Here is a 144,179-nt window from a genome sequence, read left to right as displayed (position 1 = left end):
CACAGCTGCCACCTGCCTGGAGTATAATAGACACTTCTTAACTGGCACCTATTCTTACTGAAAATAAACGTACTGACTACAAGGTGGTCCTGATTATAGGAAACTAGAAGCAACATATTGTTTGGAAGTTGCATTGTTTAACATCTTTGCCAATGATCTGGAGTGGGTGATGGAGTGCACCCTCATCAAGCCTGTAGATGACACTAAAGTGAGGGGAACAGTTGATAGGCTCGAGGGCAGGGTTGCCATCTAGGATAGAAATGGGCTGGAGGAATGGGCCAGCAAGAACTTTATGAAATTCAAGGAGGGCATAGGCAGAGTCCCACACCAGAGAAGGAGGAGCCCCTTGCAGTAGTACAGGCTGGGGACTGGCTGGGAAGCAGCTGTCCTGAAAGGGGTCTGGGGGTCTTGGCAGAGCACAAGCAGGGCACCCCAGCAGCAGACAGGCAACAGCATCCTGGACTTCATCAACAGGATCATAGCCACCAATACGTAGCCATCGTGCTGAGGGAAGGGATTCTTTCCCTCTACTCAGCCCTTCTTAGACACCACACAGAACAGCGCATCCAGTGTTGGGGACACCAGAAGAAAGACTTCAATAAACTGTCCGTGAGGACATTCAAGATGTAGAACAGGTTGCCTTGTTCTTGTGCAGCTTTCATCCTTGAAAGTTTTCAGCTGGATGAAGCCCTGGTCTGACCTCACAGCTGGCCTTGGCCTCATGTAAGCAGATGGTTGGACTACAGATCTCCTGAGGGCTTTTCCAGCCTGATGTGTTCCGTGGTTCTGTAAATTATTCTCTTGGAGAATAATTTCTTCCTACTGATCTAAAAAGAAGAATGATGCCAAAATTTGAACGCTCAACTGATCTCTTTCTTGGTGCACTCAAATAAATGAACAAGAGGGTGGAAGATGAAATATAAAGCAAGGAGGTATCAGTTCTAACTATTAATACAACACTGTTTGCCTTTTGTGCATGTTCTACTCGGGATGCATTGCAAATGAGAAGTGTTAGTCTAACCTGTTCTTTAACACATTTAAATGAAGAGAATCCACAGTGTCCTTCAGCAACTTGTCCACAGGCTGACCCTTAAAATCTACTCCGTAATCTCTAACCTAAGCATTTTTCCTGAAAATTAGTCAGTTTTCTGTTCTATCCACAGTAGACATGGGGGCAGATTGTTCTCCTTAGTTTTGCCTTTTGCATCTTTGGAGAGTGTTATAAGGTCTCTAGGTTATCCAACCCAATTCTTCCAAAGTTTCCTGTTAATTTATAGTTCTAGATCTAATATTCTCTTTGCTTTTCTTTCCACTTTTTCTCTTTTGTCTGTCTTCAAGTGTGGCATTGGGCTTTTACCAGTATAAAGTAGTGAGAAAAGTTTATTTCATTTGTCTGGTAGTCTATACATCTGTTCATACTTTCCAGTATGACGTTTGATTTTTCTAATGTAGTGTCTCTCCCTGAGAGTGGTCAAATAGCAAGACACTGCAGACAAAGCTGGAAGAAACACCCAGGAGGCAAGTCTGAAATTATATTTTTGCTATATTTGGGCTGGGTCTAATATCTTAAAGCCAGGATGAGGTTAGATATCATAGGGAAGGCCCCACTCTGCCTTCTTTCCTTCCTTTTCCCTTCCCAACTCTCCTCTCCCCACTCTGACTCCTAGCTGTGGAGTCCCACCTGTTGCCTTTGATGCCTTACTTTTAACTGCCCAGTACAGCAGTTCAACCCAGAAATCTAGCAGATGCATTTGGCTTTATTTATTGTGTTAGTTTTTTTCTGTCTTAACTAGTGCACTCGACTTCCTGTGGAGCCTGAACCAGAGTAAAAGATGAACAGGAACATGAAGGGGAGAAAGATGGAAAGGCAATAGGACAGTTTTCTCTCTATGGCAAACAGTTCATGTCTCCTCTCAACGTTTTTGGAGTAGAGGGCTTCCAGTGAAAGCTCATTGAGCCTCCCAATACCCCTGTAGATCAAGTCTCATCATCTTTAATAGATGAGTAAAGCAAAGTCCAGAAAGAAATGGTCTTCCTCAAGGAAATTAATCAAGGCAGAAGGAAAGCTAGAAGTAGGACTGAGCTTAAAGCCTCTTGCTCCAGCTACATACTTTCCCCTTTGTCTCCATGGCCCACTCCTCATGCCATTGCTGCTTTGTGAGTTTACAACAGCTGAGGGTTTGAACGTTTAAAATATTACTGCTACAAATAATGTTCCTACATAAAGATATACCAATAATACAGATTTTGTCAAAGCTGGGCAGAAGGGATCAAGGGGCATATCTAATAAAAGAGGTAAGTATTTAAAACCCAGGATATGCAATGTCTTTTAGTTTTATGGCCTTCATAACAGAATTCCCAAGTGATAGGCAATACATAGCAGCTTTCAACAGAGCAAGCTAAACATAATGGGATCAGAAACTGAAGTACTTTAGGTAGTGATCTGTTCATTGTCAATCCACTGAGTTAACAGCTGCCTAAAATTAGTCATCAATCTCCCCTGGATGATTTCTGCCTTCTATCTAATCCTTGTTTGACATAAAATCTACTGAAAGTCCCCGGAACTCAGAGAAAAATCCATGGTATCACCCTCCTTACTGATCACCTCAAGTCACAAAGTTATGTTGTCACAGTGGTCTAGTGAAATTCTGTCATATTGACACAGATTCAGAATGAGATGAAGGAATTGTGTCCGGCTTGGCCTGATCAGTAAGATACCCTCATAAGCAGTGAGATGGGGGAGACTGAAAGAATTAAAACTGGATTTCTTACATGAATGTTATCCCTATTACATTATTGAAAAAATGAAAGAAAAAAGCGAATATGAAAGCAAAGGAGAGCGGTTTTCCTGTTGCTGCATTAAAAGTAGTAGCTTCCTTGTTCATTTTGTGAGCCTCACAATCTTTCTAAAGGGCTTGGCTGAAGTGTCTATTTTGAGGATCCTGTTCAGGTGCAGACATAAGCATAGTGCAAATCTGCACCATCTTTTTGAGACTGGAAAAGTTGTGAACACAAGCAGAGGAGCACCTCAAGCTGCCAGGGAAAAAGTCAGAAAGTCAGATAAAGCCAGATCCACATGCCAGGGGAATTTAAGCACCCAGATGCTGTCAAGTCTCACTTTTCAAAACCTATGCATAGACCGAGCAGGGGCTGCACTCTGTACGTTCCCTTCTGTATGCTTTTCCTCCAAAGAACAAATAGTGCATAGGTCCCTGGTCCCATGTCGTCCAGGCAGAGTCTCTGACCAGAGCTTAACCTGACTCCTTTACAGCCTACAAGCCCAGGATTTCCTTCTTGGAAAACACACCGCAGGAAGGGAGCTGCTATATATCATTGCCTCAGTGCAACACAGAATCAGGATGCTACCTGGGCATGTACCCAGCCCTGAAGCTCTGAAACCCTCTCAAGTCCTTCAGCTCTCCAGATAGAGCCTTAGCCTTAATTGGAACATCCTTTTCTCCTTTGTGATTTCATGTTGTGAGTCAGACCTTCAACTTCTTGCAGTTGATCATTGTTTTGAATACATGCCTTTCAGCAATGTTTATTCTTGATAAAAAGGATATGAGGAATTTTGCAAATACATTTACTATATAGAAAACTGTATGTGCAAAGCTGGATATCCACCCAAAGGCTGATCCTGCAAGAACTCCAGATACAAAAATCACATTTAATTCAGGCTGTATTTTTCAAATTGACTGAAAATGCACCCAGATCTCCTTCTTGGCAAGGCAGAAGTATATTTAATTGTCATGATAGGTGATCCTAAGAAGTATAAAAGTCATTAATGTAAAATTTTATGTAGTCTTGCAGTTACAGTTCCTCCGAGAATCATCCAAATGTACAGGGATTACACAGGCTTCTAAGAAACATCAGCAAAATACACCTGATTTTGTCCAAAGGATGAGTTTGGGAAAAACAGCAAAGGGGCAGCAAGGATATGCTTACCGCATATATACTTACAGATGCTGCGAAGGTGGCTGTACTGGAATTTTTTGGGCCCCAATCCTATGAAGCAGATTTCAAGTCCTGTTAGCGTTAGTGAGCAGCAAGGGTTGTCAGCAGCTTGAAGGATTCACACACTGGCCTCCAAGCCTGGTATCTGCAAAGATGCACAGGAGGCCCGCTACCAACTGGTTTTAAAGCCTCAGTTTCGAATCCAGTCAGAAGCCTCTCATCTCTATAGACTGTTTGCCCATCCCAAAAAGATTATTACATGGGTTTTATTTGTTCTTTTCCTTCGGTTCAAAAACACAGGGGGACCCAATCAACCCTCTTTTTCCTATCCAGAGGCCATAGAGGTGGCTGAAGCTGTGGCAGTGTAAGGGCCGGGTTACAGCCCTCGCCTCAGCCTGGGAAGATGGGTGCCAGAAAAGGTGCTGGGGGCTTCTCCCAGCTGTGTCACATTTCGGTTAGGCATCATTCCCTCAGCGGGGATTTGGGATTTTGGCCCCCTCGGGGCCAGACCCACTGGCTGTAAGCAAAGTTCAGCTGCCAGAGCTGGGCCCAGGGCCCCGGGCCTAAGCCCCTAGCTGAAGAGTCAAACCCATAGCTGCTGAGGTACTAATCCCAGAAGTAAATCTACACTTAAAAAGCACAAAAAAAAAAAAACCACTCTTAAAATTCTGCTTCTAGTAACCAAACTAAATATGACATAAATATCCTGGGCAAATGTGTGGCTCTGGAAATACCAAAACTCTGGCCCTGTGACATGGCTGCTGGGATTCCTGCCATTTGCTAAAAACTTAAGCTGGGAAACACTTTGTCCAATTACTCAAAAACAATGAAGATATAAAGGAATTATAACCTAAAAACAGAGGTGCTGAAAGAAAGAAAACAGACCCACATAATAAACAATATTGATTTAATTAAGGCAGCAGAGAAAAACCTTCACAAGCTTGGGTGCCCCTGGTATGTGTGTGCATGGGGGGGGCAGGCGGGCGTGCGCAAGCACGTCTGCTCCTCTTGGGACCGGCTTCTGCCCAAGTCCAAACAGAGGTGTCAGAGACACAAGGGACATAAACATCAGCTCCTCTGCTCTAAAGCTGCTGCAGAGAGCAGGACTGGCATGGACCCTTGCAAGCATTCATGGCCTAGACCCCATCCGTGGAAACCATTGCTGGTTGTGTATGGGAAGATAGACACTGAGATGGGCTTTTGTGCTCTGAACTTCTGAACCCTGCAGGAGACCCGAACCACCGAACCACACTTTGGTTGTTTGTGAAGAAAGTAATTTATTGAGCTCCGTCCTGGAAGAAACCACAAGACATTCTGAAGGGCTAAATTCAACAGCTAAAAATATTCCTCCAGAATTGGATGCAACGAGAAAGGCTTCAAGGTTTAGACAGATGTGTGTTTCCAAGGGCAGTATTTTGTTCTTCAGCTCTCAGAAAGTAGTATTTTAGTGCTTTTGGTAATTGGAACAAAGACGCATTCAGCCCCCATTGCATAACGTTCAAATGACCACAGAACAATTTCTGGTTGTCCTTTCCAGGTGATAAGCAACAGCAATAACATGTTTGGGAGTTCTCATTTCTCTAACGGGAACCTCTTCAGCATGCTTGTGAGTGATGTGTGCTGAAGAGATGAATAAACAAACAGATACATCAGCTGAATGTGAAGTGGTCTGGAGGGAGTAAGCAAGAGGAAAGAGAAAGAGGGCAACTTCATGTGCATTTAACTTAGAAAATATGTGACCACATACAAAGGCATGTGATTCTTTTCCTTTGCCCGTTGGTTTCTGAGTCTCCCAGGAATACCTGCACCACATTTTGAAGCTTTCCTTTCACGCACATGGAATCTCGAAGATTACTTTAACACAGTGAGCTGCACAAATTTTAAGATTATCGTATGCTTTAATACTGCAATAGGGGATCTAAAGAAATCACAAAGTATCTTGGGATTCAAAATGAGGTGAGTTGGTACAGTCCATGTGAAAAGCAGAGGATTATAATAAGAACCATCTTATTTAAGTGATGCCAGAAAAGCCAAACTACTCTCAACACCAGATATTTTAGGGACCTTTCCACCATGCTCTAGATTTTTTGGCTGGTCACATTCTAGATGATCCAATTCCTGTTGCTTTGGAAGTATGCTGGAAACCACAAAAATAGCTGTGAATCTTTGGGAATGCTGAAGTCTTAAGCATCTCAAAGTTCCCAAATGTATTTCAAGAAGTCTGTGCCTTTCACCATAGGAGTTCAGTGATTTTTGTTTCTAGGAAAGAACAGTTATAGACACCACTCAAAACTAGACTAGAAAAGCAGACATAAAATTACAACGCCGTTCAACCATGAGCTAAAGTACTTGGGGAGAGGGCTTTTGTCACTCCAGAATCCACAAAGACACTGCTGACCATTAGCTGTGAGGAAAAGCTTCCATGCAAACTACAGAGAGGAGGCTGAAAAAGGGGATCAGGAGCCTGGTTTTTCCACAGGCAAAAGGTCCACATGGCACATCTCCATGTGCCAGAAAAACATGTGCAAGTGTGATACCACAAAATCAATGCAAATCATTTTGACCTTTCCAACAAAAGTACTTTCTCAATAAGACTGAGGGAACAAAGAGTTTACTGTACCTTTTTCTGCTGCAGAAGAAATAGAACCACAACAATGTTGGTTTGTTGGAGGGTTTATGGTGGGTTTTTTTCCTACTGATCACACATTATTTATCAAAGGACTTTTTTTTTTCAGATAAGCCAATACTCAGGAACGACAAGAAGATAGGCTTTCAGAAGAAGGTTTTCTTGCTTAAATAGCTAAATGAAATTGCCAGAGAGGTGCACACTTAAACATCTGGCTACTCTATTTAGGTGACACTTTGCTGAATTTGAAAATTTTTTCACTTACTGGGACTATTTTTATCCCCAACACTTCAGGAAACTGTCAACCGAGTTTCTTACTTTGCTTACTGTTTAAGGAACACTCTACTATTTTTTACCTTCTCTGTTTATGTGACTACAATATGACAAACAGCCAAAGATATTAATGTCCTTCAAACTAAGAGAGACAAAGCAGAAGTATAAAACAAGAGGTAAGAATTACATTAGTATATGTTCTGCACAGAGCATAAGCATATCTGCATATGTTGAACCCTGCAACAGTGGTGCTGGAAGCCATGAAGCTTCCACGTGTCACCAAAACACGAAGGTAGGCTTGCTTGATTCCACAGAACCATTCAGGTCAGAAAGGACCTCAAAATGTTTAGTCCAACCACTTCCTCATAGTATCCTTTTCATGCCATGTCATTATAGCTTTTACTTTACACTTTTCCATGTACTACTCTTTCTCTTTTCATTATTGTCATTTTCTTTCCTTCGGAAGGCACACAATACAGCATTTTTTCATCCATATCTTTACTGCACTGTTAGTCACAACCCATTTCACTCATTTTCTGCCTTTTGCTATGCCCAGCTACTCTTTCATCTACACTGCCACCTCCAAAGCTACACTGAAGGACCTGTTTCCCTTGCACACCTTCACTGTTCTGTGGCCTCTCTCCAGTTCCCTCAGATGTCACTTTGTACGACTTGTTTATCTGTGCAGGAATATATTCCTGTTACTTTTAATCATGGTTCACTTCCAAAGACCCTTCTTTATCCAGAAGAGATTGTACTATGCATATGATTTTGCACTAGCAGAGAAAAATCTACTGGCAGGCACACATGCCCTCTTTTAACAAAACAAATTCCCCAGGTTCAACACAAGCACATGCCCAAAGCAAGCATTGTTAATAAGAATTTTACAGAGAGGAGGGAAATGTAGGCAGCCAGGGAAAATACAGCTTCTTAATTTCACTGCAAATTATTCTCCAACACTCCCTTCTCCCAAACCATCTTGATCAAACAACCAGTATGCAGCTTGCACTACACTGGGTCAATAGTAGCAAACAGCCAGCTGTGCCTGGCAAGCACATGTTTGGGTTCCATGTTGCCAAGTACAGGTGGACTGATTGACGTTGTGGGTTTTTTCTTCTTGGGAAGGGGGCCATGCAGGAAGGAAGGTGAGGGAACAGGACTGGGTGGGGCATTTTCTGCACTGCAAAGCTCATGGTCCACTGGTATTGCAAATCTCCCTAACAGCTGTATTCAGATCCCCTTTCATATTTCCCGGTGCAAACATGAGTGCTGGGCAATCTGAAACTTTTCCACTATCCAGAGGCTACCTCTGAAGCGCAGTTCACTCTAGGTGGGATTAGATGGGCACATGAACTTGTGCTTGCAACCACAAATCCTTTTGAAATATGATTTCACTTCTTCAGCCTTTCTCAGACACTTACCAGTTCAGGAAGAGCAGGTCAGATCACCACGGGCAGGGGCTCCACACAGCACATAGCTCAGGAAGCAGCTATTGTCCCAAATCACATTCTGCTGCCTGGATTTTTCCTGTGTTTTTAAATAACAGCAGATAACTCCCCCTGAGTTCCCTCCTGCCTTATGCTATCTCACCAATGCATTAGAAACTGACTGTATCTGAGGGTTTCCAGCTGTTGGCTTTGGTGATAGGCCTAAATCTCTTCATTGACTTTAGCAGTCTCAACCTGAAATGTTTGTGTGGTTGAAGAAAGTTAATGAAACCTTTCTGGTGCAGCTGTTCTCAGTTAAGAAAACATCTCTGCACCTCTGTATTAACATCTCCTGTTAACATTGCTGCAATAACAAGCCCCCACCCCAGGGATTCTCTTTCTGCTTCTTCAGAAATGAAGGTGTTTCAGCTGATGAATTAGCAACTAGAAATTAGCAAAAGGGCTTAATTCAGACTTCTTTGAGGTGTGATCTGCGCATTTACGTGAAGAGAGGCAACGTGTCTTTGGCATTTGGCACTGGAAATGTGCAAACGTCTCTCCAAAGGTGGTTTTGTTTCCAAAAGCAAACTGTGACAACTTTCAGCAATTGCTCTTAGGATGATAGAATAGAGTAATAAAATTATACACACTGACATCAACATTATCAGTGCCTGATTCAATATATTTGTATTTCTTGGAATACAGAACAAATTTTGCAGAAGCTCCCTGTTCTTAGCAGGTGTGGAGTGGCACTCTGCAAATTAATGCCATTATCGCCCACTTCACTTCGGGGCAACTTCCACACATCTTCATCTTCTCTTTTCCCTTCCAGCTCATTATTTTCCATTTTCATTCACTGCTCCTTCTCCTTTATTCCCACAGAGGAAGAATGGAAGATGTTGGCAGCCTCTCTCACACCCTGTCTGAGAAGTGGCAACCTCATGTAGATTTAGCCAACTGTGGTTCGCTATTTAGTGCACAAAAAACAAAGCAGTAAAGCCAGGGCATGGGCATAGTTCTCAAGATCAAATCTGCTGTTTGCATGCTGTGTTGCTAGCACTTTTATGTCAATTAATGCTTTTCTGCAGGCAGGTGTTTTTCATTAGCAAGAAAAAAGAGATTCCAGGTGAAGATTTTATAAATGTGTTGACAAATGCCAACATTTTTTATTCAAGTTATGATTGAAATGATTGTAACCTCCTAGGAAAAATGCTAAGAATGCTCTTGATGTGGTTAGGAGTGGGGAAAAAATGGCTGAGGGTGCCAGAATGAACTCTTTGATTCTGCAGAAAAACATGACAAGCCAGAAGGTAGTTTGTTCATACATACATTGTGGATATGTGGCTTAGCACAGTGTACAGTATACACAGGTTCATAACTGAAACACAGGGGTGCCATTCTGATACAGGTTACATTTTAAACTAAATACTTAAGCTCAACCACTTTCCACAGCCTGAAGCCCAAATCCTAGCTTTTTGATATTGATACAGTCTCCTGTTATCTGCAGGTTCTTCTCATCATTAACAGTCACCAAGCAATACAACTGACAGCTGCCATCTACCACCTTCCCCTTAGGATACACGCATACTTACATACCTGTCTTTGGTATATATTGTATATATAATGCAAATACGGTTGCATTACACCAGGCAACAAAGAATGGTGCCTTTCCTTTAGAGCAGATAGTCGCCGTTTCTGACAGCCCTGAGGTCTTGTTTGTACTTGCAGATCTATTAGAGATCCACATATTGTTTTGTACCATCTGCAGCCCTTCCATACACTACTGAGAGTGGGTGTGTAGTTTAGCTCAGCTAATAACCAAGGCTGTTCCCTGAACTGGCTCACAGGAGAAGCTCTAATTTGTGTGAAATTATTTTCTGCCCCAACACAGACACAGTAATGGTAACATGAACCCCAACCTGACTCTTTTATATAGCAAAGGGGTGCCACTGCTGTCTCAGAAAGTATAGTATCTCATGTGGTAGTTGCTTGACAACTCCAGTAAGTTAAACAGCAGACTAAGAATTTATATGTGGGTTGCCACCAAAACAGAGAAAAACACCTTCCCTAATCCAAAAGAGCTCCCTCATTTTGTCTTCTTTTACACTGATTTCTACGCTTTTATAGAAATTCTTTAGGGTGACCTCCTAGAGTTTAGAAAGTTAATGTTCGGCTGATTAACGCTTCTTTACACTGGGATTATGTCATCAGTAATGCTTATGTTTTAATAGTGCTGGATTTTTAAACCAAGGAGTTTCACACTGAGTAAGAGCTGCTGTTGCATGCAGGGCACACAGGTGTAGGGACTTGCACCACAAGAACCAAGCAGCAAGAGCAGAGAGCTCCGTACTAAGCCCCTACATTTGCTGTGCTGTTGGCCAGTGCTGACAGATACGACACTACATGTCCCTAGAAATCCTTGTGTGAGATTCCAGCACCATGGCAAAATGTATTTCCACTAGCAGCTGAGAGACATAATCTATTTTACAAGTACTGCAACCTAGCAATTCTATCAGCCCAGTAACCTGTTTCTATGCACTTTTCCAATCTTTCTATTAATAAACTAAGCTATGAAACAGCAGATTACTTTCCATAGGTGAACACCTAACCTGATAAGAAGAAAATGATCACGCTCTAAAAATAGAGGGAATATGACACCACTGCAAAGCCATTGAAGTGGCCCATGTTATGGAGTTCTGGTGGTTGGTGGTGGCTGTGCTCATCTCTCTGTGGACATGAAGCTTGTCCCTTTTGTCTTCAGCATACGCTCATTACAGAACAGCCAAGAACTAGGTCTGTTACTGCCAGAGCTCAGCCGAATTCAGTGTGGATGCTGCTGCCCAAACAACAACGAAATTAATGATTTAAACAAAAAACCTCATTAATTGCAAGCTGTTTTGAAACAATTGGGAGAAATTAGTAAATTATTTGTCAGTAGAAGTGCAAAAGAATAAAACCACTATGGAAAGAATTTTTACTTTCAAAAGCAGACAGACACTCTGTTGTGGTTTTAAAGGAGAAGGGAGGAAATGTTGGTTTGGCCCATTTTGATCTCTAAAGGCTTGTAAATCAGTGATAATAAGCTTTCCTAGTCTAGCCTGGGAGAGGCTGTCCTGGAGTGATTCACATTTCAAAGAGCTCAGGATAAACAGTGCACAGCTCTCCAGTTTGTTCCTGTGGAGTAAGCAGGACAGTACAAATTGGGGAAGACTGCTACTCAGGGTGGACCAAATCTTCCACCAACCTCAAAGCCAGCACAATTAGTATAGCGGAGCTCAGTTGCTTTCATATTCCAGCCAAAATCACTCCCTTGTTATACTCTGGTAACTAAATAAAGGATAAATAAACTAAAGAAAGGCAAAGGATGACTGTTCCCTTGGTTTTGTTACTGGATTGTGTCACAGGATCTGTTTCCTACAGGACCCTCTGGGGCTTCATCTTTTTAAACAAAGTCTGTTTATTTGGTTGGACTCTGCAGAAGGACGTTGGTCCTGAGAAACCGGAGATTTATAGTAGATATAATACACCTACAAAAGGTAAACGCCCCAAACCCTTTGTGTCAGGGGAAAGGCCATGAAGAAAGTTGTCTCAAAGTCAGCCCCACAGTACAAGCAAGACAGAAGGCAGTGAAGCTCTGGGGCTCAGAATGGCAGCAGAGAAGGGACCATCGGGCAACAATATCAACTGCTGTGGCAACTCCAAGCAGCACTGCACCTTGCAGAGTAGACCAGAAAGACCTAAAACTGGTGGTTTTCCATTATAACCTAATGACTGCATTTATACCAGTAAATAAGTATATAATATCCATTTTTTCCTCACTCGAACTCATTCCTAATACAGCAGGAGGCTCAAGTGGGTCTCCAGTTGAGAGAAAAAAAATAAATTTCATTTGTATCTGTGCAACAGATAATTAACAAAAAACCCAGAGATTTTCTTTTGGATTAGCGGAGAACAGAGAACAAAATCTCAAAACGTTTTGCAAACTAGACAGACACAGCAGAACTTGAAAGGCAGCCAGCTGGCAGAAAAATTGCTACAGAGTAGGAGGTCTGGGCAAAACAAAGTAAATGGTATAAGCTCTCCATCATGAAAGTACAGGGATTTTAGCATCCCTGGAGTAGCCACATTTTTCCAGGGACAGTAAAAGTGCATGTATACCATGACCTGCAAAGACTGCAGAGCTAGTGCTGACTTACAAATTGTAGAGGTTATTACTTTACTGTCTCCATGTGGCTCTGGACTTTGCCATATAGATCTCAATACCATACTGCATGGCACAGGCTCAACGTGCACTGTGCTGTACATATATTCATAGCATACCTTTGCCTTAAATGCCTGTCCAGCTTACTGAAATCTTTTCTGTAGGATCTGGGAAACTGACATAATCAAAACACCGATTCACAGAAAAAAGACGTCATGGTAGCAACTAGGTGAAGACACCAAGGAAGAGATGGGTCATTAGCAATCAAAGGCTGTGATTTTGCATTCCATGTTTGGTCTGCAGACAGCAAAAAACCAGTACCGTGGAAAGAATGAAACTCTGTCCCTCTTATTTATGTTAAGGTGAGCCTAGAGACTGCAGTCAGCATTGAAGCTCTGTTGTGCTAGACATTCCACAAACATAGGGAGAGAGAATCCTCCATCTGAAAATAATTTGAAATCTAACCAAAAATACAAAACAGAGGGAGGAGAAACAAAGAGGCAGAGATGGAAGGACTTGGCAGCTGTTAGACAACAAGTCAGTGGAAGAGCTGGAGACAGTCATGTCTCCTGCCTTTCAAGTGAGTGCCCTCACCACTAACTCATGCTCTAGCTCAAAGCCAGGCAGTTTATATGCTACAGACCTATTGCTTATAACACTGTATGTATTGCTGCTCCCTGAAAGGCTCTGGAAAATCACACTTCTTTCATGAAGGTATAAAAGAAAGATCAAAAGACAAAAATAGATTGCGTGGAAAGATGTTGATTCACATTTTGGAACAAAATTCATATTCAGAGTATTAAAAGCTTTAAGGTAGCAAACCAAGTCGAACTAGAACCATTTTGTTATCCATGAGATTAGAGCTACATAAAAAGACATAGCTCTTAGGTTTAAAATAAGGTCTATAGAATAAAAGAAAGCAAGAACTGGTCCATCTTCCTCATCTTTATTTTTTGCTCACTAGAAGAATGAGATTATTGCTGAATTACAAGGCAATAAATTCTGACACAACTACTTTATGGACATATGCTGGAATCATCTTGTGGAATTTGCTTGTAAGGGAGGTCATGAAGTCAATGAAAAGTTGGTCTTTTATGAAGGGCTGAATAACTTCATGAGTCATTACCACTAACTTGTTATGCAAGAAAAGGTACAAAAACCTTATATTCTAGAGCACAAGATGATACTTTACATATCTCATTTTTAACAGAATGAAAGACTGCCAGAAACGAATTAGGAAGAAGAGTTACCGTCTGATATTTATGCATTTCTTCTAGTTGTTTTGCTGTTGCATGTTCATGTTGTCCTTTTCTCTGTGGATTTGCCCTTCTGGGGAGAGGTTTTATACTAATGCTGACATCCCAACACACAGAATGTAATTAGATACAGTTTCAGACTCACACTCTATCTTTCCATTGAAAAAACCCCAGGATTTCTGTGCTCTGCATTTGGCTCAAATCTGTAATTTCATGGGACATGAATATCTAATATTTTGTAACTCCCAAGACTTGGCAGTATTCTCTTTTGCACCATATTATTGCTGACTATAACAGCACCCAATCCCTTAAAATCATGCCAAAATTAAACTTTAGGTATGAAGTCTGCCATTCTTACAATGGTCACTCAAAATATCAAGAGAAAATCAAATCAGAGATTGCTATCGTTTATTACACTCTCAGTGAGAAAGTTGTATACTGCTGCCAAAACCACTATAAACGTTAAAATACTATTAGTTTGATAGTTTAAAATACAATATGCTGTGTAAGGGTGTTCCTTGGCTTCAAGTAACCTCTGGAGATGATGATGAATACTGTATTTCTAGCCAGCTCACCTAGGTGCTCTGCAGTGCCGCTGGAGGCATGTGCAGACAGTCCCACTGACAATCTAAGGAAACTCATCCCCTTAAACTTAAAACTTAAATGCTCCTCACTCTCATATTCTTTGGCTGCCTAAAGTGGTTTCAAATAAATTATGCAGATACCCATGGGTGTGTCTGCTGCTGCTTGCTTTACTCACACAAGCGATATGACTAATTCTATTTTAAGGCAAATCAGTGCCGTTAGGTCATTCAGTCTGCATCCTGTATAAAACAAGGCAGGGAATTTTTCTCAGTCTTGTAGTCAATTCAATGAATGTTACTTGAAAAAAAGCTTGCATTTAGGCTTCAGTCTTACTGCCCCAGGAACAGTCACTCCAACAACCATTGTGTCAACACAGATCTTTATCTAAACATTGGCACTTCTTCCCAAATCATTAATAAAAATTTTGGAAGTGACAGAGCTCCTGCAGTCTCTGTAAAACTGAAGTAGAAACAGACCCATTCGATAATGATGCTCCAGAAAATATAAAGATATGGAGAAATTACGGCTCCATTTAGCACCAAACACCAGAGATTAATCACTACCATAAAGCTGGAACTGTAGTTCTAAAAGGTGACTTTTTCTGGAGTATTTAACACCAAGTGGTTGGTTAAAGAAATCTTGTTATTTCCTCCTGACTGAGGTAGTTATGACCCCTAACTCATTTACAACAGGAAAGTCTTGTTGTTATGCCAGAGAAATCAAGCATTTTTAATTTCCCACTCTAAAGAATTTTTGCCAGGCCTTAGCATAAAGTTTGTGTCCCTTTTTCCCAACTCCACTACCCTTTGTGAAAACAAATGTGAACTGCCTAGCACTGGCCCAGCAAGCATCCAAAGAGAGACACCATCACCCCTGCCTCTCTCCATTCCTCCCATCAGCTGTGCAAATGCTGGTTGAGTTGCTTCATGCCACTGTGACCCCTTGGATTTTTTGGAGCCCCTCTGTCTGAAAGGCAGTTCCCCCTCCTGCAAGAACAGCCAGCAACCCCAAATGCACCCAGCTGCTGTAAGGAGTTTTCTTCAAACAGGCTCCAAGCACCCAGCAGCCCAGATGAACCAGGCTGCCTGCTCTGCCTCACCACCTTTTACCACCCCACTGAGCCATTCCCTGCAGCACCTGCAACTAGCATCATCAGCAAGTGCATTTTGGTTTTAAATTGTGCACGTACAGGGCACATGCCCTGCCTTGCAGAGCCCTGCCAGGAAGTCTATAACGTGTTTCTGGCAATACACCCTACCACCAATGCCTGCCTGGCATCCAAAGAGCAGGTTCTTAAAGCACTTGCTACATGCTGTAAGGGAGTTGTGTAACGCTACTTTGCTTTACTCAAATGAGTTCACATTGTGCAAGATGAGAATCACTCACATTTCATCGAGTCATTTCCGTGCGGATCTCAGGGGAGAAGTAGACTTCAGTACTTTGAGATGCCTGTCTTGGAGTCTGGGTCACGACAGGGATAATCAAGATTACTGCATCTTTCCTATCACAACCTCTTTCTCTCAGGAAGCCTCAAGTTTTCAGAAACTACGCCGGAGTGAACTCCAGCTGGGGATGTATTATAGTGTGGATACCATGCCACAAAGCTTACTCCAGTTTCAGGGACATGAACCCAATGAGTAATTTCAGACAAGCTACAGCAGCCTAAACAAGAACAAAGGGCTGGTGTATATAAATAATAGCTGCATCCTCTCAGACTGAAGACACTAAGAGACATTAAAGAAAACATACAGTTTCTGAGGTTTTTCACCTTAAATAGAAAGACCAAAACATCACAGGCTAGAAAAATAGAGTCATCCTGCCGCAGGACAGAAGCAAAACAGAGTTTTTCAGCAGACCAGCACTCAGAGATCTCTCTCCTCCTTGCAGCAATTTGGATGTGAAGCCACAGCCAAGCCCTTGCTCAGGGCTGGTGTTTGGGTTAACCATTGCCGGATGATACTGAGCTCTGACTACTAATCTTTGTTTCCCCCAACCTGAAGTCTGCCAGCCTCACCCGTACTCTGCGTGGCCCCGGTTCTCTCCCACCCTGGACAGAGCAGACGCCATTATTGTTGTTACCTGGAGCAGTAGATAAAAGTAAGGTTTTAGACAGTCTATCTGCGATAAAACAGAAGTCACACTATCTGAGCATTTCCATTTCCAAGGGTTGAGTGTTTTTTTCCCGTTACTCAGTTTTCTCATCTTTTTAGAATTCAGTTTTCTCCACCTGGCTTTTCTTAAAACAGTTTATGCTAAGTTTGACCACAAACAGTTAAGCCATTTCTGAGAATGTTGACAGAAAAGTGTGAGTGTAAAATTGCTTTTTTTTATGTTGGCAACCTTTTTTGGTTTCGAACAGCTCAGCATCTCAGCAGGAAGTGGAAGAGAGTTAAAATTTGACCCTAGGTCAAAAATGTTTCTTGATGATCCAGTGAAAATTCGCTTCTCTATCACCAAGTCTGCTAGACACAGAACTCGAGTAGCATGCAGTTAAAGTAGTCGGTCAACTAGACAGTGGGTCATTCTGGGTTTCATTGTGTTAGTAAGATCTAAGGCTATGCAACTGTTCTTAACTAACACTGTTCTGAATTTTCACATGGTGAAATTAGTTATTTAGGAACTACTGGTTACTAGCGTACCTTTTTTATGGCTGTCTAGATAGGAACACTCAGGAGAAAAAAAACTTACAAACTCTGTAAATGAAAAGTATGTTAAACTCTTGGATGGATTGTGTCATTTAGGGCTGAAGTTGCTTAAGGCCAAGATTTAATCAAATTATAGTGAAGTGAGATTACTTCTCTAAAAGAAGGTAACTATCAATTTTACCAACATATCCTCCTTCAGCTCTTTTATTTAATCCTATCCAATCTTCACAGAATCCCAGAATGGTCGGGGTCGGAAGGGACCTCTGGAGATCATCTAGTCCAAGCCCTGCTGAAGCAGGTTCCCCTCAGGCAGGTTGCACAGAGTCACATCCAGGTAGATGTTTGAATGTCTCCAGAGCAGGAGACCCCACAGCCTCTCGGCAGCCTGTCCCAGGGCTCTGCCACCTTCAAGGTAAAGACGTTCTTCTCCATATTCACATGGGACTTTGGTTGTTGTAGTCTGTGCCCGTTGCCCCTTGTCCTGTCGCTGGGCACCACTGAACAGAGCCTGGCCCCGTCCCCTTGACACTCGCCCTGAAGACATTTGTATGCATCGATAAGATCCCCCTCAGCCTTCTCCAGGCTGAACAGCCCCAGCGCTCTCAGCCTTTCCTCAGCAGGGAGATGCTCCAGCCCCCTCATCATCTTCACAGCCCCCCGCTGGACCCTCTCATAATCTTAGCTCATGCTCTTTGATGTTATATAGGAAACCAGAACTATACATATTCAGGCAACTCAATGCTAAGTGGGAAGACCAGTGTTTTTGCATGCTGTCTTGCTTTGTGAGAAGCATCCATCACTTCACAGTTTCATTGCTCACCAGCTGCTCACATAGGTGAGGTGAGACACTCAGACCTATGAGCCTTGCCATCTTAAGATTTGCTGGCAGAACACAGATATAAGTCGCAGCTTGCACCCGGCTGGAAGCAACTTGTAAATACGAGATAAAACAATGCATACAAAAGCACTGTCTTGAGAAAGTTAGCAGTTTTCCTGTCTGAAGGAGCCAGGCCAGCAGATAATTCTTTGGAGTAATTTCTTCCCCTTAGAAAGTACTTAAGTGACCTTAAGCTGATGAGCTGGCAGCAAATACGGCTCGAGTTCAGCGGATGCACATGTCTGCACTGCATGATTCCACCACAGGGACCCAAGACCTTGAGAAGCAGCTTTAATTGAATAAAGCCATCCAGGGCATGGACATCACTCGCATGGAGTTGTTGGAACAGAATGAACTGAAAGAAGCACTATGGCCTAAAAGCCATAAAACTGTACTGACTGCCTCCTCCAATCATTGTTTTGGCACAGAATTATACAAAGTTGTCTTTTCTTGTTTTGTTGCACAAATGTATGACACAGATTATTCATTCATTTTTCAAAAGATCACACATGAAAGTTATCTTCAGAATGTCTCTAGATGCACTGCTGGAAACAGCAGCATAAAATCCTTTACACAAAGGATTCATGTTTTTTTCCCCTTTGAAAAAAAAATGCCTATCTCTTCAATTTTAAATTAATATTTATCAAGTGTATACATACACACGCATATAATTTATATATTTATATATTTACATTAAACTTATTTTTCTAAGACTTTAGAAAGCTATGAGAAAAACTACTGCAAGGAAGACCTTCCTACATGTTTTTCTTGGGTCTCATTAGCCTCAGTGTAGCAGCCTCAGGTTCCTATAGTATTTACATTGAGTACATGATGCATTTGAAAGATCACTGGTAACAGTTAACATTGACAGTGTTGACTGTAGAATAGTCAGTAGAAATTACCTACCCTTGCTGAAAGGCTATCAGTCTCCTTTCTATTTATTTTAGATAGCCTCATAACTGTAGTTTTCATTAAACACATTTTTATACTACAAAAGAGCTAGGAGCAAGAATGTCCAAGCCCAACTTAGTTCTATATGGATAACAAAAACAAAATAGAAAGAATCAATTAAAATTTGCTTCTTCCATTGTCTACACTAACAGTACATGAGAGGATTGGGGGAAACTTGCCCATGAACTTGTTCAGGACAAAAGGAAATAGGACAAGCTAGACCTCTAGTGTAAATCAGTTTATAGTTCCTCTGCCACTAAACAAAATCATGTAAGAAAAATGATGATTTTACCTAAGCTTATTTAAACAGTATGGTGGGTCAAACACTATTCACACTTAACTTGAGCAGGCAAAAAAACTCTGTTATTTAGAAGGCTAAAAGCAGCAACAGATAGAGCTATCTAGCGTGACGTTCTTGTAGGGCTCAAACTTCTTAAAACCAGAACAACCTGATGAAACATGTTGCATTATAAAGAGCAAGTTCAAAGTCATCACAACAGGTGAAATGCTGATTATTAAGTCCTGAATATGTTGCAACTGTTGTGCAGCAAGATACAAGAGGCATCAATATCACAAACCTCAGATATGGTAGTAGATGCAGTTAAGAAGAGACTGGATGGATGTTCCTGATTGTTGATAAAAGGCTGCTGCCCCTGCCCTCCAATACAAATGAAGGCTGGCTGAATCTACATCAAACGTCCTTCTGGAATCTTGCAATGCTGAAAGTCCACCTGAGCATCACCCCAGAGGTGCAGGCTGTGCCTGCCCCATGGGTTTGCATCCCTGCACATTGAGACAAGCACACACAGCAGTGAATGTCATTACAAATCTCACTATAAACCTTTCAAAGATGCTTACCATCAATCAAGCTTCTCCTGGACCTCTGAAAAATATCTCAGTGTTTTAGGAAAGAGGGAGGTTAATTAAGTCAATGGCAAGCTTCCTTGGGAGCTTTTATTACATGAGTGGCTCAACACAGTGTCAGGAGGCGTTATTGTTTGGAAAGCACAGGCTCATTTTTCGAGAGAAAGAACAAAATAGAGGTTGTTCCTGTGTCCATTAGAACCACTACATAACTTTTCCAGAAAATGACAGGATTTTAATGTCAGGGTTTTCTAGCAATTCCATCCTGAGTCATACAAACTCTCCCTTTCCATAGAGTTTTGACCAGAGTTATTTTTCAGCATAAATTGCTTTTCTCTGTGAAACTGTTCTTTGTCTTCATCGCAAGCGTCTTCAATTGATGAGTTAGGGAAGTTGTCACTCATCATTTCTTGCTTCATCATAATGCCTTAAAGCTTATTTTATATTTAGTACTATGCTGTATATAAAAATCATGGTCATGAAAGCTAATCTGTAACATTTCAGCAAAGTCAGCAAATATTGTTGCAAGAACCTTAAATGTAAGCACTTTATAAAAACACTTCCATAAGTAAAAAATTACCCATACTTGAAAGGCTGCTCAGTCAGGTTTTTATACTGAGATTGTCACTGAGATGCCTTAGAAGCTGTGGGTTTTAGAAACATATTTTCATTTCTTTGTCATATTTTTCTTTCCTTCCCTTTAAAAAGCTTTTTCTGCTCAATGAAACATGAATAGTTGATCTTTATCAGAAAGAGACAGAAAGATATTCTGGATAGCACCTAATGCACTTCCAAACCATGATTACTTTAACAAAAAATTAGGGGTTGAATATTTCTTCTTTGGCTTTAGTATTCCATTTTATTTATCGTAGAAATATGGCAAAAAAATCAGATGCAAAGGCATAAAAATATTTTGGCTTTGTTATTGTATATGCTATACAAACTATTTGACATAAGAGCAACTGTAAGTGACATCGAGTGAAACAGAAAACACTGATCTTCCTTATAAAGAATAAACCTAGCCACTGTTTTTAGGTATGGAAGTTATACAGTCTCATTCCTCCACATTTAATTGTATTGCACTACTTCTTTCACAAACAATTCATGCTGCCAAATGCTTCCAAAAGTTTTACAATACAACTGTACAGGTTTTCCAAGCAAATATCATAGGTATATTCTTAATTGCTTACTTTTTCCCAAGGAATCATGCAGGTTAGCAGATGGTTATCATCATTACAAAACATTCTGAACAGCAACCGATTGTTTAAACGTCTATGCTGAAATAGGAAATCTGAAGTGAACAAGTGCATTTAGTTTGCAATTCCAAGTAGGACAAAAAGTTACCAAGACTAGATCTTTTCAGTACAAGTCTATTCCTCTATAAAAGCATCAATTCATCAGTTTGATCTGGTTCAGCATAATCCAGCATTTGCCTCCTTTCTGGCCTAACACAAGTTATCTAAACTAGTTTTCAGATGTTGGCATTTTAAACAAGTCATATAAGGTTTCAGAAAATCATCCTCAGTTTGGGATTCTTACTAGGAGCAAACCCCAGTGCCAACTCTTACAGAAAACAATTACACATAGTAGTGATTTTGGGGAAGTTCCTCCTTTGTTTTTATACTCCCTTCTTCAGGAAAATGCAAGCTATTTGCAAACATTAATTAGACTGACTGGTGGCTGAGAGAAAGCTATCTCTAAGTGGAAACTGCAACTGCTTGTTACCTGGCCTTGTCAGAAAGCATTACCCATTCTCCATTTCACTTGCTAACATTTGGCTTAATATCTGGAACTTTTACTGTGATATGTAGCCTAGAGAGAACATTTCTATCAGCCTCTTGGCCATGGAGAAATCTTGTCTTCATGAAGTTAAACAACAAACCACCGGCTGACTTCAATGGGACATTTGAGGACCTCCTGTTGTGTCTATTACCATGACATATGAGCATCTTTGGGAGGCACAACTGATATTTATAGTTTACATGAACAGGCATTAAAGTCACCCCTTTTTACAGAGGTGGAAATTGAGAAGTAGAGAGGCTACGTCTTCAGTTTTAAATGCTAAGGGCTTAAGCACTTAACAGACATTTCAAGTGGTTTTGTTTCCTTTTTGTTTCTAGTGAGCTGATGTTCCATGTCTTTCAGATAGATGAGTCCCTCTTCTGGCAATACTTACCCTGTATTTGTTGGATGGTTAAAGTGAATTCCAAGAATGTCATTGCCTAGACATCTTTCTGAACTCATATTTGACTTGTAGTTAAAGATTTTGCTTGAAACTCAAGAACTAGTCAACAGAAAAGGTGAAAGATCCAGACTGAGATTCTATATTAACTTCAGTAGACAATCATTTTATTCCTTTCTATGTTACAATACAATCTGTTTGTCCCTTTCTATTACTTGGTCTCTCATAAACTACTATAACATAAATACTATTTAAAAACATTTATGAGTCTGGTGGCCATTAAGAGAGCGCAGGGTGTGGACACCACAAGTTTAGACTGGAGTGCAAAGGGAATTACACAAGGGAGAAAGCTATGCGATCAGAATAGACTCTCTCAACTTCTTTCAAAGGCATTGATGACAGATTGTGTGCTCTTTTTATTCATGTACACAGCGATCTCAGCTTTATTCAGCCCTGCTTTTTGAATGTCAGTATTTTAACTGAATAGATTTTAAATAACCAAGAGGAGTAGGTACTAGCTCAGTAGCGTGATAAATGATCTAATTTTTGATAAACATCTTCCCAGACCTGTCTTTGTAAAGAATTCAGTGTACCACTATAAGGACGAGAGTCAGGAGAGTGAGTGACTTTACCACTTCTGCTTCAGGTCTTCAGCTTCCCTTTCAAATGCATCTAGTGAGGGCCTTCTTTGTAACCTTTGCCTGCTGGTGAGTGCCAAAGACCTCTAGCAAGGGAGCCATGCTCTCTGAAAAGACCCATGTGCATAACATATGCCACTGCTGTTGCTTGGTAGCCCTTGCTCGTGCTCCAAAGGCCTTGTATGACCAAGGTGCACAGTGGAAGACTCTCTATAAAAGACATCTGTAGCAAGCTTGCACAAAGGGATTGTCTGACACCAACAATGGGTATGTTTACCAGCTCATGATGCATTCATGCCATATAGGTTTGCAGATGTTCTACGTCCTAAATTACTTATGAATATCTTAAGGGGCATCTGTTCCAGACGTTAGAACGGGACCCCCTTGAGATAGCTGCTGCTACATCAGCTCACAAAACTTGAACAAGCTGTGACTGCAGTATTCTCACCAGTCTTTTCGCTTGGTATATGTTTCTACTTTCTAATTTTAAACTTGAAACTGTCTGCTGAAAAATGACTCAGAAAAAGGATGGGTGACTTAGTATGGAGGAAATTAGAAGTCCAGTCATAGTCAACCCAGACTTTTGACCCTGAGTCTGAATCACATTAATTGTATGTACTGTAACCCCCACACAAAAATATACACAGAATCAAACAATTACTTTTGAAAAAGCGTCTGGATTTCCATGACAGTCTGGCTTGGTCTGGAACTGAAAAAGGAGACAAAAGAAGAAAAGGCTCTTCGTGCAGTTTTTCCAGTCCTATTTAAAGAAAAAAGTGTGCGCAAAAATCTTGGCCTTACCATAACAGCAACATTGTGCTTGGCTTCATTGGGCTACTCAGGAGTCCAAAGCATATGAAGTGTGTTTGGGATTCTCAGCTGATATGACAGGCACAAGGCTTCTCACTTCAAAGAGCATTGTCACAGTTGGTCTCAGTCATTGGCATTCTCAGAAAAGAGGGAAAAAACTACAAGGGTCTGAGAGACAAAGTGGCTTTCTGCCTCATGGTTTTTTTTATAAATTAAAAAAGCCTATAAGCAAAACCTTTACTCCATATTAAGTTTCAAAGTGCTTTTAAAATGAGATAAAAGCTATTTTCCCTCATTTTAGAAGAGGGAACTGGAGGAACCTATGGCAAGGAGCTGCTTGCAAAAGGTCACAAGCAGAACAATACCAGCAGTAACAGCTTCCACCTCGCACGGACTACCCACCAATGCTCTGTTCACTAAGAAATATGGGCCTTCCATCATGCAGGGGATATCCAAAGTAAATTATACCCATAAGATGAACCTCGCTGCTTTAGCAATAAAAGGAGCCATGAGAATTCCTTATGTTACTGTTCCCTTGCTTAAAGGTTCGTATCTTCTGTTAATTTGGCCCCACCTGCTGTATCTGACAGAACCTCTGATCATCTTCAGGGTAAAATTAGGATGATGTATTTCTTTAATTTACTTCTCTCTGCTTAAACCTGAACATAAAGATAATTTTCTGTTGGTGATGCAAACCATGAAATATGTAGGAGATCAAAGACTGCACAGTTATAGTTGCTGGAATAACTCCAGTATTCAGAATTTCCTTGGTTTTAGTCTTTTTTTTCTCACAACTTTAACTTTGCATCATCTGGCTTTGTGCAAATTTCCCTAAATATCAAGACAATGAAAAAGAGAAAGAAAGTTGTCTGCAGTACCCCAAAAGTTGTGAGAATTAGGCCAGAAATTGTCTTCAGGGTGCGCAGGGATCTTCCCAGCTAAACAGACAACTAGCAGAAGGATGCATCAGGCTAACCGAGAGAGTTATTTAACTATTTTCTTGGAAATGTTCCTCCTCTCCCCTCCCTGAACACGCACAGACAGTCCCCATCTCCTCTTCATATAATCTTTTTTGAAAGATTAGGGAGGAAGTGGGGGTCCTTTGGAGGCTCTCAGGACCCATCCTTGACGAGAGGCAGGCTTCATTATCCAGACCTTTCTCAGCAGCACTGCACTTTGTAACTCTCAGTAAGTGACATTAAAGACAGGTCTGAGGAAGGAAGGTCAGACCCCAGGATGGGAGAGGCAAGGGGAGATGCCCCTGCTTCTTGAGGAGATAACATCGCCATTGCTTCTCAGGCTTTCTTTAATAACTGCCTGCAGCAGCACAATTGTACCCAGGGCCTCCTCTGCAGTAACAACAATGAGGAAAGGCGTACTCTATTACTCTTAAGTACTAAACAGTGAGCACCACAGTCATTAAACAGTTACTGTACAACTAGTCCTGCTGGACTGTACAACTAGTCCTGCTGGAATCAGTAACTGCTCTCAGCCCATGTCCAGCAGTTCCTGGGGCAGCCTAAGGCAATACTCCTGCTGCATAGTCCCAAAATTATTTCTTTTGTCTTTACTTTGGTTGCAGCAGTTGCAGAGACTACTTCACAGGCTGGATCACATAGCAGCACTACCCTCAGTTCTCCTCCCTCACAAGGAAGAGAGCATGTCCCTTAATATTGTAATGAAGGAGCATTTTTTAAAGGAAAAGTGAGCCTTTCAAACTTTAAATGGGGCCAAAAAGGGTTGCCTTTAGGAAGGAGCAAGCCCAAGAAAATACATGTCTCTGCCACTCCTGAAATCTGAATTCTTCCAGAATCTAACATTCATTTTTCTATTTTTACACAAACGTTATTTTAACAGCCTATTGTCTGTTATACTTTTGTTGGCATTAAATGGAAAAGGACCATAAAGACAGAAAAATCATGAGGCTACCCTCTCCATATACTTTGAAACTAATGACTAGTCTGTCTTCACTCATTGTGACAGTAGATCTCCTTCTTTTTGAAAATTGTTTCCATCAGTGGAGCCCTGAATTTTCTTTGCTGATGCTGTACCTCGGGGGAGAACTGTTATGATAAATTTCAGACCTGGCCTAAGATGAAGCTGTTCCATAGACCCAGTCATTTATTCAATTACAACAAGCTCTAGCTCTTTGGATGAGTTTCTGGGAATAGGAGAGCATGGATTTGGAGGAGGTACTATTTCTAAGAAGCTCAAATCCCTAGGGATCAGATATTCATAAGACTGCAACCACTATATGTTAAACAAAAGCAACATCTTCTGCCCCCAGTGAAATGTGATGATGTCTCACTCTCACTAAAAGAGCTATTTGAACACTGGTTTACAATTAACCACTTCTACAGCACTCAGAAACCATTTTAGTAGTTTTCTACATCTGTAAATAAGTGACTTGTAGCGCATGAGACTGTTTTCTGAAAGTGAAAGCCTGTTGGATACTTTTGTGGCTGTTTGCTCAGAAAAGGTTTCACATGCAAGAGTTAAAGCAGTCATCCCGAAAATGGTGAATTCTTTCCTCCTATTTATTAGCATTCCAGTCAGCAAAACTGCAGACTAGTCATACCCTACTAGTCAGACTACCTGAACACGGAGCAAATAGTTCATGACAAACTTCCAAATCTGAAATTAAATGACTCACAATAACTGAACAAACTGAATAGCTGGCTATTCATAAATGACTTACAAAGAGAACAAAGGTTAACCTTTGGAAAGCCATTTAGTACTCATAGTTGGCCACGATCTCTCTTTTTTTTTTTTTTTTTTTTTTTTTTGTCTTTTAAAATAACAAAAGTGATCAAAAAAGCAAAACAAACCTTGAAAGACAAGCAACCTAATCTCAGAGAGATGAATCTTTGGATCGTGCATGAAACACCATTGCTGGCTCAGCACACCAATTAGTTTGTGCAGTTCTACAAGAAGTGGGAGCTGTGAGCCAGAAGTAAGAAACAAGCCCAGAACCAGCACCAACTTGCCACTAGCAGTAAAAAAATGTAAAGAGGCAGCTTTAACTAGGCCTTTCCAAATCCGCAAGGGTCTCTCTGCCAATTACTTCAGCTTTCTTACTCTTATTCTACCTGGCTTCGTATAGGTCTTCATGGCATATTCAGCTGAGCATCTGAGCATTTTTTATTAGTGCAGTAAACAAAGTGTCTAACATCTCACTTGTAATGCTTTATTTCATCTACCCTTTCCCCCAGAAAAACAGCATGTGAACTGAATATTTGAGACACTCTTGAGCATGATTCATGAGTCCAGCTGAGTAATACACAACTATCTTTCTCCTCATCTCTTTGCATGCCTTTTCTGATGTTTTGCTACCCATGTGGCCTTTCGTATTTCATCTGAACCTAACCTGTGATTCTGAAGAATTGGTGATGAATAATCGTGTTATAATTTTAATCTTTTTAGAGGGAGCAATTTTTCAGATTGGAACAACATAATGAAGGTTAAACATTTGTTCTACATACAATAATGCACCCAAAGTGCACATGTGTGTGCATCCCTGCCCCAGGATGGCCTGTTCTCACACGGTGGTGAGGAGGAAGACACCATTAAAACTCTATAGACTTTTGTTGGGTGGGAAGGATTCCATTTGTGGGGGTGGAATTTCACTGAGGGTTTTGTAAGGGTCACCTGTATTATTACTACAGCTACATCCGTGATCAGTGAAGCAAATGATTCTGTCTGTCAGTTATTAGTACTCCCAGAGCTAGGAAAAATAAACACATCCAAAACACCATCATCTTTTGATTTCCTTTCATCACATGTCTTAAAAGCCTGTGTCTTGGAGTTGGTTTTAGACCAACATATTGAATGGATTTTGATTATGTATTTCCTTCTGCTTCTGCCACAGGATATAGCATTAATAAGAACTTAATGGGCATGAGAGATATATATGGATTTTTAGCAAAGCTTAGCTTTGCTCTTCTCTGCTTTCATAATATGTGGAGTCATGGAAATCCAGCTCCAGCTCCATGCAGTTTGATTCAGCTCTGGGGATGGCGTTGTGTTTACCTATCTACTACTGTAAAGCTTTGCTGTAGAGGAAAGGGAATGTATCCACAGATTGATTTGACCAAGATGAGACTGCACACTGCAGTGAGGACCAAGGGATACTTCATTTAAGTGGCTAGCAATAGCTACTACAGATACCTCAGTGGATCCTTAGCTGATATACTGAGTTGTGCTATGTCAATGCACAGATTCAGCATATTCCTGGCCTGGGCTGATGAAAGTGATCAGAAATAAATCTGAAGAATTACATTGTAAAACATCTTCACTACAAACATCAGATCAAACTCCATTGAAATTTCAGCAGCCAAACTGAAGTGATTCAATTTAATGATCTCAGACAGTTTGTTGACTGCAACATCAACCTCTAAAAGGTCTCTTACATGTGACCTGCTAGCAAAGCCATTTCTGAAGAACAAGATTGAATCCTGGCAGACCAAGCAATCTTAGTATTTTAATGTGAACAACACCTGGATTTTTGAAACAGACACATTACATAAAACAATAAACCTTTCCTAACTCTGCCCTTCAGACCACGGAGAAACAGGCAGTGAAGAGCAGCATGGGTACTGTTTATATAAAAGAGGAAATTTCCTATGTTGTTGCCTATAAAGAACACAACAGAAATAATATTTCTATTCACCCCAATTACCTGATCAAACCTTGTACTAATTAGCACCCAGACAGCAAGGTACAGGTTTACTCAATGTCCTAAGAGATCCCACAGGATGGGAAGGATCCTAAAGCGGATGAGTGGAATTAAAAACTTCCCTTAATTGTTCTGCATGTCTCTAATGAATGTTACAGCCTACACAATTTTTGGCAACACATACTGCTGGGGTATTATTCTAAACTTTGCTTCCTAAACCAAATAGCCTACTGTTTCAAAGCAATTTTGTTCCCTATGCTAAGGATTAGCTCAAGGATTAAAAAAGTGGGCCATGGAGGGCTGTGACAGAGACGGCGTGTGGGCAGTGCTTTTGCTAATTTGACCTTTTTTCACAGAAACTAGAGGAAACTGTGATCTGAAGCTGACATTTCCTTAGAACATCGCCCAGCTTTCCTAACACTGGGACCACAATTCACTGATAACAGGGCTTTGAAGTAGCTGGAGCAGAGCCAGGAAACATTGGAAGTATTCTTCAGAGAATATCTGTTTCAGATTACCCCAATTTATAGTAAGCCACACATGCTAACTTTAGTATTTCTTCTGCCTTTAAAGCTTTTCGTCTTCTGGCTGATTGATCTTGAGCCTTTTCCTTTGGCTCAGTACAGTAACATTTCTTGTCCAAACACTGCATTCCTACTTTGCATCCAATTTCTTCCCTACCATGTGTCACTAGGTTCACTTATCTTTCTCATCCTCTGACCCACATTAACATTTGCAAATATATGATTGTGCTGGAGTTGAAGCAGAACCTGTGGCAAACACTGCTCTGAATAAGGCTAAGCAATCACATGTTGTGGCTTTCTTCATTTTGTTTATTCACACCTGCAGGACTGAGTCTTCTGGTTCTACTCTTCTTCGCCTTGCTATCAGAGACTGCATAAGGGTAACTCATAGACAGGAGTTAGGTTTTTCTAGTCCCATTGGAGTTGTACACCCAGCTTTCATAGCAGGTAATGCAAGTCAATAGGAGCAGCTCTGTAGGGCAAACCACTTGCTGCTGAGGATCCGACATCCACAGTTTACTCATGCTAAGTCTAGTGTGATCCCAAGTACTGAGCATTCATTTGCAGCTGCAGGGGTTTATGTGCACATCTTCCACTGTGGTTTCATACAAAAGGAATCAGGCTCACGAGCATTACAACCTTGTGCTGCTGCAAATCAAAGCTCACTAAGAGGTGATGGTGGTAATGCTCTTCTGATCCAGTTCATAACACCAGCACAGCAGCACCACTTGATCCTTCAGAATCTTTGGCTAAGGAAAGGTGCGGAACAATCATCCTACACAGTGAAATACAGAGGTTACAGCAAGCTTGGTTCTGCAACCATCCCTTGCCTGTCTAGGCAATGTTGTCCATGGCTGTAAGCACCTTCAAAGCAGAGCATGATGCATTGTTTGCTCTTCAGTCACACCACAGGACTGCTGGCAAGCATGGCTTTCACTGCCCAGCCTAGCCAGGAGTTCTAGGGCATGAGTGTAGATAAGCAAAGCCCATTAAAATCATTTGACAAGTCTGCAGAACAATAAATGCCAGCATGGTTTAGCATCTAATGTATGGTGTGAGAGAGTCTATAACCTTCTATGAAGCTCTGAGACATTCTTTTGCCTGCTCCCAAGCTGGAATATTAATGTTACTTAGCACAAGAAAAGTGGGTAGCAGGCTATTCTACCATCAGGCACTTGTCTTGGAAAGACAGTCAGTATTTATACAAATTCTTATTTTCAACATATCATATCAAAACAATGACAGAAGTAACCCATATAAAAAGCTTCCACCTTTGTTAAATAGAGCAAAAATATCTCTGTCTTTTAATAGGAAGACAATATTTCCTTTTATCACTATTTCAAATAACTCGGGATGCTTTACAATCTAAATAGACATTAGGAGTTGGGCTCTGAGATTCTTACATTTTGGGTTGCTATTTTTAGACCAGTCAACTACTGACTTTGATAATTTCCTCTACCAGGAGAATAAAAAGATTATCTGAACTGGTGAGAAGACCAGCTCATGCAGTGGCAAGGAAAGGACTCTACACATGGCAGCTGGTTACCTGTTGCTCTTCCTTACAAGCCACGAAGTAAACACGGACAAAAAAGCACGCATCCACTTGTGCATCCTGCTAACATCAAAGCTCACACATACTGCAGCCAGGAAGCGCAGTAGGTTGGCCTCTGCCAGATGCTGGCAGCAGTCTAGAAATCTAGGAGAAGCTTCTCAAAAGGGTAAAAATCTACTTAACAGTTTGAGGTGGTTGGGGGGGAGATCCACCACACCAACACAAAAATATGCAGGGCACTCCAACTAAATCTGAGCTCTGTCATTAAGCAAAAGGCAAACTTATATATTTCCCTTCCTACCCTTCAGCAGCTCACATTCTTACATAAAATACTGTTCTGACCAGTTTTGGTGGGACCACCTCTGTAAAAAAGTTACTGCTGAACATGAATACAGATATTCACCCAGTCTATGATGCCAGCAAATTTTGAGAAAGTGCACCTTCCCTGCTGTTATCATGTGTTTCCTCTCTTTCTCTCCTTCTTGGGAAGTTAGACTATAATTTCACAAGAGGCTGTCTCCTGAAATTTCTGAGTTTTCCTTACTGTCATGAGAACAGCCAAAAAAGTAATAATTTTGGAAAAGACAAAAATTGAATTAATCCATTTTCCATACTGAAGCAACATTTTGAGACCAAATTTACCTACATTTATTTTCACCGAAACAATATGTTTCTTGACGCATTTTATTTTGAATGGAAAAATAATTAGTTACAAAAATATGATGGATGAGAACTGATCTCACCAACCAACAAAGCCACAAGTCTTTAATTTCAGGTTGACCCAACAGAATATTTTTTCCTTCCATTTTTCAACTCAAATTTAATTGTTCAGACAGCCATTTGGCAGAAGGCTTTACTATTTTTAAGGAAAAAATTCACTTGGTTATCAAAAGCAGTTGTGGAACACAAGCATGCCTGTGGGGGTTGACACGCACTGAGACTACAGGTACCTCAAAATCGTGAAATTTGGTAGGAGCCACACTCTCTAGGGTGACTTAATGAGTTCAGAAAAAGGTATAGACTGTTCTTCTTCCTGACTTTTGTTGTCATCAACTTCATTTCCCCAATTTTATCATTTGCAGCACCTGAAAAGATGTAATTAATGATGATCAGAGACCTTTCTTAAACAGCAGTCAAAACGACAATTTGGCACAAAGACACACTCCTGCTGTTTTCTGTTCAAATTGCTTAAGTGAAGGAAAACTAGTGCTAGAGAAGAAATGGAAGGCTCCGAGAAAGAGGCATCCATCTGCTTGATCCCGGTGGTCTTGCACATTTACTGTGTTGTGTGGAACTTGATACATTTCAATACGTTACAGCTGGTGAAACGTTACCCAAACATATAACCCAGAATTAAACTACCTTCTAAAATTGCAAAAGCACATTACCAACGATTACAAGCTTCCTGCGTAGCACTTTAACCATTCTTCAGAAGGTACCATCCGGCGTATGAGTATGTCATAAACTCCCTAAGTGCCATGATGTCAAGCCCGAGAGCGGAGTGGTTTCATCAAGGTCACACAAAGGTTGCATGGGGAAGGTGAAAACTGAGTTTAGTTCTCCCATGTTCCAGTAAAGAGCTTTGACAGCCAACCATCGTCTCTCACTGATGTCAGCCTCTGTAATAAATGATGTCTCCTCGGTGGGGAACTGCCCAATCTGACATCATTAGCAGATCTGGAATTGCTAAAAGGTTTAGGGCTTCAGCATGTTTTGGTTTTAATTGAGCATGAAGCCGTCTTGGCAATAACACCAAAAAAAGCCTTACACCCAAATAAAATCTGTTTGGATTGGCTGGTCTTTATGAAGTGATTCAGAACAACAAAGCTGCACCTTCTTTCTTCACGTCGGCACAGTTGTCAGGACTAAATACTGTGGACTGCACGTCCTTGAATGAGATTGATTGCACAACATTTGCGAAAGTGCAAAACACTTGAAATGCATCTTGTGTGGGAAGAAAACAAATGGATCAGCCCTCCTTCCCTTTGAATCTATTTGGATTATTGCAAAAACAAACTGCCGAGCAGGAGACAAATAAGTAGGGTCATTCTTGCAGGGAAGAGTGCCTGTATCACATTCACCCTGGGTAAAACTAACATATCCTCATATGGCTTTGGAAAGATTTCTTCTTGGTTCCCAAAATGGTCAGTTAATAGTCCATGAAAGCAATCTTTACAAATAAAAGCACATTTCTAAGTTTAGGGAAAATAACACATTAACCCCTGAACTTAAAATCATCCTTAATGGCACCATTCTTCCAGCGACCGTTGTTCTTGGTTTTGAAGATCAGAATTCAACAAATACAAAAAGACATTTTCCCCCATTCCCTCCTGGCTCCTTGCTGCCCACCTCATGAAGGTGTTCCACATGCTCCATATGCCACATGCTTCAATTTCCAGAACATATATTATCCATAATTGATTTAATCCCTCAGCATTGGGAACCATAACTGCACAATAAAAGGATTATGTCTGTTTCTTGTTCTCCTCACCTCTACGATACATGCATTTCTCACAGACAGCAAAGATGTTTCTTCTGTAGCATCATCAGATTTATCCAGCAAGAGCCCAGTCCTACCACATGGGAGTTTTATTGCTCATTTCAGCAAGAGCAAGGTCCCAGTCTGCAACTGTTTATCTAGCAAAGCATTTTCACAGATAAATTATACCAATCTGTGAGGTGCCTTGACTTTACCCCATGTGCATTCTTGTTGCCTTACCCATGCAAATTCCAGCAACAGTGTGGCCCTGCAATCACACAGACCGATCAGCTGATCTGGCAGAATGGGAACTTTACCAAAAAAAAAGTGAACTTTTTTAGCCAGATTAACTTGCTGCATGATCACTGTTGCCAAAGCAAAGGATGAGCCCAAGCACCTAGTTAGATGGAGTGGCAAGAGTGGAACGGTCACTTCCCTTACAGCTTGAAGTCAGCTCAGCCTTGGAGAGCCATCAACAACATATCTTTCAGATGTATTGGTCTGTAGAGGAATTGTAGAGGAACTGTTAATTAAAAATTACTCTACACCGGTCCACATCCTTTGCTGATAAGTCAACAGTTAGATCATCACTATAGAGGTCTGGACTTAAACTAGATAACGATTTGTCCCATTATAGCCAGTCTCCCCAAGGCTGAAAATATTAAGTAGGTCTCCAATAAAAATGAAATACGTCCTCAACACCAGTCACTCCTGTTTTCATGAAGGGCAGAGCAAGAAGACATATTCTTAATCACATGCCTGACTCTGCAAAACAAGTTGTGCTTACCTGTTTGTCAGCCCACAGCCATGATTCAACTGTAATTAGGACTATTCCTCCGAACCAGTAATTTCATCTATCATTATTATTACTTTATTATTTTTTTAATGGCAAATAGCATCTACCTACATGGAATGTAGGAGGACTGTTTTCCTTTTGATATTAAAAAGTTCTTTCTCAAAGTAAACATTGCCTGAACCTCAGAGTTGGTATACTGTTTAGGAATGCAGCCGTGCACAAAGCCAGAGGCTTTTCAGAGTGTTAAAAGAAACCTCAGGCATTGGAGTCAGCCCCAGGAAGCAGATGAAAATGATGCATACGTGTGTCAAAATGCCAACTTCAGCTGTGTGGATATGTCAACATGATTTGAACATGAAGGTAGAAAGGCAGAGGCTGTATGGGACAATGAAAAAAAAACTTTTTAAAAGGCTTTTGTTCTCTGAGATGGATTCACTGCATAAAAACATAACTTCAGAAAATAATACACAAAAAGGAAAACTGAAGCAGCTATTAAGAATAAGTCCCTGCTGCTCTTTAAAACAAGGTTAGCAATTACAAGCACACCAAATCTTTGGTATGTCATGCAACTCTTTCATTTGTGGTTAACTTCAGATTAAGATAAACTTCAGTGTTATCTTCATTTTCTTTCCATTCCATATGCTTTGTTTACAAGTTGGAAAGTGTCACCAGCCATCCTAAGCTCATGTTAGAGCAAACTTTGTGGAGGACAACAAAGCATTGTTTACAGGACATAATCCCTACACTGTAAAATCTCCAGATCTAATCAATATTTCTTTTCTTTCCACAACATAGCTACTATCTCCAGCATTATGAGAGACTACTCTCCTCTCCTTACCTTTGCCATGTGATAGAGTGGTGGCCAAACCTAGCTCTCTCCCAGCAGGTCCCTGCACTGCCATATCCTTCTGGTGCTGAGACACTGCCTGCCTTCGCAGTGGTGGACTTGGTGCTGCTACTCAGAAGCTGGACAGGGAGCAGAGAAGCTGGAGAGGGACAGGGTCTACAAGTATTGCCACAGTCTCAGGTCTCTTTGCATAACTCAGCAACTCACCTAGAAAACCCAGCAGATATGAAAAGATGGGAATATAAACCCCTTACTCTGCAAGGGCAAACTACTAGGTTACCAAAGCGGTAACATCAGAAGCAAAGCCAGGAAAAAAAAACAAAGCAAAACGAAACAAAAAAAAAAAAAAAAGAAATCCATAGATGATAACTTTTCAATAAAAGCATTAGGTATAAAAAATGTCCTGATTTCGAGTTACTGTCCCAGTCCCTTTAATGGCCATGTAGTCATAGCTGTCCATCCTCCTCCAGGACAGTTTAAGCCAGATTTTACTTTGCCATGATGGACCTTGGTGTTCAGCTTTCAGAGGCAAGGTGAGCAGTCACAGGGCACTCCCATCAGCACTTGTCTTGATGAGGTATCGCAGGTCAGAGGAGCCTGGTTCAGAGATAACCCAGCCACTGCAGCAGCGTGCCCCAACCAAAAGGAGCCCGATGCAGGACTTTGAGAATCTGCGAGGTAATGTTTTTTATTCTGATTTCTACTTTCCATTTCCAGCCAAAAACCCAGCAATTTTTTGCACATACAAACAAAAACGCATTTCTCTGACATATTTCTAATAACAAAGAGGAGTAGTGGCAATTCAAAGCTGAAATTCATGATCTAGCTGGAGACTGAGCTCTCTGACTGATAACAGGAACAAGATATATTTGATGAAGCTTTCTAGCTAGTAAAGGAAGGATAGGCAAAGTTTATGAGCATCTCACTTGCACAGTGCTCTAATGTAATGATGGAAGGCTAGGATTTGTCTGGGTAAGCAAAAGTTAAGGTGCAAGATAGTGCTATGTCAGATCCGCAGTGAAAAAGCAGAAGAAAGTTTATCTGCACAGATGCAGTAATAAAATGGTTTAGTAGTCAATACCAAAAAAAAGCAGACATTTTTGGTTAAGAAACCAGATAGATATAAACAATCCTGTCTCTAGTACTGAGCTGGCATAGCAGGTAAAATTAGTTAAGATGCTTAACACAAAGAAGCAAAACAAAACAAAAAAAATAAATCCCAGAATAAACAACCATGAACTACATATTCTTGAAACTCAGCATGGTTGCGGTGATGACATTCAGACTCATAAACTCGGTTTAACAAAATATTTGGGCAACTTACTAGCACAATAAGAAAAATAATTATTTTCTGCTCCCTTTCATCAAGTTAATGAGAAATCATTTGGAATGGGATGGAATAGAGACCTCCACCACCACCTCTCCTGGTGTGATGAGCCTAATTCTACAGGCTTTTCTGCTTGGGCTTGCCCAATCCAAGCTATCACTGCAGATTCCTTGAAATGTGAAACGCAGTTCCCAACATATGCTATGAAGGTATCAAACAGAGTGCACTGCGAGCAGAAGCAGAACTGTATGTCAAGTCATATGAAAACTCTCTGTTTCACCAGCATAACCAACAGAACATGCAACCACCATGAGTTTCACATTTCTCACTGAATAGGTAACAGTGGAAGAAGAACAGCAGCGATGCCAGAAAGAAAGGTTGCCTAACGCACATCACAATGTTGTCAAATTCAGTCCACCAAAGGATTTATAGAGCAGAATTGTCTACACTGGGCACCAGTGAAGGACTTCTGGCTTCCCCTTGTTTGAATCTCCTCAGGAAAAAGCACTGGAAGTCCCCAGAGGCACTCAGCCACCATTCCTGGAAGACAGCCTGACAGTCATTATAGGATGGAATAGAATGGGATGGAATTACACGAAGCTAAGTACTTTTTGTGACAGCTTTTCTGCTCATTCTTCCATCTTTGTGACTCTGATCTAATAGTAACTGCAAATGTTAAAGGAAGTAAATCAAGTGTTGGATTGTGCCTCCTCTATAAAAAGTCATGAACATTCACCTACTTTAATTCACACTTAATAAAATGCTTCTTGGTAATATGGATAAGAGGAATCTGAAATACCTTATGAAACGGTAACACATAGATAGCATAGACACCATTACAATCACAAAACTAGCCAAATTCGAGTCTCAGTTCAGTAGGGTAGAGGGAATTGTACCAAGCATTAAAAACAGACAAATACCCCAATTTTCCTGTGAGGCAAAACTTACAATAAGAAAAAAAAAAATCAGGTCCACTAAAATACCCTGCTTCGAAAAGTGAAGCATCTAATTTGATTTTGCTTTTTTCATATATATATTTGCTTTCAGAGAGAGATTCATTATTTTTAATTGCAACATATCCAATTAATAAATAAAATTTGCCTCAAAAAAAAAAAAGCCAAAATACAAACACATATCCAGATAAGGAAATGTCTTTCAGTCTTACCGAAGCATGGCATTTTATTATCTATTTTAATGAAATGTCACTGAAATAATTTTTAAGAACCTACTGGAAATTTTTCAATACCCTCTGCCTAGTCAAATATCCACAATTCCATCTCAGGAAAGTAACCTTAGCTTTACTTCAGAGCAATTTTATATGTCAAGGGGGCAGCTTTAAGAGCAGCCTCCTCTCTGTCAGTGTCTTTAGCGCTGGTTGGCATGGAGGCCGATTGTGGCCCTTTTTCATCTAACAGCTATTCTATGCAGCACATTCGTTACTCTTTGCTGCCAAGGAGACAATCTGTTTTTCATTTCCTCTGAAGAAGAGCATAATGCTATGAGTAAAACATCAGATATAATTAGGCAAAATGGTTGAGTGCCTGACTGAGCCGAGAAACGGAACTGTGCTGGATATGAAAGATAGCCACACACCTGAGAAAGAAATGAAAGAACAGACAAAAGCACTGCCCACCCAACTGGAATGTGCAGAGGCTGTCACGCATTGTCCTTTCCTCGTGCAAGCGGGATATTTCCTAGGGATTGTGCAGACTGATTAAGTATCCTCTCATAACATCTGGGTGGGGAGAAAAAAAAAAAAAAAGAAACCAACACACACAGATCCTGCTGCTTTCCTACGTAACGAAGTAAAATGTAAGATGGAAAACCTGATTCCTGCACATTTATAGATCTGGACACAACCTAGACACAGTCCTCCAGTGCTTTATGCCAATTACATGTGTGCCTCTGAAAAATGTCCCTTAACATACACAACGAGGAGTCTGTCAAAAACCTTTTGCTACTAACAGCAAATATCAGTTGATTCGTTACCATTCACAAGAAGTGAATGTTTTGGAGCCGGAAAACCTGAATTCTTATATTCCTCTGAGCCACAACAGTGAGCAGCACCACCTCATGCCTCCTAACCCATGAGGTTATGGAGGGCTGGAGGTCCCCTGGAAATGCAGGGATCCTTCAGAAGAAAGCAGAAGAGCCAACTGTCAGGTAGCTGAAGCTCCTGCTCCAACAAAGATGGGCAAAGAGCATGCAAGGTGCGGTTAACTACCACCAATGACCTCACACTCCTCCTCATTAAAACTCAGTAAATACAGTATTGCTATATCTAGCAACAGACCACAAGTTTCATACTAATGCTGCAAGCCTTGTCTGGACCTGTCTCAGCCTGCCTAGAGCCTTCTTGCAGCTTTATTCCCTTGTAAAAGTAATTTTTTTAATGACTTGGTGGCAATTGCTGTATCTGTTTTATTTTGCTTATCTTTGTTTAATGATGTCATACAACCACCATTTTTATAAGAGGTAATTGTCACCAGTAGCTCTTCTGTAGCAAAGAATGAATAGAATGAAATGTCTAGAATAACAGTACAGTTTAGGTGAATAAAGGCAAGGTATGGCAGCAGAACACTTGAAAGTGAGGATGCAGGTCAAAGCGTAGATGAGTGTGAGGCATGGGACGATTGGAGAGCAGGCACAAGACAGCACTAGAGACCAGGGGATGTAAACATCTCACCAGTCAAAGAACTGCAGACTTGGGAAATGTGTAAAACTGGTACTAGGGGGAATAAAGTGAACAAAAAAAAAAAGCGTCTAATAGATGCAAGACACTCCAAACAGCAAATTTGGGTGTAATGTGGAGGTGCAGACTAATGAAAAAAAAAAGCCAAGCGTTAAAACACGTTAGAAAAAAAAATCTAAAACTGTAGATGTACAATATATAGATATAAATCTACCACAGACTAAGAGGAAAAAGCCTTCAACACCATCATCATAGCCTTCCATGTGTAGGACTTAGGACACTGAAGATATACTAACTCCACTTCCAGACTGAAACCAGTGACTTCAGGATCCTGAGGGCAGCCGAGGGGCGTGCATAACAGCAGAGAAAGCGCAGGTACAAGGGGGTGTGCATATAGCAATTTTAACTGCATCATTATTGAGATATATTCTAGAAGTGTACTCTATTTTTCTTTTCTCTATTATTTAGATCTGGACTAATAATTATTCATTAATTATACTGATAGCAATTCAGTTACACAAATAATACTTGATGTTGTATACAAGGTATGTTTTCTTTCTGCAGAACAAAATTTTGAACGTAATGCTACCTTTCACTCATGGATGGTCATCATACATGTCCTGGACACCCATGGATGTAACAGAGTAGGATATGTCCATTTGCATTAAAGGATTGCTCTGGGCAGTAAACCCAGCACTGCCAGCGGGGGAAAGATTCCAGCATTTCTTACCAGCACAAGGGCATATCTGCATCGTGTTTTGGGGACTGAAGTACAGTGGCTCTGCTCGTGCTCTCCAGGCCTGCCAGCTCCACACATGAAATCATACCGTCATGGTTAGCCCAGCAGTGAGCACAACTCCTGCTGAAAGCCAGGTTTAGACTACTGCAGGTTCAACACTTCCCCAACACAGCCGCAGCGCTCTCAGTTTACAGCTGGTTCACATCTGGCTGCTTCAGAGCACAGGCTTCTCTCTGCTTGCAAATCAACTCAGAGACATGCTTGAAGGTACAGTCCAGAAACCCAAAACACTCATGAAAACTTCTTGTATTTCCCACTCCTTCCTTTCATTTCTTTTTTCTTTTTTTCTTCCCCCCCCCTTTTAAAAAAAAAAAAAAAAAAAAAGCAACTTTGTCAGCATGTCTTCTCTCCAGGAGAGCACCTGAATGGTTTATTAGCAAGAAACACTGCCCATGGTTTCCCTAGTGGCTTAGGCAGTGACACTACTAGAAAGAAACATTAAACAAGGTCTTCTGTGAGAAGACAGCCATGGTTGTTCATCCCAAAGCAGCACTGGAGATAAGTAAGAAGCACACCTCAGTCCACCACAGGTCAGCACAACATGGTCCTCAAGCGGATTTCCCTCTCCATCACCAATGTTCCTGCGCAGGACGATGCCTATCAGCTACAAGAGGCAATCAAACCTATTGTTCACTTCAGGAGTACATTAGAGATGTTACCTAGATGAGCAGTGACTCATGAACACTTTCAGCTGTAGCCAAAGGAGACGTGGCAAACTGATTCAGTCTAACAATTGTCATAGCTGAGAGTGTCAGGAGGAGGTTTACAACAGTTCTGCAGTCTGGCTTTAGCCTGAAGAGTTAGGGCGGGGACTGTAAAGAATTGGCAGCTGATAACAGAAGTGGAATGAAATCAAAATATCTATCCTTTGTTTATTCATCATCTTGAAATATTTATAATGGTCCAAGTAACCCTCCACCCACCCCACGCTGGAGCTTTTAAATGTGTGTCCAGATTCAAGACTGGCAGCATCTTGAGTCCATCTCTGGATTAACCCAAACCCTTCTCCTTAGGCCATTAACAGATACTTTAACAAAATGAGACCAGAATCTACGCTAGCCTTAGCTTTGTACTTGCTGCCTAAACTCAATTTAATATTAGGTGTTGCAAGACTAAAATGATCCCTAATGAACCCAGGAAATGGCATCATGGATGAAGTCACGCAAGGCCTGACTCCAGGCAGCAAACCTCTCCTCTACATATATAAATAAATATATATAAATAGATTCAGGGCCAACTGCCCTTAATAGAGCAATCTGTACCATGGTACCTACCTAAATGGATTTAAAGTCTCCCTCTGACTTAAGTTTAACATTTCTCTCTGCTCTCTGTTTTCTTTAAAAAGAACTGTACACATAGCATCCATATTAAAACCACGAACGTCCATAATGCTCCTGGAGTTCACATCTGCAGTTTTCTTTGTTCTCTTTCAGGAGAAGTCTGCCAGTAGGGAAGATTACATGTTGCCTTGAATTTTCCCAGATTATGTCTGCTTGGAACCAGCACTATGGTTCAGTCTTTTGTACACATGGAGAGGGCAGCTGGAACATTTCAGATACAGATGTGAACCTCCCCAGAGTTAATTATTCACATTATTGTTTGCATCTTCGATTTGAGTTACCCAGCTTGCATTAAAGTTCTACATACTAGCTTTGGTGCGCCAATACCTTTTGAGAATTGCTGGCTGCAACTGCTGCTCTGTACATACATTCCCAGACAATTTTTGGTTTGTGTGATTGGTGGCAAGATTGTGAACACAAACATGGAAAAAATCTTCCACCAGAAGAGCAGCTATTTGAACAATTAGGAGCACAGAGGAGACTGAGAATTGTTCTTCTAAAACCCTTTAACTGCATTCCCTACTCTCCACCATCCCCACGCGTCCCCTCCCTTTGCTGATCCAAGATGCCTAACCCTGCAGACAGTTGTCCTCATGTACTGTTTTTACTGGAACTGCAAGACAGTTTATCAAAAGGTTTTTCAACAATGATACTTTCTCTCAGACCTGAAGAAAGAGCTAGCTCGGTTCCCTCCCACATCCTCCACACACTTACTACAGAAGAGCTGCGAGGTGTTGATGATGACCTGTTTCAGACTTCTTTAACATCAGATGCCCTGGCCTCCTGGTCTGACAACTGATTGATAAGTCCTCTTTTGTGGGCTGAGAGTGACTGACCTTTTCCTCTTGGATTCCCATTATAGGGTAGCCCTGTGTCCTCTTTCTTGGCCAAGTGCCATGGGAAAGAGAGCATACAAAGACAGCTCAAAGAATGATGTATGAAGTTAAAAAAAAAAAAAAAAAAAAGGAAGGAGGCGGCTTTGAGAATCGTTCAGCATGACTGTGCACACACTAAATATACATGAGTCTTTTTAACATGTAAGGATCCTTTCTCTCATCTCTGCACTGGCTCTGTATGTTGAGATGAGCCTTGCTTTAAGTAGGTTTCCCTGGACATGTCTGGTCTCTAGGAACGCTTTTAAATGAATTATCCACTGGGATCAATTTCCAAACAAAATCCATCACACTCAGGGCACAGATTTCCAACTTCAAAAGCCATTAGTTAAGCTGGAAGAAAAAATTGCAGCAACTACTGTGGGTTTCCCTATGCTCTTAAGTTATACAATCTTGTCAGTGCATCAGAGGCCAGCAAGACCATTGCTGCTGGAATGGTTAATGGGAGGCTGATAGGAGGGAAGAGCCAGCTGCTTAAGATGTGGGAAAGTCACTCATGCTCCCTGCAAAACTCCTAGGATTCCCTCGGATTTGCTGAGGTGCTTTTCGTCCACCACTCTCTGCAAAAGTACAGTTTCTGAGTACAACATCATAAAACATTCGGTAGCTTATAGAGCTGCATTGCCTGATTCATATCCATATCACACTTCAACCGTAACTTTGCATAAATCAAACTATGAGTTTCCAGAAAGGTTGGTTTAAAAAAAAAAAATCTGAAACGGTACAAGAAAGAAAAGTTACTGCAATATACAGATTGAAGGGAGGGGAATAATAGAAATAACATGGCAAAACCTGATCTTGCAAAATATTCAGTCCAACTTCTGTATAAAAGGGATGACTAAAGTTATCCAGACCTAACCTTTTCAGACCCAATAGTGCTTCTGATGCATTTTATGTTTAGTCATTAAACACTTTCCACACCAAGTAATTTGCCCAAATCCCTCAATTCTGAGGGCCCCCAAAACACTGTATAAATAGCACTGAAAAATCTAGAGACAGACACTTTTTCAATCTATGTTTGCACATTTCTGTCACTGAATTTTTTCACGTGGATTTCCATTGAGTTTATCCTGCACTTGTCATATTTGTATTAGGTGGAAGCAGTCTGTTAGCTCTACAGCTTAGGACCTGTCACAGAAGGAAGAACAGGGGAAGTTTTGGGAAAATGTTGGGGTACCCATTGTCTTGGAGGATTGCTCAGGAATCTGTCAGTCTATGTTTTGTCAAATGTTCAGAGGAGGTGGGCAGAGACAGAGGGAATTTTTGTTCACTTACATGTTAACTAAATACTTCCCCAGACACGGCAAGATGTTCATCATACTATTCCTGATGAAACCCACGTAACCATGGTGCCCATATTGCCTACAAGGGCAAGCATCTAAGGGAGTCTGCAGAATGGAGACCTGAATGGAGAAACATTAATGCGTGTTTGCTACTATGATATCCAAACTTAACAACACTCAGAGATCAAGTCATTTATTGGAAATACGTTTACTCTCTGCTGGCCATGGTCAACAGAAAACCAGTCCTGGCCCAAAAGACCTTTGCGCTACTGAGAAGAGTAATCACAAAAAGTGAAACACCCTGTGGTGTCATTGCCACAGCCTATATTGGGTTCAGTTGTAGGGTGGTCAGGCTTTTATTAGATGAGTAAGTTCTGGGACGTGCCAAAATAAGTCGTTCATCCAAAGCTCTGCTGAGTTCGCTACTGCTTTCAAGCAAAACTGGAAGGGTTTCAGATGCCAAGGAAGAATTTCATAGGTTGGGATAAAATAATATTAATGCCTATGGTGTTGGCCTGAAAATAAGGAAAATTCAGCAGCATTAGATTACTTGAAATTTATAGGTAGGTGGATCATCTGATGCTGAACTTGATCATCTATAGAAAAGTTTAACTCTTCTTTTGCAGCATACAATTTCAGCTAGAAATGAGTCTAACTAGATTCAGATCTAAATGTTTACCAAGTTTAAGGGTTATACATATTTGCTAGAAAGGTCATATCAAGCACAGATCTGAACTATCTGGAAGTTCTTACTCAGCCACAGACCAAAAAAGAAAAAAAAAAAAAAAAAAAAAAGAGAAATCAAGCCCAGCTATTTCACTTGTCAGAACACCAAACTCAGTATCACAGGCATTTACTTGAACTACAGTCAGTATCAGCTACCAAAGTGAATGGTAGAGATATAATCCAACACATTTCCTTCCTTCCATTAATCTTTTTGAAATTAGAGGTGAAAATGCTTATACAAGGTGAGTTTGGGATTTCCAGAAAAAAGTAATTTCACTGAAGAAACATAAGCTTTGTAACAAAAGCAAAATACCAATAGTGAAGGGGAAACACTGGGGAAAGTGCTGCTTTTTTAATTAATTTTTGTAATGTTGGCTACTTCCACACAGAGGCAGACATCCCACATTTGTTATAGCATCTGGCAACATTATTTTAAATCAAGACACTGATTCATCTGACTGGCCTCGGAAGCGAGCTAACGCTGTTTTCAGCAGGACTGAAAACTGTATCAGAGCCTCAAGAGGGGCAGCAGGCAGCCTCAAGGACTTTATCAGACAAGTAGAAGGGTATTGTCCACAGAGGAAGAAAAAAAATCCAGGAGTCATTGCTAAAGGGCCCAAGTAAACCTGATGAGCAGGGGGCACCTGCCTCCCGCTTCAAAGGCAATGGCACAGCATCTAATACAAATGGCTGAAAAGTCTAATGGCTGGAAATTAAAATAAGCAGTCAGTCTGCTAAAAAAGATTTTTTAATTCAAAATAAATCAGACTAACAATTTACAGATGTTTGGAAAGAAAATGTTTAAGTTACTCGTTTTCAAAGCCTGAGCCCTCCCTCCCTACCTTCAGTATTCCACTTGCATTTTTAATGGTTGTGGTGGCTTTCTGCCACTGCCTGCTCCCTCCTCATTCATAGCACAAACCTCATGAGTCAGCAGGTCTCGCACTCACCCTTAACTTTGAAATCACATCACCTCTATTATTCTCAGTTAAGCAATGGAGGTAGAGAGAGAAACCCAAGAGCTCATTATCCCTTAACAAAAAGAACTTTATCAAGCCAGAAAATAAAATGTGTGTATATATGTATGTAAATATATGTCAAACAAACAAACAAAAAAGTCATATTTGGAAAACACCAATTTGGTGAAGCTGTGGAAATCTTAAGTAGTAAATTAGATCCTTAGAGAAAGGAGTAGAGGGCACATACCTTTTGTGATTTATGCTAGCACTTTGTAAATGCACACATACTAAGCCAACCTGTATTGCCAAGCCAGAAAAGGAACCTCAAACACTGAACGAAGTCTAAAGTGCCTATCTCCAGCCTGATCCTTCTAGCTCCGAGAGCGGTGGCATGGCTGGCAGGCAGGCCAGCTCCCATCCTTGTGCCACTGGCTTTGCCCCCGCTCCCTCTGTCCAGCCAAACCATAGGTGAGGAATGACACTGCTACTATCTGTTGCATCTACTGGTGTTCCTTCTAATGCTGTCCGGTTTACACTGTTCTTGCTACCCAGTTAGGGGCTTTCTTCACTTCCCCTCCCCCCGCCCCCCCCACCCCCCCCAATGACTGGAATTGATGGGATTTTTTTCAGTATTGATGTACTTATTTTTAAAAAAGTTCTACAAACAAATTTGGTTCCCTGACACATCCAGCTTCCTCACTGAAACTGGAAAATTAAATTTCTCTTTCTTTTCAGCTGATCATTTTCCATTTTGAAGTTTTGTCTTGGCAAAAGTACACGAGAAACAAGGGTCAAGAAATGCATCTTCCTGGTAAATCTTTGCTTTTTTTGCCAATTTATTCTACTTCTGAATGTGGCAGGCATGGGAGATAAAGTCCCAGTAATTAATTATCTACATGTAACATTTTTTACAAGTGGATGAGAATATAAAACCTGAGAAAATTTGAAGTTTTTCCCCAAGAATTTTGCCCCTTCAATTAAGAAAAATGTGCATTTCCATCTTTACGCAAGTTTTTTATTGAAAATTTGTCTTGCCCTGGTTCTGCAGCCTGGGAGAAGACCAAGAAGGGAAGAAAGGTGTTGATGAACATGAGGGACATGAATGCAAAGCACTGGAGGAAGCGTTGCTCAGATTGCTAAAACTCAGTGCGCTGGCTCATCCCCAGTGAACGTATCAGTATGGGTCTTCCTTCAAAAATGAAATTTGGAGCCCCAAATCATTCTTGAAACGCATTCAGAATTACCCTGGACACATTTACAACATCAACGGTAAAACTGCAGAGAAAACTTTCCCAAATCAATCCGTTACGCATTTGTGCCACCTAGTGAACAATGGAAATGGCTTTGTGAGGGAGGAAGACAGACCCTGGCCTCAGAAATGCTCGCAGACTGGCTCTCAGGAGTGCTTTGGTGGCTCACTAGGTTACTGCTTTTGTCCATCACTGATGGATTGCCAGTTTCAAACCCTAGAAGGGCTGCAAGTGAATGTGACCTGGTAGTTCAGAGCCGCCAAAAACTTTTTCCGTGTCATGGGGCGGGGGGGGAAATAGCTGGATCTCACTCTCATCATCTCACAGCCCTATCAGTGACATTAGCACTTGGTGCTATAGAGTAATGAGCAACTCAAAGTCATTCCGTGTTCAGGTATACTTAATTTAGACAGCTAGCATCTGCTATTCTGCAAAAGGAATCCTAATATTATTCAGATGAAAATCTACTTGGACTGTAAAAAAACCCCAGTATTATCCTGGGACACAGTTTCCTATATAGCTTATGGCTATTTGGGGACCATAATACATCATGACGACGTAGCATTATTCATAGTAATAGCAGTCGCGAGGCCCCAACCAAAAAAAGGGGAAACTTGAATGTAGCTGCAGTTTACAAGCTAATCCAATAAGAGGGAAAATAAAGAGAAATCCTCATTTTACAGATGAGCACGGTGAAGTTACAAAGCCAGGCAGCATATGGTTATGCTGTACATTCTAGGGCAAATCCAGAGCCTCGTGATGGCAGTTAGCGCCCAAGGGTATATAGGGTATACATGCATGTCTATAGGGTTTCCTTGTCCCTGGTGTCATGCTCCTGCACGGCTTCTATGGCTGCTCAGACCAAGGGCTAAGGAGGGTTGTGAGGGTTCAAGGTCCGTATAAGCCTTCCAAAAACGTTGATTTTTTGTTTAGCTTGTGTGATTTAAAGCTTCAGCTATGGACTTTGGTTTCAGCTTCCAGGCCAAAATCCCTAACCAAGTGTTGTTTCAGTATTTTGCCAGTTTGTATATTAAATGACAGTAATCAGATCCTGTGCAAGACGTTGATTTTGTTTACCAGTATTTCAAATGTAACCACTATCTGAGCACTAACTTCCCTGCACAGTAATAAACTCAGTTGAGGACAAATGACAGTTGCACACGCTATAAAATAGCGCCATCTAGTGCACACGGGGTGTTAGACTAAACAATCCTTTTCCCTAAGGAAAAACATCCTGAAGGTAGCTGGACACATCTTTAGCGCAAAGCTTCCAATTTCAATTGTTTCTAAAATTTAGGTCTGCACTAATGCACATTAATCATATCTGCTCAGCATTTGAGTTCTTTCATTAAATGCTTATGCAGAGAAAACGTTTTCCATGCCACAAAAACCAAACTCCTACCTATCCCCAAAATTAGGCATGTATTTATCACAGCAGTATCAGCTTCACAGCCTGTGTACTGACTTTCCCTAAGAAGTGTAGAGCAATCAGAGGAGAATCACTGGTGAGTCTCAAGTAATGAGACTTGTTACGATTGCTCATTAAAATCTGATAAGGCGTTTGTAAGAGCTAAACATCTAAATTCACAAACTGCTGTTTTGCTCATGAGAGCAACTTTTGCAATTAGTACAGCAAGCCCAAAGACGTTGCTTACAGCACAGAAAACTCTAAAAGTAAACATTGCCAGAGCAGCACGAGGTGATCCTCAGCACACCTGTAAGTTAGCTCATACCAGAGAAGCCAGAGGAGCATTTGCCCAAATTCTCCACATCTCTGCCATGATAGTACAAACTTAGTGCTATGCAAGACAAAGCAGGTTGTCTACTCTAAGAGGTTAATCTGCAGCAATTGTGCTCCACTGCAAAATTAAACCACTCTTTAGGGTTAGACAAGAGCCAAGCTCCTTGGCTTGTAGTACAACACATTGTAGAGTGTGCCAGTCACCAAGAAGGAAAGTCCACCCCGTCATAGCCCCATCAGAGTAGTTGCCCTTCCTTAGCACCCATATGAAGCTTTCTGCATCTCCCTGCTCCTGGATGCTCCACCAGACCCTTTGGGGCATTGGTTGCCAGTGTAATTTAAAAGGTGCTGATGCTCCACAAGGAAGTACAACCTGTCCGAAATGGAGAAAGTACAAAGTTTGCCCTTGCAGTGCTCTGTTAAAGGCTGTATCATTTTTGGTCCCAAATACACACGAATATCTTCGACCGCACTTGTCTGCACTGTGATTTCAGCAATTCTCACAACTTGTATTGCTCCCATCAGAGGCATTACCATGCTAGAAATAGACAGGCTGTAACACCACTAGTTCAATAGGCAGATGTCTCCTCTGAACCTGCAGTGATCCTGCTTATCCATGTCAGCAGGAAGGACCCTGGTACCATTGGAGGTCCCTGCCACTGCACAAGGTGGACAGTCTGGACTGTTTGCCCTGATTTAAAGGTTCTGGGGCTGTTTCCTCCAGCACAGAAATGTCAGTTCAGGTGTCTTGGATTAAGTCCAGGTACATAATTGCATTCTTCCTGTCTACATTTCCCTTTTGCTTTCCGTTGGATAAAATAATCCTCATGCTGCAGCCCACATTGTGTTTTGCTGCTCTGCATGCTAAGAAGCTGCCATATTCCATTCCAAACTTGGCTGTATTTAAAGGATGGATTAACTGTTCTTTATGCATGCAGTTTGGAACTGGAGTGCATGGTCTATTGTGTGTTTTAGGATCATTGTTATTTAAACCAGCAGTTTACCACTGGTATCTTCATCTTACACTCAAGTCTTGAAAGAGTATACAAAAAATAGACCACTGTGGAGAGTGGGTTAATATTCACAATGAGCCAAAAAAAAAAAAAAAAAAAAAAAAAAATCAGTGTTCGGTTAGAGTGTGATTGCTGCAGTATTTTTCTGGAGGGGGTTGGGAGGGAAATGACCTCTTCAGAATTAAGGAAAAAATAATCCACTTACATCATAGAAAGCTGGAATCACATCAAAGGTTGTGAAAGCTCAGAAATTGGCAGCTTGAAATCTGCTAAGAATTGAAATGAATTTATACCTTTTTTAATAGAGCTGGAACAATGATTCAAACAACTTAATCCCTTAGCAATTTCACAACCTTTTGTTACTTTTCAGAAGTCTCTCTTTTGTCCTGGTGTCTCAAATCACCCATTTAAATCTTTTGCATATTTAGGACCAAATCCTGCTCTCCGAAGTGTTTGATCCTGTTGAGTTCAGTAGAGCTGTAGATGTGCTTGGGAGAGCTGCAGAGCTTGGCCTCTGACCTTGACACAGAGGCGACACCAAAACAGGGCAGCACAGCCCGAGGACAGCACACAGCTCTCTTCTCTGCACAGCTACCATCTGCTGTAGCCCACAGGAGAAAGTCAGCCCTCATTTTTAAAATGAGAGGAACACCAACCTGCTTCCCAGAGAGCTGAAAAACTAAAGCACATGCATGTGACAAAGCCTATTTAGTACAATTTTGCAACAAAACGCTCGCTGGCCTTTTTGAATCAAGTGCCTATACACACGCAAGACCTCTTCAGCCCAGGATCAACAGCACAGCATTATGTAGTTGCAGGACAACCGATGAGATGTAGCATCCGAGTCCATAACTGAAGTGCAGGGCAGTCTCCTTGTGCCAGAACAGAGCCCTCTGCCTGGATCTGCGGTGCAGAAGATGCCCACGCCAAGCCCCAGGCGGCAAAAGGGCACTAAGGCGTAGGGGCTCCTCCACCCAAGAGGGGCACAAACCCACGGCAGCCCTCCTCCCAAGCTGTGCCTCAGCACTAAGCAGGGAATAAGCCAGAGGGGATTCTAGTCCATTCCCCCTCCTGAAGGTGCTTCAGTGGATAGCCAAGAAGGTGAAACTCAGAAGTAAACAAAGTGAAAGAAGCCTGATTCTGTAGTTAGGCAGTTGAGGTGCTCAGCTAGGAAGAGGGCGACCTGGGCTGTTTCCTCCTTTTAGGGGGCTGTTGAGGTGTTACACTGGCCACTGGAGCTAAAGAAAGGCAATAACTCATGCAGTGACCGGCAGCCCCAGATGACCCCTTCCAGCCGAGGAGCTTGACCACCGCTCTGGGTGCTGGTTTCAGGCTGCGAACTGCAGCCCTGGCACAGCCAGCTCCTGCTGCCACCAGCGGGCTCTCTGCAAACACCACCCTTTCTCTGAAACCACGGCGCGAGGCTTCCACACGCACAAGCACGCACACGTCTGTGTTGGTTTTCTGCAACACTAATGCTGTTTGGTCCCTGCACATTCTAGGTATAAAGTTACTTTTGCACATTCCCTCTGTTGACAGCCACCTTCGCTAACCAGCAGGCCCCCGTTAGCTCTCTGCAAGAGCTCAGGGCTCCTTTTCTGCAAAAATAACACTTTGTTGGCTCCTCTGCAGACCTGCTAGGAGCACTGGGAAGGAAAGGTACTGAAAAAGTTCTCAAGTGTACCCCAAAAGCTCAGGTAGCAGGAGCAGAGCTTTGGTAGAGCTTTTTGACTGCTCTACCCTCCTTCCTCAAGGCTTTGGGATCTTTTACCTACTCTGATCTGTGAAAGAAAAGCATTTGCCCCTCATGTTAACTCTGTGGCAGCAAGTATATAGAGCTCTGGTAAGGTCAGCGTATACTCAAGGGACTGCACCACTTTGGGAACCAAGAAAAAGGATGAGAAAAAGCCAGGCAACTCTTCTAGAGCCAGGTGGGACAGGGATTGCCCACAGCTCCAGATCTGGGCAATTCCCAAGAGCCAACATGCCTGATTCAACACACTGAGCATCATGACAGCGCATTCAGGGAGGTCAGCACCTGTGGAAGGCCATGATCCCTAGAAACTTCATCTTCTACTGATGAGCACCTTGGAAGATGGTAAAATAGAAAGTAATGTATTAGCAAGGGCTGTTGTGAGACCTTGGCAAGTTTTAATCTGCCTCAGGTAGAAGTGTTTTTAATATTTAGCAGAGCATGGGCTAGAGCCTGCTTCTCCCAGATGCTCACCATTGACAAGCATTGGTCCCCAGGCTGTTTGGTCGTTCTAACCCAGGAAGTATTTAAGGAGAAGTTTAACGGGTAAAGTTTTGGTTTCTTTCGACAAATGTTTCAAAGTAATAGAACATGCTAGCGAATGAGGGCTTAGCCTCCTCTGGTTTTGGATTCAAGGTTTTAGTCTGGTTGACACAAATGCATTCAGATGATAGTAACTGCCTAGTAGCAATGTCAGGCGAGGGTGTTTTACAGGGACAATAATTACATCAGTTAATTATTTGCACAGTGTCATAGGTGAGCATAGCAATGCATCATTTAGACAAGTTCCTACCCCGAGGACCTTACAGTCTAATATGGATGGACACAACATAGATAACTAAAGAATGACCCATGGAAGCAAGAGCAGAAGCAAGCTGAAATTGCGCTCATCTACCACTATGACTGTGGGACACGTTTACCTCTCTGACTACCTAATGTTCTTGCCAGATTTGCTTTCCAAACGTGGCACGCACAGCCCACCAGCTGGGAGGCTGGAGCACACCTCCATCACCAAGGCTCCGGTGCCCGCTCCGTATGGTCCCTTTGGCGCTAACAAATGCTGCAGTCCACGCTTCTATTTATGAGGCATCCTGCAAAGCAGTCCACCCTTTATTTCTGTGGCATCCTGCAATCCCTGTTATCCTTCCTCTGCCAGCTGAGGTAGCCCTTGCCTTTTGTGTGCTCCCATAATGAAGTATCTCCCCTCCAGAAAGAATAATTTGCTGCTGCTTCCTTCGGGGCAGAAGGCAATCGTGAAGAAAAGGGGTAGAGAAGTTCAGGCTGTGTTCATACCGCGTGGTCAATGACACATATTGACACAGGGACAAACCAACACCCGCGGCAGAACCGTGAACTTCTGGAACTGTTAGCTACGTTACAAGGCAGGCTTACATTAACTTTAAAATAAAATAAATAGCATTCCCAGGCCAGAGGAGGAGGGTTAGCTATTATGAAACTCAAAAGTAAATCTTCACTGACTAGTAGTTTTCCAAGTTGTTTGGTTTGTGGTTGTTTTGTGTTTTGTTTTTTGTTTGTTTTTGGGTTGGGGATTTTTTTTTTTGTAAGAATGATGTTCTCTATTATTATTATTTATTTACATTTCCAGGGCTGCCTCATGCCTCCAGCTTCCACTGCACACTACAAACAGAAGTGCCATCCTGCAGAGGAGGGAAGGTGACTCCTGCTGGTTTTCCAGCCTAGATCCCAAGTAAGGTAGAAGAGAAACCTTCACAGTCTTGGTGCCCCTGCTCCTGAGAGGCCCTTCCAAAAGCATGCATCTCTCCTTGTGTGACCTCAGCAAAGACACCCTCCTCCAGCTATCTGAGTGTATCCTCTGATTATGTACTTAGGCACAAATGCTGACATCTTCTGGATTTTGAAGAGTTCATTCTGAAAAGCAGAAAAGCTGTGTGAATGAAGAACTGAAGCAGCCCTCAGCAAATGAAGAAAAAAAGACTTTGAAGGATTTGGGAAGACTTCTCATAGGAAATATGAAATAGCAGCAAGAAAAGCCACAGAATTAGTATTTTGCCAGGGAAGTCTTCCCTGTTTCCTATAAGCACCCCTGACAAAATTTTTATGGGACCACAAAGAATTCTTGCTTGCATTTCCATGAAGCAAAGAAAAAAAAAACCCACAGAGATCAAACAGCTCCTTTATCCATGCATATGCCCAGTAAATGACAAATCAAAAGTGTTATCTGGGATAACACAGTCACACAGCTCAGAGGGAGAGGAGCAGGGATGCCCTAGCCAGCTGAACAGCAAATGTTTACTGCATAAGAAAACTGTGGTGGTGTAAATATTGTTAGGTTGCCAAGGAAATTGTAAAAAACTTCACACCCTCCATAAACGTATACACATCCTTGGACAAAGACGTCTCTATGGCTTTGGGACAGAATGTGAGAGACGTGCTGAGCCTTAAAATATGCTTGAAAACGTAGAGCGCAATATTGGAAAATCCAGACTATCCATTAACCTTTTACATATGTATGTATACACACATTCATATGTGGACAAAACCAGCAACCTGAATAAAAATATTCAACACCTACACTTTACATGAACTTTATATGTATACTTATGCTTTAGAAATACATTTTCCATTTTTACTGAAGTATATTTTAAATACAGTTTTTATAAAATGAATAGAAAAGTCATATCATAAATATCAGCTACTTAAAAATGAAAGTGTGAGGAAAATACAAATTGTTCCAAACTCAACACAAAAGCATGAAAATACATTTCACTTGCTCAGAACAAACCAGCATAGGAAATTTCGTTCTCTGTAACAACTCTGTCCATTTCTGTTTCATTTTGATTTTCTTCTAGTTCTTCCCCTCAAGACTGAAGAAATATTTTTATACATACACACACACTTACTATACTCCCGATTTCTCCAAACCCCAACAGAAGAATCTCCTATAATTTTCCCAGTTTCCAGAGAAGCTTTCCATAGCACACTCTCATTTACATTTTATTACTTTTTTTTTCCTTGCACCATAGAATGCCATGCTTAACGTTCAAAATTTATTCCTTATTGCTCAACTCAAAACTGTGTGTTTCTTTACCTATAATGGGGACAAAAAGTGTGACAGCTGTCCTTTAGTATGACAGCAGACCAGGTTATGCGCTGCACCTCTCAACTTACACTGGCACAGTATGACTAAAGATGCTATACGTCACCCAAAGCACAGGCAAAGCCTGCATTACAGGCTTTTTCTGTGTTACTCGGGCAATATTAAACAGCACAGAATCACATTGCTCAGCTGCAATGTGGATGAAGCCACAGAACTGAAACGATAGAAGACAGTCACGTACGGCTTCCCATGCAAACGCCAAGAAGGCTGAACCTTTAACTTGACACTAGTCACAACTGCACTCAATTGTCCTATAAAAAATATACAAAACATCCCTTTCCAGTTTCCTGAAGCATATTCCATCCAGTCATATTTCTAGGAAAGCTATGTTCACACTTCAATTGGCAATTAACTTTTTCCCCCATTAAAATATCATCATGTGTCTCTTGGAATGCATGCACCTCATGTTGTGTAGCGTGCGGAGTAACGTCATGCTACAGACAAGAGCTGGCAACGAACTGGACATCTGTGCTACCTTGCCACATACCAAAAGACCAGTGTGATAATACCTAGCAAATAAATATGATCACTTGTGTAGCAAGTCTTTCCTTTTCTTCATCTATTTTAACATTTGAAGGGTGTAGCTTAACAGAGAACAGCAGAAACCAATCTTACAAATACATATGACACGTAACCTAATTTTTCCCAGCCCTTCTGTGCTTACAGCCAGTTGGAAGTCATTGGAAAACGCTTTACATTGAAGACAACCCAACTCCAATATGGAATAAAAGTTCAACCACTTGAGATTTTTCTGAAGAATAATAAAAAAAAATTCTGGAAATTCCTAAACAAAAGAATTGTTTTGCCTACAAGAAGCAAAAAAAAAAAAAAAAAAAAAAAAAAAATCAAGTCTTTTTTTCTCCCCTCTCACCCCATTCTGTCAGAGAATTCCAGAGAGCTCCTTGGCATGGGTCCCCAAACCTGAAGTGCTGCCAGAATCCAAGGGGAGCTCAGTATGGTCTTAGAAGGAATCCTGTTTGCTCCTTTGGAGGGTGAAACCAGAAATACCAAGTGATGGTTCCCAGCTAAACTGCTGGAAGCCTGGAAGACCCAATACTGTTCTCAAAGCTTTGACAAACCCACACTGGGGAACACTGTGATGTTCCTTAACACCAGCGAGGATCCTGAGGTGTCACCCCATCAACACAGTCATCTACTCTGCTTAGCTCAATATCATCCCTATCACTACACATCAAACTCAACAGGTCTCAAAACAAAAAGCATGTGAAATCTTAAAATGTTTTACCATACCTACACCTCATGACTCCATCTATAGATAAAAGTCACCCAAAAAAACCCCACCAAATAGTCACATATAGAGATGTTTAGAAGCATACCTTCCAAACCATTCTCCTTCAACAAGATTTTCAGAGACATGCTTCCAGCTAAGAAATTAAGCTAACTTGGCAACACCAAACTAAATAGCAGATAGTTCATTGAAATCTATTAGAAATAAATTTAGTTTTGCATTTCCATGCTGCATCTTTGAAGCAGTTGCATTTACAGCTGTCCTTCAAACCTCCACATCCAAAATGTGGAGGTATCAGGAAGTCAGCTAAGGTGTTGCTGGTTCTCCCACCAAAATAACTGAAGAACATACTATCTTGTGCAACTTACGTAGCATAAAACCTTGCAGAATTTGAAAGAGAAAACAGACATAACACTGTTTTCAAGAAACACGTGCAGTCACCTCAAGCAAACATTACATGAGAAGATTCTACAAAAATGCAACCCGCTCTCTAGCACAAGTGTACTCCTATCAGCCATATCCTACCAATTGCATAGACAACTCACATGATCCAGCATCTACTTTACAAACAACATTATTGCTAACAGTCATAATCATATTCAGAGTGTCGCCAAAACAGTTTAAGAAAGAGCCTTGTAATGGCTTTAACACCATAAACATCAAAACGCCTATCATCTTACAGAGCTGTGTGTCTGTGACTGAAACGTTTCTTAAATGACCTGGGAATGCTCTCCACTACCTCCTCTGTCAGAGCATAAGTGCAGAAGAACAGTCTCCGTGGGCAATAGGCTGAGTTACTATACTGTGGTTATGGGGAGACTTGCAGACTTGAAAAGAGAATATAGATACTCCCATACAAAGACTAAAAATAAGCCCCAGGACTAAGAAGAAATTACAACCATTGCTCGCTCTTCAGCTGCGTTACCCCTTCTCAGTGGCACCTACTAACTATACAGAAACTCACTATCTTTTTCAGCAAAATGGTTCCTAAGTAGGATCATAGAACAGCTTGGGTTGGAAGGGACCCTTAAAGGCCATCTAGTCCAAGCCCCCCGCAGTGAGCAGGGATGTCTTCAACTAGGTCAGGTCGCTCAGAGCCTCACCCAACCTGACCTTGAATGTTCCCAGGGATGGGACATCTACAGCCTCTCTGGGCAACCTGTTCCAGTTTCACCACCCTCAGCACAAAAAAAAATATTATTCCTTGTATTTATCCTGAACCTACCCTCTTTTAGTTTAAAGCCATTACCCCTTGCCCTATTGCTACAGGTCCTACTAAAAACTCTGCCCCCAGGTAAACTAATAGAATCACGCCCTTAGTCAATAGTCGGCTGACACACACTTGCCATCAGTGAAAGTCGCCCTCTGCATTACACCAACCCCAAAACACAAAGCCACCGGAGAGAAAAAAGAAGGCGGCGGGGGGCGGGGGGCCACGACACACGGACAGACTGTTACACAGCTTTAATAACGCCACGTTACACACTGTCATGAATTCCACCTGTTCTCCAGCTCTGGAAGTACCACATTCCAGAACATCCTCCGTACATTTATAATCCACGCCTGCTCTCCACACTGCTGCATCCCCCAGTAAGCGCTTCCAGTCTTCCTAGCCAAATTACTTACAGCTTCCACAAGTGCAATTCAATCTATGCTAATTTTCCAATTAATTCTGTATTCTGCTCTCCAGCATTCTCTCACTAGCTGACATGAAAAGCAGGCACCCACTTTTACACTGAGATGGCAGAACAGCTGAATGCTTAATGACCTAAGTAGTTCAATTCACTGATGATTAAATCCTAGTGAGGTTTCCAAAGTTAATTGTATGCAGTTTCCCACCACACAAGCAAAATGTGAGACACTGAGCTTAGCTTAGAACTAGTGAAAAGCTTGCAACTGTTTTATTTCCTTCAAGGGAAATAGTTGTTTTCAACAGAGTCTAAAAATGCTTTGTTAAAAATCCTATTTATTGTGCTTTAGCTAAAACTCAGCCCAAATTGAGCCTGTCCCCTGGAGTTCTTTCAGCTACCTACATGGATGCTCTTCTGAACTGCCCTTCCTTGAGCCTGCTATTTTCAAACCTGGTTCTTCCAACACCCCAGTCATTCCAATGCTGTGAAACCTTCAGATACAGGATTGTCACCTGTGCTCAGAAATGCATTACAGCTTTTCATCCTCAGCCTCGCAAACAAATGCTCTTGGTCAATAGGAGTATTTGCCAGGACTTGTAAAAGAAAATAATGTGGGACTACACTGATTTTTGAACTTAAAACCAAAACTTTACCAGTGCTTCAAAGTCCCCCCATCAGCTCCACTTCATCAAAGTCCCCCCATCAGCTCCACTTCATGACAGCCTCAGGAGCGTTTGTTTACACTGTTGACACGATGTTAGGAGGCGGGGCACAGAGGTTTGTGATTGCCAATTAGCAGGTTGCATTGCACTCCTAGTTCGCTGCAAGGTTATAAACTACTAATTAAAAATAGAAACTAAAAAAAAAAAAAAAAAAGACCCTAAGCCTCAAACAACAAAAACAACAACAGGGAAACCCTATGGGTGATGTATTTTGGGGTGTTCTATGGATTCTTTGGATTTCTGGAGTCAACTGCCTGCCTAGGAGTGTACACGAGGCACATAACAGCGTTTCCCAGGCAGCCGCTAGCTGTCCGCTCCAATTGCTTACACTGGCTACATAATCGCGTAAATTGCTTTCACTTCCCGTACACTATTTACAACTCAAATGTGGAAAGAACAGAGACTGGGCATCATTAGCCCATATACTCTATTCCTTTGTGAAAATATGTAATTCTCTTAATTAACATATTAATGGTGATTACTTTGGGTTGCACAGTCGAGTAAGGCAATTAATACCACTACAGACATTTGCAAAAATCAATTGAATAAAAGTCAAATTTTGCAAATCTTAAGATAAGCAGGCAATGCATTGTAGGCTTCACTGATATGCCCTTCACCTGCCCACGGCAGGGTGTTAGGCTTTAGCTTCCCTGAACCTGAGTCCCAAATACAGAAGTAATTTCCACAGATGATGCTCACTTCTAAGGAAAATAACAGGGCTACCTGCAGACAGCTTCAACGGGTGGGTTCAGTTCCCTAAGAACCTGATCCAGTTCCTTCTAGCGAAGATGAAAAGGTTGCTACTAAGTTTGAACATTTATTAATATAGCGACCACATACAGCCAAATACAGACTGAACTACAGGGTCTGTCTGCACACACAGCAAAGGAGCCTCTACAAAACCAACAGCTTGCTCCACCTGCAAACCTTGTTCTGCTTGGAGGAATCACTGCAAGATGCCCCTGACTGGGGATGGAGAGAAAAAGTCAGCTGTGATCCAGCCCAACCGTAAGACTCGCTGCTGCCTGAACTCACGTTGTTCTGCTCTCCAGGACACAGAGCATCCTTTTGTAGGGTTTCTGCGAGCAGCTGAATTCAGCACCATCTCTGGAAAAACGGTTCCCATGAAGGACAGTCAGAACAGTCATTGAAAACCCTCCGTTTCAATTCCATCTGGAGAAAATCCACAGGCTAGGAGAGAAGAAATCCCAGCTTTTTTTGAAAAAGCATCTTCTCTACGAAGACAAGGGAGTGGGGAACTCCATCAGCACCACTCACTGGAACTGCGCTCATGAGTCTTACTGGTGCGTTGAAGCCAAAGCTTGTTGGAATGTTTTAGTAGTTCTTTGCAAAAGAAGTAGTTTTCCACAGACGGTGTTATCTATAGCAAGACTGGTGTGACTAAGCGATCCAAACATTTTTATTCTGCACTGAATACCCAGGAAGAGGTAATTCCATACATTTCAGTGGTTTCATACTTTCGTCAAGCAATCCATGAACATGACAAACTCCTTTAGTTCAGTTATAATTTAAATCCCGACTAAAGTGCCACAAGATAGTAACTTAGTGTGTGCCATCCAGGAAAGTTACAAGTGTTGTTAAAGCTTCAGGCAGCCCTGCTCAGAAACATTTAGTAGGCAATGCCCAACGGGGGATCCTCCATTGCCTGACAGAGGTAGGACCAGCTTCACTGTGACTTAAAACCACGTTACTGCCCTCCCTCTGAAACTGCTTTATAATTCCAGGGAATATGAGACTGTAGCGACACCAGGTTGTCACTCAGCCTTAAGCACTGCCTTTCTTCACCCCCCCCCATCTCTTTTCTTCTCTCTTCCTGACCCAAGACACACTGATCTTCATCTAGAGCTTATGCAGAAGAGCACTGCTACGTCAACCTCCACATCAGACAGAGTTAGCCTCACAAGATAAAGAGGAGACCCTCCAATGACAGAGCACAAAACCACATCTGGAGAATAAAAACGTTTGTAGGTTGTACATGGAAGCTGCACTACAGATCTAAGGACGGATCCCCTCTACCGAAGCAGCATAGACACGTGATGAGCACAGAGCTTCTGCGTAGTGGTTAGACATGGGAGAGGATGAAAGGAGATACAGCACAAATCCATAAGGAACCAGATTCCAGTAGTCTAACTCCTGCCTGCAGCCACTCCTAACAACAAACTGAGCAAGGGGCTGGCAACAGGAGGTATGCCCCACTGGTGGCATCGGTTCTCCTGGAGGTTCACCCCCAAAACTTCATAGATGTTTGTATTTACACAAAGGAGCACTTCTTGCCACACAGGATTACACTGTTGATCCTACAGGAAAATGTGGAGTAATAGACCACCAAGTCACGCAGAGAGGAGCTCGCTGCGGAGGCTGCCGCAGGCTGTTCCACAAAGACTTGCCACAGTAGCAGCAACAAGAAAACATTAATTATAAATTAGTTCTTCAGGGCAGCTAAAGACAGCAGACCTCCATCAGACAACACCCAGGCATCTCACACACAGGCAGAGCACACAGCAGCTTCAACACGCACCTTTGTGCTGGAGGGGCCACCAACCCGGATCCTTTCTGCTCTGCCCCTAACAAGAGGTGCTAATTATGAGTAATGACAGTAATGAGTGGCACATGCTGTCCCCAGCCCAAAGCAGGTGGTACCTGCAATGCTTGTTAGAGCACAAAGCCTGGCTGTTTCCTGGCTGTAATTGTTTAAATCTCTTGAAAAATCTCTTGAAATCTCTTGAAATAGACTGAAAAATTAAAAAGTGTCATTTCAATAAAATATTTATGCCTTCTCCTTGAGGAAGAAATCACAACAGATTATTTTTTTTCTTCCTGAACATCCAGAAGGTACTTCAAAAAGAGTCAAATCTTTTTCTCTCCCAAGATGATACTTGTGACAATATGTAAAACAATCTCATTATTTCAGTGCAAAAAAAAAAGTCTAAATAAAAGGGCTTTAAAGAGTTTTGCAAAAGACACCCAACAGGCAATTTGCCCATGTTTATCCCTTCTCATAACAATCACCTTAAAATCTTCTTTCAGTGGCAAAGTTTAAGAAAACGTGGCCGTCCTTTGCGGGGGGCGGGGTGGGGGTGGTTTTGTTTGTTTGTTTTCTCCCCCCCCCCCCCTTTCCCACCCCAATTTGGGGCTATTTTTGTCACTCATCCAGGCAGTGGCACCGGTCATTTTTGGTGCGTCCACTAGGGGGCGCGCTAACACCGGCCGCGGCGGAGCGCGGCACCTGCCGCCCCCCGTGCCGGTACTCCACGTCTGCAATGAAAAGGAAGCTCTGAGTAAAAGGTTGACACAACCCGGCATCAAAGCACGACTGAATGAGAAAATTAAAACAGAAAAGGTGGGATATATACGTCTAAAGCTGGAAGACTTTTCTGACAAAGTGGGATTCAGTTGAGATTGAGGGAGGAGTGACAATTCACGACGCAAGCAGTAGTCCGTCCTCTTGTAAAATCCTCCGTCTCCTTCAAGAAGTGTAAACCACAAAAATCAGCCTCGCTGCCCCAGTGACCCTCCCACCGAGTCACAGAGCTTCTGGAGGTTAAACCGCCCTTGGGGACCTTGCCCACCCTGCGGCCACGCCAGCTGGCCACCAGTCACTCCAGAAGCTCCAGCTCCCAAACTGGTTGCTGCTGGCAGAGACACCCAGGCAAGGCCAGGGCAGCACCAGGCGCCGGCATCACAGCTCTGGGAGCAGAGACCCCTCAGCTCTGCGGGGGCAGCTGGGCTGGCTGGTGGGCTTTTACATAGTGCCGCTGGCAGGCGTACCACCAGGGCCAGCCTCCTGTTGTTGCACGGGTCTGTTAAGTCACCCACCTGGCAAAAGCGTGGGTGGCACTCGCTCGGGAGAAAGGAGGTTCCTAGTGCTCCTGGGTGAGGGATGAAAGCAAATGGAAAAGCTGAAGCACACATATCCTGGAGGCTAAGGGATCCTCTCCCCTCTAACTACGTACCCTTGCTGGCACCGAGAGGGTCCTTCTTGTCCTTCTACACAAGTGTTACACACCCCTCACAGCCCTTCCCTGCCCGCAGCCCACCCGGAGAGGTCCCAGGTAGAGGAGGGTGCTGAGAACCCCTGCTGCCAGCAGTGCAATCAGTGCAGCTGGGGTCTTTAGCAAAGCACGAGTTCACTGGGCATCCGTTTCCTCGTTCACCCACAGGGTAGAAGCCCTGACTTTCTCCTCCCCTCCATCTGTTCTCTTTCTAACATAAAGTAATGGCCTTTTCCCCCTCAGAACCATGCTCACAATATATCCGAGCATGCCACACTCCAAACTGCTAACCAAGTATGAATCATCTCAAAACAAAAAAATACTTTCAAAAAATGAGATCAATGAGAAAGCTACCAAAAAAAAAAAAAAAAAAAGAAAGAAAGAAAGAAAGAAAGAAATCTAAGGCACATAAAAACTCATCCAAAAGGATGTGTTTTCTTGGAGAGCTTTGAAAGCCAGACACTCCAAAAAATCTGCTAGTGGCTTTGCTACTGTTACTGATTCTTGAGGAGCTGTGCTCAGAAGCTTTGGTTGAAAGCAGCTCAAAAATGAGATGAATCGACCACTTGTGAGGGCTGACACTGACCCTTGAGCAAATGACTTCTTGTTTGTCTGTACAGTGAGAGGCTGAGCTCATCCAGGGCACTGGGGAATGACACAAATGGGAGGCAGGAATGGGGTGAGTGGATGCTGCCGGTGCCCCAGAGGTGACCTCTCTCCTAGGAAGGTGAAAAGAGCCTGTGGGTGCAGATAGCCCAGAGACTGGTGCCTTCGCTCAAGGTGAGCACTGAATGGGCCTTGTTTGCAAAAGCAATATGTGTGCCAAGGACATAGAAGCATTTATAGCATCCAGAGATCAGGAGGGTTCAGGTTATACAATTCATCTTTACACACAAAGAGCAAGTTCTTACAGGGTTGTTAGCCACTTCGTATGTGAACTCAAACCATAAGGTGAACACAACGGCTACTAGGAAAGGCTGATAGCGGGGGAGCAAACTCACTGTCACCAGACTGCCCTGATAACTCGCACAAATGGGCTCCAGCATCTGCGTCATCCGAGTGTGAAAACTGCTGTGTAGGCAGAGGTTTTGCCATGGTGCCTTTGCTATTTGGTAGAAAGTGTCCCATTCTTCCTCTGGTTTATTGCTGGTTTTCAGTAAACAGTAACATTTCTGGTTTGAGAGAGTCTTGTGACATCGACTTCTAGCTGCAGATCCCCACACCGTATCTCCTGGCTATGGGAGAGCGATTCTCTCTCCTTTCTCAGCATTTATCTAGTCAAGTAAAGCACGGTTTCTGCAAGGGAAACCACTTCCACCTGAAACCTGCCCTGATACCACACTAGAGAGATTTAACGTGGGGAAGTGTCCTGCACTGGCAGAGAGAGGAGCTAAATGAGTGACCTTCCAGCCTCCATGGAAAACTCATCAGTGTTGGCTCGTCCTGCGATCAGATGTACGTGACTTGTGTCCAGGACATCCCACTCCTTGCAGGACACAGAGGCCATGTCTTACGTCTGGCTAGCAATACTTCAACCATTTCCACAGGAAAAACAGATATGCCCGTTGTAGAGGCGAAAGTGCAATGGAAAATCCTTGCCTATTACAATTATGAGAGTCATTGGGTTCAGTGTTAATCACGCTAGGTGATCTCTTTAGTCGCCACCTCTCTCGCTTTTATTTAAAATGCCTAAAACGTCAAAATGCATGTGGGTGCCTGCGTCATGGGCACTGCTACCTTTGGGCCAACTGTCAGCTGCATGCAATAGTGATAACAACTAATCTACGATTTTCTAGTTTGCAGAACAGAGAAGAAACAAGGACTATCATGCACATTGGGGAAGAAACGATTAAAAATTAATTTCAACAGACTGTAAGAAAAGGTTTTTGAAGTAGCTTTAATTAAAGGGACTGGGTTTGGGGTGGTGGATCGGTCTGGTTTATTTTTTAACTCGTGATTGTGTTGAGCCTTTAGAAACAGCAAAGTTTTCTCCCGGCTCAGAGGTAGACAGTCCTAAAGAAGATGAGTGTTCAAAAAAAAAAAATTTCAAAAAGGTTTTGGAGGAAAGGATTCAGATGAAAGGGAATGGAATAGCCTTTAACTAATATTTCTTATATCTCTTTTCTCAGATAGTTCCCAGACTTTGAAATATTTTTCTCTACGCTGTCCTGCTTTCTAATACTTACTGCTGTACTTGGCATATTTTACCATTTTTACTGTGGAAGAGCTCTAACTTCCTCTGGAAGCTCCTTCTTAATATTCAGTCATCCCTGCACATTGGTGGCACCTCCATCATCACAAACTTTGTCCCACCAGACATGCTCAATCCTTTACTAAACAGCTCACCTGAGGAAGACTGTTAGTGTTCCAAGGCAGAGACCGAACAAAAACCTCCCACGTTCTCAGAAATCAGAATAAGGAAAACAACAACTGTAAAGAAAAAAAAATCTATGTCTGTCAACAAAGATCATCAATCTGCTGCAGTTAGATTTAAAATAGCCTTCCTGGGATGGTTTACATCTCCCAAACCTCAATGATATCATGCAGAAATGTATCTTGAAAATGCTTTTATCTCCACACCACATCAGCATTCAGTGGTAAATGGCCAAATACCTGAAAATAACCTGTCTCCCCAGGCAAAGAGAAAATGTGTTCCCTCAGGCTATCTCTTTGAGACAAAGACCTAATTTAACAATTACCTTGGCTGATCCATTTCTTAAGATTTTCACACTTGAAATTTGTTGTATTCATCTGAGATAATAGCAGCATTGCTCTCCTTTCCATAAGAAATATTTTAACACCACCCATTCTCGGTATTACCCACTAATAATCACAGTGGCTTATTAAATATTGTATTAAGTAATCTTGTAATGCTTTTGCTTGCTAGATGAATATGTGGCATTGCTCATAATACTGCAAATGAACTCCCAAAGGATACTCTTTCTGCGGGAGAAATTTCACGACATAGGTTTTTAAATCATGTTTTGGGGGAAAGGGAAGTTGAGAAGGATCAGTCCTGTGCACAGAGCTTCCTTCACGTACTGCTTCAAGCCTTGCTGCTTGCTTCACCTCAAGGCTGCGCTTAAGGTCACTGGTTTATTCATTATACTTTCCTTACACGAGGAATATTGTATGAGGAATGCCATGAGATAATGTGCCAGCCAGCTTACAGTCACCCAGCACGGCGCATCTCCTCCCCTGCGCTGTTTCATCTGCTTTTGTCTAACAACATCTTGAAACATTTGGATTTATTATCTTGGGACTGTGCGTGCCGAGCCCACAGAAGTGCTGCTGTTTTGAGAGGGGGTCTTAGCACATATTAACCTGCCTGTGCTTTAAACAGATTTATCTTCTCCCTCAAACAACTGGCTTGAACTAAAGGATGAGTGAGCAATCCAGCAAGAGGTCCTTCCCACATCGAAGAACCCATATAGCTGGCTCCTGACCCCAGGGTCCGCGGTGTGTGACTCCCTGTGAGGACTTCAGTGGACTCGGATCTTCAACAGACTGTGAATTCGGGTGATGTTGGCAAAGACCTGGCGCTGCCTTTGTGGAGAGAGCTTACCTGTAGCTAAAGTGCTGCAGGTGGCAAAGTGACAGGTGACAATTTGGCCGGCAGTACCTTTAATAAAGTGATGAAAATGAAGAGCAAGGAGGAAATAATATGATGCCATGCCCCTCCTGGCAGAGGGACAGCAGCCAACGTGGCACCTCACAACCTGCTCCACGCTGCAGGTCCTCCCGGGCACCACTGGAGGAACAGCCCTGATGGTCCACAGCCTGGGGTTACAAGCTTCACACCGTGCAAAGTTAATGTGTAAGGATGTAGAACCACAAGTATATTTGGGTCTGGCAACAAAGAGAGAAAAATGCTGGTTTTAAACAAGAGCAAGATGCTTTTGTTTGCAAAATGTTGGTCGTATAAAGATGTAGGCTCCCCTGAAGCCATTCTCCCAGCTGCTTTTCAGAGAACTGCTATTTCTTCAGGAAAAGGCTTAGGAAGACATAGGTCGGTAGCAAAACCGAGCTTCACTGGCAGCATGATTCATCTCACCTTTGACCACCAATTTCTGTCTCTTCCATGAGTAATTATTGCTATTTGTTAGTGACTCAAGAACTAACCCACTTTTGATACAAAAACTGCACGAGTCATCGTAAACTTTAACTTTGTCCGTGATCCAGCGCCTAGTAAGTTCACTAGGATTTTAAATCTATTGCACTTCAGATTAGACTTCTTACTGAGACATCAGGATACCATGGCACAGACTCTCCCCTGATTTATTCCAGCATAAACCAGGATTAATTCCATTTGCAACACCAATACAAAACCAGTGCAAGCAAAAGATCCAACCCAGTACAGTATTTATCAGGCTTGCATCTCTGACTTCTGTCAAGGCAAAGAAAGCAGCACTTGGAGCCAGGCCCTTACATCATGGCTCTGGAGATTATGCTGATCTCCCAGTCTAAAGGTGAAGAAGGCTGACTCAGCCCTAGTTCTTCCCACCATTTAGTATTTCCCACTTAATTTTTCTATTTTACTGACACGTCATCTTCCCCTGGGGGATTTTGTATATAGGTGTGGGGTGGGGAGGAGGCGTATGGGTCACCTTCCATTCCCCAGGAATGAACCCAAAGTCTAAGCAGGCTGCTTTAAATGTCTGGAGGCAAGCACCAAATTGAAGGCTGACTGGACAGTGGGAGGCCATGTGCTGAAACAGATTCCTTTTGTGTTTGGCATAAGCATATTTAGCACCACCCTATAAAAACAATGTTTGTTGGGAGTTGTGTCATGACAAGCCTTGCTGTGCGGCGTGGGAGGCTGGAGCTGTGGGATTCCCACCTACAATCCCAGCATGTTGCTTGAGCTTATTTGTAAATCTAAAAACATATATACAGCACTTACATTGAGCAAGGCTGTAACTGTCAGGGTTGTGAATCCAACGCTTGAGGATTGTGACTAGATGAACTTAGAATAGAGACAGTGAAAGGAGATAACTGGGAATGGGATAGGGAAACTGCAGAGGATACAAGACTTGCTGTCACACAGACATAAAAGCATACAGTGGGGGGAAGGCTAGCTCCTGATGGTGGAGATGTGAAAGAAAAGAAAGAAAATGAGAAAGAAACAAGGATGGAAATACTGCAGGCAGGAGCGTATGTCCCACAAGCATCTTCATTGACTGTCTATGAAACTCACCATCAAAAAAACCTTCATCCTAATAAAGTGCTGGCACACGCAGAGGGTCTCTGCTCAAGCCAGAGGTCCCCCCCCTGCCGTATGTGTCTCCAGCCCCCTGAGGGCACTGCCAGTTCAGTTTGTTCCTATGTAAACAAACAAAATCCCTAGGAAATCATACACTAAAGGTAAGTTAAAAGAAAAAAAAATGTCAGAAAAAGACAGGCTTTCAACAGTTGGTGCATGAAAAAAATGATTAAGAAGGAAAGCCTGAGTACCTGGGGATGAGGAGGAATCTATTATATCAACTACAGAAGGGCAAATACATCAGATCCTGTGTGTCATGTTATTTTCTGCTTATTTGCACCAGGTCCTGACAGATGCATGTGTAACCAAAGATATCACTAAAATAATAGCGATACCATAACCCATTCTGATTTTTTTTCCATTGAATACAAACTAAAGCGTGGTCTGGTTTACATCATTAGCTTATTTCATTCTGAGATGTAGGTGTCTGACTGAACCCATACAGCGAGTATAGAGCAGCTCATCAGGGACACGTCTTTTAAGTACCACGCAAGCCTGCCAAGGAATTACCACATAAAGTTTATGTTTCTCTCGCCATGAAGCAGCTTCTGATCAGGAAAGCAAGTCTAACAGGAACTGTCAGCTGCCAGCAGTCTGCTGCTTCTTGCCGTCTCCCAAAACCTCTCGTGGTGTGAAGAAGCTCAGCTCTCCAGAGCAGCCTGTCTGTTGGTCAAGTCGACCCACACCAGATGAGTCCTCCTGACTCCCTGCTGCCCCTCCCCTCCCACAGCAGGAGTCCCTGTACCAGTCCTTGCTGTACTGAAAAGAGGAGCAGCAAAGATTTTTATTCTTTAGAAGTCTTCACAAAATACCCTCCTAGCGTTACTCTGACACATAAGGACTAAGCTGCCGCTTGTTTCAACAGGCTCATCTTCAACAAGTGACATCAAAGCAGAGAAACAAGTTGTCAGAGCATTGCCACACTCTTCATTTTAAAGTTTTTCTTTCATCCCACCTTTGAAGAAGCTCCCCACCTTTGGTATAGTTCCATGCCCTGTTGATGCTCTTTGCTGCCCTACTGATAGCCATTATATGACTAGACAGCTCAAGGCCCATTAGAAACTTCCACAGCAGCACTGGGGTTCCCAGCCCTGAGCATCCAACCCAAACCCCAGGGTCAGACCCAGCAGGTCCCTGGGCAGTGTAAAAGAAGAGGTGTGTGTGCTTTCAAAAGGCAGGCTAAGTAGATGATTACTAGCTCAATAAGAAACCTCCACTGTTTGAAATAAATGCTGAAGTTATTCTGTGTATGGCATCCAAAGCAGATTTCAGGCTACACAATGTGGTAAGCAGATAACAAAAAAGGGATCTGCTCCAGGCAGATAATAAAATTCCTGATAGTGTAGAGCCTATACTCTCAGACAACTCCAGCTCAGCACGATTTCCACAAAAGTAAAGGTTGTTTCCTGGCTGCTTGTGTTTGCCTTTCATATAGGACTTCATGAAATATTTCTTGAAAAGCATTAATTGAATTATACTGGCAACTCAAAACCTGCAGAAGGGTATCATCCCTCGAATGCCACAGGCCTGCACCAGGGACCAAATCCCTTCCTTTTGGAATCTGCAGGTGAAGCACGAAGCTTGGCATAGATACCAGGTCTGGAAGCCAGCCTGAGCACTCCTGTCAGAGCTGAAGAATGGACTCATTAACTTAGTCTCTTTACTAAGCCTAAGCTATTTATTGAGCTACTGAAATCAATGAGTTCACTGATTAAAATATATCTACACACATAAATCCTGATGTAGTAGCTCATAACTGGACTCGGCTCCTAAAGTCAAGACAAAGCAAGCAAGAAGCAAAAGTTACACAAGCTCCTGACACCCCTTTCACCACAGCTAGACCAAACCCCACCAAAAGTAAAACTCACATCAAAAAAATCCCCAAATTAGCAGGAAGTTTGAGAACTTGCTGTACATTTTAAACTCTTCGCGTTCGGAAGTGTCACTCATTTTATGTTTCTAGTACATCTGGCGAAAAAAGGGCTCTGACCTTTGACTGTTCTCAGGTGCTTTATTAGGAGTAAAGGAATGATTAGTAATATTAAGAGCAATAAACTTTAGGACATTTCTATATAGATTAACATTTTTAAACATTTACTCCTCAGTATATAGTCAAACAAGACTTCAGAGGGTTTCTTTACAATGCTCAACCGGGCAAACACAAATCAGCCTTATTAACATAGTCTTATCATTGAAAGCCTGGAGCAGGGGGGCAGATTGTGAGGACAGAGGCACCGGTTCAGCCAGGCAAAACAAGCAGCGGTGGCGAGTGTCACAGTGGAGGGCCATGAGGTTCAGACCCACGGCTCCTGCAATACCCGTGGTCTCAGTGAAGGTAGAATCACCAGTCTTCCAAATCAGCAGAACCCCATTTTTAATTAACCAGATTAAAAGGCTAAGTGCCTGGAATCTTCGGTCAAGATCTGTTAGACTTCTTTGCTTAAAAAGTGTAACGGCAGTCAAATCAGTCAGAATTGCTTAATCATTCATACAAGAAAAGTTGCCTATCTCGAGAGAAGTGCCCTTGTAATCACTTTTGTAAATACAGTTGTATTAATCTGGTATAGGATAACAGGTTCAAAGTCGTAAACCCTGGAAATCTTTTACCATATGAAATGTTATAACAGGCATTAACTCATAATGCCTGCTTGTTATCATGACAGCAGCAGTTCCCTAGGGGTCAGGAGGTTTATGCTAAAGCACATAGTGCTGAGTAAAGAACACATATAAATTTCTATTGTAACTGAACCCAAAACACCCTCCTTCCTTCCCCACCCCAAACAAACAAGAGGCACACACAGGCACATCCTTCTTGATTTTGTTTTCACCCCAAGCTCTCTAAAATGCTTTTGATGTCTTGAGACCCATCACACATCAGCAGGATGCTCTGGGTTGTTCCGAGCACAGCTGCTGGAGGCGGCAAAGGCCGACGGGAGCGGGCTGGGCTCAGTCAGCCTTGTGGCAGCCCCGTCTGGCTGCAGCCTAGCCAGCCTGGTCTCAAACAAGATGAAAACCTTCCAAAAAAGGGTGGTTTGCCAGTGCTGTGGATGGACAGGACCTCAAAGTTGGTCTTGAGAGTGTCTGTGGTCTTTGCCCATGGGTGAGCACTCGGTGGCCGAAGGGAGCTTTGTCTCAGGAGTCACTGCGTGACCCTGACGGAGGATGGGGAAAAGGTTCTGGCCAAATTCTTCCTGTACCCCTGAATTTACCTGGCTTCCCGCAAAAGCTTTGAGGGTTCACAACTGTTTCCTTAAGTAGCAATATTGCAGGCTGTCTTTGCATTGATCCCCTTCTCTGAATTGCTTGAAACTAGTCACCACAGCCTTTCCTTTTTATGTTCTTGTTAGCAGTAGTAGTAGTAAAAGACAATTCTACTTAGACATGGTAACTGAGCTGAGTTTTCACATCTTCAAATTTTCTAACCTTTAACACACCACTTGATAGTTTTCAAGAAAAAAGAAAAATGGCCAGCAGTGTATTTTCAACCTCCAGGTCTAGATATAAAACTGAGCAGCAGTTCTGTAAAGAGCAAATTAATTTTCAAGCTGGCTGCTCTTTCAAGCCCTGGCTCTGGCCACTGTGAACACCTCTTCTTAAGATTTTTTTTTTCCAGGACTAAACTAGAGAGGACTCCAAGCAGAAAGATAGCAAGCACAAGGTGGCCAGCAGCACGCTGGTGAGGGAGAGATTGGCAGCCCCAGACAGATGGGCAAGGAAGAAAGGAGATTAGGGAGGCACTGGGTGACAAGGGAGAAAGGATCTGAGAAAAGCAAGTGGAAGGAAAATAATGGAAGGGAATGGAGGTGCCAGAGTTTGGTGTCTCCAGATAGAGCCAGGGTGGAGCAGGACCCGGCACACTTGGGGAGGGGTGATAAAGGCTGGTCAGATTATGGCTGCTGTTGCCAACCAAAAAACATGGTGCAGTAGCAACTACCCACTGCAAGAAGCAGCAGGAGGACTTTCCCAGGGGACTGGTTGCATTTGCCCATCCATGCCGCCTTCTTTCCTCACCATGCATGTCTAGCTACCTTTCAAAGACCACTTCTGTGCTCCTTTCTGCCCAGATCACACAGCAGGGAAAGTCAGAGTGAGCCTCACAAGTCTACTCCGCTTCTTTTGCCTCTGCCCTTCTCACAACTCCAGTGCCTAGCAGAAGGCTTCCTCACACAGCTGGGATCCACACGGCAGCGCTCATTAATGGTACAGAAAAGACACCAAACACACTCAAACCCCCGCCACTAGACCTTGGCAGTTTCTACCAGGCAGACACACAACAATTTAAAGGCAACTACGCAATTCTGACACATTAAATCCGTCCAATTTCAAAATGATAAGCTGGAAGGATATATCATATCGGGTATACCCAGCGAGTGGCATTTCTACGGCGCTGTGACTAAAGCAAAAACTCTCATTTGCTGAATGGTAACAATAACAAATATGGTCATATATAGTCAGTATCACATGTGTGTGCGTACGCACATGTGTGTGTGTGTGCAAAAATAAGTACATTCATATACATGGGTGCAAGTGTGTGTTATATATGAGACATTTCTCCATTTCATCAGACCCACTGCTACTGGCACTTGCTGTGGAAACCACCTCTGTCCTATGAGAGAGATGTGCTCCATCCCTCACTTCCTTACAGCTCCTTGTCCTGAGGCCACATCTGCCCAGACGTATTTTTTTTTTTTTGGGGGGGGGGGGGTGTATGTCCCCCATACAAAGGAGGTTACCCTTACCCATGCAGCAACGGACATGGGGCTGCACGATAGATGCTGGATTCAAGGAGGGCACAGGCAAGCTGCCGACCTCCTTGGCCGAGTGAACAACCGCTTTGAAAGAGCCCTGTGAGCCGGGCTCCGCTTTCTTCCCCTCGGCCTCCCGCTGCTGCCGCCTCACGTGATCACTCTTTGGCCAGAACACGGAGTGCTTAAGAGAGACAGCATTTGTCTTTCAGAAGGAAACACAACACCAGTGTTAGCTGGGGGGCTGCAAATATAACATAATCAGTAGAAGCCTTTGTCTTCTGCCAGAAATAATATAGATGGGTGTATATGTATATATACACGTGAACAAGCACCGCCATCAGCAGGAGTGGGGCGGGGGGTCATTGCCATCCTGCTCCATGGCCCCTGGAGATCCCTATTGCAGCCAGAAAAATAAATTTCCATCCCCTTAAGGTGACCGCTGAGTGGCTGTGTAACCCCCCCTCGCTGTGCCGGCAGCCCAGTTCCCTGCCACATGCAGGAGAGCGGAGCACAGGGCCAAATTTTCAGCGAGTGAAAACAGCCAGAACTTTCTTCCAGCCAGCACACTTGTGCTTGCTTCCACCAGCAGATAACTTGCTGCCGTGTTCCTGCATCGGGGGCCGAATCCCTTCCTTCTTGGGCTGGCAAAGCTGAGGGAACGGCACGGACAGTGATTCCCAGTCTGCCCAGGGCAGGCTTTGGGGACAGCCCTCGCATCAGCCCCACCACTAACCCCAAATGATCAGTTTGCCTCTTGGAGGAGCAGTACCCTGCCTTACAACCAGGAGGAAGCATAATCCGTTTCATCGTTTATAGAACTTTATAGCCCTTTGGAGAACTATACCTCGGGATCTCCGCCTTTGCCTTTTCCTTTCTTCTCAGTGCAGACATACAGCACCGGGGTATTCACATAAAGGATGAGCCGGTGTCACTGTCAGGGGTAGACGGACTTACTGTGACCGTGAGTGTCAGGAGCTCGTCGGTTAAGATCGGATTTCATATTTCAGATACTAAAGCACAGAGGCAAATCAGAGTTACTGCAAACAAATGAAAAAGCTCGCATCTGGAATCGCAATGGGAATTAGTGGAATTTGTAAAAAAGCCTCAACCCAAGTCAGTCTCTTCCCTTCACGTAAAAAGCATCCAGGAGTAGGAGGCAGAAAGACGTACGCGCCTCTGCCCGCTTCTGGATGCCCTCAGAAACAGTGCTTGAAAGCACAGCTGGTGCTCAGAAAACAGGGTGGCGGGGGCCACCATGGGAGCTGCGCAGGTTCCTGCCCTTCCCTCCCCAAAAGCCTCGCCAAGTTCTTCCCCAGCAGCAGCTGAAGTTGTTTGTCCTGGGGGGTGCGTGATGCCCCTTCACCACAGCACAGGCACGGGTCTGCTTCACCACAGGTCTTCTCCTCCTGAGCTGGAGTGGCCCTGGGGGACAAGCGGGACCCTCTTCCTCCTCAGCAAGGGCTGGGCAGCAGCTCCTCTCAGCACCGTGCAAAGGCGCACAATTATTTTGGGGGTCCTGATTATCTCCCTCTGCCACGACTTACCAAGCTACACCCAGATAATTTAGGGCTGACCAAACACCTGCTCACACTTAGAAATTACACCGTGCCAGAGACTTTCACAAGTAGAAAGGTGTTCCCCAGGTGGCAAGATCCCCAGAATCATCTGGGTGCGAATGTGCAGCAGCCAGCAAAGAGCTGCAGGCTCCGTGCTGCCGGGGGTGTTTTGTCGCAGGGTAGCCCCTGCACCCTGCTGGGCTCTTATGCCTAGCCATAAGAAAATGGTTTCTGTGAACCATTTGGATGAGGGAAACTGGGGTATGCAGAAAGGCTACCATCCCTACTTCATACGGCAATTTAGAAGAGAAATATCTAATTAAAGCAAGTGCTGTTCTGCAGGATGACATGGCATTTGTTGTGCTGATGTCCCACCACCTGTTGTACTGCCTGGTTTAAAACTCGGGGGACAGGTTCATCTGCATCAGATGCTTTTTACATGACTGATTTTTAAGGTGTATATTGAAAAAAGGGTTGTCTTCTACCTCTCAAATTATGCAATCCTTTACTTACAAAAATTTCCTTACCCTCGGCTGTGGCCCTACTGTGCTGTTTCAATGACTTGCATAAAGTCTTCACGGGTTTATTTTCCCACACTTACCCTGAAGCCTTTTGCCGTAGTTTTGTCTCCATCTCCTCTACACGGGGTGGTCAGCGATACGCTGTTAAACAGACACAGAGCTGTATTAAACATGGATGAACACTACGCGGGGGGCGGGGGCGGAACGTACTAGGACTCGAAGGAGGTAAAGCAAAGTGCAACACCATATCGAACGTGCCACTTGCTTTGTGCCTTTTGTTTTTAGAGCCATGCAAGCAGCCGCAACGATAGCGTTATCTGCTGACTGCACTGCTGAGCCGGGCAGCCCTGCCCCTCCCAGCTCACCCCATGCACCGATGCAGCACGGCACAGGCGTGGAAAAAGAAGAAACCTTTCAACCTCAGGTCCCAAGAACACCACCACCAGCTTCATCTCCTTTTCTGTCTGCAGGTACTGAGGTACTGCTACCTTGGAAAACAGCGCAGAAGCTCAGGGACCAAGGGCCTCATCAATTAAACAGCAGCTGGGGATGAACTATGATCGTCTGTATTAGTAAGCTGTTCAAGCATTTCACAGCCCGTGACAATTGCTGCTCTCCCCAGCCATTCCCGGGCACAGTCCAGAGTCAAGGACCTAATCTCAGTTGGCCATCACCACGGAGCCGCCCTCTTTGGAAGTGGATAGTATTTTACTAGCATAGATGCAAGCTCTTCTATGCTGACCGGTCTCTGTGCCTGGGAATATTTCCAGGTGTAATTGATTTACTAATATAGAAGTAGTCAGTGACATTTCACAGTTATTCAAATGCCTGCTATGTCTATTGACCAAGATACGTGCTTCTTCCATCAGACAGCCAGCATCACTTTAGCAGAGACAAGCTGATTCACAAACCTACAGGGCTGCTCTAGTGACTCCTATGAAGAGTTGGCAGTAGGCATTACAATTCTGCCTCACCGTCTAGAGTTTTATAGCGAAATAACTCTCTGCCTGTAAAACACAGCTAGGACTCAACGATAAATTCCATCTTTGCATCAGAAGGCAAAGGTTGTGTCCCTGAAGAGACAGAGGCTTCCCCATCCCCACTGAATACCTCATTAACGTCCCTCAACATTTCATTGCACACCCTCTACTCCCAGGTTTACTGAACCTCCACCTTGCCCTAACTGGAAGATTCATTAACTTCATCCCAACTACAGTCTAAATTGGTCAGGGAATTTAGCTGACCCTTTGTCACCCACCTGTGACCACCATTATTTCCCCACTTCTTGCTGCAACCTTGGATCAGAACAGGATCTCCACCACAGCAGACAGACATTGTGCACCCACCTGTGGGGAATCCATAGCACCCTCCTAAAATATTCTTACAGAAGGATGTGGGTTGGGTTTAAAACCACACATCTGAAAGCCCAACAAACTGTGATTGCAAATATAGACTATAACTTGAATGCATAAACGTTTGGGTAACATAAACATTGGATGCATAAGAAAGAATACAGATTGTAGTTGTTTGGGCTTTTTTTTTTTCAGAAGCTCTTTTTTAAAATGCAACCTACTACATCCAGCCCAAAGTCATCCTGGTTCTATGGCTTCTCGGAGAGTAGTTAAGTATCAAAATAGCAGAAGCCCTCCAATACAGAAAATACCTCCTGCTCCAGAAGGAGCCAGATACAAAACAAGGGCCTCTGCATCTGGGAATTTCAAGGGCCTTATGCCAGTCCGTGCAGCAGGGAAACTGTTCATTAAATGTCAGGATTAAAACTGTGTGCTCCAAATCTATCAGCCCTTGTTCTTCTTGTCCTGAGATGGTATTTTTCAACATGATCTTATGCCTTTGAAAAGCAATTCCAGGATCACTTGGGCAGTGTTGCTATGGTCATTCTCGTATACGACCAGTAACAGGTTGAATTCTCAACATTTATTTTCTGAATTTTTTTTTCTCCTGAGTATATGTATTATTTTATTTGTGAGGAATTGCTTTATAGATTTTTCATTTTTGCCTCCCAAATCACTAGTGGTCCACCAGCTACACGCTGAGGAACATCAACAAAGCACATGGCCACAGGCAACATGTTGGCTGAATATGAACTGAATTTTTTATGGAGTATTGATGTAGTTTCTGCAATTTGGACATACTCAAAAGATTTAAAAAAAAAAAAAAAGCCAGGAACAACTACTACTGCCTCCTTATTGATGACTATTAACGAAAATGTGTAGGTACACGGACAGCTGGGGAATCGGACACAATGGGGCAGAACCCAGGTGGCAGATGACCTGATATTGTTGCTAAGGAGAGAGGAACATATAAGGGCACCTCCACAACTGCTGCTCCAAAAACAGCACCTAAACTTGTAGTGTTAGGCCTCATCTCGTTTCTAACATGCACATTCAGGTCGTAAAACCCGAAGTGAGAATCTCAAAGCTCTCCTGAACCTGGTGTTACGCATACAGTCAACTTTCTCCACGCGTCAGCACCCTCACGCACACAGAGGTGCATGCCTGAAGACAGAGAAGGCAGGAGGGTTGGTGAGTTGAAGCTAAACACCAGACAAGCGGGCAGAACCCAGAACCAGCAACCAGCAGCAAAGCACCCACGTTCTGCAAAGAGCCCATCCTGCTGCAGCCAAGATCCTTGCCCAGCACCCCGGAGTTATGGGCTCTAAATTCACCTCCAGCTTAGGAAACGCCAGGCTGCTTGCAGAGAAAAAGCTTTTGAGTGTCTGTCCCCTTTTCTTCCAAACCCATAACAATATTTGCAGCATTAATAAGCTCACAGGTTAAGAACAAACCTTATTCACACAAAGGTCTTAAAGTTATGTGAACTGACACAAGCTCCCTATTGCTAACATACATCAAACTCAGAACAACAGGTTTACTTAAAAACACACTTTATTTATAAGACATTCAAACTTCATTTTGAAAAAAATATAACTGTACATAAAACTTTAAGTAATTTTTCACTTAGAGTTAACAAAACCACGGTGAGATTTACAGTTCATTGATTCAGCAATCATGGAAATTACATTTTGGCGCATTATTTAAATGACATAATGAACAGAAAAACTGGAGGAAACTTAAGCAACACAACTCCGTAAATGTAACAATCTTATACAGTGACATCCTCATATCAAGGTATCGCTGTTCAAATAAAGTATTTAACATAGAAAGTGCTTCCGCTGTACAGCAGAGTAAGTAGTAGAACCTGTAGAAATCTTCATAGCTTTTGAATTACCTTTTCAGAAACATCCCTTTTACCTGCTTTCCAATTAGTGAGCCAAGCCTTCCCCTAAGGTGTTAATGAACAACTAAAGAACCCTACTGATTTCATTATACCTTCTCAGGTTTACAGACCAACCTTCTTTAAAAAGTTGGTTCAGGTGGAGTGTTTGTAAAGAATTTGAGTATATATAAATATATTTACATGTCAGGATGACTATTTAGACAAACAACACTTCTACACAGACCAGAGGACATAAAATAGTCCTTGGAGTAGCTCACATCAAGCCATCCATAGACCTTGGGTGGTAAACTTGACTTCGGGGAAAATTCAGTTGTTGGCATATCCCCTTCAAAGTTCAGAATAAAAGAGCATTCAGAAGAGTAAGGGTAACAATCAGGTAGGGGAGGGGGGAAAAAGAAGAAGAGCTAAACAGGGTCAAAAGTGGTTTGCAATGGTAAAGTGTATCACGCAGCAAAAAGTGGGTGAATTTTAATAAAACAGAGTGCAAAAATTAAACCGGTGCATAAAAGAGGTATTTCTAAACTGTATTATAGGTACATCACCATGGCCAGAGGGCTAGCAAAACCATACTGCTTATTTTGAAGAGACAAAGAATAAGGGAAACATTAAGAGGAAAAAACCTCTGGTTGCATTACAAGTCAAAATAAGTATTGCGAAGAACACAAGGAAAAGGAAGAGAACTGAAAACCTGGCAGAAAAAAAGGCAATACTAAAAATAGCATCAGATATTTTTCTTTACATAGAAGAGCAAAGGCAAGGCATGCATTTAGGGAGCTGCAGAAGAAGGAGAAGTTAACCATCAAATTGGCACATTTGGCACATACAAAAAGGTGACAAAAAATTGATTCACTTTTAAGAAAAGACCCATAACTGATGAGGGCTAGTAAATTGCTTTTGTATTCAATGCCATGTTAATTTATTGCAAATTTCACTTGTACTCCACAACTATCTGGCAAGGCTAGCAAATGTTTCATTGTCATACAACTGGGTCACGTATGACTGGTTATGGATCGGAGGGCCACGTAAACTGGACTACCTGTTGAAATTCACCTGCATTTTAAGCAGATTTCCTTTGCTACAGACAGTGATGAACAGATAGGGGTAACCACTGCAAGAGAACCCAAATGCCATCACAATGCAATCATAAGGGAGTACTTGAAGAGGACAAAGCAGCACAATCAACCTGCGATCATCAGTAATTTTACATTACTGAACTGGAGGGGGGAAAAAAGCTAAAGAAGCCAAAAGGAGATTTTCTGACAGTGCAATAGGCTACAAAACTGAATTTAGAACAAGTGCCCACAGATAAGGGCAAATACTGAAATATACTGTATTTCAAAATGAGGTAAGCCTACTTCAAGAGAATTAGAAGTGAGATGGCAAGAACTGAAGGGAAATAAGCCAATACAAAATACACACTGGTTGGAACGAGGTCTTCTACAGAAGTAGAGAGGGGCCACCCAGTACAGCCTAGTTGTGACACACTTAAAACAGAGAAGAACAATATTTTGTTGCAGGACTCAAATGCAGGTAAGGATACCGGGTCAGAAACCTTAGCTGAATACCCTGAAAGTTGCTACACAGAAAAAGCAAAGTTCATCTCCTCAATAACATAGCTCTGTTGGGTTTGCTTGCTTACATAATAAAGCAAATTTAAAATCTGCTTGAGTTCTAGACCTGAAGATTTCTATAATCCCTGGTATTTTCATATTTATCCACAGGCAACAATTACAGTACATTCAATCAGACAAGAAAAAAAGTTTAAGAATATTACTTCATTGTATTTTCAGGTTACAACACTTTTAAAAGCTTAAAAAAACCCCACAGTTTTAACAAACAGTAGAAGGATAAAGATGGTCCATTTTGTCAAATGCCCCAACATTACACATACTAGTTTTCTCTAATTTCAGAGTAAACTACTGCCATTCCATCCTTCAATCATTTAATAAAATGCATATATATATATAAAATACCTGATTTAAGACACAAATGCATAATTATGAAAGGGTGGTTGTTTTAGAGGATACCTTGGAAGCAAGTTCTCCCATAGAACTTGCTGTTATTTTGGGAGCCTTCTATTCCAGTTCTCAAAACCCCTATAAATATATTTGTTATTTACATCTAAACCTTGACATTTAAACATCATTATAGATGAAATAAGGACAAAAAAATACCCAGAAGAAAGGGCTGTCTTACTTTATGCCACACGCTTTCAAAAGGGAGAGCAATTCTCAAAACATTTCCTGATTTACATTAATTCATGCAATAACTGCCAAGCAAGATCCTGCTGCCTTCACTTCTGCTGCTGCCAACAGAATCACAGACTGGAGGATCAAGCTTTTAATTATACTAACACATAGCTTAATTTAAATAACACAAACCTACAATGGAAGGCTATAAAATATATTAATTCACCCAAGAATCTGTTTAAAAGGGTTAACTACAAATCTAGAAATGTGCTATTTAGACTGCAATCACGGCTTCAGTACATACCATTTCCCAAGCAGCAGAATATCCTGCTGCATGTTTTAATGTTCATTGACTTAATGTAATTGTCTCTATTAATAAGGAGCTGGCTGCTTTCAAACTGGTGCTTTCCCAGCCCAGGGAGGAAATCCACTTGCCCGTTCTGTTAAGGTGTCACTGAGGTAAAGAGACCACTATTTTATAAATTGTCTCCATGAATAAATGAATGAAACAGCCTGCCCAGGCCACACGGACCATTGAAAGGCTGCTTTTGACAGAAAAACGTATTGGAAACCTTCTGGATCTGAGCTGCACAGCCAGTAAGGCCAAACATTATACTCGGTGTGGATTAGGGAGTGGGTTCCCCCTCCCAGAAACCTGGGGAACACTCCTGACCTAAATCCAGCACCGATGACAGGGCACATCATCTGGTTTTCCTTAGAGCACCCTTGCATGCCTTCAAAAGAGCAAGCAGCACGAGGACCACGGAACTGCTTTACCAAACACACCTTTGTGCAGGGGGAGGAGAGACAGGGCAAAGGGAAGGGCTTAGAACTTTAAAGAAATAATTGAGACTAAACCAGGAAAAAATTCCCTGTCATTTTCTGTAAAGCTCCCTCTAAGTGATAATACTGCACATAAAATTTCAAAGGGGCTTTCTTAGTTAATATGATCTTAAGTTATGCCTTAATCATAGAACTGCAGGATTTTAAATGTTCATAATAAACACATTAGCTTATTTATTCAGCATGAATGAAGACAGACACTCAGTGTTTAAGATACTGCAACCATCCCACACAATGATGAATTAAGACCGAGGCTATTATAGCTTCCGTTGTCAGGAGGGGAAAGAAAAAAAAAAAAAGAAATGACTGAGTTGTACAATCACAACAAGATAAAAGTTAATTGGATGACTGCCCGCACTTCCACGTGCTAGAATCAGTACAGACAATGTTAGTATTTCTTTGCTTTCGTGACAAGTCTATTCTTTAGGATACTTATCTGTGATTAGGCTAGGACTCCAGTATTGCCAGCAGAGAAACAAGACCAGCTTCTGTTCTGTCCCTAAATACAGGAGTCGATCAAGAAAACAATGCAAGTTCAAATTCCCGAGTGCTTCCCCTCCCCCTTAGGCACTCTTAATTTCATTCACAAACCCCACTGGCCAGAAGCACAAGCGTGACTGTTAAACACGAACTGTCTATGCAAAAATGGGTTTTAAGGATCAGTAAAGCATCTCCACTGAAGTCCTTTATAAATATACAGTACTCATCCCAGTACAATCATTAACTGGCCACAGGGCTTGCAGGAGAACAGCTCACTTCAGCAGACAAGGCCAGCGTTTCATTCCCAGTGCCACTGGCCATTAACTGCAAGCATCAGTGCAGAGGGCAGCACAGCCCACCCACTCTAACGACAGAAACTCACACATGGTTTGGTAAGGAACTGGATTAGGCTGTATCAGAAAAAACGTTAGACGCACGCAACATCCTTCGTGGAAATATTAACCCTTATTTCAGATACAAGGGGGTTTCAGGCGTATTTTGGTTTACAGCTAAAGCACAGAAATCTTTTAGCCACACCAACTTCAGCTACAGCCACCAACGCCCCCCTTCCCAGCCAAGACACGCTTGTTCCACAAAAACATTACGTGGAGTAGGGGGAACTGCCTAAAGTCGTGTACTGCTCAGCTGCGATTTGTCATCGGATGCATCACAATTTTTCACATTTTTAATGCTATCCTCTGCCAGTGGGTACTCAATAGGGATTTCAATATCATTTTTACATGAACCATTGTCTTTATGCGGTGCAGAAAGGCAGCTATCATTTTTCTCGGTATAGCCATTACTTTTAGCCAGGGGGGGCTCCCGCTGGCTGCAGCACAGCTGAGAGTCACAGGCTTTTGAGATGCAGGGTGAGCTGCACAGTAGCTGGGAGGTCTTGCGGTCGATGTACTCGGGCTGGATGGTCACAGAATGGATCCCTGCTTCGTGGAAAACCTTCCGTATTTTGTAAGCAGCATCTTGGTAATCAGTAGGGGTTTGGCATTTGATATGAAGAGTAGCGATATTCTTCCCACCTGCAAGCTCCCAGACATGCACCTCGTGCAGGCTGCTAACCCCTGGTACACGAGCTAGTCTGTCAGCTGGAAGATATGAAAGAAAGATATTAGAGGCTTTGGTGTACTGGCTAATTACTAGCTTTCTCATTAAGAGCCTCATCCGAAGGCAGCAGTCTCTGAACTATCTTTTGGAAAGAGCTGTACTTTGTAAAATAGGTCTATGCCCAGCTGCTTTCAGTTCAGCCTCCAGGTGACCACAGGAGCAGGCCACCCTTCCTTTTGGGTTCACCCATCCCTCAGGCTCCCTAATGGCAGTTTAGCAGCTGTTCAGAGAAGCAATGTTAAAGCACCACTTCCTTGGCCAAAGGCTCCACAACTGCTGGTTTCTTTAGCCCTGAGCATGGTAACACTCCAGAAATAACCAGTGCTACCCCACAACTAACCAGTGTGAACAATGCCCCAATGCCACAACATTAACCAACCCCACTGGGAACTTCTAAGCTGTTTTGGAAGCCTTTCAGAAGAAGCTGCTGCAGGGTTGGGAAATGCTGTAATTTGGTGGTGTTTCTTTCACTAACACCCCAAACAAAGCATTCATAGCTCAAGACCTGGTATTTTTAATGTATTGTTGGAGTACCACATTCTCAAAATGCATGCTTTAACTAATCCAGAGAGATTTGAGTCATGTTGCTAGGACACAGGCATGTGACTATTTCTCACAGTCCTTGAGAATTTAGAGCTATTATGAGTAAATAAGCCAAACATGTCATTCCAGAAATAACATATGCATTGAAATATATCATTAAAATTAATCGCATTTCAACAACAAATTTGACTTACTCAGTAGTTGCATATTAACACCTTTGGGAACCATCTGCAACAAAATAATTGAGGTCTCTTTGATAAGTGGGAAGGCAGAAGACAAGATGATGAACACCATAATTATTGTCAGGCTTGGATCAATGTAGCACTGCCAATTACATGGAGCATTCCCCAGAGGAAGTACATGGAATATTGTAGCAGCAACTACCACGACCACAGATCCAAGTGCATCTCCCATAACGTGCAAAAGAACACCTGAAACAAACGGCACGATTTCCATTAGTGAGTTTTTATTTTGAGAGGGGAGGAAAGTAATGCTGCATTTTTCAAGTCTGTTCTACTTGACATGAAAAAATGCGGTTACTCCAGGCACTAACATCATAAGCAAAGTTTTCAATAACAGCTTTCAGGAAAAAAAAAAAAAAAAGAAAGTGAAATACTGACTCTGAATCACAGCTGCATTATTGTGGGATGCATTATTAAACATGTAGGGTACGCTGGCAACTGCAGTCCAACTGCAATGCCATGGCAACGTAAAATGTGTTTGCCTAAATGCCTGCAGATTATTAAGAGATCCTGGCACATTAAATCTCAATTCTCAATTAAAAATTGATGACTAAATCCATCCGTTCTACCCTGGAAGCAGAGAGAGCCACAGACCACCCCCAGTAACAGTTATTCCCCTCCATCAGCTTCTATGACGCTGTTGAAATCTATTCTTACGGCTCCAAACGCCCTCAGACTCCAATTTTTGGATCAAGCTTGATTATAGTCAAATTAAACCTTGTCCCACCAACTCTACTAGCCCTCAGACCCCAGAAATTCAGAATCTGGTTTGACAGTCATACATGGATGCCACGGTTTAGTATGTGCCTGGACTACTCCGAATTAAGAGGAATGCTGGGTACCGCTTTTTACATCTGTAAATATGTTTTTGTACAAAAGATAAAGACACAAAACAGGCTCTTGTAATAACATGTTTTTAGCTGCCCTTTCAACTACATTGACCAAAGCAGTCTTCTTGCTATAAAGTTACAATAATCGAAGAACTCTTTTTCTCTTCCTTTTTTTTTCTTTACTACTCTACAAAACCTTCCCTCTTCCAGTCATTGCTCAAATGCACTCCAGTTTTGTCAGTCCTTACTGTTCGGACTCAGATTTCATTCCACTCCATGCCTAATTCATAACATTCCTAAATATATGAACTTAATTTCTTCGTAAATAATTTCTATTTGGCGCCTGTAAGAGAATAAAATGGACCATCTCCTTTCAACATCCCTATGGCAAGCACTTTCAAGAGCTTCACTCCAATTTAATCATTTCCTCCTGGCTCGAAAAGCCGTAAAAGGCTCCCTCCGAAACTCATTAGCACCAGAGTGAGGAGTTTTGACTCTTTGGTGATGCTTGGTGCTGGATAAGTCCTAGAGCTGTGCCTGTGCTGCTGTTTCTTGCCAGCTCCGTGCACGAACATTGATCTTCAGTGTGAGAAGTGAAGGCAATAACCACTGGAGTTCTGCCGAATCACTTGGGTCAGATAAGAAAGTACAAGCTTCCAGTGAGCCCAGCTCTTTCTGCTGGAGTCAGGCGTGTTCTGCCCCATTTGGCAGACTCCCACAGGGTTTTACTCCTCCTAACAGAGTTGCAGTGTTTCCTTTTCATTTACAAATAATCCTGATTCAGCATGGGCTATCAGCTATTGCACTAACAAGAAGGACAGGCAGGATGCAATTGCCAAGGCAACTAACTAGAGAGCACAGCTTAAAAAGAACAGGAAAAGGTCTCAGAAAGTCTTCCCTTGAATTAAGAAAAAAGTATGTCAGAATTTTCATAAATTATGAATGGAGAATAAGGAATTTGGAAAATGCTTATTTTACATTACTAACATCATTAATACCTACGTCTTGGTTACGCACCACATAATGAGGGCCTACGCAGAAACGAACCCATTTCCCTATCAGTCCCCAAAGCTATGGTTATAAGACAGAGAGGAACACAACTTTTTATTAAATCAAGTCAGTATGGTAAGACCATGGCATAGGTAATGCATAGTTTCCAACAGCTTGTGTTGGAAAGTCTGAACTACTCTGCATATGCTCCAGAAGTAAAAAGAATAGTTTTACACTAGTAATTAATCCTGTCACAGGCAGAATGTATGGATTCCTGTTCCCACCACTTTTAAAATCAAGGAAGCAGCTCCTCTGCCAATCCATTTTGTCCAGCCATGTTTTTCAGGGACCCTCCAATTCTATAATGCACAGATTTTTTTGCCAAGTGATGATGAAGTAAGCATAGCTATGTAACTAACTTGAAAGGAAAAACAGATTTTGAACCAGAATTTGAGAGACACGTAGCAGCGGCTACAGAAGCAAGGAATATTTATAAGAACAACAAAAATAGATTTTGCAAAGATGACATGCTAAAGTGGCACTTAAAGAAAAATTCTCTTTTTAAAAATCAGAGATGACAGGTATCTTAAAATGACATAAAACTCCTTATCCTCAAAAGTTTCTAGCATCATTATGCCTAAGCACTGTTGCTCAGGCAAGGCCTTCTCTAAAATATACTCAGCAGTTTCTTATTCTTCTCTCTTCCACCCCTGAAAGTGAGTTTGGTCTTCCTGCTCCAATAATCTCACCACTATAATGCCACAATATCCAGTGACACTGATTTCCAGACATTCAGGAAAGTGTTGTGGCTCTAGCACATGGGTTGATTTCCGAAGTGTCCTTCCTTACAGCCATATTTGTGTCACTCTGAAAATACTTTTGAAAGACAGGTTGATAGACACACACCAAAAAAAAAAAAAACAAACCAAAAAATACTCAACAACAAACTCAGGTGCTTGACTGCCATGTCAACCTCTTAAGCTGAATTGATGTGATGCCAATTTACATGACTTTGGAGGTATAACAGATGCTAACAGGTGACCTTTAGAAGCCTGAAACTACCATTCCATTTCAACTTTCTGATAGCACTTTCTTTGTGGACAAAGTCAATGTTTAATATACTCAAAGACACCTACTCTGGGTTCTGCTCAGAATACATATGTAAACATGTATGCATATAAACACCTATACAGAAAGAATGAGACACTTATTTATTCCTAGAAGTAACTATACTGTTTCATTCTGCAAATACCCGGCGACCTGCTGCATTACAATGTAAGAAGGGCTGATCCTGTCAGAGGGACAGGTTCACAGTTCAAGGACCTGGAAAAACAACGTGCAGAAGCACCAGTTTCAGCACCTTCCTGTTGCTGACAGTAAAACATTAGCAACCCTGGGATTTAAAGAAATTCTGTTTTCTGCCCAAAAGCATTTTGGAAGTTGAAAACTGTTCAACTACTACAGCAGTGATGCTCCAAGAAGCGCCTTATATCTGCCTGCTTTACCCTCCCATAAAGCCTCCAGCGACTTGAACTTAGTGCAGCAGGCTTTGCCTCCTTTCCAAAAAGTTCAGCTGCGATTTTCTAAAGAATTAAAACCAAAATGTGAGCACACTTGGAGCCAATTCGGCACCACGCTATTTTGTCATTATCTCTGCTGCATCAATACAGCCAAAACCTTTCTGCTAAAGATAACTGGGTCCATACACACAGAAGAGTCCTGGGCTTTTGCTCTTTTCTTACTGATATTTGGGGGGGGGGGGGGGGGGGGGGGGGAGTTTGAAATGGAAACCAGAAAGTGTTTAAAGTGAATATAATATTAGCACTATACTCCCGTGCTTTACCTCTGATGTTCAAGGCTTCGGACTTTTTCTCTTTTTTCTTCTCAGACCCCTCTTCAGGGCTTTTTTGGTCATTTGGTGAATCACCTGCATTCAAAGAAGAAACGCTGTGTTGTGTATAAGTTCTACAAACAGAAAAAACATCAACCTTCTCAAAACCAACTTATTTCAAAGATGACGAGCAGACATACAAGAAGCCAGAACACTTTCCACGCAGCACCCTCCGAGCAGCACCTCCTTCCCCCCGCCCAAGCAGCCGCCCAGCAGCCGGGTGTAAAGTACAAGGTGACGGAGGCAGCGCTGGACGCGAAACCCCCCATGGCCCACGGGTGGGCTCGGGGCGCTGGCAGGGCCCAGCCAGGGGTGCAGCAGGTCGGTGGGTCCTGAGGGCCCCCGGGAGGGAGAGAGCGGACGGGGAGGGAAGGGAAGGGTGCAAGGGATGGGGAGAGGTCGCCATGGGAGAGGAAGGCTGGCGGGCGAGGATGCAGCCGAAAGGCACCTGCTTCATCAGCTGCCCCGGGCAGGGGGCCACGGGCCGTGGTGGCGGCGGGTGGGTGGCGGCGGCGGCAGCAGGCGCCCCAGTCCTGGAAGACGAGGAGCCCCACGAGGTTGACGGCGAGGCCGAGGGTGCCGACGATGAGCACCAGCTGGGCGTCATCGATGGGCTCGGGCCGGGCGAGGCGCAGGATGGCCTCCACGAAGATGGTGAAGCAGAGGGCGGTGAGGAAGACGGCGTTGCTGAGGGCGCCCACCGCCTCGGCGCGGCTGTAGCCGTAGGTGGCGCGGGGACCGCGGTGGCTGCGGCGGGCGATGCGCCCCGTGGAGAGGCCGACGCAGAGGGAGATGAGGTCCGAGAGCATGTTGAAGGAGTCGGACACCAAGGCGATGGAGTTGCCCAGGTAGCCCGACACCAGCTCGGCCACGAAGAAGCCGGCGGTCAGCACCAGCATGAAGATGAGGCGGCACGTCTTCCCCGAGTACCGCCCCATGGCGACGGCAATGGCGGCCACCGGCCCCGCGGCCGCCCCGCTCCCGCTAGCGCCGGGCCATGCCCCGCCGGCAGCAGCGCCGCCAGCCGCAGCGAGGGCGGCCGAACCGGCCCTTAACGCCGCCGCCGCCGCCACAGGCCCCGCCCGCCGCCCTGCCCCGGGGGGCAGCCGCCCGCCCCGCCGGCACCGCACCGCACCGCTACACGCCACCGCACCGCACGGCACCGCTACACGCCACCGCACCGGTCCGCCCCACCGCCACCGCACCGCACGGCACCGCTACACGCCACCGCACGGCGCCGCTCCGCCCCACCGGCACCGCACCGCCCCACCGCCACCGCACAGCACAGCACCGCTCCGCCTCACCGGCACCGCGCCGCCTCACTGGCACCGCCCCGCCACACCGGCACAGCCACACCGGCACCACGCCGCTCCGCCCCACCGCACGGCACCGCACGGCACCGCACCGCCCCACCGGCACCGCCCGCACCGCCCCACCGGCACCGCGCCCCCGGCCGGGAGCTGCGGACCCCCCGCCCGCCCTGCCGCTGCCCGGGGCGCTGGGAGCACCTGCCGGTGGTACCGAACAATCCAAACCCGAAACCAACCGGAGACCAAGGGGCCACGGGAGGCGCAGCCCCCGCTGGAAGGGCCCCCCGGCACGGCTGGGCCGCCCGCCCGCAGAGAAGCCGCCGGCTGCCCCTGGCCGCCCGCCGGGCCCCGCCGCGCCGCCGCCGGGGCAGGATCGGTGCCGGATCCAGCGCTCGCGCCCCGGGATGCTTCCCCGGTGGCTTAGTGGCCAACTGAAAGGACAGAGTGCCATCTACTGAGCCAGTCACTGCCCGCCGCCAGCCTGTCGAAACCGGTGTCAAAACAGTGCCTACACGTGCACCATCACCCTGTGAGAAAAATCATGTCATGCCTTTTCTTTAACCTACAGGATAGTCTATAAGAAGTGTAACAAGTGAGTAAGTCTGTCTTGTACTCATAGATATTTTTTGTTGTTACGATGGCTCTCGGGAATGTGACACCCCTGCATGCAAATGGAAAAAGGACAGAGCCAGGCTGCTAATACAGCATCTCGAGATGATGGGAGCAACTGACTGATCAAAGGAGGTGCTGGGAAATTAAGTCATCCTCAACTGTGAGGTCTTGATAACCTGACTGGACTCCAAAATAATAAACATAAATAAAAGACATAAGACCTAAATAAAATAATGTCCTTAAAATGGTATTCTGCAAGAGTCTGGAGCACTGCAAGTATGCAAGAGGCTCACCGGTGCCAGAGTTACTGCTGCAGCAACAGCAGCACCTGCTGAAGTGCCACATCAAACATATCGCCAGGCTTGACGAAAGCTATCAGAGATATCTATCTCTCTATATGTACATATATATATATACATCGCTATCAGATAATCAGCCAGCACAGCCAGGGAACACCAGCATGTCCCCCCTCCCAAAGATGATGTTCTCTACAGCCGGAAACTCATTAAAGCCCTTGAGAATTTCCTCTTTATTCTAACTCTGGAGCAATTGTATTTTGACTGCGAATCGAGTTTGAGCCCTCGCTTGAATACATCTTTTAAATGAGGCCTCTCAATTCCACCTCAATTCTGTGTACACCGCCAAGGCCTTTCTTGCTGTAACCCAAGATGTATCTTAACCTCTGGAGTGGGCTTGCACAGCCATTCAGGGAATCATCCCCCACATATCTGCAAGGATTCACACGCACAATTCCCAGTTAACTGGAGATTCTCATACATCTCCTTCACATATTCAATGCCCGAGCAGTCAAAGTACCCTGCAGTATTCAAATTAACAAATGCGTAAAAATAAATGTCTGGAAAATAATCTTACCATAAAGACAAACACAACAGTGGAAGCAGATAATTTATATCGATACACATTCAGCTCTGTAGGTACATGTACCAACATAAGATGACAGATCTTAAAACAGTTGTGCCAAATAAAAAGCAGTGTGACACAGGTTGAACAAGAAGAAGAGAAATACATGAGAGTTACTGGAAGTTGACTAGACTATTAGATATAAACTTTAAAATGACAGACTGTATCTTCTTTATTGTAATTAATGATAGAAAATTCTGCCTCTGGCACTTCACTCATAATAATAATAATGAAAAAATATCACTGCAGCCCAGCTCATTGCACCTGCATAGAACTGAAAAGAATTTCCAGGGGTTCTTATTTTAGGAAGTGATATGACACAGTAGCTGGAACATCGTTATTCCTTCTGTACAAAATATACATTAATTCTCTTTGAGAAAAAGTAACACATCATAGCCCTGAACTCACTTCAAAAACCAAAATATATCAGTTATTTTGAAGAAATAGTGCTAAAAATACTATTTTCAGCAAATGAGGCTGTGACTAAGTCCGCTGGCGTGGAGCACAATTGCAGATGACTCACTGAAGAAGTCAGGAGCAGTGCACATGCAGAGCCTCCGACCCATGGAGGCTTCCGTCTGCCCACGACCCATGGTGGTTTCCTTCTGCCCCTGACCCATGGAGGCTTCCTTCTGCCCCTGACCCATGGAGGCTTCCTTCTGCCCCTGACCCATGGTGGTTTCCTTCTGCCCCTGACCCATGGAGGCTTCCTTCTGCCCCTGACCCATGGAGGCTTCCTTCTGCCCCTGACCCATGGTGGTTTCCTTCTGCCCCTGACCCATGGAGGCTTCCTTCTGCCCATCAGGCTCACGCACCTCAGCCTGCCTCTCACGGCACAGCGTCGGTCTGCAAGCCACACGCTGCACAGGAACAGAGCAGTGTCTGTGCTGGGTTAGACCAGAGGTCCAGCTCTGTCTCCGAACTTTTTCCAGTTCCCATCTACATCTTTTGTAGATGAGGGAACCAAAGCCGCACAGTTTTCAGGACACAGGTCAGCCACAGACTCAGAGAGAAGCACGGCAAAGGTCCCAACTCTTCCTTTACTCCTTTCCCAGTACTGCCTCACATTTGATTCCCATTTGTCTTCTGACTTCAGGGAACATTTTTTATGGAACTGATCATTCTCTCCCGCTTTCTGTTACTCGTCTTCTCTCCACTTGCTTACATACACGAGGGCCTTTCCCTTCACACTATGGCTGCTTGGAAAGCCTCTTGGAAATCCAAGCTTTTGCTCACCCCACTATGCATACAAGCCTCCCCAGCCCTCTCCACCCAGGTCCCACCATCACTTCAAGACAAACAACTCCCAAAACTGCCATCCAAAAAAAGCTACACCAATCTTCTTGTTCAGGAAGTCATCATTTCAATAACAAGAATAATTTATTCCTGTTTTCAGAATGAAGTCCATGTTATCCCTGTAGCTCTTTTGCACCTTGATCTTCTTCCACATAGTCCAAAATAAAGTCTTGATCCTGCACGTAGGAGGCACCGACCCCATTAACCAGGGGTTTCACTCAGGCTCTTTCCCCCTTGCAGCACTACCGTGCTGCTTGTGCCGATCCACTTCCACTATCAGAACATTTGATCTCAAATCCTTTTAGAAAGGAATCATGTTTCTGATTGTTTTGCAGCATGCTTAGCATCCTTGTGTGTTTTACACTGACTGCAGATATTCAACAACATAACGTTACAGTTCCACTTATCCACCCAGGACTGAGATTGCCTGAGCGAGCTCCGTACTATTAAACAAAACCATCAGCCTGGATATCCCAGTCTCTCTAACTATGCTGAGTTGAACAAGTCCCTCTTAGGAGGTTCAGAAAGGGTTGTCCAAGCACCTTAGTTTTCTGAATTATTTACCAACTTTAGTTTCAGCTACGATACTGCTGCAAAAGTTGTTCTTGCAGTTTCCTCATCCTAATCAGGAGCAGAAATTGGTAAAATTATTACAAACTGGTAAAATTACTGCAAACAAGACAACTTTCCTTCTGAACCCCAAAGATGCAAAGCAGTCCTGTAAGGTGCAAGTACCAAGTTTCTAAAGTTATTAACACAAAAATTTTTAACACTTAGCTATTGGCAGTCAGACCCTCTAGCCAACAGGCTACCCCTGCCTGTGGCCATAAGGGGTTGCTTAAGTAACTGTAAGAGCAGGGTTAAGTATACGTGATACTTTCTCATAATATGCTTCCATCCTTCAAGTATTTCTACCTCCAGCGAGTTTCTGAGCTAGATATTTGCATTTAGTAGCCCTCAATGTATTTCTCTTCCATGTACTAGTCCAGCCTTTCACTCACTGATGTAGACCAACATTGCCTGGCAACAAGCATCACACACCTCCTACTCATGGTGTGAAGAATCACTTTTTCTTTTTGTCTTGAACCTGGATCCTGCTAGTTTCATTGAGTATGTCCATGTTCTTCTATCAGAGGACAGAACAAACACTCATCTACTGGCCTTCCCTACGCCACTGTCGGTTTTGCAGACTTCAGTCAAACCCTCCTCAAGTTATCCATTTTCAAGGTGATGGGTTAAAATCTGCTTAGCTGTTCCTTGCAGAGAAGCCATTACCAGCCTTTGAAAATATCGTATCTTTGTGTCAGTATGAAATATGGCAACAATAACAGCAATAACAATGGTAATGTTCTTCTGCTGCTGAATGAAGAATAAAAATAAGATCACTCATAACCTTGTGGTGCTATAAAATTTGGATAGTAAAAAAAAAAAGTCATGAAAATAAAGACCTAATTATGAACACTATAAGTAAGAGAGATCACTCTTCATCCTGCTTATCAAAGTCCTGGCAGAGATTACTTTTTAACCCATCATAAAAATGATTTACAAAAGATATTTCAGGAATGATCTGGAAGAAACTAAAGAATGGAATAAACAAACATCCACACATTGCTGTACGTGATAAAGGAGTTGTGCTGCTTTAAGGCTGTGGGGAGAAAAATACTACATTTGCACTAAAAAGCAAAGGCTGACCCAAGGTGCGTTACATTTAAAGGCAGCATCCCAGGCTGCAAGAGCCTGAGACGCAACGGGTGGGTGAGAGTGGACCTTTAAGCTTCATTCCAACAAGACCTGGTGACAGCCCTGAAGGCTCTCAGGAAGCTTGTGAAGCTTGTTTCTTTAAATCAGGAATGCTGGGCCAGATCCGTAGCAAATCTAAACTGAAACAATGTGGTTGGCGTCCGCCACAGATAAATATGACCACAAAAGGAACCACAAAATAAACACCGACCCACAGACCTTGTTGTGGGAGATGGTTAGTACAGGAGCATTCTGTTTGCTGGTGGCTGGTCCCTCGTTCTTTGTTCTTTTTGTTTGTACCTCCCTCCCATCGTGCTCATAACATTACCTGCAGAGGGAGGCGGGGGTTCTTGGCATGTGCTAAGGGTGGGAGAGCTGGGAAATCAGTTCATGGGGTCTGCTTCAATCCGGGGAGCAGACGCCTGCAAGGGTTTAGCAGTCTGGGGGAAAGTTTTATCAGTGTCCTTGGCAGAGTGCAGAGGTGTGAATGTCCCTGGCTTTTTTAATTGAAGCTGTGACTCTTCGTGATGGTCCTGAAACTGTCCCGGAGACAGACCACAGGCTAGCTGGACATGGAGAATGGATTTTTTGTGTCCTTCCAAAGAGGGTTTGAATACACTGGTAGGTCAATCTGAAATGATGAACCTGTGAGATTATTTAATCCCTAGCCTGGAATGCCTTTGTTTTGTTAGATTTGTTTTCTATTTTAAGATGGTTGTTCAGTTTGTTACTTACAAAACACCATTCCCTGTTCTTAATATCTAACACAAAGAGACCTTTTACATACTTAAAGATGTATCCGGTCAGTATCTGCTCTAGCACCTGGACAGAGCTTCCCTGAATATTTCAGCTACTTGATAATTCACTTGTTAAAAAGTGTAGTTCTATTAAGTTTCCCATATAAAGATGTGGATGTATATCCATATACACACACCTTTTCCTGCCAGGAGGTAGCACAGCATGTTGCAAAGAACATGAAGAGGAGAAAGCCACTCACTGATTTCATCTTTGTAAATTACCCTAAGTCCTTCTGCAAAAACTTCTTTTTCTATCCCAGCAGCATTTCTAGATTGAAGCAGACACCAAACGTGCCTGTAGCAAACTCTGTGCAGAACACCATCCAAAAAAACCAATTGCAATTAACATATAGCATGTTAGCCTTAAAAAAAAAAACCTTTGTATTGAAACTGTTCATGACTTTGAACTCAGTTATCTTACAGTCCTTTCATTTCCTTACAACTCACCACAGATACCGTGATGTAACTCAGTCTGTCCCTTTACTATTCAATTGGTTCAAGGTTGAGAGCGAATGCAGTTACCCAAAGTTCAGTGGTACCAGTGCTGTTGGAATCTAGGTTCAGAAGTTTTGATCTTACCTTTATGCTGTTGCAAAAGCCATTCAGGGATGCTGTGTTTGCTTTACTTATAGGCTTAAACTTTTCATTCCACACTTTCCATTTTGGCCAAAAAAGTAGCCCCGAAACATTTGCTTTCACTTGTTTTGATGCAAGACTTTCTCACTGAAAACAACTGAGGAAAGTAAAAGGTCTCTCCCTCGGGTTGTCTTCTGAGGTTTCTTTTAAGAAAGTGAAGCATTCTAAACAGATCTGAAGATAATTTAGTGAAGCGTATTGCTAAAAAACCTTTCACGGTCCTTTCCCATCTGTCTGGTCTTTCTTAAAGACTCTGGCTTAGAGCTTCAGGTAATATAAGTTAACACAGATCTGATTACCTTGGGGGTAGCTGCTCAGAAAAGCTCTGGAAGAATTTTGTGGGTATTACCTGGCACATATTAAACTTAAGTAGACCTTTGGAAAAGATACATGTTCAGTCTTATGTCCCTGATAAACACAATTACTTTGGGAGTTTCTCTTGGCTTTTTTTATTCCATTTGAGAGGACAATGTCCAATAATGCTGTAGAAATCAAAGCCAGAAAACATAAATATTTGGTTAGAGTAGGCTTTGGTTACCTGTGTGCCAACACACTAGCACCTCTGGGATTTTAGGAGTTTAGGAGGTGGAAGCCACAGCGCACTACACAAGCAGCATAAATCTGTAAGGATGAGGATGTAGTGTGTGCGCATTCAACAATCATCTGTCTGCAAATGCAGTCAGGGGATGAGTTGGCATGTTTGCTTGAAGGATTTGTGCTTTCAGGGAAAAATATATCAACCGGCTGAAGATATACTCAAAAGAGAGGTAAAATAGAGGTAGTCATGCTGACTGTGAGGACAAGCTTTCAGGTTTTTCAGGTGTGAAAAGCACAGTAAGCCAGAGGTTTGGTGTTACAGGTGTTACACCCAGGGTCCCTTCCCGTTCTTTACAAAGGTCTCCAAGCCATCACGCTGGCATAGCCTGGCACCCTTTCAGCATCACTTTCCAGGGAGAAACCTATCCAGGCCAACTGATTTTTCTCTTTGTAAAGGCAGGTATATTAAGTGATCATGAAATTCTTCACACTGACAACCTAAGGGACTGAAACCTTCTCTTCTGGATCTCTAATCCCTGGTGCATTCCTGTCTCCCGCAGTGCAGCCTGTTGGGTCTGTGGCATCGCAGAGCATCGCCACGAATGCAACTGCTTCTCCCTACCTGCGCGCTTCTGCTCACCAGGACTCTGCTGGGAGGGTCTGTGGCATTAAGGTATGGGTCAAAGAGCCACTGACCCACTTATTTGGGCCTATAAATGTTCTTGCTTCCCCTGGGATCAATGTTTGCAACAACAGATGCAAAGTTTAGCTCAGAATATTATAGCAAAAGTGCCTTCCCGAGCCACCCAGCCAGTCAAAGCTAGTGCCTCTCTTCATTCACCCCCACACCCCCCCCCCCCCCCCCCAAACCTCTCCTGCTTACAAAAGCCTGGAGAAGAAGATAGGCCCCACGGCAAGGCTCTGAATAAACAAACACCCTCTGCATAAGGTCCAGGAGGAGAAAGAAGGCATGTTTTTGGTTTATGTGACTGCTAGCTTGCATGGCACCTCTTATCTGAGAGGCCGGCTTGCTAGTGAGGAGTGAGATAGGAGAGTCAAGCCCCAGCAGCGTTACCACATAAAAAGCTCACACACACGCCTGCCAAACGGCGCCTACCACAACACAAAAGCCAGCGGCTTGGCTGCTAACGCAGAACGTGCTTTATGTAACGAGTAGTGAACTGTGCAAAGACCACGAAGTCTCTCAAGAGAAGACCAGAGCTGTTCCTCGCAGCCCCAGCCACGTTACAGGTAGCTCGGTGTCAGACGGGTTGGGCTGGGTGGCATCTTCTTCATGTCCTGCTTCCCCCCCACAGATCACAAGATGACAGAACAAACGTTTTCTCTGTGTGAAACCTTTATTCATTTTCTCAAGACAAACAACAGAGGCTTACTATAATCAGACTAACCTGGTGCTTCTCAGACTGTGGTCCCCTTAACAGTTTAAAACTGCACATAAACGAGTAGGAGAGACAATTACACCGAACTACACAGGACTAATCTGATCTCTGTGTGCAGTAAAACAGGCTTCTGTATTTTTATGACTGACCATAAAGGGTATGGCCAGTATTAAAGCTGTCTGGTATTTATTATCAGAGCCTGATTTTTTTTTTTTTTTCAGCTGCTTATTACTTTGCCATATTCTTCATTTTCGTGCCAAAACTTTCTGCGTAAGATACAAGACCTCAAAATTGACAGAAAACTCAGGCTAAAGCTGCTCTCTCATTTCCAACAGCAACAGTAAGAAAAGCATTCTGTTCATGTTAACTTCTGGCAAAAGTTTCTTGAGGAAACTTTAATATTTCTATGTTTTAACAAGTATTTCCTGAATTTTAAGTCAAAGCAAAAGCTAGTCTTTTCTGCCCTCCACACTGCTCTGGATGGCCCAGCTGGCCCGAGTCCCGCTACATGGCAGTTCCTTTAGAGAGTGTGGAAATATTTTATACCTGTAAGAGCGGCTCCGGGCCAGCATCAAATGAAAGAACCAGGGGCGTGTCCTCCCTGTACTCTTGCCAACCTCTGCTCTTAGTCCCAGCGGAGCATGGGAAGCTACATGCACTGTTTGAATTAAGTGCAAAAGACAGACCTAGAGGGCAGGGAGACCTCCATTTCAGCCGGTGGGAAGAGATGGGTGCCTGCAGCTGGCAGAGGGGACAGATGTGGATTCAAATGCTAGAGAGAGAGGGGCAAAGGGGGGCAGCAAAAGATGAAAACAGGGAGTTGGACACAGAGCAACAGGGTAACAAGAACCAGAAAAAAGGGAAGGAGGAGGGACAGAAGGTAAGGGGTGAGAGGCAAACCAAACCCAGCTGATGGGTGGAGGAGGAAAATTGGGTCTGCCCAGGTAAGCAGGGAATGCAACTTGGAAAAATGCATTTATACTTGCTCAGTAAGAATATTTGTACTGACAACCTGAGGTGTGGATGTTTCAATGTGCTAAATGAGGAGTACAGAAGTAGCACAAGGGAAAAGGACAGAGAGCTGGGCTGGCATCTGTGAACATCACCCTCTGTGTCCACTGGATCTCAGACCTGGCTAGCACACCTGTTGCAGGTATGGCTCGCTCTGCCCTTGCTGTCAGTAGCATCCAGGAAACCCACCAGCTAATGTTTCTATCCCTAACCGTAGACCATGCGACAGAGGAACTGGATGAACTGTTGGCTGTTGCAAATAATCGTGGCACTAATACGTGTGGAAGTATTTGTTTCTGTGGATTTAGTTGTTCCCGCAATACTGCAGTAGACAACTGAACCTCTCTCTTTATTTTTTGCTTTGTATTTTTCAAAGCGATGCAAATGATCACACACAAGAGAGGAGAGGGCTGTCCAAATTGGTTCCCTGCTGGGGGAACAGAGATTTGAAAGCAGCTCTCCATCTTTCCCAGAGAGCCTAAGAGACAGAGGGCTGCTCTACGAACCTTTACCCTTCAGTGAACTATCACTGATGCCAGGAGTTCGCTCAGGTGTCCCTGAGGCGTTGCCTGCGGACAGCTGACTGCACCAGCAGGATTCAGAGACCATGCCCATCCACTCGAATTTCTGCTAGTGGCACTGGCACACTCAAATATTGCCTTCACTTCTCCCTCCAGGAAAGAGTATGTTTTCCTCGTATACAGGATAACAAGAGAACGAGATATGGAGTCCCTCTTTTTCCATGTTTTATTATATACATAAAATATATATAAAGCAGATAAGTATACTTTTCGGAGAACAGTTATTTGGGGAATAGCATTTCTTTTAAAACAAATTTAATAGAAATCCCACCCTGGTTGAACAGAGAATTAGAGGAAATAGATGTGAAATTTTACCTAAGTGGGGATTATAAAATCAAGCCCAGAAGAGAGGAGCATCCCCTCTACAGTATAAAATAGCATTGTCTTGTCTGTAGGTGCTACGGCAAGCAGAGGAGATTCACCGTATCAGAAACAGAGAGGCAAACCCACCAACAAATCTACACACTGTGTTCATGGGATGGTACAAAATTCATCCCTGGCTTATGGAAATTCAGTTGAAAGCAAAGTGGAGTTGCCAGGTATTTGGACATGAGAGACTGTCGGAAGGAGAGGGATGGCTGTGTCATCCCAGAGAGCTGTTAAGAGCAGGATCCTGGAAATCCAGTGAGAATGGCACTTACCTACACAGTTGCCATTAACATCAGTTAATTCCCTAATTGCCTGACACTCTCTGCCTTTGGTTTTAAGTGCTGATGTCTCCTTCCTCCCTGACTTCGCCCACAGGCATAATTTCAAAGCTGTCTTCCAAGAAGCCACCAAAACCAGAGACTTTGTCAGGAATTACTGACGGCTCCTCACAAAAACTCCAGTCACCCCCTGTGATAATCATGTACCACCACAACTTTAGCCTAACAGCAGCTCAGATTTTGAACAGTTAGGCATCTAAACTCAGGCAGCAAAGTAAGTTGCGCATCTGGTTTTAGTGTTATACACCAGTAAAGTTAAAGTTTCGATACCATCTGGAGGTACCTTTAATAATGAACAGAAATCTTTTCCGCTTTAAGTCCTACAGAAAACACATTAAACGTTGAAATGTAAACTAACAAAACTTGTAATTTCTAGCTCCAAAGCCCTGAAAGTCGAATATAAGACTTACTTTACCTCACCTAGAGCAGTACATAAAAGCAGCTGCTTTATTAGACGGGTTCTCTCAGCTTTCCCCCCAGGATGTCCAGTTAACACTTTGCAAATGTCTGGTTCCTATCCCAACTGAAATATTTCTATTTTTAAGAAATATATTTGGATATGTATATATATACAGACGTACAGAGAGAAAGAAAGAGAACTCACATGTGTGTCTTATGTCAAATAAAGTGAGACAGTTTCCGCAGGGATAAAAAACCAGCCCCCATCCCTCCTCCCAAATGTAGACTTTTCAAAACCCTATGCTAAGAAAAAACAGGCTGAAAGGCTAAACCTCTGTGCACTCAGCAGAACCTCCTGCAAAAGATTTATGTAGCAGAGTTTCTCCCCCGCCTGCTCTCCCAAGCACAGGTTAACAAACCTCAGCAAAGAAAACTTCAGCTCAGGTTCTTCAGTCAGCATCTAGACAGTCCCAAAACAGTTTTTACCCCCAAATTAAGGGAAGACCGAGACTCTCCTTTTGCCCTCACCTATTCTTTTGTCTCATGCAAACTGGGAACACTTCTCCAAATAAAACTACATTCTAGACAAAAAATACAGCAGAATTACTAAAGCACTGAGAGAGGAGATTGTGGATGATTGGTATTTCAGGATTAGGTATTTCCTGATAAGTATCTCCTTAGGGTGGTAGTACACTTTGTCCTGTGTTTGGCCAGCCAGTGGATTAGGGAGAAAATGTCCCTTGTGGATCACCGCAGGCTTTAGAAAGTCAACACTTACGCTACTTACACATTACGTACTGAGAAACACATGTGGTGATAGCTGGAAACATGTATGGGTGCAGGCATAAAATCCATTGTCCTTGCTAACAAAGGACTGAAGAAAACGACATTATACTCACCCATCTCGGAGGAGCAGTAAATAGTCTCTAGAAAAGTCATTAAGCAGAAGCGCAGAGGGCTGGGAACGTTGAGCAACTGCAATAGGTTATTTACCTGTTTCGGTGTCTCCTTGGGGTGCGTGACAGTAACAGCAGTCCATGAAGATAACGTAGTTGAACACATTGAAGAGCAGACCTGCAATCCCGACAATGAGGACGAGCAGTGCTTTCTCAGTCTTCTGAGGATTGATAAACCTCTTGATTGCCTCAACAAAGATGCTAAACATCAGAGCGGTGGCAAAAACAGAGTTGCCAAAAGCTCCTAGCACATCTGCCCGGCTGAAGCCGAAAGTGTTAGCCTTGTGCCACCTGATGCGACTGAACCGAACGGTGAACAAACCGATGATCATGGAGATCAAGTGAGAGAGAACAGCAAAGGCATCTGACGCTAAGGAAAGAGAATTGCCAACATAGGCTACCGAGATCTCAACGGCAAAAAGCATGAGGCTCACCACGCACATGAGGATGAGCCTGCTGCTCCTGCCCGAGTAGCGGCCCATTGCGGCTGCTCTCTTCCCCTTGCTCCGAGGTTCTGCGAGACGCAGCGTGCAAGGAACAACTCACTGCCTGCGATTCTGCCCTTCACCTGTCAGGGCTGCTCACATGCAGGAGCCACTTTTATAGGAAGCAGTAAAGCAATAAATCAGTTTAAAGGGCAGCTTAGCTAGATTTGTCATATGAAGGCAGCCTGAAGGCTCCAGTCCTGTAAGGGTTCCACCCTCAGAAAGCTTTTTTTTTTTTTTTTTATTACTACAAACCCAAAAATAAACCAAGGGACACTGCTGGGAGCACCAGCACTTGCTACCCTGCCTAATGTCACTGTCCTAAAAAAATGAATTAGGCCCAGGCAGGAGAGCCAAAGAAGGCAGCTCGAATTTTTAAGCAGTTTGAGGCTTTTCTTTTGCATAAAACTCCCCTCTAAGGTCTATTTCAACCATTTCTGTTACCAGTAACTTTAGTACTGAGAAAATACTACGACCTGCCTGCAGATGAAGACACGATGGGTGGTCATTATTTTTAAGAACATGGTAAACGTGAACTGCCTGTAAGTGTCATTGAACTCGTTGTCCACCGAGCAAGTTTCAAAGACAACTGATCTTCCATTTTAGCAACCTGGAGTTCTCCACTGCTTGTACTTGTGGCGCTTTTTAACGTTGCCCGTGGAAATGGAGCAGAGTTGGAGGCCACTTTCTAAACATGCAGGCAGTAGACATGGAGGCTGAGTCTTCACAACAAACCCCAAGCACATTATTTATTTCCCATTTAGAAAGCCCTGTCTATCTCATAATCCCAAAGTAATCCTCATACACTTGCAAGAAAGAGCCAGATTTGGGGAAAGCACAACCAGAAGCTAAGGGGGCAATAAGAGCTTCAGAGGTCCTGGCTTGTACCTGGTGTCATTTCCGGAACAGAGTAAGAATCTGAAGCAGTGAACTTTTTTTTGGTCACTTACTGTAGCATCTGTTAAGCTCCTCCTCGGTGTACACCTAATTTAGGCACACTCACAAACCGCTGCCAAGGAAATCTAGCTGCTCGTAGCACACTAGGCAATATGGATGATAAGACCAGGTGCCTTCCTTGAAAAGTTTACGATCCAGTTTTTGTTTGAAATGCCCACCTGCGCACATATATACACGGTTAGTTACAAGAAAAAATGGAAGGAAATTACATGCAGTACAGCCACCGAGAGATAAGATAGTAACATTGATAACCTGAGCTGACCAACCGTCCCTGCTGGCCTTAGGCTTCCCAAAGTGAATTAACTTAAAAACTCAAACACCCACCCCCAATTCTTATTTTTTTGCTCACAGGATTTCAATAGCCAAAATATTTACGTTTAAAGTCCAGTTCGTTGGAAGCCTTGCTTGCCAACAGATGCAATTTACTTATTTGTCTACCTACACACTGCAGCTGCAACTCCGGAGGGTTCCCCCCGCCGCTATTTCAAGACCACCACTAACCCTGGTAGGGTGAATTAGTAGAACTAATTACAACATTCAAACTGGTACTTGCTCTTCTCCATCGTCTCCCACCTGTGTTACTACTTCTATTCCAGCTATTTTTCTATGGTGTTTCCTTCCTTTTCAACTGCTTACTTTGTTACCTGAACAACACAGCATCCAAAATGAGAAAATTTTTTTCAAGAGTTATTCATCTTTCAATGGGAACAGACCGAGCCCAAACTTCAGAGCTCTCAAATGTCCTGCCTTACGCAAGGTTTTGACTGCCAAAACAAGAGCTCAAGCTAAATGAAGCACTCCCTTTGCAGCACGGCTAAAACGCCCAAGTGTGCTCTATTTTGTCAATGAGGAGAAGCACCATGTTAAGGGAGATCCCCTACCTCCCACCTTACTATGCTGTTTAACCCAGTTTTATCCATATATAAGAACCGAGGAACACCGAGAGATTTACAGTTCTCATAAACACAAAGTCCTATCATTTATCAACTGTAGTGCATTATTCTGATTCATATACTTATTTTCTAACAGACACAATCTACTGAGAGTCTGAAAGCCTTCACCCCAGTACAGTTAAGAGGATGGATGTTTCTATAAGGCTTTGCTGATAGCTCGGATGGCACTTCTGGTGAAAGGACACCTCAGATGGAAGTGCCTCTCCCAGGCAGCCGTCAGCCTCCCTGCAGAAGATCACCTCAGAGAGATCTGCTGCCGACTCGTCCACATTCCAGACACTTCAAGCCCACCTATGATCAGGAAGAAACATGCTGGGGGAAAGGGGGGGGGGGGGTGGCGGGGAGAGAGAGGGGCGGGGGGGGGGGAAGGGCTGACCTGTGAAATCCCTGGCTTCAAACAAACCCTTTTGTAAGTTGAGAGCAACTCATTTCTAAGAACAGTGTTGTCAACATGTTTGCTCATGAATTTGGTCCAGTCAACTGGTTGAGAGGTTGCTGTTTGTTCAAACTGATAAAGTTGCAGCAGTGCTGGCGACTGACTTTGTCTTGCCTTCCCTTTGCTCCACGTTATTAACTGCTTCCACATCTCATTTTTAAAACACCGGTGTTGTAGAGCGTTTTGATGGGAGTTGAAAGTGCTCATCTATTCTTAATAATGTTTTGCTCCATCAAAAAAATCTCGGCATGCTCCTGTCTTATGCCTGAGGACACTGAAACTGCTGGTTGCTGCCTCCCCTCGCCCCCAGCATGAGAACGCTGCAGCAGGCAATTCCTCTCAAGACTTGTCTTAGCTACCCAGCATTGGAGGCTGGAAAAACATCACTCCAATATTACTACTTACTCTCTTTCTCAAAGTGTAATTCCAGTCAGCGTTAGAGACAGCATACCAGGGTAGAAAGACCTTAGGGCAACTCTTCTGGTATTGTCAACTGAAAACAAAAGATGACTGCATGCACTGACATATCATTCCCCAAATCCTTTGCTCATTACTACCTCCGCGACCGTCTTTATACCTAATAAATACCTACTATACAAAATACCTATACAGGTGAATGCAAGGCAGACGATTTTAAGATGCAACTGAAGCAAACCCTTCAGGACTAACCATCAGGAAAGGAATATTACAGAGAATTTCCAAGTGCTCAAGCACTCCCAGCAAGCTGAAGTGTTTAATAATTTTCACACTTTTCTGTGAAGAATCAGGGTATTACCCCAAGGTGCATGATCCTAAAATGGACATGCCACTGATTCAGATTTAATAATGAGAATTTTGATTAGGAAGGCTGACCACAGGAATCTGGGCAAAAGCAAACATTCTGCATGCTTTTGAAAAGCAGAGAAGTGTGAAGATCTGGGAATAGCATTGTAAGTTGCCTGTATACTTAAAAGACTTTTAGACTATTGATGCTACATAAAAATAGGGTTTTGGAAACAGGCAGCCATGGAGTATTGTCCCAGGAAGAGTCTGGGGAGGTTCTTACTGGTCCAGCTTTTTAATTGCCCAGTTTTCACGTAACTGTTTTCAGGGAAAGGGATTTAAGTAGACAGCCTTCAAACAGACAGGAGAAAAATGTAACAAATTAAGCATGTGTCATCCAAAAGTTATTTTGTGCCAGGCAGGGCTATCTAATTATTATTTTTTTAATTCAATCAGAGCGTGAGTAATTTTATTGGAAAGTGGAAGTAATTTTATTTTTAAAATGATTTCCTAACTGCAGCATCCAGCATTCTCTGCTGAAGCAACACATATTAAGTGCAGGAGAAGCGAAAGGGTTTTATGAAACATGCCTATAACCACATATATAACCACAGCCTAAAACCTTTAGCACTGAAAATACCTGTCTTTGGATTGCCTTTGCATTGCTCATTGCAGTATCACTGACAGACAAGTATAAATGCCAGTTTATAAGGTAAGAGAAACAGGGCTTTGCTAAATACCTGCAAGGAATGCCATTCACGCGCATCTTGCAAACAATGTGGCATTTAAAGCAAGAGAGCTTTCAAATTTGTTTACAAGTGGGTGAAAATATTCCTCAAAACGCCTGACTCCAGGGGGAGTTTTCAAAAAGGGTAGCGTTTACCACGCCTACAAGTCAGCAGCAAGTCTGTACCGAAAACTGAAAAATTTGAAGGCAAAATTAAAAGCAGATGTTTTATCTATAAAGTTGATGTGGGCACACTAAACTGTACTGTACAGTGTTCATGGCATTCTCTCCAGTCTTTCAGGCATTTTCTCAATGTACACATGCATCACAACGGAGAAAAGACGAGCAAAGGATACCTATGCTCCCCATTGAGCCACACAGAAAAAAACACCAAAGCACATTACAGCTCACAATACATGTTTATTATTAGAGATGTTTACAGAAAAGTCTGTGAATTACTGCTAGCCTAAGACTGACAACTGGGGCAGGTTTATGGTTTATGGCTTTGTTTTTTAAATCATTTAAAAAGTCGCAAAACTGATTAAGTTTGGGGGTTATTTCAGTCTTATTAAAAAAAGTTCAATTCACAGATAAAGGAGAAGGTGCTTTCACTAGTAATTTAGTAACTACGACCAAATAGGGTGTAAAACTTGGCAGGGTTTTTGCCGCAGACACATCTTGCCCCACACTGTAGTTCATGGAGAGGCTGAAAAGGTATGCAGAGGCTTTTTGCTCCCATGGAGGGGGCGCCAGGCTCAAGATCTTGATCCCTGAAATAAAAGCATACTCATAAATAGATACTTTCATTTAAAAATAAAGATGCAATAAAGCGTATTACACATAAACCTCAAAAGCACACTAAGCAGTCTGAAAGTTTCCCAAGTAAGAGAGTAAATACACTGAATTATGCAGGACAGCAAGAGTCAAGGGTGAGGACTGTACATCAGTGTTTACCCAGAGGCATCTTACATCCCCGTTTTATATTCAAAACATTTTGATTTTGACTTTGGTGATACTCTCCAGTTCAGTTATATTTTACCTGGCAGTGGTCTTCTTGATCCAGTCCTCGCACTCAATTTCCCCACAGAAAGGGATTTGTACAATCTGAAGGATGGGGGACGGGGGGAAGGGGAAGAAGAGAACAACAGTTATACGTCTGGAAAAAAAAAAAAAGTCATCCTTGCCTATGGAAGATTACTAAACCCTAACATCTCACATACAGTCAAAACCGTAAAAGTTCCAATTGCCACAATTAAATTTTAGTAGTTCTTTCTTGTCAGAGAAATAGATAAGCATAGTCATCCCTCCACAGTGCAGCATGGAAAAACCTACACCAACCCACAGCAGCATTTAAATCAAGTCGGGGTACTGGTTTTATAATTTATTTTTTTTTAACCCAATATATCTTCCTTCTGTGCAAACTATAATCACTGTTTTCTCCTGGAAAAGTTTAATACTTTCAGACTGCAGAACAAATGCTTGCTTACATACTGCAAGACAGTGCTTTCATGATGAAGTTTCATTTTTAATTCCATTACTATGAATTTTCATATTTTCTGAGTAAGACGAGAACATACATATTTTAAGAAAACAATCATCAACACCACATTTTTCTTGGGGGCAGGGTGAAGTGGTGACTATTTTCCTGCTCTTTCCTTTCGTTAGCTTAACTGAAGAAAACTGAGAAAGATGAAATAATAATCCCATACACTCTTCTCAGTACTACTCTTAATTGTTGTAGCAAATCTCTTTTCCCAAGTCTCATAGTCTATTTCACTGATTTTTTTCATTTTATAGGGCTTTCACAGTGAAAATTCTGTTTACTACTAAAAAGTAGGATTACTGTTAAAAAAACACCCCTTACACACATATGAACACTTATGTAATGCTAACAGCTAAGGGCAACAACAGCTACTAAATTAAGCCTTCAGGCATTTTAATTCTATCCAAACTGTGAATAAGGTTTGCTCATCTGTGGCTTGCTTTCACCAAAATTGCGTTCTTAGTGCAAAATTCTCAATTTGCCTTGAACTGGAAGACACCTTCACTAGACTTCATTTTATAGCTTCACTTTCTTGCAACTGAAAAAAGGAACTATTACCAGCCTACTACACTTTTCTTGCATTAAACTGTAGGTAGATGATTTTTTAAAAAATATCTATGCAATTATTCTTAAAGTTTCAACTAAGCTTTGCAAGCAACTTAAAAGAACACAGAAGCAGTCAGCATTTTTAAAGAGCTAACAGTCTACATTGCAATTATAGTAAGGGGAGAGCAGCAACAGGAATTAAGCTTACAAATTTTCTTCTTAAATAGCAGTCAGTGCTAACACCGTAATTTCAAGAAATTACAGAATACATATGCTATTAAATTTTGTCCACACGACATATGTAAGTAGAGAGTGAAACAGTCATAAAATGATGTATGTAATTTTTTTTCAATTCAGAGATGCTGATTATAATAAACTATGTTATATAAGTACCAAAATCTAGCTGTACACAATGGTGAATGTTGGACATTGAAGACCAGGCATTTTACCCTCTCCACAGGCAGAGGGTATCATCTGGAACCTCTATGGCAGGAGAAGAAAGGGGTTTCTGCAGTATTTCATCAAAATTAAAGAACAACAATTTATGTGCATGCACAAATACAGAATTAGCTTCACATTCCATTCCTGCTGCCCTTGGAATGAGCTTGATTCTTCATTTCAGTTTATTTTTTACGTACAAGTTTACTGTAATTTTTAAGATTTTTTTAAGAGCTTATTTCTTCCTTAACTGTTTCTTTGTCTTGAAGACAGTCAAAAATAGTTTCAGTGTGCTTGTTTAATTCAGAAGTGAAAGGTACATGACGGGCCGTCTTGAAATCACAACACATGAGAGCAGTAGTACCAGCTGAACGTCTACGCAGAGCACAGTTATTTGTTAAGCCAAGAGTAAAGATTTTTGGGTTTTAAAATCGACTACCAGATGCTGTAGACACACTCGCACCAAGGAAATGGTGCGGTCAGCAGAAAGAGCCCAAAGCTCTTTGGAAGCAGAATATTTCACACCTGTATTTAGTTATGCAGAGGAAAAAAAGGTAGTACTACTATTAGAGCACCTGCGCACAGAATGCCTGAAAATTCTACATCCTCAGCTTCATAAGCATGCTAAATCAGTCCCTCCTCGCTTCATAATTATTTCTGTAAATCTTCTTATAAATTGAATTTAAGTGCAACAGAAGTGCAAGTTCACAAAAGTACTATGAATTCTTGGTATTTGTGCATTTTCCATCAGAAATTTTGACGTTTTCAGAGTAGATCTAATTGATACACAAAAAACGCTGATCTCTTTTTATAAAACATAGCCTTAATGATTGATCCCAGAGAACCTACTACTTGAACACATTAATCTTAATACATGTACAATTTCACAAGCTGAGGTTTGTGACAGAATTTCAAGGTTAAGAACTTCTGCAGTGGACCTCTGAAAAAGAAGCCGCAGCTCAGTTCTCTACTGAAGACTTTAATCTCTCACCTAGAGTACAAATACTTTGTCAGAACTTTACATTTTTCACAGATCTCTAGATCAGTAGAGCTCAATCATCCACATTATGAGCTATTCTTACTATCAATCCAAGGTTTCAGACTTGCAGTAATTATTAATGAACCCAATGGCTTCTACTTGGGTCATAAAAGTAAAACTCTATGACGTAAATAGCATGTACTTTAAACTCCTACTTGAACCCTATTATGAGATTTGACAAGTGTTTTTCACTGTTACCATTATGATAATGACAGTAAGTTTATCTTAATCTGAGTATTTACATTAATCTCTCTGAAAAGCGCCTTCTGATAAAAATGTAACACTCTAAATACAAATTGCCAAACTGTAGCATTGTAAGTCACTGCAAGACACCCTGTCACTGCTGGCATAGGACTACACTTTGAGTGGTGGCAACCCGAAACACTGTTTTATTTAGTAAATACAGTATTTTAGCAAAAGAAGAAAGCTATGTGTATCATAAATTTTGGGAAAGCTGATTATTTTTGTGTGCAACTCTATAGGAGAGGCTTCATCTGCTTGTAAGGGGAAGTTCCATAAAAACCACAACAGTATTCATATAAAAGCTTTGAAATTTCTAGCCCCTGATTATCTATAAGGGACAGAAAATATGCGAAGGCACTTCCTGGGATAGAATGAAGTAAAGTTCCTTACCTTTCCTGAATCAAGCTCTTTTTGAAAGTCCTCCATAGTATTGGCCACCACCATATGACTTTTTAGGTCCTCAGAAGCTCTAAGAAAACAAAACAACCAAAAATTCAGTCAGGGCAGATTTATGCACATAACCTTACTGGCCAAATGAACTAAGTTTGCAGAGTCAGTCAAAACAAAAAGTTACAAGAGAAGATACATATTCATTTGAATCAGGTTATGTCTTTTTATCATTTCCACCTTCAAAGACAAAATCTTGATTAATTGCCAATGGGGTGTTCTCCGGGCTGCTGAACATTTCACTGTGTTAATTCACACTGTTGTGCATGTCAGTTCAACGCCAACCAGCTATAGATAGAAACAGTAAGTACTATAGATGCAGATTTTTCTTTTTTAATCATGTTCTAAAACTAAATAGCAAAATGCTTTTTAACTAGGTTAAAAACTACGACACCAGGTAAAAATATTCTGCTTGTAAGCAACTTCTATCACCACAGAAGAAAGCAGAAAAACTCAATCTGCTGTTGGTGCTGGATCAGCAGCCTGTTCTTAGTGTACTTACAAACAACAATTTGCAATGACAGACACACAAGGGATTTTGGCACATGCAATAAGTGCTAATAACAGTTCCAAATGCATTTGATTGCTTATAAGAAAGCAATCCTATGAAAGTCAACAGGACATAGGGTCTAAAATATACCTCTGAACACAGAACTTCAACTACTGAAGTTTCTTGGACAGCTTTGTGTCTTTCCAAATCCCCTACCAAAAGCATCTTTCAGGAACGAATCCTGTGCACTATTATCCCATTAACTATTTATGGTGCATTTGTTTATTAACACTTCACATGAATTAAAATAAGTATTTTAAAAAATAATTTCAAACCTTTAATATTCTTTTTATGTAGCACAACAGGAAACTTCTATCACTATACATGAACAAGTTTCAGAGGCACAAAAATGAAATGTCACAAAGATGGGCCTAACTCGTCTTTCTCCACAAATGAAGCAACAATGGGAGAAATTCTTCTGACAGGTGAAGTGCATCTGCGATTAGCACAGCTGTTTACTGTACTTCTCAATTTACCTGTTGTAAAGGTTAGCATGGATCTCCTCCAAAACCTGCTTCAGTCTATCTTCTGCTTCATGTTCAGAAAAGGTCAGCTTCTGTCCTGTGTCTCTTCTAACAGCTACAAACTGTTGGCTCTTCATGTCTCGTGGTCCCACTTCAACCCTGACTGGAACACCCTTCATTAAAAAACATTAGGAGTTATAGAAGGTACAATGAGTAAGTCATTCTCAGAAGTCTTTGGGTTGGTTGGGTTTTTTTTCTCTCTCTCTCCCCACCTCTCTTTCTTTTTTTGTTCTAAAGCCCCATCTTAATATGGAATCACTCTACACATTTAAGTTTCTTTGGAGAAGTATCAGAATATAGTCCACTGCTTTTATGCATTTCTATCTTTTCCATCCACACTCTCTTCACTTGTGCATTATACCTTGCTCCAACCTTGCTTCACTAGCTTGGATGCTGCATCTGTGCCAACATGCAATTAATACTAAGACAGTTAAACCACAACTAAAATTACACTAAGATGCGTATCCCCAATAGTGCAAATCCAGTTTTTTGAAGATTTTGAAGATTTTTTTTGAATTTTAAAGAATGATTAAGACTTCTATAGTCATTTTAATGTTTTAGTTCATCCAATAATACCTTTTAATTCTGTTTTTACAGAACACTTCCAATGGCATGAACAGCAGATAGCAAAAGTTCTGTTAAATATAGCCCTGATATCAACATAGAATATTAGACTACAAACAGACAGCTGCTTTATGTAAAGCTTTTATGATTCATAAACTTCGGTGGTAAAAACTATGTAATTTCTCATCTCCCATATAACATCAAACAAAAGAGTTTCCATTTAACTAATAAGTTAGGAGTCCACTGAGTTTAACTTATTTTCTCTACATCCTGCTAACACATGTCCCAAGCTGTACACATTTTTTCATTGGAAATGAAGACAGTGGGTGTGAATGCATTTTGGTGGGTGGTTTTGGTTTGATGTCATACAGGTTTATCTTTGCTGTTCCACTGTGTGCAGCACTGTTGTGACCCTGGAGACACTTGAGTATTAGCAGACATTTTTAAACATGCACGTAATTTGCTCTATTAATTTCATTTTCTAGTTATACGAAGTGGAGACTTGCAAGTTCAAAAATCACTAATGACATGTAAATCCTAGCGAAGAGAACAAGTCTCAAAACATCTTTTCTTCATTTATTAATGAAAGTGACCACTGATTATCAGGCAGAAACTCTTCACTTAGAGAAGTATTTGTCTTCAGAATACAAGGCATGCTTAACACGCCTCATATATACCCCCCACCTACAAGCTTCAAAACGCCTCCTGAAAACAGAAGTACCTTAAGTTCCCAGTGGTTGAACTTCCAACCAGGTGAATAGTTGTCTCTTAAATCAGCCCGTACACGGATATTAACACCAAGCAGCCTATTACGATATTCATTGCATTTCTTCAATAAAGCCTCTTTGTCCTCTTCAGAAAGGGAATTTGTGATACCACAGGGAATAATTACAACCTGCAATATAACATGACATGTACTTTATGTTATAAAAAAGTTATCTCATAGTTATAAAAAACTTTAAAACAATGTTGTGGCCCTATATCACAGTAATTTCTTTCAATTTCTCAGAAGTGAAGGATACATTTCCCTTTTCATCCAAATGGTACAGATAAAATTACTTGAAATGGATGGACTATTAAAGGGAGCTTGTCCACCACAATACCCTAATAATTTGTATTGACTACATACAGCAAGCTCTGCAATTCAACAGCTCCTATACTATGTTAAGTCTTCCAGGTGTCCAACATGAAATGCTCATGAATTCCACAACAGGAAAGGAAACAAAATTGTAGTTTAAGGAATTTTTACACACCTGAACACAGGCTACTCGAGGTGGGAGCACCAATCCCATGTTATCTCCATGAATCATTGTCATTACACCAATAGTTCGAGTTGTAATGCCCCAGGAATTCTGATAAGCAAACTGTTTTTCTCCTGGTTTCTTGGGATCTTCAAATACAATTTCAAACATCTTTGAGAAATTCTGCCCTAGATGATGTGATGTTGCTCCCTGAAACAGATGCACACAGAAAATTCTACTCAACGGAAAGTTAAGTCTATGAAGCATCAGTTCAAGACTTTCATCTTACTGTACTTACTGAAAAAAAAAAAAAAGCTTCTAATAGATAATCACCTGGATTGCTCTTCCACTGGCAGATATAAATGCCTCTACAGTAGTAGTATAATCACCCCCTGCGAATTTCTCCTTCTCTGTCTTCCTTCCTTTCACAACAGGTATTGCTAGGAGATCTTCATACACTTGAGCATACAGATCAAGTATCTGCATTACCTATGATGAACATATTGTCTTTAAGAATTACTCAGTATTTTGCATTTGCTAAATCATGAAATACTTTTATGTACCAGTCTACAAACTTAAAAATTTAACGCTTTCTCAAGATTGTGATTGAAAAATAAGATTTTTTTCAATCGCTTTAAACTTTGGCTGTTATGTTCTGTGTCAAATAGCAACAACTATAAACCACAACAGAAAACAAGAACAGTCACTGCAGAAATGCCAGCCCAATGGTTACATTAACTTCTGGTTTCCAGCTAAAAGTTTGATATGCCATGACAGTCAACGGAACATCCGTATTTCAGGCAAAGGAAGTGTTAAAATTTCTAGCAGTTAACATGTGAACACATTATATAGATTTTTAACGAAAATAATTTTTAGGAAAAGCATTCTTTATATATCGCACTCTTCAGACTCCCCATATTGTTTGAAGAGACTAAAGCCTCAGACACAGGCTACATCTAAGAAAACAGTGAGCTCTAGTACACTTGACATTTTTCATAAGGACTCCCAAAGAAAAGGAGACAGATTTCCATGAGGTCCTAGTAAAAAGATTTGTGTTGCTATGGAGTAAAGTAATTTTGTGAAAGTAAAAGCACCAGCACATTTGCTTTTTACCTCCTCTGCTGCTTCTTCATATGTTGCAAATGCTGTGTGACCCTCTTGCCAAAGGAACTCACGAGTGCGAAGAAAAGGCTGGGGATGTTTGAACTCCCAACGCTGGAGGGGAGGAATAAAATAATTGAACACCATGATTAATGCTGAAGTGCCAAATTATTGTTAAATATAATGTTTATAAATAAGTATTAGAAAATTCTCAGCAAAGACAAAAAGTCAACTATTCACAGATTTCTACTTAAACAATATAAATGTACATTGATAAAGCACGTTTTACTAGAAAGTGAGAAAAACAAATCACACAAACCACATTCACACTTTTGCCATGAAATACGTGCTGTGATCAGTATCGTCATGCCACGTCCACATACAATAATTGTCCTACACTGCACTTAAGATACAACAGTTATTCAGAAATCATGTACAGACATACCACAACATTGCACCACTGATTAAGCTTGATAGGAAGATCCCTGTGTGACTGCACCCACTTTGCATAGACAGGATACATGACTGGAAAAAGAAAGCAGCTTTGGGTCTCTGCACAATACAGCCAGTTTATGCCAAACCTTTCTTTCTGCTACATACAAGCTGTATGTAATTCTCTGCTGTAAAAACTATGCTTTTATGTTTAATTCTCTTTACAAAGCATTTTTTATCTTAACACATACTATTTTCACTGAAAAGAATACTTTCATGTCATCCTGTTTCTCTGCAAAACTGCTTGCTTGCTAGCCAAAGTACAATCCAAAGCTTAACATCCAATGACACTACGTTTGAGTCACTGACTTTGAGCATGTAAATACATCTAGGTTCAAAATAGAAATTCACTGACCTAGAGATTTCAGGATGCTATAACATACCTGGTTCAATTAAAAACTCATCCAGCCTTAGGTCTTAAATTTTTTATTTAAATTACTCTGAGGAAATTTTAGTAAAAGCTAGTTTCACAGCCATGGTCAAAGTACACGCAAAACTAAAGTGAATTATGAGATGAAGAAATTTTCCTATGAACAATATAGAACAACAAATGTTGTTCAGTCAAATCAAATCATTCTTCAGGATACTAAGGGAAAAATTCCTAGAGTGTACATTTCCTAGAAAAGTCCATTTAAGGGAACATACATGCTGTGACATTTGCTATAAGCAGCAGCAAATTTAGGAAATTTTGGTAAGGAGTTATAGAAAACGTTCTAAAAAACAGGTTTCCGCTTTTTAAAATGGAAACTTGTCTATCAGCTACATTATACCTCTAACTGTGTTATTTACAGCCAAACTGCATGAAAAGAAGTCTACCTGTTTCACTTGTGGGACGTATAGCAATTGGTTCAGCCAGTTCTGTTTTCCCAGATCTTGTGACCCACGCAACCTGAAGGAAGGGGGTGAGGGAAGAGAGGGAAAAAAAAAAAAAAAAAAAAAATCAAACAAAGGAAGTTTGAAAAAAACCTTTACTATCATACTCAACCACAGACTAAGTTGTTGGGTTCTCTTGTACTCAGATTAGAACAAAGTTTTTAAGTGTACCTCGGGAGCAAAGTCAGCAATGTGAGTCTTCTCCTTCTCCAGGGCAGCCTGGGACACGAACATGGGGAAGTAACAGTTTTCCACTCCAAGTTTCTTGATCTCTGCGTCGAAGAAGTTCTTGATAGCTTCCCAAATAGCATAAGCCCAAGGACGAAGAACATAACAGCCACTCACATCATAGTATTCAATCATCTCTGATTTTGTGATCACCTTTCAAAAGATTATTTAGATACTAAAGTTTCAATTTTATACACAAAGAACATTTAGTAATTCATCTGTGCGGCATGCAATTCAAGCAAAGTCTCCTATTTACAACTTTGTGCCCAAAAAGTTAGCAAAGATATGCTTTGATATTGCTTCTGTTTCTTGTAATTAGAAAAAGTTATGCAGGAACATTAAGTTTAATAATAGATCTAAATAATGTAAACACACTTAACTAAAACTGAATTTCAAGAATCCAAATAAGAGACAGTAGCTAATTTACAGGAACCAACAAACTGCACTTCTGTAACAAATGTCTCTAGCTCATGTCAGAAAAGATTTTTATTTCTTAGGGTATAATTAAAATTATACCAGCAAGAGGCAATGTACACCACTAATATCTCTTTACAATCTTTCGTAAGTAGGCTAATCTAAACTAATCATCCCTACTCTGGTTGTTTTGAGCCTTATGAGCCAGCAAATTCATTCAGTATCAACAGATTCTGACTGTTGTTATACACCATCCTGAGGTGAAATCAAACTCCCAAGCCTGTGAAATACTCTTACTTCACTGAAGTTTTGTACTCTTAATGAAAGAGGAGTTCGTATGTGAATTAAGAAAATCATATATATATATGTATCGAGAGATATATATATATATAAGGAGGGAGGGGTGGAATGGTTGACACTCATCCTTTTTACAGCTTCCTGAAGTTAGTCAGACCTTCAATCCAGGCACTTCTACGTAAGACCATGATAGAAATGCAGGAAACAGAAAAAAGCAAGTATTTTAATTCAAACTGATGTGCACTTACCTGGGAGAACCAGTCTGCAAGATTTTCTTCTTTTTTAGCTTCTAGACCCAGCCTACAGTATTAGAAAAGAACCACATTTGTGCTGTACAGTATTTAGCAGTGAAATTTACCCTCGCTTTTTTTTTTTTTTTTTTTTTTTTTTTTTTTTTTTTTTTTTTTGGAGGGAGGGTCAGGTTGGGGTGGAGAAAAAATGGGCCATGGAACAGAATATTTTAATCTTACTTCATAAAGCTAATTTTTCCTTTTTTTTTTTTTCCTCCTGAAAGTTTAGTACATATTGCCTATTACAAATTGCTAGTATTTCCTTACCTTGGCTAACAAGATTTCATAAAAAGAGCTCAGTTCCTTTTCTACTGCTTGAACCCTTGTAATTCTCACCATAATGATGCATTAAGAATCTCAAGCACCTCCAGTAAGAATCTAAGATTAACCAGACCTGGGTGTAAGCTGTTCTACTCTTTGTTTTAAAAATTTCTTACCTAGCCAGTGGCTACAATTTCAGGAAACATATGCAACTTGAATTCAGTACTCATGTGAGCATCAGTCACACTGTTCTAGACAGAAAACTGACCCTACCATCAAAATAAAGATAACCAGTAAAACTACATGATTCTAAAGAAGGCTAAACTCACCAGACTCAAATGACAGTAGACAAAAGTAAAGTTTTTACATCTCTACAGAGAAATTTTAAGGGTGAAAAATACATTTTTCAGGCATAATTTCTATACAAAATAACCACATCTCTGTCTCTTAGCATGTAATTTGCGTATCTGAAAGATGAAATAAATAGTGCTGCATAAGACATGCTGTGCAAAGACTTCTAAAATTCAGGGTAGTAGCTAGTGAGGGAATGCACAGCAATCATCACTGCTTCCACCATTAACAGCAGCAGTACCTTGCTCTGGGCTGGGCTACGTACTTCTCATGGTACTTGCAGTAAGTATTTTGGAAACCTTGGTACAACGAAATAAGCATAAGGGTGGTTTTTTCCTCCAGGGTTTATACTGAGCAAGATACAGCAGCACATTTGCAGAAGCATACCAAGTTCTCAATGACAATAACAATACCCACAGTTACTAGGTGTGCACACTGCTTTATATTCTTCCTACAGGCTAGGCAGGATTTTCCTTAGTAGGATGCCAAGGTACAGCTGACACTAAATAAGCTTTGATCCTAAATACGAATACAGTTATTTTGCACATGTCCGCACTTTCAAGTGAAATGAGAAGCCTACACAACTCTAAATCTGAATAGAAGCAAACAGTTAAGGTTTCTAGAGAATAGCTTAAAGATTGTATCTTTACCTGGTTTGTTTCTTAGGGCCTTGACCCTCTCCTGATCCATCTGAGGACAGCTCATTGCCACGCTGTCCTTGCAAAGGTTCTTTTTTGGGGCCATCATTTTGCTTTGGTTGCTTACTCTGTTTTTCAGACTTGTTGTCTTTCTCTTTCTTCTTCTTGTCTTTGTCATCAGTGCCACTAGCCGAAACTGGTTTATAATCAACTCCTGCAACAGACTTATACTGGGCCTTCAACTGAAGAAGTTCCTTAACAGCTGCATCTATCTTTTCCTTGAAGAATTAAAAAAAAAAAAAAAAAAGGAGAAATTTATACAGAAATCACAGGAATAAAGTGGCTCTTATCAAAGAAATAAAATAGATCTATGTATGGCATTGTGGGCATCCATACAGCATTGGGGAAAAAAATCTGCAAAAACCAATGCTTAACTTAAATGCATTACCATTTTAAGGACTGTATCTGACAGGAATAATTTTAAAAGTATATTTCAGATCGCAGAATTCAAATGCTGCCTATTCTAAATGTGTATTTCTAGTTCCCATAATCACACTGATTTTAAAATAGATTTTTAGATTACAGTACATTTTTACCTTTTCTGCTTTTTCTGCTTTCAGTTTCCTAACTTCATCTCCTTGAAGAGCTACTTTGCTAAACAGAGCTTTAGCTTCAGGTGTGTCTGGACCACTGGGTACTGTGTCCAATGCCTGAGGCAAAGCGGCTTGAGCTACTGGTGGATGTCCTGGCTTGTAGTCCTGCCCAGTCTTTTCCTTGTAGTCAGCTTTTAGAGAAAGAAGGAGTTTTACTGCTTCATCTATTTCATCCTATATGGAGGACAAATAGCAAGATGTACTGATAAGAATTAGAGAGAACTGACAAGCAGCATTGATTTTCAGGCTAAGAAAATAAAATTTCCATCTAGCAATAAACAGTGCTTCATAATTAGGCAAGGACTCAAGTAACAGCTCTTCTCCAAGCAACAGGAATATGAGAGCTGGCACATTGTACCGGAACGTTTGCTTAGCCCACCTGGCCAGCTATAGCCTGTTAAAAACTGCAACAGAATCTGTACTGAAAAATACAAGAAACTGTTTCAGAAAACAGCCTTTTAAAAAAAAAACAAACCAAACACACAGAGAAAAAAACCTAATCCAACACCAAAACCAATTCTGCAAGGTAAAATATAAGCAAAAAAAACACCCAGCAGCTCCTGAAAACATATAGGTTTGTCTTGTGTTCTTTTCCACAACTATCACTGGATTTGTCAAGTTTTGAAGTCTTACTATTGTTGCAGGACACTACATACTTCTATCTTCACCCATCCCAAATACAGTAAGAAAAAGTAAAATACATTAAAAACTTCTGCAGGATTAACGTCTGCCATGCATGTGTCTATTAATTTAGATGTGAGAAGTTAAGTTTGACTTTCTACACCAGCTGAATTTAGAATTCACACCTCTGAGTCAAGAAAGTATCCAGCATCAGAATAGTCTTGTGTGGTGTTACCAGACCATGCAAGTTTGATGGCTAAGCTATGACCCAAACATAAGGGAGTTTGATCATTATTTGGTGACAGATTTCCCCCCAGTGGCAAAAAGTGGCAGGAGTTACAATTGCTTACTCTATTGACTATTATACCTTGGAAGCTTTCTCTGCTTTGAGTCTGCGTACCACTTCCCCTTGTTCAGCTACATTATCATACAGTGCTTTGCCATCCACTAAGTTACAGTGTGCCAAGTTACTGCAGCATACAGAAGATGGAAGAGTAGTAGAAGGTATACAAGAAGGAGCTGAAGGTGGGTTTCCAGGCTTGTACTCTTGACCTGTCTTTTCTTTATATTCTGCTTTTAGATTTAAAAGAATTTTCACAGCCTCATCTATTTGTTCCTGAAGCAAGAAAGGAAAAACAACAGTTGCAGATAAAGATAGAAATAAGAGAGATGCAACACAATAGGTAAGATAACATAACCTTTACTGGAATTGCACTAATTTTGCTGTTACAATAAAACTTTTAGAGCTAACTTGTTAGTGTAAGTTGTCATTATTGAGTTCTGTAGTAAAACCTGGTAGCCAGAATAATGACAAGTTGCACATCAAAAGGACTGAATCAGGCAGTATATGCAAGGGCTGACCTCTGTGCCATGAAAGCTTCCCATTCAGGCAGCTTAGCACCCTCCAGATACAGCAGTCCATGACTTTGTACACTGGAGAATGGAAGCAAATACTCTCCCATTAATACATATGAATTTATTTTATATGTATATAAATATACATAATATGAATTAATTTATATGAATTAATAAACAAAAAAGAGAATAAAGAATGGTTCCCTGGCCACTGTCAAATTACTACCAAATTTATTATTGCCATTCTAGCTTTCAAGTTCCAGCCCTTTTTTCAAGTTATTGCTTATATTCTACTTCACTTATCTTATATCACTACAAAAAGGACTAGTTTGTTTATTTTCCGGGCTCTCCATACACTATTACGGAACTCATTAAGTCAGTCATACCAGCTGAAGAGAATTTGGGAAAGCGCTTTAGGAAATTTGAAAGTACTTGCTTATATTTTGTTCCCCAAGCTTCACAAAACCTGTAATGAGGTTTTAGTCTAAACTGAAAACATTGTTCCACTCAGAAGTATTCACTATTAATACACCTTTGAAGCTTTCTCCGATTTAAGTTTGCGGACCGCTTCGCCTTGTTCAGCTACTCTGTTGTACAGAGATTTGCTGTCTACTGGACATGGGGATGGAAGAGTAGAAACAGGAGAAGACTGAGGAGGGACAGAGACCACAGGTGGGCTTCCAGGTTTGTACTCCTGGCCTGTCTGTTGTTTATATTCTGCCTTTAGGGATAAAAGGACTTCCACAGCAGCACCTATCTCATCCTGAAAAAGAAAGAAAGGGGAAGAAAGAGGGAGGAACAAAGATATAGATATGTAAGACTGAAGTGCATCTTAAATACTTTCATGAAAAGACCTGCAGTTTATGTGCACCTATTTCACTTTCTTAACTATTTAATAGAGTTGTTCAGAGAAGTTTTCTCTATTAGTTTCCTACTTTTAACAAAGTAATTCCTGTTAAGGGATATACAACCCTAATAACCCTATAAATTAGTTCAGACCTTCCCATTTATTTAGATTTTACAGTGCCACCAAGACACTACTATGAACAGTATTTAACCACCAAGCAAAGAGTGTTATTTCACATCTTTTCTTGTTCTGCATTAGAAAGGATGGAAAGAACACAGGTACTAGTAGCTATGTTTTCTATTTGGACCTTTAGTTTCTTTTTTCCTTTCTGGTTTCTGGGGTTTGTTTTGTTTTTAAGGTCTAAATAGCAACAAGTCAATCCTATGAAGTCACATAATTTGACCATCTTGAGTTAAATAAATAAAAAAAATACATAAATACTGCAGGACATTTTAACCCCAAGGACCATATGTGAATACTTAATCAGCTTATGCTGTGGGGTGAATTCTGTCCACATTTCAGAACAGCAATCTAAGAAATATAGGAATTTACTTGCATCTTTATGAATATTGACACAAATTTTGGCAAACACATCTAGCTAAAAGAGAAGTATCGGAAAACACAAGTCTTGACAGGACAGAGCCCAGTCCAAATGATAATCACTAGAGAAACACGGATCCATAAGCACCCATTCATCTACAGAAAGAGAGGACAAAGGGCTATGCAAACCCAAACAAAAAAATATTAATCAGCCACCTTAGGTGCTTTCTCAGCTTTCAGTTTTCGGACCACTTCTCCTTGCTCTGCTACTTTATCATACAGAGCTTTACTGTTCAGAGTACCAGAGGTCTCAAGCTTTGAAGACTGTTCAGTTACAGATACTGGAGGATTTCCAGGCTTATACTCCTGGCCCGTCTTCTCTTTATATTCTGCTTTCAAGGCCAGCAATTGTTTCACAGCTTTATCAATATCTTCCTTTGGTGCCTTCTTAGCTTTCAAGTCACGAACTGTATCACCCTGTGCAGACACCCTGTTGTACATAACCAGGTGACCTTCAGATGAAGTACAGGTTGGAGTAGAGGTATCACCAACAAGTGGAGTAGATTTTCCTTTTACAGCTGAACCAGCCTTAACAATGAGAAGGAAAAAAAAAAAAAAAAAAAGAGCCAAGTATTCAGCATAATAATCTTGTACAGTAACAGATGTACAGTAATACATTTTATGTCACTTTTCTAAAACACAAGTTTACCTCTTTCTTTGCACTTTCAGCTTTGGTCTTCTCTTTTGACCCAGATGTTGGCATTTCCTTAGTGTGTCCATCAGGGATGTAAATCAAAATGCATGGGGCATCTTTACAGCTGTAAGGACTATAAAATGGTTTATAGAAAATACAACGATAAAGGAAACATAAGATGCATACGAAATGTTTTTTGAAACAAATCTTTCTACAAGGTGCTCTCACACAACTGCAAGTTTACGTTTGTACACAACTGTAGTTACCCAGATTTACACAATTGTGGATCTGCATAGAATCCTGTTATGCACAAGTTTTCTTTATGTTACAATATTATGCCAAAATGCAGCGTAATTTAGATGTTTGGTAGCTTGCTAAAGAACTGTTACAATTAAATAGTATGTGCACACCAATTGGGGAAATGTCTGTTTTATTTTGTAACATGGTTTCTTAATTTATATACTTAGAATCACAAGGAAAGCATGATCTCTTCACTGAGTGGGTTAGCTGGGGTGCACAGAAGTGCCATGTACTTACTTGGCTTAGACAGTCTGAAGAGGTAGGAACGTACAAACTAAAAGCCATGCCAGTCCACAGAAATATTCCACAGAAAGATCACGGTAAAGGGCAAAATATTTGCAGGCAACGTTACTCTTGCCAACACATGTATGAAAACATCAGAACATAGCAAGCTAAAGCAAACTCTGTGAAGTCTGCTCAGGCCATTCTTAGGTAGCTTACCTCACTGGCTCATAGGGCTGATCACAAATAAAGAATCCTCTTCTCTGAAGTTGTATGATGTCCCCTTTTTTTAACTCTCTAAGGCAAGGATCACCCAACATCAGTTCTTCTTGCTGCAAGTATTAAAAGAAAGCAATCCAAATCTAACAGAGCAAAGAAATAGTAAGAAATACAGTAGAGCTGTAGAAAGATACTGGTGATTTTTTGATTTTGGAAGTGTTGAAATGTTAGTTAATTCCAGGGGCAGCAGAACAAGTACTAGCAAGAAGATGCCATATCGTAAGAATGTATCAAAACCAAAACTCAGATTATTGGTCCTAGATGTGTAAAAAACAGGTAATGTCTGAGAAAAAAACCATGAGTCAAATTTTAATTTTAAAATTATGAGAGGTTAAAAGGAAACATGGAAACGAGATACAACAGCACAGGATTTACTTGTCTGAGAAATTAAATCTTTAGATCAAAAAGAGTAACTGGAAATAGTGATGGCAAAACACCCCTCTAAACATTAACCTTTATGGAATAGAGGAGACAAAAAGATAACTTACCTTACTATTTTGGTTGATGTATTGCTTGAAATCTTCATCTTTACCTAGAACTGGCTTAGTGATCAGATGCTCATAATTAACACAGACAGTTGGGATGAGTGGTGCACGTGGAGTTTCTGCTAACCAAGTGATCTTAGTCGTTTTTTTGAAGTCCTTATTCTCCAAGTTCAACTTGCCATTGATAGACACAATTTTTCCACTTGAATTTCTACAGGAAAACAGAAATAAGAGTAAAGCCTAAATGATTAGTTCTCATTTGGAACTACAGACCATCAATAGATTCACTGAAAAACAAATGTTTAGAGTTCAGTCTTGAAGGTTGAGAGATGTTGGAAATGAAAGACTGTATGTATTCACTCCTGTTGAAGTTCTTTAATTTTGGTATCTTAAATATCAAGAGACAGTAAAAATCATGGGGGAAAATTCTCTACATATTTATGTTCTCTGTCCCAGCTCACCCCATTCCACCACTGATTCAACCCATCTATTTCAAAGACATTATGAATGGTCTCCCCTTCCCCACCTCAACAGTTCTGCAACAGAAACTGTGATAGGATCAGGTTTTTAGAATGCAAAACCAGTATGCATTACAGGGTGAAACTGGTTAAAATTCCAGGTGGGTTTTTTTTTGTCTGAAAAAGCTGTTTCACAGTGGAAATAAGACCGTAGAAACATGGAGAATGCTGGATGAGAGGGCCATGCACTACAAGGACTGACTGGTAATTTCAGACCTGAAAATATAGTAAAATACATTCTATGCTAAAATGCAGTTTTGTGGCATATTTCAAAGTGGATATCTATATAAAGAATCACAGAATGGACCTATATGGACAAGCATTAATATTTTACTGTTACAACCTACATCTTAAATCAACGAAAAGCTGAAAAGCAAAAATTAATTTCAGCTCCTAGTAAACGGGTTACCTGTCCAATTTGGTGATGATAATATTGCCCCAGTTTATGAATGTAACCACCTCTCCTTCTGTTAGGGTCTCTGCATCTGCGCCCTCGATCAGGACTCTGGAGCCATACCACACAGGTTTCAACCCAACATCGGCGTTCTGTGAATAATGATTTTAATTTCAAAGGAGAGACTGTTATTATATGAAGCTGACTAAAGTTAATGTAGAGGCAAAACACTGCTTTATGATAGAAGACAGATGAAGATAGAAGACAGACAATAACAGTAATGCAAAGCTGCAGTATTCTTCCACAACTCTCTCAGGTTTCCTGTTCACAAGTGTTGCACGCGTTCCTCTGACAGTACGCTAAAGAAAATTCTTCTATCAAATACTAGCTCCAACACAACCCATAGCATATCCCATCTCCTTAAGGTCCATACATCTTAAAGATCTTACAGGTAAAAACTATGTAAGTTTTTCTCAAGTTTCCATTCTGCTATGCAAATTCCCTTCAAAAATAACTTTGTAACTCTCATTCTTTCTTTTTATATAGTTAATATGGAAACAAATGTGAAGCTTCTGTCAGCTGCATAGATTTTTAAAGACAGAAACTGGAAATATGTCACTTATAACACTAAAAACACTCAGCTTTAAAACATCTGAGCAATGGAGATACAACTTTTTTTTTTTTTTTTTTAAAGTCAGACAGCTGGGAGTTCAGACTTTTTCAACTGATCAGGAGTTTGAAATTGGTTTCCTCTGGTCAGTATTTATTTCATTATATACTAGAGGCAGCATTTTTAATATCAGTGTTTCAGTATATTGGCTTGCATCTCCCCAAACTTCAGACTTTTTGACTCTTAAAATAAGAGTCACAATTCTCACTTGCTCTAAACTCTCTAAAACTGTTTCCTTGTTTATCTGCCACAGAGGAGAGGGCAAAATAGATGCCCACCTCTCAGTTACAAGAAACGGCTACAGGAACACTCAGAGTGACAAAATAATAACAAAGAAATTAAGCAAAACCTCAGCAATATTCACTTGTTCCTCAGTATAAGTGTGATATCTAAGGGATGCTTTCAGTGAAGCTTAAGTACAATTTGAGATGCCACACTCAAAGGAAAGCATCCTTCCTAGCAGTAGTGCCAAAAGAGAATTTTATCAGTAATGCACTCCCCTTTCTCGGGGATATTATTCCGTTTACTGGATACTAGCAGTATTAAATTAGGAAGTTCAAACTTTTGATAACTATCTGCTATCCAAATTTAAAAGTGACATTAAAAAATCCAGACTGGTGCAATTAACAGGTTAGTATGTCACTTCACATTAAGTCTAATGTTATTAACTATTTTAAAAAGTCTCTTGCATTCTTCACTCTCATGGATAAACAGTATCTACTGTGTTATACCCATAAAGCTTGAATAAAATTTTATATTTAAACTACTCTGTGCAAATTAGTATTAAGCAATAATAAAAACAGTCTGAGCACAACTCCACACTCCTCTGAAAACTCCCACAGAGGCCTTTCAATGCACTGTCTATATGCACTCTATATATTATTTACAAAAGCAGTTTCCTACATCCTCCTGCAGAACAAACATGTTCAGTAGTTGCCCAGTTTTTGACAATTCTGTGAAAAAAAAATACACCTTGGTTTTATCTCATGCTGTCTGAGCAAGTTAAAAGCAGGACTCTCCATGCTGACTGCTCCAAGCCAAGATACTTCCAACCTTACTGATCTGCAATACAAGAATATCAAGAGAGTAAAGCAAGAACCTTTGGATGCTTAGCCACTTCTCTCATCTCCTCTTGAGCTTCAGGAATATTTACTGGGACCACTGCATCTTTCAGTAAAGCAGTGTACCGAGGTGCTACTGGGTCTATAACCTACAGAAAACAAATGAGGTGGATCATGAATATATGACATTGACAGAGAAATAAGATGTTGTATAAAACAACCACCACCAAAATGGAATATTAACTGGTATTCTTTATGTTACTGCATTTTTTTATGTTTGCTTTAATGTTACTCTAATCCAAAGCTATAGAAGACAAAAGGGAGAAAACAGTGGTAATACTTCACAATTTCCCATCTTTACTGAAATATTTTGAGTAAAAACTATGGACTGGGCACTACTGATACCAGAAGTAACCAAAATTACAAGCTAATGCCTCATAGGAAAGACAGCAAAATGTACTTTGACATAGTTATACTATGCACATAGGCTAGCTATTACATCTGGACCACTTTCTCTCTAGGTAGCTGTATTTAAAGCAATAATTTATCAGTGCAGTTTGTTCTTTTTCCAGAAGCACAAGACCTGATCCCATACTAATTTTCCAGGTCAGTACTCCAGCAGCATCAGGGACAGGCCTGGCTACAGAGGAAGCACCAATTAAATCTGGCATTTTAATACAGACGCATTAGATACTATAATAAGGCAACATCATAACACTGACTTCATCAGGATTTCTACGACATGAGTTTGGCAAGAAAAAGCTATCACTAAAATGTCTTCCTTTATTTTTATTGCCCACTTTCAAACTCAGCTGACCTAATTTTTCACAGCATTTTCATACCTGAAACACTGGTTTGTCAAACTGTTCAGAAGCACTTAAAAACATAATTCAAGTAAGCCAGTTGTCTAGGTCGAAAAGGAATACCAGAGATCTACCAGTTTAACTGGAAACTAACAAAGGAAAACACCTGCTTTTATTAATATAAAGTTACTTTTTTTCTCTCCTTAGTTTATTCCTGCTCAAGTGAAAAACTACACAGCAATTTTAGAAATTTAGCATCTAATTACATGGCATTAGCAAGTAAGGTGATACGATGATATACTTGTAAGAAGTTACATTTTTAAGTTTGTAGTCACTGAAATCAGACTCCTAAGTGTTAGATACACTTTAAAAAAAGGACTTGTGTATCTATCTCAAAATATAGGTGTATTGTGTGATTTAATATCATAATTTTGATAACTAAATGACTGAATTTTACAATGTTATTACCAGGCTCTTTATTTCACTCATTAGAACTCACAATCCTTACTCAGACAACAGGTGCTAAAAAGTCAGTAACGTAATTACAGGATAACATATAAAGTAAGAGCTCTCACACTGATGAAGTCTTTGAGCTCGGAACTACCTGCACGCAACCATTTGGTTTTGTTCATATTGCAAATTGGAAACTATCTGCACAGATACATGTAAACAAAATTGGCTAAGAAATATGGTGCTGTCCAAGGAGTTGAGTCAGAGGTCTAAGAAACTCAGTTTAAAAGCCAATTCAAAAAACGAGCCCACTGTGGATTTTTCCCCAAAATCCAGTTCTTAGTCATAAATATATTTATGCAGCAACAGAAAGAACCAATTCATAAACCTTTGTGTATGTAGCAGACCAAATGCAAAATAAATGAAGAAATACAAGACACATGCCAGACAAGCAAAAACTACTTAAATGAACAGATCCAGGTACTGTCTAAGCAAATTCAAGCAGGAATCCCAATGCAAAATAACAGGTGTTTCCACAATCACACAAAATATGCAATCAGCATTATAACAATTCGCCTTATTATAGTGTCCAAGCATCCACTGCCAAAAAGCGACTAACCATGTCAAGATGCAATATTCCTTATTTGACATTCAGTCAGAAACATCAGCAGTGCTGGCTTTATCTACACAGGCAGTATACGCAGCGCATTGGTCCTTTTGCCACAGAACGGAAAAGCGGCCAACATAAGTCAAATTTAAGATTTCTGTTTATGTTAACAAATAAGCCAAACCAGAAATGGGCAGCCTTTTAAAACTAGGAATAATGCATTTTCAGTGGGTTTGTAGAGCTCCTGTTATATAAGCAAATGTGACTGTGCTATGAAGCTGCAAAATGATCGCTTATGTATGCTTACAGCACTGTAAGCTATATGCTAAGGTAAAAAGCATTAAGTAATACCTTCTTACAGATAGCTCGCAGCTTGAAAGCAGAAAAATGAAATGCAGTTTTCATATCAGATTTACAGCAAATACCGTTATCTTTCCCGTACTACTAAGTAAGGCAAGTAAGTGCTGGTATAGGAGAATCAATAGCATTAGTGCTAGTTCAGGTTAGACGGCGGGGGGGGGACATTCCATTTTCCTGAAAGTGTGCCAAATGATGCAACATACTGCTACTGCTACTTGTTGTGATAAGCACTCCAATGAATGCTGGATTCTTTACATATCCCAGAAAGAGAATACCAGGAGTAGCAACAAATTCAAGTAAGCACATACCTTTTTGTTAAAAGACCAAATTTTATCCCACTCCATATTTACAACAGATCGAGAGGAGCCCTGGAAAAAAACCCCAGAAACTCACATTAATATAAACATTCCAGCTCTTTGACTTACCTAAACCAAAGTCCTTCAAAGACTACAAGCCCTCTATGGTTTGCATTCATCAAAACAGTTTAGAAAGGCATTTTGAGCTTGCAAAATAAACACTTCTTAAAGTAAGAAACCCCATTTTGCCCAGACCTGTTCACAGGTGTTCGTATTGTTGAGGTGGTACACATGAAAGCAGCATATCTTCAAAAGAAGAAACATCCCAATGACAAGTACTTTAACTGAAACTTCACAAAAACTTATCCTTTTTCAAGTGAGATTCAAAGAATCAGAACAGAACACCCACCTGAGCAGCAATAAACTGTTTTAGCCCTTCAACTGTCATGCCTCTTCTTAGGACACCACGCACAGTGGGAAATCGTGGGTCATCCCTAGTAGAAAAAGATGTTTCATCAGTGTCACATACTAAGTTCTACCTGTGGGTTACACTGATCAAAAGCTTTACTAATACTGCCACACATGAAAGGCACAGCTTCAGTGTGTTTTGCTTGCATGAAATAAGAGCTAGATGAGAAGATCTAACTGAAAAGACTGAGCTCTTATCCATACAAAAATGTATGAGCAGGTTTTCTTCTAGCTCACCCCAGAGAGGGACCTCTTGGTGAAGTAGCTCTTTTCCTGTACCTATTGAATCTTAAGTCTCTCAAAAACTGGCAAGGCAAAGTTATGTCCCTATCACGTTACTTCCTTTTCATGGCACCTGAATAATGGAACCTGAAACAACATGGCTTGATTCTTTCTTGCCCAAGAAAAAACAGAAAGATTTGAGTGACAATAACGTTATCTCTCAGTGACATAAGTGATAGAATTCTATTTTATTCTCTTATACAAGAAATAAAAAGGCCTAATCTGAAATGCAAAATAAGCAGTGGTGGGAACACAAATCAAACCTTGCTGAGGACCTTGCTAAGAATTTTGGCTCTAGCAGAGTGGCTCCGTGCATAAGCTAGGAATCCAGGCTTTCAACACAATAAAAAAATAAAATCAGAAAAAAAAACCCAAACCCCACACTTGGCACACCTTAGTAAGACAACCAGGCAAGCTAGGAACTTGTGTAAAATGATGCTCTCATAGGCTGAGCACAGAATAACCTAAAACCAGCCCAGGAAAAACACTATAAGCAGTTGTCTGACAGCATTATCCATGGATTTCTTCAGACTCCTGTACTATGAAGAGATGACTTCAGATGGCATGTTCCCACAGCTAGCCCATCACGGGAATGAACAAAGGAGCCTCTCTAGACTCCAAACTACTTGCATAAGTGTAAAACCACAGCCTACCCTTTCCCAGAAAATACTTAGGCTACTATACCACCAAGTAGTCTCTGCAGAAATTCAGTTAAACATGAAAAAAAGAAAGAAGGCAGGGGGAAGGCAGGGAGGCAGGAAGCAGGGCAGGTTTGACTAGATGGATAGGTCCAGAAGTTCTTCAATTCAGGCCCCGTTCTGGCATTGCTCAGGAATGTATCCAATGACTCAGACTGGAAAATGTGTAAGTAGCATCTACAGGCAAAAGCCAGAGTTCAAAAATAAGCTACCGCGTGTTTATTACAGGATATGAATGACTTACTGTAGAGTAGTAAATAGACTGAGACAGTAGTGGCACAGCCAGTGGCAGAAGCCACTGTAATTAAGCAGTGTTCTTAAATACTGCTTAAATATTCATTCATGCTGCGTTGATGTCAAAGCATTGTCCAAAACAGAGAATGCATGCATGCATCAGTCATGAGTATCTTAAGGAACAATGCTGAACTACAACCATGTAACATACCATCCATCCACAAGCCCTTCATTGACAAACCACGTAAGCTTTCTCTTAGAGAGCACGGTGTTGTTGAGGTTTAGGCGGCTATACTCCCATATATATGGTTTCCTTATGCCCAGTGCCTCAATGATCCAGTAGAATTGTTCATCTCTGTCATGGTATTCAGTTGTTCTCAATGCATGTGTGACACCTTCGATACTATCAACAATGGGGCAGGCAAAATCATATGTGGGATAAACCCTGTGAATAAAGACCTTCAATTAGCAGGGCAGAAGCACAAAACACTTTCTTCACATGTAAACATTTAAACTAAGGATAGTTTATATTTATATATTATAAATATTCATAATCTGTGATCCTGAAAACTTTCAGATCAAGACTAAAATAGCACATACACAAGAAATTGTCCATAAAAAGATCCAGAGGGCAGTAACTTTTTAAAACAAGAAAACCTTCAAGAAATTAATTCATTGTAACCCTAATATTCAAGACAAAAAAAAAAAAATAAATCCTACACTGCTATTGTTCTTTTCAAACACATAAAATGCTGACTTATAGGGGTTTCTTCCTTAAATATCAAAAAGAATAATTAGTTAACTGAATAATGAGCAAAGCCTTCATGTTTAAAAACAACCCCCTACCCACAGCAATAGCTCTACTATTATACACACATTAAATCAAATCAGTGTTTCCAAAAAGGGAGCTGTATAGCTGGAAACAGAGGTTTCAAATAAGCACTGAACCATAGCCTTGAACAATTGGGTAGGCTTACTTCAATGCACACCACAGTGATTCTTCATTCTGCACAAAGACAGAAGCTGTTGTGAAAACCAAAGCAGCCACTCAGGTAAATAGATCAAGGATGTTTTGCAGCAATGTAAAATTGTAGCAACACAGAATTGCCATGGTTCTATTTAAGCTCCAAGAAATAAAGCAAACAGCTCTGCTGTCCAAGATAGGGCCATTAAGTCTTAATTCATGTTTCGACTGAAAGATCTTCACTGACACGACATATTTATGGACAAAACTGAAACAATATTCACTGCTGACCATAATGGCCAACTCAGAGGTTTTAAGCCTCATGAGCAGAAGTTTCAGAAAGTCAAGAGACTCATTACATATTCTGACCGAAAAGATGCTAGCAGGTTCCAAGTATTAGAAGAAGTTTACTAAGGAATGGTAAATGCCCTGAAAAGAGCAAAAATCACAGGCCACACAAGGAGGAAGCGGACATACTTGTAGGTACTTCCAGTACGTGGGTGAGGCTGGTTTTTACAACGATAAAGAGTTGGATCCCTCATACATCCATTGTTACTATTCATATCTATTTTTGCTCGTAGACAACAAGTTTGTCCGTATTCTGTTCCCTTTTTCATTTCTTCCCACATTTGTAGATTCTTATTAACACCTAAGTATAAAAAATATAAATCGTTTTGTAAGGTATTATGAAGTTGATACAGAACCACATTTTATTACTGCAGTAAAAAAATGCAATGTCACCCCCCACTTTATGGGATTCCCACACTGGCATGCATTTTTATGCATTTTATAATTTCAGGTTTTTAAAAGTAGTAATGAATGGTGATGAATTCATACATACACAAGTTTACTACACCTGTCAGTAGAGATATGCAATTAGTCATCTCATCCATCTTTGTCAAGAAAAATGAAGTTTTGATGCCAAATTAAAAAAAATAAGAAAGCAAGATGGAAGCTTAAAATATCTTACAGTTATTTCTGTGTTTAGATTCCATTCTTTGCTCACGCTCTGCTTTCATTTGTTCTGCAGGAGTATCATCCACATATGCCTTCCCTTCTTGGATAAGCTTCTCTGCATATTTCATTATTGTTTCAAAGTGATCTGAGGTATATGTAAATTGATCTGGTTTGATGTGCAGCATCGCAACATCTTCAAGAATAACCTGCAAAGTGTGAAATTGTATACTTTAACATTTGGGAAAGCTAGTTTTCTTAAAATTTTATCCTCTTTGTACCAGATGTGATGGTTGTAATGCTCCATTGTCCAGGAAGGATAAACCGTAAGAATAACATGACATGCATGAAAGAAAAGAGAGGCGGGCACTTATCATTCATTCACAGCCTATAATTACAGGAGATCAGACTTCAAACAAATACAAGAAAGAGGCAGGAAAAGAAAAGGAGATGAAAGCTGAAACAAATCACTTGTTATTGACTAAGCAGTATTTATACAATGAAAACAACAGTGTATTGCAAGAGTTGAGTATCTTTATACTGTAGAATAAACACTGGAGAAAGAGCAGAAATAAGCTAACAGTAAAAAGGCTTTAAGCTTTTTAAGGTAAAGATGACAGAAATCTCTTCCAAGACCAAGACATAAGTATAATACTAATAATATAATAATCTAGTGCACAAAAAGTGTGCAAGAGCAGATCTGCATGTCATTTACCTTTGAATTAGCTAGTGAGTGGATTTCCCTGCTCTCTTATCATACCTTTTCAAAGTCTTCCTTCTCTTTTTCTGGATTTGTGTCATCAAATCTCATAATAAGTTTTCCTTTAAAGTTAACTTGGTAGTGCTGATTTAGCAGGGCAGCTTTGGCATGACCGATATGCAGATATCTAAAAAGGAAATAAAAAATTAATATATACACCAGCACTACTTCAGCCAAATATTTGTGTGTGTGAGGGAGGGAATGAGAAAGAATGGAAAGCAATACCTAAGTCTAACAAAGAAAACAACCCAGGGTATTTCTTGAAATACCCTACATTTATGAAAAGTAGATTATGTTTTTTTCTACCACAAATTTAGTAGTTAACTGTTTAAAAATACCTAAATTTGTAAATTAGAGTGTCATTACGGATATAAAGGCAGGACTCCACTTATCACAAGTTTTACAGACTAACTTAAACCAACTGTTGATGATACTCAGTAGCTATCAGATAACCTGAACCTACCACATTCAGAAGAGTGGAATTTTCTGAAATGGTGGTTGCTGTGTATGTTTAACATAAGCTAAAAAGCTACTGTCAATTTAAACTAAATATAAAAAAAACAAATCCACAAAACAAAAATAACTCTCAATGTAAAACAGTGTCCCTAAAGAACAGTGTTTTAAGTAAAACACCAGAATTAAGACACTAAAAGCTACGAAGTAATGTGAGAACAATATATGCTGTATACATACATGCACATTACATAACTTATGATATCTGAGCAACAGTTTATGCTGCACTAATAGAGTATGGAACACTACTACAGAAGTCACACGATGCTGAACAGCCAGTTTAATGAAGAAATGCAATCATGGAAATTTTACAGCTCATCAGACAATTCTAAAAAGAAACAGAAAATTAAAAGCTGGCTGAAACTCGTATTTAGTAAATTGGCTCATCACATCTCCACTGTGTGGTTTTTAAGGAGTTTGTGGTTTGGGACTACATATCTGTACCCCTGGGCATAAGCCCTTCATCACACATCTGGTGTCAAGCTTCCCAAAGGGAGGCTATCCCATACTCCTTTCCCTTCTCAAATCTAAGCTTCGTTAAGAAGCACTGTGAGTCCTTTCACCCAGCTCACAAAGAATGTATTTACACTTCACAGCTTCTCTCAGCGCACACACCACCATTATCCACGCAAATGCCATCCTTCTGCTTCTCCTTGTCCCACTGCCAAGCAGCACCATGTCAGCTGCTGGCAACCAACCTCCTTATTCCAAGTTCAGGCAACAGTGCAATGAGGTATAGAGGAAAAGTAAATATTCAGCTCTAATGTAGATGTGGACAAAGCTTTAAATACTCATTTGGCTTAAAAGTCTTGTCTGATAAGCTGATTAACATCCTCAACAAGCACACTTTTTTTTTAAAAAAAAAAAAAAAAAGCACAGATAGAACCTTCTCAAATCATTTGTGTTTCTTACCCACTTGCTTCAGGAGGAAACCTTACAATGACCTTTCCCATCTCGGCACCAGGAAGTTCAACAAACTTCCCAACATCTGCTTTCTTTTCTGTTGCCTTGAAAATAAACAAGAGACATACTTACAGAATGCGTTAACTGTATAATCAGATATAAAACTCTAGATAACACCTTTTGCACCAAAATCTCCTTTCAAACCAGAAGACAAAAAGCTGCCATATTGGACCCCAAATACATCTCTTCGCAACTTTCACATTATTCATAGTACATTAAAACAAGATTAATTCTGGAGTTTTAAATTTTTCTGTTACCAAATTTGATCCAGGACTGGAAGTCCCACCAAGTTGTTTCATAGAAGAAAACAGATGCTAGCCAAGTTCTTATATTAGTGTTCTTAAAATGAATGTGATCAACAAGTTCAATCAACTAAAGACTGCAATCTTTGCAGGTCTATCTGGATTTCAAAATCCTCTTTAGAAAGAGCAAACAATATAACTAAAGAGAAGTGCTAATTAAGAGGTGCGGTGCCATTTTTAAATTATTCCATTTAAGCACTGGACTACACCACTCATGCCTTTCTAAACATGACAGTGACAGCTTTATTTTTAAAAAAGAGTTTACAAAAATTGAATTTACTCTACAACTGATTCTCTTTAGCTCTTAAATCTCTAACTTAAAAAAAAAAATCTCTTATAGTGTATTCACACAAATAAAGCTAGTCTCTCCAGAGGATCTGAGTACATCTTACCATTTTAGCCGTTGGTTTACCAGAAGCCCACTTGGCTCCTACTGACTGAAAAGTGTGCTGTGCTTCAAGAAAGCCATACCATCGCTTTGCATGGACAGGAGCTTTGTTTTGCTGTAATTGCTCTTGCCATATGTTATTATCTGTTACAAAACAAATAATTTTTCAAGCTATTAAATTAGAAAAATGGAATGATTACCAACAGCAATTTTTAAGAATAAAAAGATTATGATTTCAAAAAAAAAATCTACTTATGCTCACTTCTGAAAAGACATTTAGTCACGGGGACACAAGTAACTCTAAAGCAAATTAAATAAACTCTTCCCAAACCCAAGACATACTGCATTCTTTCTTGGGTTCATCAAAGCAGAAGGTGGGAGCAACTGGGGAACACACATGTTTATTTGTATCACCCACCTCAAAATTAATAACAACGTTATTCAAGACAGAATTCAAGACATAAATGTAGGATATCTCTCTAGTGTGACTACATTTGACGTTTTCTAAGCTTTATCAGATGTACCAATAATACCCTTTATTTCTAAGGGGCTGTATTTCCACAGTCTAATTTTCCGGGAACACAACCTCACTAGAAAGATTCTGACAGAGAAAGGAAAAAAAAATTATGAAAGAAGTACACTCCCTTCAGATTTCTCTCAAGAGCAGCAACTTTGAAAAAATACCAAAAGATGTTAGCTTTTAATCTTGAACATGCATTTTACTTTCAAGAGGAAGCTGGTTATAATGAATGGTAGATTGACACCTATCAACTTTAGATACACATCTAAGAGAATATAAAACCCAAACCCATAAAAACAGATCATCAAAGTTTCTTTTAACCTCCAAAGGGTATTTCACAGAGTAACGTAAACCTCTTTTAATAATTCAAACAAAACACCAAAGAAATTTCCTCTATTCAGAAAACGTCATGGAAAGGTCTGTGTATATAATTTTACTCTGGATTGCAATATAATTTAAATATTTAATCCAAAATTTTGGGCCACAGCAAATTTTCATATTTAGGCAACACGTAATAAAAAGACACTCTTAGAGTTAACACCAAAGAAATTACAAAATTCCCATCAATGATTACATCTCATAAATTTTCAACTATAACAACCACTTAAAAAAAATTCTAGTGTTTCCTATACTATTGCCATCACTAGCAGTGCACAGGCCAGAGCAGTATGCACAATAGTATACAGTCTGGCACACAGCTAAGATTTGCTACTGGCATCCAGAAAAAGGTAAATTGGAGACTCCTGGCATACACCGATTGCAAGCCAGTGAAAGTGAGAACATGCAATGATACCTTTTAGTACAGCCCAGACACACAAGTCTGCAAGACTCAGAGAGTTTCCGACCAAGTAGGTTCTTAGAGACAGACAGTGGTTGAGCTCTTGGACTGCCGAAAGAAACTGGCTGTCTGTAGACAATTTTGTAGCACTAAACTCCAGCCAGTGGTCAATCTAGTTTTAAGTGACAAAAGATAGTCAAAGTTACAACAGGAGTAAGAAAGTAGCTTGTTAAAAAAAAAAAAAAAAAAACAAAACAGAAGTAATATACAATCCATTTAATAGCTGAACAGAAAATACTAACTGGAACATAAATATATTGGGCAATAAATCACAATATATGCTTAAAGAACATTTAAAATAACATATACTGAAAGATTCACCCAGAACTATACTAAATGATTAAATTTAATTTTTTCCTTCAGGATGTATTCAAACTGCTGAAAATACTGGCTTTACTGAAGCTATTCCCACTGGTAAAAATAATCAGTGGGTTTTATCACACAGAGTATATAATAATCTTCATTATCCTTTAACTATTTAGATACCATATTTGCAACCTATTTGATTTTCCTGGTACTGCTATTGCATAAGTACACCATTTTCCCCTCAGTCCCTATCTTCTCTGCCTCATCTCCTTCTAGATTTTAAGAAATCGAATCCCTCCTCCGTTTCATTTCCCTCCCCTCTCTCCTGCAAAACAGTCTTCTCCTATAAAATGAAATGTATCTTGATCCATAAACAAAGAAAAATCAAGAATCAGGCTCTTGGTTAATAATGTAGCCCTGTCTATAAATTGAATCCTTCAATCCTGGAAAAGGCTAAATGTCTCTGTCCCTATTTCATGTGCAAGTGTTTTAAACCGCATCAGGAATCCTTCCAACATTCAAGCCAACGTGGCAGGCACAGATGTAATTACACCACCACAGAATTCATTTCAGTCATTTGCAGTTATACTTCAAAATATTTCCACCACAAATGCAGCTGTCACTGTAATTCTCAAATTACAACTTTATTTTTGAAAGATGCAGAAGTGAATAAGTAGTATTTTATCAAAAATACCAGTCTAGAAAGCGTGTTTGCAGAGCTCTTGGGTCTTAAGTTAAAAGAAGGGTTTTGGTCAGAAAGTTTAAATAGCAACAAAATAACCTACAACTTCTTAAATACCTTACAAGCATTATACTAAGACACACTTCCCTTGAGACCAGCTATAAGGGCTGAAGAATGATTACTACTAGCCTCAAGTAGTTGAAGAAAAGAGCTAAATCAAGACCTTCAGTCCCTCCCCAGATCTCAGAGGAAACAAATTTCAATTTATCTGTAAGTTTCAGCTACCAACTTAAAATTCAGCATACGATTATTCTGAGCTAAGCTCAAGCTGAATTCCCTCTCATATCATACTCACAGTTCCTAATAACTTTTTGTAACCTGTATAACCAAGGCAGACCAAAGAAGTTCCCTCTTCGGCACAAAAATTCTGATGCCCTCATGGCATCATGAGGGAAGCGTTACAGAATACAGGACCATGCAGGAGGGAAGAGTCCATCTGTGTGGTGATGTCTCAACACATTTCACTGAATAAAACTGGGGTCAGGGGTTTATCCATCATATACAGCAAAAACTAATTCAGTAGTGTTCCTTGGTGTTACACTAAGTGTTACAAGGTAGCAACTGATGGCAACAGAGCTGAGGAAAGTGAAGAGGGAAAACTGCAGACACCACCTTCAACCTGAGTTAGTGAACTGTCAGGTTAGGAGTTGCTCTTGCAGGGGTGGAAAAGGGCAACCCTTTCAAAGCTCAGATTTACAACTCTTCTTTATAAGTAGGAGCAAGCTTAAGAAAATGAAACCTCAGCATCCCATAGCTGGAAACAGTCTAATAATAAAATGCAGAACAATAGACACAAATTAAAAAAAAAAACCAAAAAAAACCCCAGATGCATGACTCCTTCTCACCTCAGTGTGTTCCAACAGATTCAAACCATACAACCCAGCAGAACCAGCAGCTCTTGCCAGATAACGAGCTATTGAATTCACATCTGTAAATGAAACATGCCTAAAAAAAGAAAGAGGCAAGATAAAGATATATTAAATTACTACCTCCAGTTCAATTTCAATTTTAATCATACACATAGTTGAAACAGGTGTAAAACAAATGCAAAATAATTTCTGGGTGAATCAACAGGTATCAGATCACCAGAATAAAATAAAAAAAATAATCTAACAAAAGGATATATTAATCTTTGATTTGCTATCACCAGATGGTACAACAAGCTTCTAAACATGAAACAATTTTGGTCAGACAGAGAAAAATCAAGAAAATAAAACTCTAATTATACTTTCAAAGAATAAAACTCTCCCCACATCTGACAGAATGCAGAAGTGTAACCTGAGCTACATATTTTCCAGAATATAAGCAGCTAAATCAATATTTGTTTTCTTTTCTTTTCATACAAGAAGGCTGCCTTTGAAGGGGATTCCTAGAGAATCTACAGAGGAAACAAGAGGTCTCCACTACGGTTTTAAGGGCTAGCATCAGGGTTAAAAAACATGTTTATTTGTTACTCACTTTACTCAATTCACACTTCATAGAGACTGTCCCCTGTTGAACAAACCTAGCTCTCTGTATTTCTGGTTTTTACCCAGTCTTCTCCAAATAAAAGGCTAATTTAAATTTGTTTTTCCCATTCTGCTGTTGGAAATTCTCAATAGATCCGCAGGCGAAAGGCTCTCCAAAGAACATAGTTCTTTCTGTTTTAATCTCCCTTTCTACCTTCACATACAGTATTTCAAAAAGCTGCGTACTGTCAGAAATCTAACTTCAAACTCATCTAAGATAAATGTATTTTCATTAATATTTACTAAAGAGCGTTGGAAGAAAGATACATCATAACCATCAGTTCTCCAGATAATACTCATCTCCACAGTCCCACATAGGTGTAAATTACAAAATTAGAGCTCCAATTGCTTCTAAGCAAGCATTGACATCAACAAAAAGCATTCCTGTAAGTGTTCTGTTCCACTCAGTTTAATGGACTGAATGCTACACTTGTCCAAACAAGGTTTCATTTCTGTTCTGCCATTGTTCCGTACTTCCCATTACACCTATTGTGTCCTTTATAAAATCAAAAGAATTTTTGATAGCCCTCAAAAAGCCTTGCAAAAAATCAATGGAAGTTCTGGAGAAGATATAGAAGACTTCTTGATATATTAACAATTATAATGAGTCCTATTTTTAATACAAATAGATCAGCCAGTCACATTAACTGCACTAAAACCTAAGGAACTTTGTTCATTTGTAGTTTTTTTGCTTCTAGCTTTTCAAGCTTCTAGGATCCAGTATACAGAAGAGTCATAAAATATAACTAAAACCAAAAGCCACAGTGGAGGGCTAAACATACACAAAGTATGTCTTATTATAATTTCACACTTCTATCAGATTTTAATGAAGCTTTTTCAAACTTAGAAGAAAAAACATTTCTAACACACCTGCATCTACAGAAAGTGTATGAAAACTGAAGTTTTGTTTGCAGTAGTTCATACCAAACACATCCCCTTGATTACTCCAGCAAAACTAAATAAATACATGAAATGTAACAATGTTACTCTGACTAAAATCTAACTTGTGCTTAAAAAGTTGTTTATTTTCTTTGGGAAATAAAAGATCTACTTCCACCCAAACACAGTGCTAACTGGCCTCCTTTCTTTGAAGAAGTTAAAAAACATTAAGGCTGCTCCTTGCAGCTAGCGCCAGCTAACTTCAGGAATACGGAAGAATAAACCAGGGACAAGGTAATGTTACAGGAAAAGAGTAAGTTTCTCAAAAGCAATATAAAATGCCACGTAATTAAATACTAGGGCAAATATTCAAGAAGCAAAAGACAAGATGGTAATACTACTCTGAAGTATGCATGTGCTCACAAAAACCAGAAAAGTTGTACTGCAGTTTGTTATCTGATAAGACACAGCTACGCTAAAACACTCCATAAAGCCATCAGCAGTTAGCAGACCGGTTTATTTAGGAGCATGAAGTTTTGAAGCTAAGCCATCAAAAATAACCTCTAAAGTAAAATTAATAATCTCAAATTAGCGTTAATCTTTTCAGCTAACTAGCTGACAGCAAAGTTTCAGCTAGTTAGCTGAAAAGATTATCACCAGATTTTAACTGAACTTCAAAATATAACCCAGAAAAATAATAAATAAAATGTTCTCTCTTGTTTAAGTCAAGTCATTAGAACTAATGGTCTCCTGAAAAAAAAAAGAAAAAAAATCAGCCTGAAATATCCTAAGTGAATTTCAAAGTCATGCCAAAATAAGATGGCTTCAGCAGAAATGATGCCATGAAATCCATTTACCAAAAGCATTAGTTGAGATATGAGTTCGGCTGATGCTTCTCAAGTTACAGATACACTTTTAACAGACTTTAAAATAGAGAATCAATTTTTAAAATTATCGTTCAACTGAGCAAGAGAAGATTAATGCAATATTGAGGTTTGGAATAACTTTTGAAACGTAATCCAATGGCAGGGATGAGAGGACATTAACACACAAAAAATTCCATCTGATGGAACCATGATTCTAGATATTATCCACACATGGCCAAAATGCAGAAGAGCTTTTGCTTTACATTTCTGACAATTTCAATTACAGTTACAATGAGTGTTTTTGTAATGCAGTGGGAAGAAGGCATGGTACTATAAAATCATTTAATAAAATACTATTTCAAAGCCAAGTATGTAAATTTGTATTATTCCAAGATTATCCCTGTGTGTCACAGCACTTTTGGTATATACATACACACAATGCCTGAACTCCGAAAGGAAAACGGAACCAAAATCTGACTTAATGCAACTTAAGGGGAAAACTCTCTCATGCAATTAAAAAACCACCCAATTCACCCTCTTATGTAAGCTGTATCCCACATGTGCATAACACGCACTGAAATTTTTTAATGTTGTACCAATTCAGTCCCAGTACAACGTGCCACATTCCTCTGGCTTCAGTTCAAAATCACAATTCCATGCCATCACTAGCCACAGCAAAAGACAACACGTAACATGTAAAATGAGATTACAGTAAGGAAAGAACTCATATCTGAGTTCAAGTCCAACATTTTAAACAGAAAGCAATATTTGCAACCAGTAAAATAATCCTTATGATTGAAGATTGTGAATCATCCTGTGCTTTGATTTTTTTGTAGAAATATATATATAGTGGCACTCTTTCCCTGAGGTTAGAAGACAGCGGGAAAAGCTCAGTCTGTGTTAATTTACGAGGATCAAGTCAGGATCTCTGCAACACAACATAAAAATACTATGTTGTTTTTATAGCAATTCTATAGACATTCAGGAATACTAATTTATGATGCACTGGTGGCTTTAACAGCATCTTCTACTGAAATAGCTTACAAAATTGGAGTTTGTCAGCAAGTCTGTGAACAACAGATTTTCCCCCTGTTCTTTAAAAAAACAACCAGTATTCAAAAACTACACTTATAATCACTAATTCCAAACTCATCATAGTGTTAAGATGCTTTAAGTTAGGACTGCAATATTTATGGGTCAAAATATGCTCCTTACTGTAGACACTAGACATCAGGAAATTTCCACTGATGTGTCACTGGTACTTAAGATATCAGGATATCTCCTCTTGATATATATCCAGGTATCTTACCTGATATGGAATCTAAGATGACAGTGCAGCTTCCCAAAACCAACAGCATTAGTCCTGCATTTCCGATATCCATACAATCGTACTCAGATCATAAAAACAACCTTCATGCCATAAACTTGGAAATATTTATTCCAATGGCAGAGTGTTTTTAGAAGGACAAACAATAGATTTCTACAAAAAATTCCAATATCCTTCCTACAGGATGCAGAAGGATACACTGGATAGCATGGCACAGTTAATTAGCACTTCTCAAGATAACATCATGCCTTCACTTATATGCAGCAGTAAACCCAAAATAATGCCATATAAACCTTTGGAATTCCTTTCATCACATATGTATAAGTCCAAGGAATCATGTATACCAATCTTGCCTAACATAAAACGGCCCTACTTTTGATAATCCATGGCACCTTCAAAAAGGCAAATATCTAAACACTGAAGTGACTGGTACAGCACAAATGATCAGAGGTATGTGAATGCAAATAAGAATACCAGAGCTCTTTCCTCAAAGATCAAGTTTAGAATATATTGTAAATGTTTTGCCTGTGCGACAAGGAGGCATCAGTAATGCAGCGATGAATAAAACCGTATTCTTCTCTTTCCTCTACCTGAAAAGGTTATTGTCAGTGTTACAAGCATGTGATTTTTAAAACTGCTGACCCAAAGCTAGAAGGAGAGATGCAAAGTCACTTACTCAGACACACGGAGGATGGTTTCTTTGCCTTCTTCCACTGAAATTTCAATATCATTCTTCACATGCTCTACCGTCAGCAGAACTCCTTTAAAAAACAAGAGAAAAAAATACTGAACTTTTTTCCAGGAAAGGTATCTTTCATAGTAGAAACAAAACAGCTATGTTTCTTATCAAATAAGACCAGGTGACTGAACTGGCTCCTTCAAGTAAGATTGCCCAGGGAAGAAATCAATGTTCAGTCTCATATGCAAGAGGCTTCTTATTCTTGGCAAGTCTTACAGCTCCAAATTGATTATGTCCAGCATACAATAACCTGCAGTGAGCTCAGCAAGTGTTGGCAGCAGTACATTTTGCTTCCTAAAGGTATTATAATATTAGTCCTGTCCCCCAATATATGTAGAGAATGCAATCAAATTGCTTTTAATTTTGAACAGTAATGTACTCTATCCCAGCCCTGATACATGCATCAAAGGAGATCAATTACTTTATATACCAGTGCTTTCTGAGCAAGGATGAGACTTTTTTTAACCTGATTTAATGTTTATGGAAAGATTAGCCATTCAAAACTCAAGAAATTCTATCCATGTAGAAGTGCAGGAGGGTTACACAGGCTTTTCAAAGTGGTTCACCAGTGACAATAAAGGATGGCCTCTAGAAGTAAAAGAATGATAGAAGTTTTTAGGCTACATCATCAACTGGAAGACAGCTCTGCCCACATCCAGAGAGGCTTGATGCAAACCTTCTCTGATCTTGATGCTCTATAGCACGACAGCAGCTCAAACAAAGCACTGAGCTAACTTGGCTGTATTTCTGGATTGGCTCTGGTCCAGATTCAGCCTGCTGAGCATAAGTAGAGGAGCTCATGTTCTTTTACTTTGCTCAGAAGCACATATAAAGACAGCAAGCTTTTGAATAGGCAGCTATTACTTAAATTGAACTAGGCAAAGAACTATACTCTAGGTCTCAAAAGGCATTTAACCTGCTAGTCTTCATGAAGTGTACGGCACACTATCTTCCCTAGAGCAATGCACAGACTACCCATGGCAGACGATGTTGTAAGCTATTAATACGCTGGCCTAAATACAAAGCACTGGCACTAGGAATTCCCTAGCTCTCACCCCTGCTCAGCTGCAAACCCTTCTTGTGGCATTAAGCTTTTATCCACAGTAAGTCAAGGTTCTTCTTCCCAACCCTCAGTTATCCATCTGTGAAAGTCAGGATGACATCCCTTATGCAATATGTTTGCAAGACATAGAAGTATTTTAATAACATGCACGGAAGTGCTTTGAAAATTACAAGTATTATGCACACCAAGCTATGTAATTAATACTAATGATATTAAAAGCTACTACACTTTTCCCAGTGCACAACTATGGTGAATAGTACGAGGTTGGAATGAATAGGATGAGTATGCTTGCCTTCTCAATACAAATGTTTACTCAAGTGTTTCATCTGTAATATGTGATATTTCTGACATAATTATGCAATCTCCTGAATTAAATCTCCAGTACCACTCACTAGCTATCAAAATAAAAGAATCCTCCAAAGCCCCTAAACCTATGTTAATCACTGCTCACGTTGCATCATATCTTTTCTAGCAAAGCAGCTCAAACAAGTATCAGAAGAAATGTTATTTAAAACTTATGTATTATTACTCTTTAAATCTGTAATTGTGCAGCTTGTATTCAACTCTGAAACGCACCTGGGAACGTCAGCATGAAAAAGAAATCAGTAAGATGAAGAACGGGAGGAAACTGTATTTTGAATATTGTAACAAAATGGAGAAACGGTATAGAATACGTATAAAAGGCCGTTTCCAGCTGGCAGAAAGTGCAATGAAGGAGGTTCTCAGATTTTTAAAGGTAAGATAACACCGAAGAACAGCGAGTAACTGAAAAAGCAGGATTTTGCAGTGCAACTTCGACCCTGCTCCCCAGGCGAGCCCAGCCTTAGCAGCAGATGAGAAGTGACAGCGAAAGCCAGCCGCGATGAGGCTGAGCTCAGACGCCCGCGATCCGACGCGGGGCTGCCCTGCAAACCGAGCCCCAGCCTGCCAAGTCACCCCAGGGGCTCGGTCTGCCGGCGCCGCGGTTGCTCCAGCGTGAGGCGGCGCTGGGCGCCGACAGCTGTCACCGCTACCCGACAGGCGGCCCGCGGGGACCCGCGGCGGGACCAGCCCTGCCCCGGCCCTGCACACCGCGGCCGGGCCCGACAGGCAGCCGGGCCCCGGGGCCGCCGCCTCCCCGGCGCCTCAGGTGCCAGCGGGACCCCGCGCGGGCAGCCCCGGCGGCCCCCTCAGCGCGGCCTGCTCGCGGGGACCGGCCCCCTCGGCGGCAGGGGGGTCGCCCTGTGGACCCGCCGGCCGCCCCGCCCCGCCCGCGCCAAGGCCGCAGCGGGCACACGGCGCCGGCCGCAGCAGGGCCGGGCGGCGGGACGGACGGACGGACGCGGGCCTCCCCTCACGCCTCGCCCGTCCTCATACACGGGGACACGCGGCGTCGCATGATGCAACACAGCGGCCCCGCCGCAGCCGGCCGGGCGGTGAGGGGGCAGCGCCCCACCGGGCCCCCCCGTGGGAGCAGGGGGAGCGGGGCCCGGCCCGCACTTACCGAGCGGGGGGCTCCCCGCGCTGACGGTGAGGCTCAGCGCCGCCATCCCGCCACCGCTGCCGGCGCCGCGCCGGAACCAAAGGGGAGAGTGGGGCGGGGCGCGCGGCGCCGCCAGCTCGGCAAGGGCCACCCGGGAGGGCCCCGCCCCTGTCCCCGCCCACCACCGCGGGGCGGAGCCGCGGCTCGTCACTTCCGGCGGGAGAAGCCATGAGGGGGCGCGTGAGGCGGGGAGTAGTTTGCTCGCTGCCGCTCTGTGGGGTTCCCGTGGTGGCTGCCGCGGTTGGGGACAGGCGGTGAGGTTGGAGCCGGGCAGGAGGTGACTAGCGGGTTGTGCACAGGGCTCTGCCGGCTGGCGCTAAGTGAAGCCCCGGAGGGGAGCTTGGTGGCTGTGAGGAGGCCGCCCTGCCTCTCGGTGTGGCCGGAGGCTGCTGGGTTTTTTTCTCACAGCTGCACCGGCGATTAGGCAGAGCCCTCCCGAGAGCTCTGCGGGCGTTAACCGTAAAAACTCTCATGAGCTAGGTGTCTGGCGGCAGCTGTAGAGATAGCTTGATCCCTTTTCTGTATATACTGAAACAAACAGCGCAATGTGTACCGACGCTTTTGAGTATAGTGGGTTAACCTATCTGTTTTCGTAGAGTGTTACTTGTTACGCTCCTCACAAATGCACAGATTTTGCAGTGGGTCAAGCAAGCCTTGGAATGAATGACAAAAAATGCTGTGTCAGCAGTTTGTCACAGGAGACAGATTCAAGTTCACATTGTTGCAAGGACGTTGCAGTGTCACTGTGCTTTTTTCCCTAGTCTATTTTATGGATGGTACTGTAGCACCTAATGTGCTAGCAGAGAAATTACCAAATGCTTGATTGGTAGACCAGTGCTTTTTTGTGCAGTGGGCATCGTGGTATAGCTAAAGCATGACTGAACTTTATGTGCTGGCTTTCATCCTTAATTCTTCCTGCTGGATTTTATCTCAACTTACCTTAATATTTTCCTGTTTTAGCAGTTTTACAGTTTCTGTAAGCATGGAAAATGGTTCCATACATAAGTGTCTTTATACATGAGGTAGAAGCTGATGATATATGCTGTGTTTTGCTGCCAGTGAGGTAATACTAAATGAGCAAGCACATAAATTACAGAATTAGAAAGAAGCTTGTGCTGAGGAAATTTTCAAACAGCAGATTTCAGAGGAAAATAAGGATGCAGAGACATAGATGAAGATTACTCTGTACATGGCTTTGTATTTTAATGATTACATGGAAAGACTTATTATGGCAGGCTTTGTGTTAAGTCATTCTATGTTCTATCTTAATGTGCTTTGCAAATTCATGTGAAGACTTTGGTGTGAACACTAAAGCATCTATATCCAAGAATCCTGCAGAAGATAAAGGTGAAAATTACATGTAATTTAGGCAGTGAAATTAGATTAATCTTGTACTTGCTATGTGGTTCAAACTTAAGTCACTATCAATATGTGGAATGAATAAATGTACAATGGGTCAAAACATGAAGAAGGCTGTAATTAAAGCAGGCTGAATCTGTCTTGCGTGCTCTTACTAGTCATGTGCTTGAGGAAGGACAAGAAAGGTAGGCTGTAGATGAAAGGATTAAAAGCATGCATTGTTCCTATATATGCAGCTTTAATCCAGTGTCATGATAGCATTATGGACTGGCTGATGATGATAGAATGAGGTAAGTGACAATCTTGCTGATTTGTCTGCAAATGTTATAATAAGCTGACCTCACTAGGGAAGGAACTTCCTTAGATCCTTTTCCATGTGTGCACTGGGAGAGACTGGGAACAGTTTAGGAGGAGTTGTCTTGTTCGTATCTTTTGGTGTCAAGGTGTTCCTGCTTGCTGGTAATAGAACCAAGTTTAAACCAATGAAGTCACATTGGTGTTACCCTGCTGTGAGGGAAGGACAATTAGAGTTGTTAAATATGTTGTGTGATTCTATGAGAGAGGTAACTTGAACACACTGTTGAAAACTGAATTTTGAAGTTTTCTTCTGTATGGAATACATAGCTTTTTGTATCTTGAAGTTCACTGCTAGCGTAAAGATGGTTTGAGTGGACCAAGAGTGTAGTTATTCACAGGAGTTAAATCTTGTGGGCGGGGAGGAAATGAGAATGGGTGCAGTGTAACTTGCAGACTACTTTGCCATTTATAGTGTCAGGAGAGGTTAAGTTAAAAAAATGCTCAGAGAGCTTAGGTGTTCAGTCTTTATGTAAACAAGCAGCCAAGTTCAGGCATCCTCTGTGA

The 144,179-nt window shown here is 41.5% G+C and overlaps 2 protein-coding genes and 1 long non-coding RNA gene across 9 annotated transcripts; all 3 read right to left on the bottom strand.

The window, feature by feature from the left end:
• Positions 1 to 30,571: 30,571 nt before the first annotated feature.
• On the bottom strand, positions 30,572 to 73,010 carry LOC130157817 (uncharacterized). The gene is made up of 3 exons (XR_008825053.1): positions 72,861 to 73,010; positions 71,548 to 71,713; positions 30,572 to 31,125 (listed from the first exon to the last, which is right to left on the bottom strand). It is a non-coding gene; the product is annotated as an uncharacterized LOC130157817 (long non-coding RNA).
• A 2,658-nt stretch (positions 73,011 to 75,668) lies between these two features.
• SLC30A10 (solute carrier family 30 member 10) lies at positions 75,669 to 86,381 on the bottom strand. Its single transcript, XM_056357502.1, has 4 exons — positions 85,614 to 86,381; positions 85,118 to 85,201; positions 81,407 to 81,643; positions 75,669 to 80,650 (listed from the first exon to the last, which is right to left on the bottom strand). The coding sequence occupies exons 1-4, from the start codon at positions 86,101 to 86,103 to the stop codon at positions 80,175 to 80,177; spliced, it is 1,287 nt and encodes a 428-aa protein (XP_056213477.1). The 5' UTR covers positions 86,104 to 86,381; the 3' UTR covers positions 75,669 to 80,174.
• Positions 86,382 to 102,788: 16,407 nt separating this feature from the next.
• On the bottom strand, positions 102,789 to 142,074 carry EPRS1 (glutamyl-prolyl-tRNA synthetase 1). Of its 7 annotated transcripts, none has more exons than XM_056357203.1 (35): positions 141,921 to 142,074; positions 139,312 to 139,396; positions 134,901 to 135,000; positions 132,963 to 133,119; positions 131,654 to 131,793; positions 130,909 to 131,003; positions 129,484 to 129,610; positions 128,740 to 128,932; positions 128,247 to 128,418; positions 127,017 to 127,250; positions 125,533 to 125,617; positions 125,136 to 125,195; positions 124,819 to 124,839; positions 122,646 to 122,756; positions 120,892 to 121,028; positions 119,968 to 120,175; positions 119,420 to 119,532; positions 118,694 to 118,811; positions 118,201 to 118,572; positions 117,130 to 117,360; positions 116,110 to 116,358; positions 115,065 to 115,295; positions 114,481 to 114,746; positions 113,177 to 113,228; positions 112,161 to 112,370; positions 111,933 to 112,005; positions 111,070 to 111,149; positions 110,637 to 110,738; positions 109,857 to 110,012; positions 109,536 to 109,733; positions 109,004 to 109,177; positions 107,671 to 107,831; positions 106,588 to 106,666; positions 103,428 to 103,492; positions 102,789 to 103,158 (listed from the first exon to the last, which is right to left on the bottom strand). In XM_056357203.1, the coding sequence occupies exons 1-35, from the start codon at positions 141,964 to 141,966 to the stop codon at positions 103,008 to 103,010; spliced, it is 5,052 nt and encodes a 1,683-aa protein (XP_056213178.1). In that variant the 5' UTR covers positions 141,967 to 142,074; the 3' UTR covers positions 102,789 to 103,007. The 7 variants fall into 7 exon arrangements, with proteins under 7 accessions (XP_056213178.1, XP_056213179.1, XP_056213181.1 ...); XM_056357204.1 differs by having other exon boundaries at positions 118,694 to 118,802; XM_056357206.1 differs by lacking the exon at positions 117,130 to 117,360.
• Between the last annotated feature and the right edge of the window lie 2,105 nt (positions 142,075 to 144,179).

This window comes from Falco biarmicus, chromosome 12 (genome assembly GCF_023638135.1).
Source record: "Falco biarmicus isolate bFalBia1 chromosome 12, bFalBia1.pri, whole genome shotgun sequence".
Taxonomy (NCBI): domain Eukaryota; kingdom Metazoa; phylum Chordata; class Aves; order Falconiformes; family Falconidae; genus Falco; species Falco biarmicus.
This window is presented reverse-complemented; position numbering and strand designations above follow the sequence as displayed.

What these genes read in the sequence shown, in the direction of transcription:
- SLC30A10 (XM_056357502.1), bottom strand. Translation starts at nt 86,103, where the DNA reads ATGGGGCGGTACTCGGGGAAGACGTGCCGCCTCATCTTCATGCTGGTG. An exon ending in CGAAGCCTTGAACATCAGAG is followed by an intron (nt 81,644 to 85,117) that starts GTAAAGCACGGG and finishes CGTTTGTTTCAG; the next exon opens with GTGTTCTTTTGCACGTTATG. An exon ending in TGTTAATATGCAACTACTGA is followed by an intron (nt 80,651 to 81,406) that starts GTAAGTCAAATT and finishes CATATCTTCCAG; the next exon opens with CTGACAGACTAGCTCGTGTA.
- EPRS1 (XM_056357203.1), bottom strand. Translation starts at nt 141,966, where the DNA reads ATGGCGGCGCTGAGCCTCACCGTCAGCGCGGGGAGCCCCCCGCTCG. An exon ending in GAAGGGCTTGTGGATGGATG is followed by an intron (nt 125,618 to 127,016) that starts GTATGTTACATG and finishes TTTTTCTACTAG; the next exon opens with GGATGACCCACGATTTCCCA. An exon ending in ATCAGTGGTGCAATGTTGTG is followed by an intron (nt 110,739 to 111,069) that starts GTATGTCTGTAC and finishes CCTCCCCTCCAG; the next exon opens with CGTTGGGAGTTCAAACATCC.